Source organism: Diadema antillarum, unplaced genomic scaffold (genome assembly GCF_040938485.1).
Source record: "Diadema antillarum isolate AM-2024a unplaced genomic scaffold, OU_Dant_1.0 seq00001128_RagTag, whole genome shotgun sequence".
Classification (NCBI taxonomy): Eukaryota; Metazoa; Echinodermata; class Echinoidea; order Diadematoida; family Diadematidae; genus Diadema; species Diadema antillarum.
Window position 1 is genome coordinate 15,671 of NW_027271941.1, and position 144,179 is coordinate 159,849.

The 144,179-nt window shown below is 39.3% G+C and overlaps 1 protein-coding gene across 1 annotated transcript; it reads right to left on the reverse strand.

Annotated features, from left to right (window-relative positions):
* Window positions 1-11,538: 11,538 nt before the first annotated feature.
* Window positions 11,539-118,298, reverse strand: LOC139744008 (EGF-like and EMI domain-containing protein 1). Its single transcript, XM_071654474.1, has 4 exons — window positions 117,679-118,298; window positions 81,971-82,108; window positions 79,072-79,181; window positions 11,539-11,598 (listed from the first exon to the last, which is right to left on the reverse strand). The coding sequence occupies exons 1-4, from the start codon at window positions 117,852-117,854 to the stop codon at window positions 11,576-11,578; spliced, it is 447 nt and encodes a 148-aa protein (XP_071510575.1). The 5' UTR covers window positions 117,855-118,298; the 3' UTR covers window positions 11,539-11,575.
* Window positions 118,299-144,179: the final 25,881 nt, after the last annotated feature.

Sequence of the window (144,179 nt, forward strand, 5' to 3'; positions counted from 1 at the left end):
GGAGGGCGTCTCTCCACCCTCGTTGGTCACCCGGGGAGCAGGGCAAAGAGGATGATAGTTTGACCCAGATGGATTAGAGAAAGAGAAGTGCAAGCATTAAATTGGAGTTGATGGAAGACGGAGACGACGCGGCCAATTCTGCACTTGATGAAGTAAATGACGGATGAGTACGGGGATGGGAGTGTGGTGCAAGTATAAAAATCCAAAGATGTAGACTAACTGTCTTTCAATCAATGATTTAGTGGTGAACGGAAGAACGAACAAAAAAAAACACAGCAAGAATGAGAGTAAGAGGAAGAAGAAGATGAAGACAAAGAACAAGAATGAGAAGAAGAGAAGGGAGAAAAAGGTATGTTACCAGAAAGATATTAATAGAATTAGTATCAAATACCATGATATTATGTGGCACCGTTTATCTTATCAACAAAATTAATACCACAGAAAAAGGATACCTCGGTAATTGACTAGGTACCATTTTCATTCATGAAATACCATGGTATTTCTGGTAAGCATTGCACACCAACGGAAAAATCACAAAGTTTGTGGATAACACACTGCTGTACGATCAGTGGTATTTCGTCACACAATTTACACTCAGATCTCACATATGTACTTTGTGCAAAGTTTGAAGTACCATATCCTAATATATGAAAGTATTTTGCGGTGTAATTGCACTTACATAGCAAAGCATTGCATGGAAATACCTGGGTGCCATGGTATTTCACAGTCAATGTGAATTCCTATTGGAATCTACTGCCACATAATTTGCTCTTGGTAATGATAGAAGTAAAAACAGACCAAAAACATCCAAACCCCTGATATCAAAGGAAAAGGAATATATGATGGGATTAACAGCTGGAAACAGTCTTCACAACATTCAGAATGTTTTTGTTTGCTTATTTTTATTTATCCAAATTAAGAAATTCAAAATTGATACTACAGTAAAATATGAATTATTTTCTGAAATTTTATCTGGCATCATTATCAAGGGCAAGTTTTAATAGACAAATTGTTTAGTTTTGAAACAATGTAAGAAGTTAACCTCTACACTGTGGTCTTTGATTGTGCATAGGTGAGCTTTAAACTTGTTTTATTTTTTTGTTATTTCTTTTTATCCGCAGACGTTCGGCATTCCTGGGGTTGTGGACAGGATAACATTCAAACACAAATTGCGAGAGACAATGCAAACTTTTATTAATCACCAGAAGCAAAGGAAGAAACAAAAAAACATTAGACAACCCCCCCCCCAAAAAAAAAAAAAATGAATTCTTTTGTTGATGCACTGATGCATCTCTCCCTAACAAGCCTCAATTTATGGATATGGCTCCTCCTTCGTCTCCAGCAGTAATTCAGCAGACGACTATGTTCTTTCCGAGACGAAGCAAGCCGTCTCCAGTTGGCTATATCCCAATTCCCTAGGTAGCTTGTTGTGTTATCATATTACTTCAAATATCCCCAATCTAATTCTTACTGCACTACCAGACAACAATAACATAAACAAGATGAGAAAAAAAAAAAAATTTTTGCAGGAAAATGATTTCAATCAAAAGAATGAAAGAAAAAAAAAATTGTCAGAAGTAACCACTTGCGGGGGAAATTTTGTTGTTATCCCCAAATGACGGCTTTCCATAACCGCAGCAATAAAAGCATATTGTTAAAAGCCTTTCGGAGTTGGCATGGCGTGACAAGTACATTAGGGTTGTTTATGTCTGATGTGTGAAAGATCCTCCCTATATCATCCTCACGCAGAACGCAGACAATAGAGGGCGACAAACAGGGGTGGCAATTAACCCTCTCAACACCATAGGTATCCATCCCCCTCCCCCTTTCCCATATGATATAAACAGCATTCAAAGAGTTTATGGTGTTCAGAAGGTTAAACATGCTTGCCCACTGCACATATTGGAGTAACCAACAAGGCCACGGTCAGTAGTTACTGCCCGACTACAATTTAGGGACAGCACAGGGACTATCAAATACTGACAAACTTGGCAACGCTCCTTCTGTGAGAAGACAAGCAAGTGAGTGATGTCCCTCCAACTTTTTCCCTTCCTTCACGACCACAACAAAAAGAAAAGGAAATTCTGGATAAAGAGAAGGTCATATATTGGCTATGGCAAAAAAAAAAAAAAGGAAGAAAGAAAGAAAGAAAGAAAGAAAGAAAGAAAGAAAGGAAACAGAATGAGGAATTGGTCACAGAAGTCAATATTTGTTCGGGCTAGACTCTCGGCCAATGTGGTTTCTTTTAGCAAGACTCGGTGTTTTGCTGACCCCATTGTAAGACTGTCCGTTAGCCCACCTTTTCATGTCATTATCACGAGTTTAAGGATCAGCGATGTCCATCTAATGACACATGATATGCCAGTCATTTCGGTTTCCCTGGGAAGTGTTCACAAATTTCTTGGGCATGTTTAACCCGTTGAGGATGGATTGATTTTGCTATCACACGCATTTTCCATAAACACTTGTCCCAGTATACTCCGGACTCATCTTCAACGGGTTAAAGGTGTACAGAAACCAGTGAGAACCAAACTCTTATCATATCCTTCACAGCATCACTCCAATGCCACTGCAAATTTCTGCTTACCACTGAAATGCTAGTAAATATTCACATGAGCCCAATGAGAAACAAAGCACAATCAGAAAGTAACATTTGCATCACAAAAGGGCAGCAAATGTTTAGACATTAAAAGAAAAAAAAAAGAGTGAAGAAGGGAAAAGATGCAGTGCAATACTGGAGTTATTTTTGGTAGCAAGAATGTGACATCTACACAGAAATATTCTCACTCATCTGCCAAGAGGAAATGTATACAGACATCCTCACAACAAAAAGGAAGACTGGTTTGAACACTCAAGTATTAAAAAACCTGTTTTAAGAACATGCATAAATGGCAAGGGGGGGGGGGGCAAAACCACACTCCTGACTACAAATCAAAGTTCTTTGCCAATACATTGACCTTGTACAACTTTGGTTCTTGTTTAGTTCAGGTATTTTTTTTTTCTTGGATACAGCTCCTAATTCTTCAAAATATCCGAAGGCAGGTAAATTCAGGCAGATGTACATTCTTAATCTTGTACATCGGTATCGTTCTTTCACAGACAAAAGACTCTTGCACATGGGGGGGGGGGGGGGGCGGAGATGGTGTCTTTGTGCAGTTCACATAGATATTTCTGTAAACAAATCTATATGCTCATTATAAGAGATTTCCTTTTTTTCACCATGACACAAAAGAGATATCGTCCACATGACATGTGTCAAAGCAGTGTTTATACAGGAAAGCAACCAGAAGGCCTGGAGGTTTATGTGTTGAATTGCGGCCTGTCTACGTTTATAATCACAAGATGATCATTCAATATATTCCCCACTTCCTGTTTTTAACTTGAACTCATAGACGGACATCATCACGCTTGCAATATTTTGTTGAAAATTTGCCACTTGAGATGATCAAGAACAAACACATGGGAAGTATTACAAGTGTATGATCAATCATTTTAAAATAAACTTTACAAGCCGTCTCTCTCAAAAGTAAAGCAACAACAACAAAAAAGAAACTTCTTGCTACCAGTACTGTTTGGTGGCTTTGAAAATTGGACTTGAATCATCTTTGTGACTACTTTTGGCCGACATGACATACCGAAGCATTTCTCCTATTCCTCAGTCCGGGGGCTGAGGCAATAACTTAATCTGTGGTGATTCCAGAGGTCGAGGCAAAATCCCCATGTCAGACTACCGATGAGCCGTGAAAAATATATCACTCCCATCAAGGAATACTTTTGGGTACACGCTCACATGTTCCCAGACTCTCTCCAACCATCTCTCCCCTCCCATGTATCTCTCTCCCGCTCTCTCGTATTTCTTTAGTTCCGTAAATAGTTTACATCGTGATCGTAATGAGCCACATCGGTGCGCCAAAGGGAAAACGTCGTGGGGAGAATATCTCCGTCGTTGACGACTTTAAAAGCGGGTGATTTTCTTCAGAACTCCACGTTCCATCCATCACGTCGCATTTACCGAGTTTAGATACAGGGTTTTTCTTCAAATAAGGAAAATTAACTACTACCGCTGCAGAAAAACTTTACTTTCGATTGCTCCTCGTAATCTTGATTTGTGCACAATACCGCATCCGTTATCTCTTACGAACATTTCACTGAACATGCCGACATTGTTTGTCATAAAGATTGAATATTTGATTCTGCTCTCTTTTTTATTCTTTTTTTTTTCCAAGAGGGAAGGTTGCGAGGAAAGGAGGAGAAAGAATATCCTTGTTAGGTTCGACTTTCAGTCTGTTTATTAGAATATAGGGACAAACATGCACAAAGATGCTGTCAAACCAGAAATTTTTGCATACATTGTATTCTTGCGTGCATTTTAATTTTTGCGGATTTCATTCTTAAAATCAAACTGCACCTTAAAGTTCCTGTCTACACTATAGGCCTACACACTGAATGCCAGTGGTGGTTCTCGAAATTTTCATGCCATGAAAAGCGTTGTTGGTTACAATTAGCAAAAATTTCTTGCTTTACAATGTGCTGCCTTTCTAGTCTCAACTCAAGACTCTAAGTTGGCAAAATAAAAAATTAGGTTTTGTATTTAATAAACCCTAATTCTTTTACAAAGGCGGGAACAAAGTGTTTGGAAGATCGCTGGATTTGTGTGACCTTCAGACTGACCACGGATACACAAGAATTCAACATTCATGAAAAAAAATAAATACCCGATTAACACAACACCAATTGTATCATTTCCTGTCCATGGGGCACTCATCTGATGTGATCAACAAACCAAGAGGAACCACTCGAGGCTAACTGACAAGACTTTCAAACCCTGGCATGTTACCAAGGATGCCCAAGTAGGATAACTGTCGAGTTACAGATAAGATGAGCAATTAACGCACCATCATCGAGCCCAAATGCACCTCCAGTGGCATAACAAGGCATAATGTTCATAAATGCAAATGTATGAACCTGCCGCTTCTTAATTCAAGCAAAAACAAAAACACAACTGAGCTAAACTAATCAAAACAAAACAAAAAGCTTTTTAATGCTATTCTTGGTCCTTGACAGCCCCCCCCCCCAAAAAAAAAAACAAACAAACAAACAAACAAACAACAACATATCAATGTTTACTGCCACTAGCACATTAATTTGATTTCCAATGTTAGGTCAACAACTGGGATCTTTAAAGATAAGTAAGGGGTTATACACCATTGTTCAAAACCTTTAGATGTAATAAAGACTTCAAATTCTGAAAAAAAATAAAGTAAGAGTAAAAATGCACATCAAGTACACTCAACCCTAGCAACCCTAGCACTCAATCCTAGCAACCATAGCAACCATAGCAACCCCAGCACACTCAACACAAAATCAGGATCACTTGTAGAACTCTGCCAGCAACCGAAATGAATGAAGTATTACAAAGCAAATTGTAACTGACAACTCTAATCTGGCCTTCCACTGTTTCTCAATATATAAAAAAAAAAGGGTCAAATCCATCTCTCCGCCAGGAATGAAACACCCAATATACATCCAGTCATATTCCTTTATCTATATTTCACCTCATTGGCCCTGACCTTTGTATTCCCTGACTAAAAAGATTTATTACAGTGATGACTGTGAAGTATCACAGGTAATTTTATCATTTCTGGGATGACAAGATGTATGAATGAATAGATAAATGCTGAATGGATTAATGCATGGTTGTATATGTTTTGACTGACTGAGTTTTGGTCATATCCCTCTGGTGACGATTGGTATAGAAAATAATTGGTCATCGCATTTGCTCCGACAGGGAGAAATATTAATTGTGTGTGTGCCCACAAGAACAAGGCGAACACACAAGATTCAAGGAAGGTGTAGGCCTACCTGGAAGAACAACGCAATCGCTGGCAAGGCCAAATAAGTATAACACATGCTTTTACGTGCATTTGCGTCGTTCTTCTGGGCACGCAACATTTTGTATGTTTTCAATTATCCTGTTATGTCCATCATCATACATTACACATGGAAATTCTGTGCAAGTTTACTGCTAAATGCTAATTAGTATTTCAATGGGCAGATAACTTTTGTATTTGTCAGAAGAGAAAAAACAAAGGCTATATCAATTGAGACGCTTTTTCTGTTTCCAAAACTTTGCCCCCTTTTTCTTTTATTAAGTGGAAGAGGCTGTTAATCCTAAGTAATCCTACTGACAGACAAGGGTCTGATGATTTGAGGCACTGGTACAAGACACAGCTGTCTTTTGACGGCTAGCACTGACCTTAACTCCCTATATGATGATGGTCACGCCTGCAAATATTTGCAGAAACCATCCAACACTATATCCCTTCAGGAACAAAAATTTTTAGATATCACCAACGTCTTGAGATCACAGTGGTTAGGATGGTTATTTTCTCTGCAATTACTGAGAAAAGCGGCGAGAATAAAGTACTGTTGAATTGCAAATTACCATGCAGTTGCGACCTTACAAATTTCATTTGTACTTGATTGTAGAGGGAGACAAATTGAAGTAAATTCACATCTCAACTTTCACCCCTCTGCTTCATATTCCTTTGCTTTCAACAAAGTACTAGTTTGAAAAGCAGTTTCAGAAACAACAATTCATGATGATGATGATGATGATCCACAGAATTTGTATCAGCTCCACATATCTGTTGTAGAAACATTCAAAGGTGCAGACTCCCGCAAGAGAGTTAGTAATTGAATGCCTGGTGAAAACTTTATGGTGCCAAATTACACTGATTTACAGAAGATGGCTAATACTCTTTGATATGAACCAAGGAATATTTGTTCAACTGATGTGGCAAAGTCATTTGAGAAATGATATTTAAAAAAAAAATGAGTGTATACTCCTGACATCTACTGGCAATAGACAATCATAACATTTCATTCAGACAAAAATGATTCATAATATACATGTAGGTCTAAATGACATTAATGCATTTTCACAGAAATAATCTACAAGTATACTTGAAAGGAAACTATCATCGGCAGTCCAAATACAACTCATCTTTTATGAAAAGCAGCAACAGACTGAACATCGTTTTCATATATGAGGAGTCACTTTTCTTTGATCTGCATTACCAGCTCTTTAACCCTATCATACCCATGGGGCAAGCCTATCACATATGTGCAATGGCAAGGCCATTTTGGGGACAGAGATCTCAAGTGACTCTAATGTGGAGTAATGAACACTTAAAGGCATTATTTACCATTTGCAGATGAAACAAAAACTCAGCTTTATAGTGCTTTAAAATAGTTCTAAAATGTGAGTTAGGGATAGAAACAACCAATGTAATAATGTAAATCAGTTTAATCAATGTTAAGTATTTTATTATTGAATATACAAAATGTAAACAATAGTAATAACAGTGTTTCTAGACTAAGCCATCTACAGTTAAATGGTTTATTGAGAAAAAATAGTGATATTTCCTTGTATTTCAGGCTTTATTGCGAAATTTTTATAGGGTGGGATGTTTTGTGATACAACTGACCTACACACATATATATGCATCAAATGTGATGACTCCAACATTTTTTTAAATCACTGCTCCCAATGGTAAACAAGTTCTGTTGGAGATGGAAAAAATAAATTGAATGAATACCTTTAAACAACAGCACTGCCATTTTAACTTACGTCAAGCCTTATATTGTACCTTGGTGGTTTCATGAGCGACACTTTGAAGGAAATTGAAAGGGATGAGAGCAGATGGGTCTGTTCTCCCGATACAGCGATAGTTCGGAAAAGAATAAAAAAAAAAAAATCCCTCCTCCTTTCTTTCTCTTCTTGGCTTGTGGGCTGTCAACCACAATAATGCCTTATGGCAAAACCCCTGTTCTGAGAGGCTGTCCCTATGGGAGGCAGCACATGTATCCCAGCCACAGTTTCGAGACTGCTACAAACAGGGACTTTTGTGGCATTACCCATGCATGGAAAGTCTATGTCATACCTGTGACACAGCATATTCACAGATGCAAATGTATTATCTAAATTGGGAAATACAGATATAACGTATCACTATCAGCGAATATAAGGAGAGCCCTACGCTAGGCTACAAGGCAGATGAGCGAATTATCAAAATTATTCATAATCATCATCAACAACACTATTTCTTTTTCTTGTTTTATAATGAAGGGCACCATAAGTGCAATTATGTGATTGTTTTGTCATCTAAATGAAAAAAAAAAAAATTGCAGTTAAGCAGAGATATATATACAAATTATACTATGCAGCTGGTCTACAGAAATCATTCAATATTGTGTAATATCAGTATCCTTTTGCTTCAAAACCGCAGAAATTTGTGCCCTTACAATTATCTCAGTTAGTATAAACCCCATCCCTGTGACACTTTAGCAAAATTGCCTGAAGTACAATGTATTTGAAAAGGTTTTTTTTTTCTTTTTTTTCAAATGCTATATCTTCACACAATCACAAAATAGTGCCACAAAAGCAGTGTAAAAAGCAAAGAGAAATCAAGGCTCTAAGGCAGTAGTTTAAAAAAAAGGGTGTGCATAATAACAATGAAGAATATTATTCATTTCTTTTTCTTCCACAAGAATGATTGCAGACAATAATTGCAAACTTATACAAAATACAAAACAATGCAAAAACAGGGCCTCTGTTTCTAGTCAACTGAGATATTGTTACAAATACCTCTTTCACTTGCCTTTTATCTAATCTAATCAGGTAAAGTTTACAATTCAATCATGCATTTTAACTTTTGAAAGTAAACAGTTCTTATCTTAATATCAAATCTTGTTGTACATCCGACTTTTCCACACGAAGAAGCATACAAAACAGGTATATAATTGTATATTTACTTATGTGCACTTGCATCTTTCCATATTCTAATTGCACTCATACACATCCAAAAAGCTTACAGGGCAGAGAGGTTAGAAAAACAATAGCAGCGGGGGCAATAACAGTAGGCGAGTAAGAGATCGGAATGTGAGATAAGGAGGTGGAATGTTTTTGTTTTCTTGCATTGTATGTGACAGGGCATTCAAACACAAAAAATTTATACTAGAACATTATAGCTATATGATGAATTTATACGTCTGAACGCTTACTAATGAAACGACGTATAGCGAAACGACAGTCAGAGCATTGTTCGAACTAGAACTCGATAATGAATCAGCATTCCATTGTGTCCATTGCTCGTCTGAATGTATGGCGACAATAGAACGGTATAACTGGGCAAGGCTTAATGGGAGCGAGAACGAAAGGTGACCTTGTTCCTGCCACTCATGACCATAACAACATGCGCAGTGAGAAATTGCACATCTATAGAACGTTTTTCCGGAATGGTCGAAATTAGCGTCTGAACGGTCTGTCGGCTACTGTAAAAGTGGAAATTTTTGCGCATGCACGTGAATATTTTTGTTTGCCATATGTTCCTGTGCGTGATGTCTTGATTCCGCGGAATTAAAAACACGCAAAACTCTTCTTACCGGGCCAAGCGCGAAAAATTAGTCGCGCAAAAATATCCACTTTTACAGTATACAATGATTCTTTATACATCGTTTCTTTATCAAGTTTTGGTATAAACGGGCTTGCGTCTGAATAGGGGGTTAGATGACTGAAGAGCTTTTTTTTAATACTTTGCAGCCTTCTCAAACACTTTGTTTATAAAATGGACACCAAACAAAGAAAATAATGAAATATATGAAGACTTACAGACAGAAGGAGAGACAAAAATTCAAGCTGATTACAGTGGTGGAAAATATCATTACCTCTCCCTAGAAGTTTCACTATGCCACTATCACTTCAATGATTGTAAAAAGAAATAAACACAAATAAAAATCAGGAAATAAACCCCCAAAAATATGAACAGCTATTGATGTTTCATAAACAATACAGTGCCTTGTAAAAGACTAGCAAGTTGCGTGAGAGCAACATAGAAGTAGGTAGGTATCAACACGGACATATTTTGTTTGCAATTATATCAGAGTAAATTTCTTGGATTTTGATGAACTTTATATCAAACAGTTTCAAGTCAGGTACAATCGTATGTATATGAGGAGCCACGAGGCATTGAGCAAATATTTGTCAGTCTGCAGACCGTGAGCCGAGGAATTTTAATTAGACAGTGATGCTGTCTTATGAACCGATGAGCACGATTTGTTACCAAAAGGGACCCTGTCCAGATATGAATGAATAATGCAATCTGATAAACATGTACACACATTTGTCAAAGTCACCCAGGCTGCCTTCAGCTTTGAAGTTTTAAAGAGTTTTTTCATTTTTCCCCCCTTTGTCCCCTGAAGACTGGGGCACAGGAATAAACTGTGAACAGAAGAAATCTCCACAAAAAAAAAAATCTAAACTTGAATTACTTTTGACCCATATTACATCTTAAAGTAGATCAAAAAGACTTTCCGGTATTAAACAGTGACAGAGTGACTACTGGGCTCAATGAATCATCACAGAGTACATTCCTATTTCCTTACAAACTTCATCAGTACCACACATACACATACATGTACACACATGTACATGTAACATTTCGTTATGAAAGAATGCGTGTTAAAAGGCATCAGCACTGAACCATACAATGTACTTTATATTTAAACTGTTTGAACCCTAAAGGATAACATGCTATATAAAGGTTTTCAACTACATTGTCCATTATATGAAGTACTGACCTAAAAAAATAATACACCACTTTATTTTCACAGCGAAAGTGAAGGTTTGGTGGCATGTATCTGCATGTTTATCACAGATTTTTTTTTTCTTGGCCTCCACATGGCACCATTTGTTGAATTACTATTTGATTCCTTCCTCTGTATAAAATACTTTTTTTTAATTGGAAATCTCGGGTGATTTATATTTATAGTCGCAAATAAATTATCATTTTACAGGTTAACTCCCTGCCCGAATTCAATCTTCTGTGCATAATTCAACCGAACTGAAAAGATATTTGCATACCATAGCAGTGACTGTATGCCATCGCTGCCTTTAGCCCAGTTTTCTCACATTATTTATTAATTCTTTTCTAATTGCATGATTAACTCTAGTCATCGAATTCCAAACAATCGGTTCAGGCCTAGCAAACAAAAGTCTGTACCAAAATCAGTTTTCCCTCTACAAATCCTCAAAGAACAAAAAGTTACAGTGGGGAGTGATTGAGCAGGCATCAAAAAGGGAACAAAAGAAGAAAAAATGTACGGTTTTGACAACATGACAGACGTACAACTGACATAATAAATGCACTGCCGCCAGCTTTTCCTACCCACAAACTTGGGGGGAACTCACAACAGCGATCTGCATTCCCGGCGATTGCATCAAGGAAATTCAGAACCTCTTTTCTTCTCATTCTAAACAAGGCATCTGGGCAAGCTTCAAGGACTTGTCTTCTTAAAGCATGTTTTACCAATTTTCACAGATTTCTCACTCATCAATATGTCTGATTCGTCTTAAGTCCACACCCACCTAACCCCCCAGAAATGGGGGAGGGAGGGGGAGAATCTGTGAGTTGGTTTTGTTTTGTCTGTCTGTTTGTTTGTTTGTTGTTGATTCTAGACCAAGTAACAGCTAATTGCCAATGATTCCCAGATAGGCACATATCGTGACTAGGGGTTATCGGGCTGGATGGTACTTACCTGGATTCCGTCAAGTCACATGATGCGTCAGGTGCGGCAGGCAAGATGTCAAATCAAGGGCAATCAGATGGTGACACATACAAGGGGGAGAAAAATGAGAACACAAAAGAGAAAGAGACATCAGTCTGCTGTGTATCGTGAGTGTGATGCTACACCTCAAAGTTGCATTGAGGAACACGCTCATGACAGCCAGTTGCCGATTTTGCGGGAGTCGGTGAAGAAGGTCATGCGAAACGAAAAACTGCAGCTGTACGTGCACGGCATCGAGTAGCAGAGACATTCTGCACATACCGGAATGTTCATGCATTAGAACAATCATTAACTGTCACATGAATCGAAGTTATTTTGACCCTGCAGCTGCTATACCTTTCATACACTCATCCAAACTGTAATGGGACTGGTGAAGAGATCGATTGGAAATATACACAATCTCTATAGCAAAATGCAGCAATTACTGTAATGTCTATCTACAAATACGTCCTCATAACAATGCTACTTGCTAAAATCACTCACTCATATCCAGTATGAAAGGGTGTTTATGATCATCTTTAAACCAGTTCACTTCTAAGAAGTAGACCGATGCTGACATTAGGACATATGTACCATGCAGGCGGGATGGGCTGATTTTGCTACGCTACGCATTTCCCACAGACACCTGCCCAAGTATACTCGGGATTTGCCTTCAGTGGGTTGATAGGGTGGTTGAAACTGCATGAAGCATACAGACGTGAGCAGGAGAATGCCTCAGGATTAAATTTTGTTATGGGGTGCAGGACGGCTCTTAATTTTATCATGTGAGGGGAGCCTCATTGTGATCGTGCCAGCACCTCGCAAAGAATAGAATTCCTTGTAACGAGTACAAGACAGCAGCAGGTTGAGACAACATTAGGAGAGACATCCAACGTACATTCCAAAGCATCGCTACACATTGATATATTTTGTAAGCCGTGGTGTCAATTATCAGATGTCGGCAGGTCGCCTACAAACTGTCTTGTCAGGAAGCTCAGTGATTAATGGATGTCGTTACAGCCTGGTTAAATGGGCACTTTGACATCCAAACGAGCTAGAACAGGGTGAGCATTAAAGAAAAAAAAAACTAAATGAAATACCGGTAAGTATAAAACCCGTCCAGATTGTTGAGCCTAAACAGGTCATGCCAGAATGTCCTATATGATAACACTGACATAATCCCTACTCCCGAGAGAAAAACCGTTCCTGATTCAATGATGTATTTTTAGAAATAAGCATTCTATGCACTTAATAGAACATAAAGTGTGTGTGACCTCAGCCATCTGAGCTGCAATTTTCTCAGCAGATAAAGGGAAGTGCAGAGATTGCAAGTCGACAAGCAGACAGCCAATGGAATAATGCTACAGTCCATGATGGTATTGATGCTACAGCAACTCTTTGTTGATTCCCGTTGTAGATTGGTTTTGTATTCCGTGGCTGACAGCCCAGTTTGTACCAGTTATGTGTAATTGCTGCCTAAGTTGATTCTACTGTACATCAAATAGAATGAAACTGATTTCGAAGAGGCTGTACCTTTGAGAATGATGATAATATAACTTAAAGGAGAGCTCAGAATTAACTATGAATCTTTGATTATGAAAGGCAGACCAACATTCCATTAAATGTATGCATCTGTATGTAGAAAGACACAGAGAGAGAGAAAACAAGATACATAGAAACGGATGGACAGACAGACTGACATACATACTGTGCAGACAGGTGCTTTTTGAGAAAATTTTGATTAAACAAAATCTGACAGGCTTCAAGTCATGCTGGCCTTAAATCTATGGAATTCCTTCTTTTAATTCAATTATTCTATGCTCCACAATTTGTATGTTTCATCTTTGTAGCAAAGCATGAGAGAAAATATGCCAAAAATACCAAGCCTCAACACACTATGATGTTGCTTCCTCAAGAAAAGAGCACCTCAAGGATTGGTTAATTATCACTGAAAATTAAAGAAAAAACAAAACACTTTAACCATGTTTTGGTTTTCTTTTCCTGCTACATAGTACAGCAATGCCGGATAATGAAATGATACCTGTTACTTGCCAACAGCCGTCCCTATCCATCCCAACCTTATTCCCTCGTTACCGCTATAAATGCATCTACAACTGTATTTGACATCTCGATGACTGAAGAAAAAAAAAGGGGGGCATTTTCAAATATTTGCACCCCTTTTTTTCAAGAGCTTGGCCCAACACAGAAGACCCAGATTCTCCGCTCATTATTCCTGGGACACAAAGGGGGCATACATTCCTTGATTGTTTGCTCCCAAAAGCAGACAATAGCCGAGTCTCATCCCAGAGTCTGTTGTCAAAGATTACTCTTTCTCTTCTCTGTTACACCTCTCCGTCTCCCCTCTACCTCTCCCTCTCTTGCCCTCTCTTTCCCACCCTAGGTTACCCTTATTCCCATTCCTTCTATCACTCTCTGTATTTCTCTCTTCACTTTTATCTACACCCTACAAGCCATACTTTGGAGTAGATTCCTTGTATTTCACCTCTTAATTCTCTTACTTGTTGTATTTGGAAATTCATTCATTCAATTTCTTAAGATTGCAGTTTATATGTTGAAACGTGGAATATGAAACAATAAAAAGCAAAACAAACAAAACCTATATCTTTATATATCTGTCTGTATCTCTTGTTCTTTGCCTCTTTCACCGTGTTTTGCTTATTGCAATATTCCCATTCTTTCTCTCACTTTATCTATCAAAAGGGAAAGATATTCTAGTGCAGTTGCTGAAATTCATACATAACACATGTCAGGGTGTACAGAGAGACTCCTGAATCAGGAAAACTTGGCAATAAATGCAATTTTTTAGAAATATTTCCAGCATGATAAAAAGTGATAAGTTTCGAATTGCATCGGCTTCCTATCGCGGTGAGCCTGCATTACGTTTTACTCCACCTTCAATGACTGCTGTTTGATTGGAGAAATCTTTTGCAAGCTTTGCAGTTGCATTGGACAACCCTTCTGAGAGAAGAATGACACAAATCTGGTCTTATCTCCTCATCATTTTAAACTTTTTATTGGCGTGGAAATGATTGGGGCCTTTGATATTTTCATGAACTACCTCTCAGATTCATTGATAAAAGAATATTACTTTGTATAAATGGTACATATCTAATGATTTCTGGAACAGACACATCCAGTCCCTCATCACCAGGCAATCATGAGTTAGCAATAATATGAGATAATTGTGTGATCTGCTGTGAATTAATAATAAACAGACCACCACCCCCCCCCCCCTTTCCTGTATGACTGCGATATATGCACAATATCCACTGTCTTCTTTTTATTGCCTAATATTTCCTGGAAAGCTGACGAGAAGCAGGGATGAAAATATTGACTCTCTTCCCCTGATACCCCTCCTGTACCTCCTACTTCTGGAGCGGTCAACGATCTCTTCTCTGCAGTGACCAACAGTGCAAACCCACAATTTAAATCAAGTTCTTTCTCTCTTTTCTTTTCTTTTCAAGCCCTTTGTTTTGCCTTTCCTGCATTTTTCTTCCTCCAGGAATTTAGTCAAGTGGTAGGCATCATGCTGATTTTCTGACTCCAAGACGAAAGTTTTGCTTGTGGAATGATAAAGCTTCTTTAGACACTGGCATAACAAACTGCCAGCATACCTTAAAGCAGTGCGACTGAAAAATTTTGACATCTTTCAGATATGGTTTATTCCATCCTACATGAGATGTAAATGACAACTCTCAAGAGCCAACTTGTACACGGATTCAACTCCCTAGCTCTGATGATGCATGTACTGAGATATCATGCTACAACACCACTTCATAGCATATTGCATTATACATGCATCCACTTTGTCACAAAATACTCCTGTAATAACCAAAATAAACACAATGAACTATCTTATAGGAGATAATTATCTCAGGGAACTAAAAGATGAAGATATATCTTTTCATTCTAGCTTTGATATGTTTTTTAAAAAAAAACTACTTTTACTAGATTTTTGTCTGCACTGCCTTGATAACGAAATGTTATTGATACACTTTAATGATCAAGAGATTTCACTTTCTCCACATTCATCTCTGTACAAACTTTAGAATTGGCTTTACTTGAACTTGTGCACCCACATGGGCCACTTAATTATGGAATTAGATTTAAGGCGTGTTTGCACCAATTACAAACATCAAGGAAACATTTAGGACAAACTTTGCTATGGACTCGCCCACTGGAAGCCCAATTAGATCATCCTCATTAATACACTTTCCCTGTTGCTAGTCCCTACCGTCGTTGTCATGGCAACCTTTCCAAGTTCCCGTTTTGGTGTTGGGGGATAGGATCTGCATCATACGGTGAGGGACATGCCAGCCAAAAGCATGATTACTTCAGGCAGCCAACTAGACATCCCAGATTAGGATAGAGAAACTAAATTTTGCATTTACAGTTTGATGATTTCTGTAGTTTTGGAAATTATTAAACTGTGTTCTGTTTTCCATATTCACACCTCTAAGTTCTACCCTCATACACAGAGAAAGCCACCTTCTGGGTTAACACATTCAATTCAGGCTGACGTTCTCTAGCAGTCATAGAATATGATTTTAGCAATTTACTCTCACACACATACACACACATACACACAAAATAATAGCTGTTTGTTTGTTTGTTTGTTCATTTTGTTCCATCCGAGAAGATGGAAGATGGAATGTTAGCATGCAAAGGGTTAAAAGCACCTGTTACCTCTCTCTTGCCATTATCTCTCCCCCTCCCCTATACACAAATGTAACCCTTCTCCCCCACCCTCCCCCAGAAAAAAAAAAAAAAAAAAATGTATATACATACACACACAATCATGCACATGTTCGTTCAATGTGGGTTCCCCCTCCACCCCCATCCCAACCCCTACCCCAATACTGCATTCGGAAATGAAAAGCAAGGGGGCTGTTCCATACTGCTTGATTGGCTCAGACACTGCGGGTTCCACCCAATGGAGAAAGTAAAAATAAAATCATGCTCTCTTTGCATTCCATTTAAACCCTTCCGCCTCTTGACTTCCCCTTTCGCAATCTGGCGATAATCGAGGATAAAAATCAAAACTCTAATTTTACACACAGTACGTCCCTACAACATGCGTAGCAAAGCCAAAGTAAGAGAAAAAGAGAGAGAGAGAGATGGGGGGGGGGGGGGGTAAGGAGAGGGAATACAAGAGAGAGAGGAGGTATTCCTTGCCAAGCCAAATCAATGAATTGATGATACATGGAACATTCTTGCCCTTACAGGCAACCCCTGTGTTTGGAGTCCATGTCGGATTTTGTGACAGGAATTTCTCTTGTGTGATAACATGAATGAGTGAATTAAAAAAACAACAACAACAGTTTTATAAACCACAGCTAGGCACCTCTAGAATACCTACAATAGTTCAGAGGTGGTTTTAAAATGCAAATCCAAGACAGAACCACTCAGAAAAATGACACTTTGGCAGATAACATACTTCTTATCAGAGTACATCACGTTTCTTGCCATGAAATATTATCAGCTGCTTTTTAGGTATAATCACAAGCAAAGCATATAAAAACAAAACTATCAACAGTCTAAACAAATATGTTATCAAACTAGTATTTTATGCCACAATGGTAACCTTTCTGTTTGTTTTTTTTTTCGCAGCTATCATCAAGCCCTGGCTAAGGTAGTTTTCATGGCCAAACAAAAGTGGGTAACATTATTGTACAAAAAATCTCAAGTTGATTAAAAAAAAAAAAATCGCAACTGGAAATAGGAAGGTACAAAAGCTCAGCATGAACAATCAACAACAGTTTGAGGAAACTTCTACATGACTACTTGAGCATAACTAATACACACAATCTGCCTGGCAACATATAAGTAATCTGCAAACAAACAAATAGGCCAAGGAAAGTGGCAGTCAGGCATGTAATGTCCCCTAAATTGCAGCCATGACCCTGCATGCACTGATGCAGGGAAGAATATAATACCCAAAACAATCAACAAAGAATTCTGACCTTCTTTCTTCTTTCTTCCCCTCTTTCTTCTTTCCTTTTTACTCTTTCTTCATCTTCTTCTAATTCTTCTCTCTTTTTTTCTCTTCTTTTTTCTTTATCTTCTCCTGTTTCTTTTTTTTCTTCTATTCTTCTTCTTTAGGGTCATCTGCGCCTCCTTCAATTTTTTTTTAAAGTATGTGCTTGACCACTTCACTGCGATTTCATCCTGCTCTTTACCAAAGAAGTGAAGTGGGTTCTGCTAACCCGTTGAGGACGAGTCCCAAGTGTTGTAGCAAAATCAGCCTGTCCTCATCAACAGGTCAATACCTGCATAGGGTATACAATGTAGCTCTTCTATGGCTTTCTTATACATGGAACCGACAGCTTTCAGGATCCTCCGATTCTAGACTTGGCAATGTGGATAAAGTGCCTGGCACAAGGGCGCTACTGCTGGGCTGGGATTCAATCATTATTGTACATGTATTAAAGCTCGCAGTCTAATCCGCATGGTCTTAAAGGCAGCCGATCGCCATCCCTAATGGTACGTAAACTCCGAACGACCGAAGTTTGTGCATGCAATTGCGCAATGCCAGACTCGGTGCTATATCCATAAACGTGTGGGACAATGCTACCACTGAGACATGTGCGTGTGTGTGCGTGTGTGTGTACGCATCATACACAAACATTGTCACCGTGAGCTGCGGTGATTGGAGGAGAGAGGCCAGAAGACGCTGCGGCGTGTGTGTGTGTGTGTGTGTGTGCGTGTGTGTGTACGCATCATACACAAATATTGTTACCGCGAGCTGCAGTGATTGGAGGAGAGAGGCCAGAAGACGCTGCGGCGTGTGTGTGTGTGTGTGTGTGTGCGTGTGTGTGTGTACGCATCATACACAAATATTGTTACCGCGAGCTGCGGTGATTGGAGGAGAGAGGCCAGAAGACGCGTGGCTCTTTTGGCCTCTCTTCATGCGCATGCGCACTGAGAGTGTGCGTCCATTCGGAAGCTCTCGTGGCTCGCTGGGACAGCCATTTTGGGTTAGGAGATAAGCACAGGGAGCTCTCTTGTAGTCTACCGTATTTTCGCTGACCCATTGAGCCAGCGCTATTCTCATTCGGGGGTCACTACATTTGATACAGAATGGGGGAGGCAGCATGTTGCGTTCGTCTCCGTGCCGCACAAACCACTCGCCACGACTGAGTGTCTTTAACTGCTCCGTCGCAATGGCTTCCTGCCTTTGAACGATTCTCTATCACAGAAGGATTACATATCAAGAGTTACTGACAAATGTTGTAAAGTTGTAAATGGCAAATGTTTCAAAAATTTTCTTTTTACTATTCTTCTTTTCTTGCTTTTCATTTCAACATTCAATTTATTTCTGCCTATTTTTTCAAATGAAGGGAGGATATATCATATAAATCAATCATACTTGCTAGTCTTGAATAAGTCAAAAAATAACAATTGCTACTGTCACCATATCATAATGAGAATTTGGGTTGTACTTGTACACTGTATTCCATGCCTGAGGCATGACCACACTGATGTCTCTTCCTTTGGAATTGTAGATAGCCATAAAAGGTAACAAGCATGAATTTCGAGGAAAAGGCGGGTGGTAGTAACAAACATATTGGCCTGGCTGTCCTAGACAAAGTGCAGGACAAAGTTCATTGACCTCAGACATTCAGTACCAAGCACAGCTGAACATAATGCAGTACAGTGCAGCAGTATCACCACTTTACCTAGCAATGGCACTGACATAATATCTAAAATGAATAACACCATCAGCAAATTTCATAGTGCAGAGTTATATATGCACATCTATGCATAATTAAAGCAATATGGTAAATCTAACGCTTACCAGTTAATCAAAGGAAATTACCCCTTTAGAGTCTGTCTCAACAACCTTCTCTATTTGTTTGTTTGTTTGTTGTTGTTGTTTTTTTTTTTACTTGATGGGATTTAGATTTGCACAAAACCAAAAGAAATTCAGTGCATTTATTTCCCTTCTCATGCAGGGCTATCAAAAGAAAAACACAAGGTATTTAAATGATGTTGAAATCACTTGTCATTTCTCCATACTTTTTTTCCCTTGCATCCAGAACAGAAGATTTTACTGAAAAGCAGTCTGAAATTGAGTCTAGAGTCTAGCGCTGGTTGTACATACAAAGAGGCTGGAATGTGACTACAGCGCGAGACATGATAACGTTCTGTCAATTTGATATCTCTAACAAGGCTTCATGCATTCACCTTTGACCCCGCGTGTGTCAACAATAGCGAAAGTACATATTCGAGTCAAGAGCGTTCATAACAGATTCTACAACATTCCTCCACTAGAGATCCACAGTCTGACACCTAACAGGAACATTCACAGACGGGACAATCTCTTATTTCAGAGTTTCCAAACTTTCAGGTTTCCACCTAAACACCAGCTTGCATTGCACTTGAGAGAGAGCACTTTCAGAATTCATGGATCTTCTAGAATCTAGCTAGTTCTAACGATCAGCCGGTATGTATCTGTACGATGCCTTAAGATTGCTCTTTCTTATTTTCATGTTGCTGTCTGAAACAGTTGTTTTATTGTAGTTTTTTCCCCTATCATTACATATTTCCTCTGCCAAAAAAATGAAAACATGGAATGTATATATACACCACGCTCTTAATTGGATGAACATATCTAACATTGCTCTCTCAAAAAAAGAAGAAAATACTATTTAATACACACAGGGAAAATTTTAAAGGTACAGTATTTTCTAGTATTTACCCTTGTCAAATCCAAATTTGATTTAAGGCATTCAAGATACTTTGAAACTTGGTGACTTTGCTTCACTGTTATGGTGCTCTTTCTTCTTCTTTGTTTGTTTGTCTGTTTGTCTGTCTGTCTGTCTGTCCGTCTGTTTGTTTGTTTGTTTTTTAAGAACTTTATAGGCTGATATTCCTTCCAATGCAAACATACCAAAGCAGGTATCTTGACAGCATAAACTTGATATCCTAGTACAGTAAACTCCAACTGACATTTGCACGGCTGCAGTACATAGGGAAATAACACCTGTTCCTCTCATTCATTTACTTCCCGGAAATTGTTACTTCACTCAGTGTAAGTATAGACCTAGGCAAAAAAAAAGACTGATACATGTGAGGTATTTTCAAGCTTGCAATCTACTGTAAAGCAACTTAATACTTACGATCTGTCATACAGACACATTTCCTACACAGACAGCAACATCAACAGAAATACATACATATGTGCTGCTCAAAATTTTAGGTAAATTCTACATACTTCTCTTCTTCAATATGCATTACATAGACTCTCCATTTATTCATGATTTGTGTCCCTATTACAGGGGCTAATGGTGCCATTCATTAGCTTGAATTCATGATAATAATGATGAAACAGCATTTATATAGTGTCATTCATCTGTAGAAACATTCAATGGCGCACGGGCTCCCACAATGTGTCACACATTCATGGATGTCAAACTGGAAGAAAATCCTCTGGAAAATAGATTAAAACACATATTATTTTTGATAATGGTACCTCTATAGAGCAAATGAATTAAGCCAGACACATAGGCTAAGGTATTAAACACAGTATGATATTCAATATTGACAAATTAGCACGGAAAAACAAATCAGCCTCCCATACAGGTAAACATACTCCTCTAGGAGTTTTATTTAATTTCTGCAGGAAATACTGTTTTAGCTGTTGACATTGGATGAAAGCCTAATTTATGGATCTACCCAAATTGCGTCATGGGGAAATAAGGCAATGAGGCACCACACATGGCAGAATTTTTCGTAGAAACGCGCTTCTCTCCTGTCAACGTTTCTACCAGAAGTGTCCAAAGATATCATATCGTGCGATGACGCAAGAAATGCAGGGGTTTTCCAAACAAAACTTGCTTTCGTCATTTTTTTCCCCCTTAGAGGCTTTTCTTTAGTGAAAATGTGCATCCCCCCTCTTCCTGCAACTCATTTTAATCGATCTAACATCTCTGAGCGGCTGTCAGCCAGGAAATTGGCCAGCAAAAACGGGATATGTCGCACCACGATTTTACAGCCACTTGGAAGTACGTGGATAGGAAGTGCTAACTAGGAGGAAATTCTACAGCAAACACACAATACAAAAATGGCCAAATTGAGACTCATATACAATACCATGATTGTTCTGAGGTAAACTTTTTCCCCTTTGTTTTGTTTTGTTCTTGTTTCGTTTTGTTCTGTTGTGGGTTTGTTTTTTTTTGGGGGGGGGGGGCAAATAAGTACCTCAAGAAGAAACAAATACACTTGACCTCCCATAAGTCGAATGATAGCCCGAGTCGAAGGTCTTTTCAAGTCCTCTTCTCTTTACATTCTATTGATTTTAATCTCTCATAAGTCAAAGTTTCTCTAAGTCAAAGCCATTTCTTCAGTCCCAGTAGATTTGACTTAGGCAAGGTTGACTGTAGTGCTTAATACAAGTTGAAAGGACATAATGACATACAAACCTAGATGGAATCCCTTACCTGTTCAATAAAGAACCAGGAAGGAAGATGCTTTTACAAAGATAAATTTCAAAAGGAACACACTTATTGAAACCTCGTTTACGAAAATTTCCTTCAGGAAAATCACAAGCTTCTAAATGCTCTCCAACTGTACCACTGAGATGAAAAGGTTAAATCAATTCCTTTGAACAAAAAATTCATGTTTAAGTGATAAACAGAAGTCGGAAGTTCATTGACAATCCCCAATAACAGAAGTTTCAGCTGTAATACTGACAGTTTGTTATTCAGCTATGTCTGACTATAAAATGTGTTGTCAACAAGATCATTAAGGGCATTTACTGTTCACATGTTTTGACTGACACAAGTAATTGATGACTGGTTTTGTTTTTTCCTTTGCTTTTCTCTATAAATATGGAATTGAAAAATATTGTCAGCAAAGATCAATTTCTCGTGGTTCCTCAATCATCACATCATCTCCACATGAAAATATATTTAACTTGGAGAAAGTACTTGCATACACGTGCATCACCATCATCTGCATGGTTTGACAGCCAATATATGCAGCCCTGAGAATATCAATACCAAAAGAGTCACGAGGAGAACAACGTGTTTTCTCGTCCCTCTGAAACAGATTGGACTTGAGTCATGAGGTGACTCTTTAATCATGACAAAGAAAAATGTTTGTCATTGCCTATTTATCCAAAACACAGGCAAAGAATAACTACCATTCTGTTGGGAAAGCTCTAGCAGATTTAAAGAGAGACAAATATTTGTGTGCAAGATTTATGCTTTCAGTAAGGCAGGAAATCAACTACTCAACCCCCTCCGGGGAGCCGAAAATAAATGACATAATTTTTATCACTTCTCATTTTTCATTTCCTCTTTCTTCCCCCTCTGAACTATATCACTCCATATATTATCATTTTTATCTCTCTTTATCTCAATCTCCCCCATATAAATGTATCTGTCTATCAATCTATCCAGATATCTAGTTACCTGTCTTTTCTATCTTTATGGGGTTTTTTTTCTGTCTTTATTTTGACCTGACCCCTAACACTTCAATAAACCTGTCAGAAATAATGGTGGACATGTTCCATACGCTTTCGTGTCCATACACAGGTATTTTCACATTTACCTCTACATCCCCTACTTACACTTTTCAATGGAGATTGTTCTCGTTTTTCAACACGATGTCGGCATGCATATTTATGTTGATAAAATTTACATAATACTCTTCATGGCAAATATAAGTCTCAGTTTATGTTTGCCAAATATCATATCACAGTCTCAAAGTGTTTCGAATCCATCGCATAAGGGCTTTTTACACTTGTGTTTCTTAACCCCGGACTTTCTCTGACCCAGGACTATCGTTAGTCCCGTACCAATTTTTTCAGCTGTTTACACTTGCCAATTAGTCCCGTACTATCTCTTGTCCGGGGCTAAGGAGAAAACTGACCTTTTTACACTCGTATTTCTTAGCCCCGGACTTTCCAAACCACATGAATATTCATAATTACGCTGTGTACTGTACACGTACACGCACGCACCGGCAGCACTTGATTACCTCGTTTCTGATTGGTCAGTGAGGGTCGGATTTCGTCTCCGTCGCTTAGCCCAGGATTATTTTTTCGTTCTGTTTACACTCACTTGCTTGGCACCGCAATTGCGGTGCTAGCACCGCAATTGCGGTGCTAACCCCTGCTATTTTGCAGGGCCAGATAGTACCGTACTATCGGTGGGGCTAGCCCACTTTGGCAAAAACGAGTGTAAACAGAAAGTGGGCTAAGGATAGTCCCGTACCAACGGTGGGGCTAAGGCCCCCCCCCCTTAGCCCCACCGTTGGTCCGGGGCTAAGCAAAAATTTACAAGTGTAAAAAGCCCTTAAGTCCGAGAGCTCTGACCTTCGATATATATACGCATGCATCTTCACACACATATGAAGACGTATGTTGTGTCTAGAGCGAGTTCAAGATTGACTAGCAGGTCACTGAGATTTTGACGGAGGTTTCGTGTGGAATGTCTCTCACAGTTTTAGTCGGCAGTAAAGAAGACTTATGAGCCTCAGCTTACTTCTTTCTTTAGATTTTACCTTTTTTCCCCATGCAACTATAGTAAAAAAAATGTGCATATTCTACATCATAATAACTGCCGTGTTGTTTAAAAAAAAAAATCTAACAGAAAATGGCGACTTTCAAGGAGAAAAGGTTGCAGTTGTTACTACTAGTGCTACCAAAACACCTCATAACAATTTTGTCATCTAACATCATGGGAGCTGTGTGAGGAGATGATATGATTTTGTACTGCTACCTTGCACTAACATGCACAAATGCTGTTGGAGCCAGTAGCACTGCTTAATGAAAGTGCTTAAAATTTAGGGCTGATTGACACAGACATTGGATTGCTTTCTTTGAGCATTGGCACAGATATCTGAAAACAACTAGTAATTGGCAAATGTATAGAAATGACCTTATAATTCTAATCCTTATCATATGTCACCACGCTCTTCTTGCGTCGTACAGTACACTCATTGCTGTGACTACATGCCTTCTGTGTGTACATGCCTGCAGCAAAAGGAATTTGGAGAATGCGTATCGTAAGGGTCAACATCACAAAAGTTCATTTTGGGACAAATCCCCTAGAAGTTCATCAACAACACTAATGAACTTATCATAGACATTCAACAAACTTCTGTGAATAGTTCTTCTATTTACATGGGGAAGTGTTGCCCGAAAAAAAACAAATACGCTCGCGTGTCAGTGCGTGAAGCCTCGATGGCGTAATTCTTTACATCTGCTTTAACGCTCTGCTGATAAAGTGAAACGAAAAAGCATCAAGAATGTGGCATCCATATAACTGTTCAATTTCATACACACGCACACACCTCAGAGAAACTGGTGTATGGATACACACATAAATGCACACAAATAATGCGCTATGTCACTCCGAAGGAAACCGATTCTTAAAGGGATCGTATAGTTTTGGTTGAGACTTAACTTCAGGTTTTTATCATTTTTTGGTGAGATAGTGAGAAACCTCTTATGAATTGTGAAAGAGCATGTAATTCCAAGAGGGATTCAATGTTTATTTAATGAAAAATTGGTTTTGAAATGATCGAGATATCAAAAACTGAGCGATCCTGATAAAGTGTGGGACCCACACTTTATTACGATCATTTTGTTTTACTTTGTTTCTGGATGTTTCAACTATTCCAAACCCGATTTTTATCAAATAAACTTTGAATTCCTCTTAACCCGTTGAGGACGGTTTGATTTTGCTACAACACAAATTTCCCATAGACGCTTGCCCGAGTATACTCGGGACTCGTCCTCAACAGGTTAAAATGGTATGCTCTGTACTTTTTCGTGAGTGTTTTCGTGGTATCTCGCAAAAAAGTTAAAGCCCAATTTTCATCTCCACCAATACTGTACCATCCCTTTAACTGTTGTTGTGTGTTCCTTCTCTCAGCCTATTATCATTTTTCACACTCTATCAAACAGGCAATGGGGTCAAAAGCTTTCTAGATTCATCCTAGTTCTATGCTGTCAGATGTACATCAAAACTTGTTCAGCAATGAGGACTTGAAATGATTAAAACTATCAATCAGGTAGAAAGATTTTCAAGTGAATTTATACTTTTAACTTGTTTGTTATCTCTCATTTTTCATTTTCTACCTTTTTGTCTTTTCCCTTTGCACTTTGTAACGCTGTATTGAGCGCATTACAAATGTAATGTAGTATCATTACAATTATTAAGTGTAATGAGTTCAGAATCCTAGCCAGTGGCAGATCCCATTTGCTGCCTTCTCGGCATTCATAATCTTACATAACGCAATTACAAGTTGGTTAGTTAACATAGGGCCTACTTTCATGAAGCTAAAATATGAGGGTCGCTACAGTTTACAGTAGGCCTGTTACAGAGCATATTGCACAAGTTTGTGTACTTGTTTGATAGTCCCACTAGCATACAAGATATGCATGTACTCATCGGTGCATGTATCAAGCTAATTAATACTAATTATCAAATTCCGCATCAACATTGAGGACATGATAGCATCGGCATAACAAAATCTTCTGCAACTGTACAGACCTCAGCCCCTCCTCCCTTCCCCCCCCCCCACCTCCTTTCCACAGGAAAAAAAAAATGTCAGTATCTATCAAGATTTTCATCAAACTGTCCGTCCAAATTTCCGGTGGCCAACCTTCTTCCTCAGTACTGGGGACATCAAGTGACATACAGTGTAAAGTGACAAGAAACTTTGGCAACTTGCCGCCCAACCGGCCTGCAGTAGGCCTACATCCATCCATCGATTCCCCAAAACTAGCCCTGAGCCACGCCAGCTGTGGGGTACAGTCAGGTCACCCTGGTCTAGTTGGCTCACTCACTATATGAGAATGGGGTAGGCCTATATGGCTGGCAGGCTTCCTGGCCAACTGAAGAAAAAGATGTTATTTCATATCGATTCTATACCATGAAACAAACTCTTCTGATGTTGGCTTGCCCGCACAGTCACTATCATAAAGGCACATGATTAAGAGGTTGTGGAACTCGCAGTCTCTCGGAATGATGACAAGCCTGCGTATCGACTTGCTGAGATCGATTCAGAAGATGGGGCCCTTCAAACAAGATCATATCCTCCCAAGAGATAAGACGAAAGGTCGATAGTTTCTCTTTTTAACGCACTGTCTGGTAGATCGATTTCCATTAAGTCTTTGCTCTTTTTAGTTTGGCTCTCACTCTACCTGCAAGGCCGATCTCAAACCCATTTACCTCATGCTAAATGTTGTTACACACCAAGCGACAAAAAACAGTCGAACAAATCATTAGTTTCCCACTTCCCTCCACAAGTCAATGGTAAAATGACATTTATAGAAACACTGAGCTCTCTACGAGAACTTAACTGTAGACTGTAAAATCTGTGTTGTTTGAAATGAAATTGCATTTACATATGATATATTTTCTTACTGTGAATACTCAGCCTACATTAATGTCCTGTGTTTTTAAAAATAAATGTTTAAATGATGGCAGTAGGCCCTACATCTCATACATTGGTCTAGAGGTTGTTTGCTTACACACTTTCTTAGTGGCACATGTAATATTGATCCACTCAAACTTACTTGCAAATGAACAGTCATTTATACACACAGTGTATATTGTATAATGCCTATACAGTGTACATGGTCTTTCTATTGCATTATCTTTCACCTTTAAACTACAAAATTGTATCTGCCCTTCTCAATTTGATATATTCCTCCAACACAACCTTTTCAACTCTCAAATTTTTCCAACTTTGCAGCCTCAATATTTCCCTTCATCCTCGTTGTATACTCTGTTCTATTTCCAGCTGTTTTCTGGCCTTGTGGCGGGTCTATTCACAGTCTGCAACAGTGGCCAGTAATTGTGCTACAGGTATCATACAAACTTACCATGATTTAGATGATTACAGTCTATTTCACTTTAATCTTCATCGAGTATGACTGACATGTATGTACAAATGTAGCATTTACATGATTTATTACTTTCCTGTATTTTCGGCAACCATTGTGAACCACAAAGCACTAAGAAATAATTACACTACCGAATACTGTACAAATGCGAAGCTAATAACACTTAATCATCCACAACTGAAAAGAATGTAGCTGTGTGTTTTTTTTTCTCTTCTTTGTCTTGCTTTGTTTGGGCATTTTTGTTGTTGTTTTGTGGAGGGGGTGGGTACAGGGTGAGGGTTCCTACCGGGGTTTTAAGTATTTGTTTGTAAATCTTGATCCCTCTTTGACCTTTTTCCTCCTTTGTATACCTGTCTTTCTTTCTTTATTCCCCATCCATGAAAAAAAAGTAGAAACAGAAAAAAAAATGGCAAATGTGGGGTTCTCAAAGGCTTTTTTTCACACTGACACCCTGGAAGGCTTAAATTCCATAATGCTCCCGCAATGTCAAATAAGTCATTACAAAGACCCGGTGTTATATAAAGTCACCTTGTCATTCCTCTCAATTTTTTTTTTTTTTTTTTTTTTTGGGGGGGGGGGCGGTTGGGTGAAGAGAAAACTTTGTTTGAAGTTTGCTGAAAACACTCTCAAGGCAAAGCAGATTTGTCACAAGCTTTTGACCAAATCCATTGACAATAATTTGAAAGGCTAAATGCCTCATTTTCCATATCCCTTTGAGAGGCTTAACGTGACTTGCTCAAAGGAAAGGGAGAAAAAAAACTTTATAAAGTACACAAATTTGCTAAGGCGACTGTATATATCTGAAATGGAATCTGACCTTGCTCTGAGAAAGCTATGGCTGTATCAGTTGCACTCGTTCAAATACCGTATTCATATTTCACATTATTTATCCAACAACGACCATTATGTTTTTTTTTCCTACAACAGTTATAACTACATGTACTAGGACTATACGAGGACATAGATTAGTCTCCCTTAGGAAAACATCGAGGTAATGTTGGTGAATGTAATTTTGGGGAAATTTGTGCATTAGAACAAAATCATGCTGATTCAGAGTAAAAGTCAAACTGGAGCCCTAAATGATATTTGATATTCCTGTTATTGTAAGCATCATTTCTGCATTTTTAGCTTAGTCAGCCAAGTTCAATGCACATGCATTTTATTTGTATGTCATTATGAGAAATGAGAATGTGCTAAAGATATTAGCCTTCATTTCAGTAAACCTCTCCGCACTGACAACGAGGGGGGATGTCATTCGAACATGGAGATTTGGCATCACTTCAGAAACTTCCAAACTGCACTGCCGTCCAATCAGGAAGTAGGGCAGGAAAAGCCTGATCGATCTCCTTTGCGAAAATGGCCGTGAATGTGACATGTGCACGTGTATGTATGTGATGGGCTGTCAACTTGCAAGTCCTAGCTAATCCTCCATAATTACATCAACCTGTCCTCCCTCCCCCCTCCCCCACACACAAACGTAAAAACAAACAAACATACACACAATCCCTCACCTAAGGCAGGAGGCACAGTCTGCCACTAGTATACTTTCCTTTGCATATGAACCAATAAGCATGCCAATAAGTAAAGCTGATTAAACAAGACCAACTTATGAAGATGACACCAGCACACTGATTCTACCTTTAAACTTTGTGGGACTTTTTTGAGAGACCTCCGTGAGTCTTGACAGTTTTCGAAAGTTTTTGCCCTCTCTACCGGTCTGATCTATTCCTGGGGAGACACTTCGCTCCCCCATGGGAGCGGGTTTGCACACTTCACCTACTTCCAGACACGTTCTCCGTGAGCACCATCTTGACAAGGACAAGGTCAGATCTCAACAACAACAACAACAAATCTACAAGTCTAAGGTCTACTTTTTAGCCCAACTCCAAGACGTCCAACCCCCACCTCCTTCCTTCTTTTTTTTTTCCAAACCTGTTAGCAATGACATATGATGTTCTTCCTCTGGGAGTGACCCCCCTCCCCCCCCCCCCCCCCATGGGGTACAGCCTGCTTATAGACCAGGCAGCGTTTGTGTTCAAATACTTTTCCAAGAAGTGGAACAGCGATGGAAGATGGAACAGCAGTGCTCATGCAGGTTCTATAAACATATTCAACTTTATCATAATGCATGCTCGCGGGCATATTATGCTATTTGAGCTTTTTAAAAAAAGTACAATGTATAACATGTAACATACTACGTCGCAAGTTTGAACATTTTGCAGGGGCAGCCCCCACGGGCCGTTCATGAGCAAACTGCCCAGGATGGTACTGTAGAGGGGAAAGAAATAGACAAATGTTGGGGCACAAGTAATACAACAACTCTTTAAATACTTGGATCTGCCCCCTCCCCCCCATTTACTCCTAGAGGTGCAGCATCATTTGAATGTGAACAAAGTTTCTAAACCCGATAAACGCCCAAATGCTTTTTACTTTCATTGATTATATTCTTTTAATAGACTCCTTATACTGTATATGCTACATTATCATTTCATCATAACATCTATTTCATTATAATCATTATCATTTCCATCATGATACTAGTCATCACTTTTATTGTCAGTGCTATGATTATCATATTCACTATCATCTTCATCATTCAATTCACAGATTGTCAATCATGCTCAACAGACATTTTCTATGATTTTCACACAATTCAACATCAGTGGGTAAAGCTGGCTTGTAAAGCACATTACTCTTGACTTTTCTTCCTGATAAAGAAAATATACATCATGTGCTCAGAAGAACAAAGCAAACGTACATGGGGTGCATGATAAATGGGCCTCATGTGCCTTGGCGTCGTTCGTCCGGGCATACAACGAATATTGTACAGTGTATATAACCGCACATGACCTTTCTAAGTAATCCCATGCAAACTGCACACTGTTGCTAGTCTAACTCATTTTTCATCAAGGAACTAATTAATAATACTTCATAAAGTGCCTATTTTTTTTTTCTTGGAAAAGGGAGAGGGAAGTATTTTTAGCCAGGTGAGATATGATGGATGATCATTATACCTGCCTCATCTCTGCCAAGTTTCATTGACATTTTCTGGAGAAGGCACGCACAAAAGGAAGTCTACATTCTATGGAAACAGGAAAAATGGAGGCAAAGCAAAGTTTGACTGAAATTGGACAGATCTTTAATAGAGACTAGTGTAATCCCTAAAACAGCTTCTCTGCTACTTTTGTTAGTGTTCTGTTGGGACTCTAGCTGTGATGCTAGACACTAGTACTGCTCAAGAGATTTTGCTTTGGTTTTGGATCACAAAATATGGAAATTCAGGTTCTCACCAAAGATCCATTTCTTCATGGTCTTGCTAAAAAGATATAAAGTCTATGCTGATAGTCACAACATTTGAAGCATTTTGATATTATAGAAAAAAAACCATTAAATAATCATCGTCTTGATACAAAACTGCCCAATCTTATTCATACCTCATGTCAGATTCTATCAAAATAAGTACATGGCTTTATAGCATGGTTACAAGTTCTCATTAAGTTGGAATAATTTTGTTTTATTAGGTGGAGAGTTCTACTCATTAACTAATCTTGTCTGAATCACTACTTGATATTATGGACACCAAACACATGTAGTTTCTAATAGAAATAATAATGTTAATCACTTACTGAGAACATATTTCAGTTTCTTCCCATACATGCATTTTCTCCACAAAAACTGCCACAGGGGCTTTAAAGGGATCGTATAGTTTTGGTTGAGACCTAATTTTAGGTTTCTAACATTTTTTGGTGAGATAATGAGAAACCTCTTACGAAATATGAAAGAGCATGTGATTCCATGAGATATTCAACGTTTATTTGATGAAAATTAGTTTTGAAATGGCTGAGATATCCATAACAGAGCGATTCTGATAAAGTGTGGGACCCATACTTTATTACGATCGCTTTGTTTTACTTTGTTTTTGGATGTTTCAGTCATTCCAAACCCGATTTTCATCAAATAAACTTTGAATTGTTCTTGAAATGGTATGCTCTGTACTATTTTATAAGTGTTTTCTTGGTATCTTGCAAAAAATTAAAAGCCCAATTCTCATCTCCACCAATACTGTACTATCCCTTTAAGGGCAGCCATTATGAAATAATATCTGGTGCCGCATGAAGTTCAGTGCCCTCCAAAAGTCATCATCTAACAATATACCACCTAATCTGGGCTAATGGGTCTTTAATCACTTTGGGTCAGTTGGTCTCGCACTAAGAACTGTTAAAAACATCCCGATCTTCACAAACGGAAAGAAAAAAATAGGGGAAAATGGGGAGAGTGGGTATAGTCATCACGCCTGGAAGCAACAGTCTGGTGCATAGAAAAAAGGTTTAACATATCAGTCAAAGCTAATACAAGAAGGTCATGAACTTTCAAACTTTTCACCAAACTGAGGAGTAATTTCAAAGTATCAAATTGTGTACATATGTGTGTGTGTATATGTGTGTTTGTGTTTGTGTGTGTGTGTGTGTGTGTGTGTACCACATGTACAATGTTACACTTTATATTCAGTGCATATATGCATATGATGGCCATATATGTCTGTGCTTGCTTGTAATCCCACAGAGTACTGTCTGGTCAATCAGGATTAATTTGTCTGCGACAGACATTCCCAGACACCACAGGAAAACAGAAAGAAAAAACGAGACGAGATGATGGGGGGGGGGGAAGGAAAGAAAGAAAGAGAGAGAGAGAGAGAGAGAGAGAGAGAGAGAGAGGGAGAGAGGAGGCAAGGAGAAATACCAGAAGTGCTTATTTGGAAAGATCAGAAATCAGCTCTGTCACGTAGAGTTACTGCGTAGAAGGGATATGGTCATCTATGTCCACTTTAACAGATGTGCCCAAGGAGGCCGAAAATATTTGAAAGTAATTTGCCCATGCTTAAAATAGCCCAACAACAAATAATCTTGGAAAGCAATTCCCAAAGAAGAAAAACAAACTAGAAGACCTGGAAATACAAGTTCATGTAGAATTTGAGCACACTTTATAGAAGCAGTTCCATTTAACAGTCACAAAGCATTGTAGTGTACTTTTGCACAAACGGAAAAATCATCAGGCCTGGATTGGTGTACAACTCACCAATGGTCTTGCAAAATTGTGAATCATAAAGATCGGATCTATTCTGATATTTCTTCTATCTTTGAACTTTTCATGACCTTTCCAGAAAGGGTCTCAGACAACATACCATACAACACTGGTCTCTTTTAGGTCACACATACAGGCACAAATATAATACACAATACAAAATAAGTCAAAACTACCAAAGATACAGATACCAAATAGCTGTTGTTACAGGAATGGTAAACAAACTAAAGAACAAAACATTCAGAGAACATTAGGTAGTTTCCCATTTTCCTCTGTTTTTTTGTTTTTTGGTCCTTTTTATAGAAACAGTTTTTATATTGGAAGCATAGCTGCATCTGTACATAGAAGCGGTCATAGCAACTTTATACCCAATACCCGGAATGTATTCAATGTTAAAAGATTTTGGATGCATCAGGGATGCGCTTAGCTGCACAAATAAACAAGAACTTATCACCAAGGTTCCTTCAACAATATTTATTTTTCCTATTTATCTATTTATTTTTTTGCCACAAAAGAATCAACAACAGAGAACTGAGCAAGCCTACCAAGGTAGAGAAGACAATATCTTCACCTTTCAGTCTCTCCACCCCCCCCCCCCCCCACTCTTTACCATCATCTGTAGATGTGAAGGTACCACAGTGGACTACACAAGACTGCGCTACGTCTTAACATAACTAATTATCTTGTAACTGTGTGTAGTTTTGCTTTTCTTGTTACTACAAGCATGCAGAGAATAAAGACAGAAAGAAATAAGAACAGAAATATAATGGAGAAGAAAAAGAGGACACTAGACAAAAAGAAACCAGTAAAATGAATGGAACAAAGGGAAGGGGAAGAAAGAAAAAACAAAAACAAATGAGCAGAGTTCATGCTGTATTCTTATGATAAAAGGTGAACTACACAGGTCTGGAATAACACGATGATACATCCACAAAACTAATGGCCTGATTGCAACTGATTGACAAGTTGCCTATTATCGCCGTAAATACATGAGAAAACAACTCAATGCAAAAACTCATTAATTTGAACTAGAACCAAATCACACACTCTGTGATTAGCATAGATGCTCTAAGAAAAATAAATGATGTAGTTTGCAGCTCTTTTACTGTGTACTGCAACCGCGTTATTAAAATCAGCGAAAGTAATTCTCAGAGCAAACTTCCCACAGGTGAAGGTGGAGCCAAGTATATGATGCCTCAACTGCTATTCAGAGAGAAGTAAGCGAAGCAATGAAGCCACCTGTTATGGGAAAGAGCCAATAGTTTCCACCTGCTGCAAAATTGACAATAAACGAGGACCAGAAGTGACCACTTCTGTGACCACTTCTGTCCCCATGACTGGATGGGACTTTAATAGGCAAGCAGAGAAGTTCAAGGCTCCTGTCTAAAACCTTGTCAGTTAAGTCTTTTGACTGACTGCTTGACGCTCTTGTCGGGGAGAAAATCCAGCGCTCTTGACCTCAGTGACCACCTCTTTGATTTAACGAAGGTCAACATATGAGACTTGGAGCCTGCAATTCACAAAAGGCCCTTTTATTATATTATATGCCACAGTCAGAATCCACAACTACACCCATTAGCTTTAAGGACACTCCCTTCCCACTTTGTTCCTATCCCCACCCCACCCCACCCACTTTATTTGCTTGATACTGAGGGGTTGATCTGTGGACAGACACACTGCAAAGAGAGTTTATAACTCAAGAATATATATTTTTTTTTCCTAAAAGGTAGTCAAGACAGCCAAAGTAACACTTTTTCAGTAGAGTGATCTTTGATATTAAAAGATCACGAAAGATGTGAACTCAACCTGTGTTTTGATTGGGGAAACATTGACACAATTATCAACGAGTACAAGAGGCAAATGGTTATGATGTTGGTGATCTTCTTTTTCAATCACAACCTTACACTTGGGAAGCATCCCTTGCCATAATAATGGCAGAAGTAGAGACAAGGTTTACAAGCATCTTGGGTATCCATGGATTTACAACAGTATGATTACTGAACAGTAAGGATTCTGGCAAGAATTCTAGCACACAGCCTCTTGCTGGACAAAACAAGCACCTGTCTTTGAAAGGAGGGGTACAAGTAACCCCCATCCTTGTTAAGCATTTGATAAATGTCACTGGAGGAGGAGTAGAAGAAGGTCACTTTGTTGGCAACGGCAAAAAAGAGACAATGACTAATGACAGAAAAATTAACAAGAGCCACGGAAGAAAGCGATTCCACCATTTGATGAATGAATCTAGGTAGAGAAAATTGCACAAAGTGAGAAAAAGAAGAGTTTGTAGTTGATATCACTGCTATGCTGTAAATTACACTACACCCGTTTATTTTTGCCTTTTGTTTCCTTTTGAGGTTTGATGGTTGGAATGACATCTGTCTAGGCAAGCCTACGAATATGACGGCTCTCTTTTCCTAAATCTCTCTCCCTCTATTCAATATGTCTGTATCCCTCTTTTTCTCTACCCCCTGATTAGATGCAAATTATTTTATACCAAATATCAATAAAGAAACAACGTATAAAGAATCATCATAGCGCCAACAGACCGTTCAGAAGCTAACCTCCACCGTTCTGGATAAATGTCATATAGATGTGCAGTTTCCCACCTCGCATGTTGTTATGGTCATGACGTCTCTGCTAGTGAGAGGAATAGGGTCACCTTTCGCGCACGCTCACATCGAGCCCCGCCCAGTTATACCATTCTATGGTCGCCATATGTTTGAACGCATAATGGATATGATGGATTGCTGATTCTTTATCGAGTTCTAGTTTCAAAACAATGCTCTGACCATCATTTCATTATACATAGGTTGGTATATGTCGTTTCGTTAATCAGCGTTCAGACATATAGGCCTACATTCATCGTATAGCTATACCGTTCTAGTATGAATATTTTTCGTCTGAACACCCTGCCTATCTCTCTATATCTATCTATCTATCTCTCCCTCTGGACAACTACCTTGATACTGCTAAAATGGATGCATAACAGACAGTGGTAGGATCAGAATCTGAGTGGGCATTTCCTTTATTACGCATGGGCCGGAAGCTAAACACCAAGGTTTCAAACCATTGTCTCACCAGCGGTATCCGCACAGACAAGATGATCAAGATTCCCCCTCATTAACCCCTCGATATTTGGTGAAACTTATATTTCACCAAACCGAAGCAGCCAAAAGCATGCAACGGGTTAGCCATTCAGGAAAAATGAATACCAGAGTTATCTGATTACTAAATCGCAATTTATTTGCTAGACTTTTGAGTTCGATGATGACATAGGCCTACATCTGAATATATGCACTCACTTCCACCCCTCTCTCTGACTTGTTTACTATCTCTACATCCATTTTTAATGTAGGTTGGGTAAGTAGGTACATATGTATTTAACTGAAGCTATAAACCCATTTGTTCTGGTGCATTGTGTCAAGTACAAATCCGGGACCCACTGCTACAATAGGTGTTGCATCTTTACTTGTCATAGAGTCACTGTAGATCTATGGATCTCTTTAGGGCTTTTTACACTTGTGTTTCTTAACCCCGGACTTTCTCTGACCCAGGACTATCGTTAGTCCCGTACCAATTTTTTCAGCTTTTTACACTCGCCAATTAGTCCCGTACTATCTCTTGTCTGGGGCTAAGGAGAAAACTGACCTTTTTACACTCGTATTTCTTAGCCCCGGACTTTCCAAACCACATGAATATTCATAATTACGCTGTGTACTGTACACGTACACGCACGCACTGGCAGCACTTGATTACCTCGTTTCTGATTGGTCAGTGAGGGTCGGACTTCGTCTCCGTTGCTTAGCCCAGGATTATTTTTTCGTTCTGTTTACACTCACTTGCTTGGCACCGCAATTGCGATGCTAATCCCTGCTATTTTGCAGGGCCAGATAGTACCGTACTATCGGTGGGGCTAGCCCACTTTGGCAAAAACGAGTGCAAACAGAAAGTGGGCTAAGGATAGTCCCGTACCAACGGTGGGGCTAAGGCCCCCCTTAGCCCCACCGTTGGTCCGGGGCTAAGCAAAAATTTACAAGTGTAAAAAGCCCTTTGGATGCTTTGGGGATATTTTCAATGTTCACCCTTTGCGTGCTTTCAGTACCGACTGACACAAACAACCACGTAAACATTGTCCAAAGTCCCTGGTACGGTAAGGGTTAACAGTCTCTTGATCTTTCTTAAAATGAGCTCATCGCAAAAATTCCTCCCTTTTTCCAAAAACATGGGAGCAGATGTGACATTAATGAGGCAGAAATGAATCACCTGAAACTAAAAAAGATCAATATAGATAAACATACATGGAGATATGTTGAAAAATGGCATTGCTGAAATAAAAATATGTAATAAGCAATATATTTCCACGTTCACAAACAAGCAGTGCTCTCATTTCCTCAAAACTCTGCTGCATTGCTACATGTATTATCCATGGTGATTCATCATTACCCTTGACTACAGACAAAGGGCTTTTTCACCCATAACACCGCAATATTTCTAATTGTTTTGTAATTGTTTTTCACCTATTTTTTTTTTCACACAATTCTGGCCTTCATTTTGCTGGCACTCACATCCTAGATTTAATTAAGGAAATGGAACAAGGTGAGATAATATCACTTCCTTGGTTACTTGAATCTACATAAATACAGCAGGTTACAATATTTGGAAACAGGTTCAAGTATTGCCACATCTGACAAAAGAGGGAAAAAAATCATGGGGTTTGGTGAATAGGGTACTATTTTGGCTGATTTGACAGACTACGCTAGAAATATACAAAATAATTATTAAGCGGATCTGCTCAAATACAGCAGATTTGTTTGCACAGTGTGCATATTCATGTTCTCTATATTTTATATAGATACGCACACAAAAACACACACATACTTTTTTCTAACCAAATATGTCACTGAGATCTACACAACGACTTTACAGAATTTCTACTATATGGAGCGGACAGCTCACTAGGATCAGCTTTAGGTAGTCTCACTTCAAGTCCAGTGCATACAGATTTGGTTGAATAAAAAAGGAAGAAAGAGGTTTTCCATCAGAGAATTTTCTATTAAGTGGGGGGGGGGGGGGGGGGGGGGAGGACCCCAAAGAAGAAAGCATAAGAGAAGACTTGGAATGGACATGTAGGTTATTACTATGGCAGAGTCAAAATGTAAACAATACAATATCTGCCTCTCATGGCATAAATCAGCCCTTCAGACTATCTGTAAGTGATATATTATTCTATCCCCCCCCCCTCCCAAAAAAAAATCTTGAAGTGGTGACAGCCAAAGATTTGTGGTATGTTTTGTTCACAGGGAAAGTATCCTTTGGAGTCTTTGTGGGTTTCTGTTGTTGTTTTTTTCTTTTCATTCAGTTGTGCACAGTGTACAAAGTTCAAAATGTACACACACATACAGACAAGGTGGTTTTTTTTTTACTTTTTATTTCTCAAGGAAAATTAACCTTATTCAAATTCATGAAATTCTTCCGTCGAGATGTTTTCATCGCAACTGATTGACAAATTGCCCTACATCGATGTATATGTACGCCCATGATTTTTTTTTTTTCACCATGGCTACGACTAAAACACTGATCAATTCTGTGCTTATTTACGTCGATGTAGGGCAATTTGTCGATCAGTTGCAATGAAAATTAACCTCCTAGCAACCACGATCTCAATAGGTCCATTAGCAATACGGTAACATTGTCAGGAAAATTTCTCTTCTACATTCCAAATGGCACACACTACAGATCAACTTACCTGTTTGACATGGATGACGATATGAAATCGATCACAGGCAGGTTGCGTGATAGGAGGGGTACGTGGCCGGCCCCACGGATCCAGGCGGCGGCGTGGGTGAACGTCGCAGGAGGTTGATAGGGTGATGACACAGGATGACAGGGTGATCGGATAAGATGGAGCAGATAGGAGGAAAAAGAGGGGGAAGTAGAGATGCACACAGTCAGAGATATGTTTTCATAAGTTGCAAAGTCTGCTTTACTGATCAATACGTTGAAAGAACATGCAAAAATACAGAAAAACATATTTTATCAGTTTCGTGCTCTTCATAATGCCATCCACAGTGTGTCATGTGCAAAATGTTATCCTCATATAAGAGAGACATAGTGCCCTACATTTAAAAAGATTATGTGAAAAGAAAGCATCATTCCTTGCGAAACTGGACAAACTTTATTAAAGATTCTCATATCCAAATCAGTAATGCCTCTCATCTTAATTTGACACTCCTGTTAAACCACAAATATTCACGGCACGAAATTTTCACGAATTGGAGCTGACAGCCTTTTGCGCGGCATGAAACTTTAGTACCTCGCCAATGTGTCTGGCATTCAATGCATTGTAGTGCAGACAAATTGGCTACTTTCGTGTGCATTTTAATTTTACAAATCTTGGCTACTCGCAAAATTCGCGAAAATTGTGGCTTTAGGTTTCTCATTAAAAGTTCTGAACACATGTTTTCCTGGCATTTAATTTTTTTCATTTCTGTATATTTCATACGTGTGGCTGCAATGTTCTTCTTCTACTATATGCTGCTACAGCATCTGAACAAATACTGTTAACTGCAAATGTGCATCATATCCTTGCTTCTTTCTCTCTCTCTCTCCTTCTATCTTGTTCTCTCTAACTTTAGGGCTTTTTACACTTGTAAAATTTTGCTTAGCCCCGGACCAACGGTGGGGCTAAGGGGGGGGCCTTAGCCCCACCGTTGGTACGGGACTATCCTTAGCCCACTTTCTGTTTACACTCGTTTTTGCCAAAGTGGGCTAGCCCCACCGATAGTACGGTACTATCTGGCCCTGCAAAATAGCAGGGGTTAGCACCGCAATTGCGGTGCTAGCACCGCAATTGCGGTGCCAAGCAAGTGAGTGTAAACAGAACGAAAAAATAATCCTGGGCTAAGCGACGGAGACGAAGTCCGACCCTCACTGACCAATCAGAAACGAGGTAATCAAGTGCTGCCGGTGCGTGCGTGTACGTGTACAGTACACAGCGTAATTATGAATATTCATGTGGTTTGGAAAGTCCGGGTCTAAGAAATACGAGTGTAAAAAGGTCAGTTTTCTCCTTAGCCCCGGACAAGAGATAGTACGGGACTAATTGGCGAGTGTAAAAAGCTGAAAAAATTGGTACGGGACTAACGATAGTCCTGGGTCAGAGAAAGTCCGGGGTTAAGAAACACAAGTGTAAAAAGCCCTTTTATTTATTTCTCGATTGCGTTTTTCTTCAGAAGATATCAGGGAAGAGATGAGGGTATGTATTAAAGGCCTCCAATAACAGATCAAAAAGATTACAAGAAATACGATATCGGTAGTGTCATCCCCATATCACAGAGTCTGACCACACAGAAACATCTCGCTCGGAGTCGTAAAAGTGCAGTGGGCTACTAGGGCCGAAATAGCTCCATGGGGACAAAAAACTGCCAGCTCTTTGGGAGAGGGGAAGTCAAGTGTAGGGGTGGGCTCCCCAGAACCAATAAATCTGCACTCATAAACAAGAGAGAAGCACGCTGGAGCCTGGGTTTAGCAACCGACGACCTGCATGTACCCTCGCCTCGCCAATGTTGTACACATTTTTTAGATGGATGAACTACACATTACATTGTCTGAGACAGAGAGGGAGAGAGAGCAAAGATTTCTCATCATTAGTCAGTGGGACAAGCATACAGAATAGCTGATGTCTGTCAAAACCACTTTGGAAAGATGGATAACAGAGAATGAGGAAGCGAAGCCATGTAGAAGTGAAGTATATTTCTTGACCTAAAAAAAAAAAAAAGAATGATAACATTGATCTCTCTATACAAAGCACTTCCTTATAGCCTCTCCATTCACAGAGACACCATTTTCTGACTGGTAAGCTATAGGCGCCTACGTTGCAATCAATGACATGGGTGATAAAGACAGAGAAAAACTTCAAAACATATACATCAGTCTGGCAAGGTTAGATAACTAGTTCAATCTCGTATTAAAGCTGGAGTGACCTGTAAAAACCACACGAAGAAAAGTTCCACAACTCATCCTAGTTGCATGGATGATCCAAATGGATGAACTCAAATCTGCATCAACCCATCGAACTTGCCAATCAACTCAAAGTAAAGTGTGCGTACTGGTAAATCATATGAAAGTCATCAGAAAGGATGGAGTTAAAATTTGAGAGTATAAGCACAGAAAAAACAACAACAAACTAGATAATCTGAAGAATATTGAGAAGCTCTTCAAGAGACCTATATCATTTCTACCATCATTTCTAATCCCCTTTCATCTGTTGAGCGTGAAAGTACAAGACTGGTTGAATTAAATCACAGCAAATAGGCCTTGATACAAATTCAGTTTACATACCATATATGAATGTACCATATCAGAGATTCAATAACAAATTTATCATCATGTTGTTTAATAACTGATTAGAGTAACTCAACATATGATGTTTTGCACACACTGTAATATAAATACTATTTGACACAAACATGTACTGTATGTGTAGGCCTACTCAGTATGCAGTTTGGCACCCTGATATTTAAAGGACAGGTTCACCTTCATAAACATAAGGATTGAGAAAATGCAACAATATTAGTAGAACACATCAGTGAAAGTTTGAGGAAAATTGGACAATCAATGCAAAAGTTATGAATTTTTTAAAGTTTTGTGTTGGAACCGCTGGATGAGGAGACTACTACAGCTTGTGAGTCATATGCGTACAACAGTATAAAGAAAATGTAAAAGAAAATTCAACATATTTTCACTTTTTTCGCATAATTGAAGAGCACTTGACTTGCCTCTTTCTAAAGGCAGGGGGAATAATATTACCCATAACATTCGTCGGTAACGAGTCAGGGGAATGTGTACTTTTTTCAAAAGATGGAATTTTGTGAAATTCTCTTTATATTTTCCTTATATTGTTGTACGCATGTGACATCTAAGTTATTCATACACTGCAGTAGTCTTCTCATCCAGCGGGTACTGCACAAAAACTTCAAAAATTCATAACTTTTGAACGGATTGTCTGATTTCCCTCAAACTTTCAATGATGTGTTCTACTAATATTGCTACATTCTCTCAATCCTTATGTTTATGAAGGTGAACTTGTCCTTTAAGCCACAAACAGGCACCATAATGCACAAATGCAAAGGGCTACACATGTACTCCGGAGGTAGAGAGGCATAGAATGGGGAATCTGGAACCAGTCCCCTCTCCTGAGATAACGCCTATTCAAATTCTAATTCAAATTCAAACTTTATTTTCACTTTTCACTTTTCACGAGAACAAAGCTTAAGGTGAATGGGGATTGATATGCCAGCCTAGTATCCAAACTAGGGGCCCATAAATCAAAGGCTGATCAGGAACAACTCTCATTTTTTACGCGCCAGTCTGGCATTTAAAAACTCCGCCATAGGTCGGGTCTTGAAGTATCTGGAGTCGTTACAGCGTGAACTTTGGCATGACTTCTTCTTTACATCTGAAGTAGGACGCTGTTTGAAAATGATGAAAGATATGATGCTCTTACACTTTCAGTTGATGTTGCATGGGAATGAAATTACTTGGCTTGGAGGAAACATGAAAGATTATTCTATTAATATACGGTCTTATTTACCCAGATAACCTTTACAGTGTTATCACTGTTCTTCAAGAGGGCCCTGCCATTATCTATCACTAACCCAGTATTACCAGGCACCCAGTTTTACACCGGGGTTGATGAGAGGGACATCTTGGGTAAAAAAAATATCTCATCCTAGGACAATACGGACTCGAACTTGGGACCTCCATCTCAAAGTCCAGTTTTATCCGCTATACCACCTGTGCCCCCAAACTAATAGTAAACAAAAGTCTAGACAACAAAACCAGGACTCTTCTTAGTTACATGAACTAAAGAAAGTGGCACAATGTCTGGAGGACGTTAGAGAGCGAGACTATTCATTGCATCGTCGGTCGCGTCTCTGATGAGAGAGAATGAACTCCTGCTCCTAAAAACGATGGCACGGCAAGGTCAGGGAATGTCTGCAGTGATGAAGGAGAGGAAAAGTCGTATTACCAGAGACAACATCCGGGGGTTCGCGGCTGCTGCGAGAGACGGAGGAGAGAGAGAGACATTGCTGGGCTTGACTGGATCCCCACTACTCGCAAGGACACACAAAAAGCCTCTTCTATGAGGGAACATATAGTTGAGGTTGAGACCTAACTTCAGGTTTCTAACATTTTTTTGGTGAGATAATGAGAAATCTCTTATGAAACATGAAAAAGCATGTAATTCCACAAGGAATTCATAGTTTATTTGATGGAAATTGGTTGTGTAATGGCCGAGATATCCAAAACAGAGTGATCCTGATAATAGGTGGGACCAAACTTTTATCATGGTTGCTTTGTTTTACTTTGTTTTTGGACGTCGCAGCCATTCCAAAACCAATTATCATCAAATGAATTCAGAATTCCTCTTAGAATGGTATGCTCAGTACTATTCCATAAGCTGTTTCTCAGTATCTCGCAAAAAGTTAAAAGCCCAATCCTCATCTCCAGCGATATTATGTACCATCCCTCTAAACTATGAGGATGATACACTGCTGCCTGGGCTGGGGCTGGGGCAAATCTCAGAAGCTCTAAGCCCTCTCCTTCTGGGTATGGTCATGTGCTAATGAATGGAGGCGGATGCTGAAATGTGGTTCACCTCTGGCTGACCTCATTTGACTGTTTCCGCTAGTCACATTGTCAATGCCCAGAATAGATGTCTCTGATCTCTATGGGTACTCTGTGCAGATTGTAGGGCTATTACTACATAATTACCCACTTTCCCAGGGTCACCAACTACTTCTGTTCGGTCAGCAGTGACAAAACATTAGGCCTACATATCAAAATAATGCACAATAACTATTTCTATCTGCCTCTTTTTCATCGCTTCCATTGCACATTGTACACAATGTGCAATAGCTTTAATCACCAATGACTGGCAAATAATACCCTTTTCATCGGATTTAATGTCATCAACTGTGTGTTTATTTTTTATATTAATCATTTAGGCCTAAGCACTGAAAGAACTGAAAGATATATCAAGCATAGTAGCTGTAGCTGTTTTGCTAGTCTGACTCAAACAAGTTATTTCTGCTACAAATTACAATACTGATGCCCTGACTATTTCAATACTACTGCCATTAACACTGGAACTATTACAGCTACTACAAAAACATTTTATACAAGATTTTCTACATCTAGTACAGTTGTACTACTACTGCCATTACTACCACTTCATCTACTACTACTTCTACTACTACTACTACTACTACTACTACTACTACTACTACTACTACTACTACTACTACTACTACTTCTGCTTCCACCTGTACTACAATGTGTACTACTAAAAATAGATGTGTTTTTTTCCCCCTTCAACATCACCTATGAGTCATTTAGCACCCACCACTGTTTTTTTGTTTTGTGGTGTCTATGTTGCTAATGGCTCACATACCATGCATACAATATTCTCCTATGACTCAGCCATCATTATCACAAGAAAATGAGTCTAGAGTGAGCTTTAATACCAAAATAGTCCCAGGTCCAGATGGCACAATACTTACTTTCCATACAAAGAATGTCTTTTGGCCACAAAATGCATTCCAAACGCAAATGGCCACATGTATTGATGCAGCTGAAATCCCCACAAAAGTTTAGAAACTTTTAGGCGGCATGATCAATATCACCATTCTTACCACTGTGATGACATCATCTAATTTTTCTTGGACCAGTACTTTTGAGATAAATTTTGCAAACCCAGTGGAGTTTGTACATAAGACACTAAGTTTCCTTTAAGTATTTGGGTAAGTGCGGAGCCAACTGAAACGTTCATTAAAAAAAATACAAAGTTCAGGATAAAACCTCGTATAAAGACATTATTACACATCTACCTGTGTATCTTTACATTGGCACCACTTCTGAATTTGTCATGAAAACAGCATTATCCGTTGTAATATTATCGTTGTACCTGTCTCCCTTTACCTCAGACCTTCAGGTGGGAGTGAGGGTGACGAGGAGGAGGTATAGGGCTCACAACCATAAATATTTCCCCATAGGGATGTGAGTTAAAAATCAAATTTCAAAAAATTCTGTAAAATAGCTGGGAGAAATGAGGTGTTTCAGCTTCACTAACCTGGATTAAAGTTAGATACATACCCTTTCATCCATCAAATTTTTAGGGTGGATTATTCAGTTCAAATTCTGTCCAGGGGGCCGCAAAGCCAGACTACGAGTTCTTGTCACTCAAAAAATCACCTATTTTCCGTACACGTACCCAATGAAATATAGTCCCCTCAAATTCCACCAGAAAAGCTTTCATCTTCCAACCAAAATGCAATTTGTAGAGGAATTCATACTCAATATCTACAACTATTCAGTTCTTTGCCAAACTACATCATTAAATTTTTAATTAATTTTTTTTCTTCTTTTATTTTGGTATCTTTGTTACGAATTTGTGAAGGGGTCTGTGACATTCCATTGTATTTACGGGTGTGAGCCCTAAATGTTTGATTGTTATGCCCTTGGTGTCCTTGTTTATCACATACTATGAGTATGATTCCAGAGTATAACAGTTCTACATTCTTAACAGATGAGCAATCATTTCTATCAAGACACTTCATATATTATATTCCACTCCCCCCCCCCCCCCCCCATGCCTCACAAATGTACTGATATTGCAGGGGATGTTGTAAATACTGAGCAGAGATGTGAAAAGCATTGTTTTGTCTCCCTTGACTCCATCCCCCCTTTTTTTTTTCCTCTTTTGGAAGCTTTGTCACCCACTGAGCTTTCAGCCTTGACAATGTAGGATACATCCACTCTCTATTAAGACAGTCTAATGGCGTAATGACATCTGAAGGCCAGGGTATTCCCACTGTTCCAAATCGTATCAAAACTTTCTGGATAGATGATGTGTTTCACAATCACATCCTACCCAATCAGTCATCCAAAATCTCCAGACATCCACTTCCTTATCGAATATTGTTCAAATTAAGCCACAACCTATCCAGGACTGAGACAAAATACAATGAATTCCCATCTAACTGCACATCGAAATGTATTCTGATGTTCATGGGGTTAAACATCAAACCATTTTACAGCTGAAACTTGGGTATTGTGGTTTGGGTGTGGTTATGGCTGGAGACTGTACCCAAGTCAGCTGTACCTAGTCTGTCAAAGTCAGTTCTTGGCCGTGGATCACAAGGTAGTAACATGATAATAGCCAAATCTATCTTTCACTGCTGGCTTTGGGTTTGTCTGAGAGTATAGCCTAAAATTTCCATCATAATAATTTATAAATATTGCACAAAACTTGAATTTTTTCTCATCACCCTTGTGCATGCATTATTATGCTACTGCAATTCTTATTTATCATCACTATTATCATAATCATTGTTAACATTACTATCATTTTTACAATTATCATTACTATTGTTGTGGATATCATTATCATCTTTAGCAACACTGAATGCACCACTTTGCACAGCATTACATTAAAAGAAATATTCACTCTATACTAGATACATTCAAATCTTAAATAATATGAGAAAAAAGTTTCAAATATAAGGCCCAACAATCAGGCAGAGTTTTATATAAATATATACATATGTAGCGGAACTGGAACTGCTGTGCTGTGTTTTCTTTATCCTTCATGTATCTAACTTCATTTGATTTCAGACCATCCATCAAACACTACTAAAAGAATGCTTTGCAATAAACTGCAAATCTGTCATTATGGGAAATACAATAATAGATGCATACTTTACAGTCATGGAAACTAGCCTACATACATGTAGATAGGCCTACATCAATGCATCTGGCACTGCTTGTGCATATGACCTCACAGGAAGCGAAATCATTCAACCCAAATTTATGAATATCCTTTAAATTCTTTTGTTCTTTTTGATATCAGTCAGACAATTCTCATGACATCCTCTAGACAAGTGAAAGTTAGACTAAGCAGAAAGAGGGGGGGGGGGGGATGAACACTAAACTATATTCATTATGATGGACAGGTTTCTCAGAGGAATGATGTCATCACCATTTCCACTGGGGCAGAAACCTTTAGCTCACACGTGAAGATGCATGACAACAATTCTCTTGAATGGTAACACAGGATATGATGTAAATTCGGGGCCTCCTGGAGGCAAAATTCTTGCCACGATTCTCTCTTCATGTATCATAATAAACAACAATTCTCAAGAGGGGATGAAACACACTTCGGCCGATAGCAGATCAAGCGATGATTTGGTTAATCCCTTTTAATCTCCTGAAGGGTCATTGTGGCGATTGTTCATTAATATGAAGGAGGTCCATTGTGCCGGACAGATGCTTTCTGTGCTCGTGGGGAAATACAAAGGGGGTCCTTGTCCCTCTCCATACATTATTCAGCATTACTCATCTACACGTTTTCACAGAAGTATAGATATGGTCATCTATGGAATGGCTTGAGTTAAGACTGTGGCCATTTGAAATGCAAACAAGTTTTTTTAAACTTCTGTATGTCTTGCTTGCTAGCATCATAAGCACTGTCAACCTACATGTAGATATGGTCAACATCATATCAGTTGGAAGTAGTACATCATACAAAAGAAATTTGGCGAGTTCCAAAAACTTTCCACGGAAAATTTGTTCATTTTTAGGGCGTATAGCACCTCCACATTCACTTTCTCAGCCACACCAAGGATAAAGGATTCAAAGATGAGTTCGCATTCTACCTCTTTATCAGGCCATTTTATCCTATCAACCTACTCAAATAGGGAACCTCATGAAAAGATGGTGAAACATAAAGATCTGTAGGTACGGCATCTACGTTCATGAATTTCTATCAATCCTATAAACTATCCAACAAATTGTTCTTTTCTTGTCTAGACAAAATGAATAAACAAGCTCATCTTTAATGGCAAGGACTGATTCTCAGCTGATGAGTGTTCAAACCTCATTTGGGGGACCATGAAGCCTTGCCCTCATGTGAACATTTAATCCCCCCTGCAAGCCAGTTTTCGAGCTTCCCCACAAAAAAGACAGCACCTAAAATACTCCTTTGCTTCGAGTCATCAATTTCTGTTTTTCCTTTTCACATTTCACTCCTTCCTTGAGAAAATTCAGATCCTACTCAAAACAAATTGACCATTCAAATATCCTCCGGCAGAATAAATGAAAGCTCAGACGCAGTTTTCTTTCTTTCTGTCTTTTTTTTTTTATTGGCTCAACTGAGATAGATTGGCCAAAACATGCTATTAATGGCATTTGTCTGTACAGCTTCTACTTGTCAGGGTGAGGTATGTTGAGACACTTCTGGAGAGAGAGAGAGAGAGAGAGAGAGAAGAAAGAGTGCCGGAGGAGACGATATTGTCATTTCCACTGGACCGTCTTCCTCTCAAGTTTTAGGATGGATGGATGCAAGGCGGCAACTGTTTACACTGGGTATAGGGATGATTGTAAATGGAGGATTTGTCTCATCTCACGGAGTCAAGAATTTCAAATGGGACTTTCTTGTCCTCGGCAGAGCTGTAAATGGGGGGCTCTCCAGAAAGGCTGTTTGTTTGAGTCTCTTTATGTCCCTGGCAGAATGGACGGATGTCACACTTAGCGAAAAGCCAAGGAGCGCAACTCAAGGGCTTCAAATTCCACAACACCACAAAAATGCCACAACAAACCTCTTTTCGAGCATTTCTTTTCTTCCAAGAGCTCTTCTAAAGACATCTCATTGGTATTCTACCACTCTACATGGTAAGAAAGAATATAGGGTTGGGGGGGGGGGGGAGAAGAGGGCAGGGGTTGTCATGTCCACTGGACAGTTCAAAATTCCAATTGGCTATGTCAGGCAATCTTAGAAGATATCAAGCTGCATGCTTTCAAGCTGCTATTCCCAAGTCCACTTAACAAGCCATTACTGGCTCCTGCTTGCCAAAGTGGGGGGGGGGGGGGGGGGGGAGATAGATTTATTTTTTGTTTTCTTTATCTTGACTAATCTGTCATGAACTTTTGACCATCTTGATCGACTGATAGCTGGAGATGTTGACATCAACGGCGATGGCGATGCCAACGAAAATCAACTAAATATTTCTTAAAGAGAGAGAGAAAAAAAAAAGTGAACTGGATGCTGATGAGATGTCAACATTTGCTGCATCGTTCTTTGCTTGCAGAGGGAAGCTGGCTGTGATCGCGGGAGGTTAAGGGCTGGAAAAACATAACCTGGGCGTCGCCCAGGAGGCGCGATTGCATGGTTCATGGAGGAGGGCAAGTCCGCAGTATGGAGATAGCCTGCGGAGATGGTCTTTTGGTAGCGACTCCAAATAACACTCCTGGCGAGCTCTACACCACCACCACTGGAAGAGCATCCAGAGACGCTGGAGATGAGTTGTTTGTTTCTTCGGTCTACATCAGTGTTTGCATTCCTAGGGAAGGGGGGGAAGAAATAACACTCCCCCACCCCCATCCCCACCCCCCCCCCACCCCCGAAAAAGGCTTCATGAGAGTGAGTCCTTACCTACTCACATATAGAATATACATATATAGGAATCTCATCAAAGTTACAACAGTTAAAGTTTTGTTTTCGTTGTTGATGTAATCCTTCTCCCCTTTATAGAAGGTCAATAAACTCCCCTTGTGTCAAAATGTCAAATAACAAGTGGGACTGCTCAGCTCAATGCTGATGACATATCAATATCCTAGAGTTGAAAGCATTCAAAATGCATTTAATGTCTCAAGTTCTGAGCTCTTGGCTCTTTGTTGCATTCTCCATCTGAAATTCATCACTTACAGAATTCATTTTATATGCACTACGAGAAAAAAAAAGACTGAATATGGAACTAGTAAAAAGAAAAGAAAATCCTCTTTTATTTGTCTGTCTGACTGTCTGCCTGTTTAGAGCCATTTTAGAGAGGGGAAAGTATCCACATCCAAAATTTACAAATAGGATTGACATAATGAGACAAGTGACAACATACAGCTGTACTTAAAAAAGTAATCATCATAATAATAAATTATAAATGAATATATGAATATGCAGTATGTCACACTCATATATTGTATGCCTTAGTGCAACATTTGTACACCTTCTGTACGTTGTAGCTGACAAAAAAAGTTGGACAGCAACATTGAGATATAGGATTAAAATCACACATGTTTTTGTACACTCCTATATCATAGTATCTACTCTTATCTGTCAGCGTCATTCAGTTGCAGTAGACATTTGTCAACCAACCAAACCATCTACATGTATATCACATCCTTCGGGAAGACTTTACTTATCCTCTCATGGCTGATCAGGATTAATCCCAAAGTCTAGTAAATGATAATCTGATGAGAAGGTGGATTTCACCATTGACTTGTGACAGGTTATATGCCCCATCAGGACTACTGTAGATTATAGTGCTCAATGTTCAAGTTAAGCCCCTGAGCACCACACCATCAAAGCCCATTGCCAAAATGAAGAACCAGGTCACCTGTGGCACAGATAGACTTAACTCCTTTATGCAATGCTTGTTCCTCGCACAATAATAAAGTCCCATGAACGAGAAGATTTACTCATGGGACTCAGGTGTGCTAAAGAACTGCAACTTCATAAGGAATTGTAATAGTTCAGAGGTAAAGGGTTAACCCTTTCTGAGCCAGGAACTGTGGACAGTGTGTACAATGCTATGTGGTTTTCCGTGCCAATCGGCTTTTAAAACACACAAGGGGTTAAGCTACCAACAAAGCTGTAATGATAAGACCAATACCACTTTTGTTGTCCGAGGATGAATCGCTAGACTTGAATAGTCCCCCCTCAAAATAAAAATGGATTGAGCTGATCAGAGGAAGAAAGGCAAGAAAGCACAGAGATTTATTAGCTTTCACTACACTTCTTGGAACAGGATAAGAATTGTGAAAGGATCAAGGGATTAATTGGGAATCGGTCCTCTTATAATGGGAGCACACTTCCATAGGTACATTAGGAGGTGGACTGGTGTATGTGGGAGGGGGGGGGGGGGAAGGAGGGGGGAGGGGAGAAACACTTGATATACAAAAGAAAACCACAGGCCAAGTATCATGTACTTTCACTTTTGTCATATCACCTGGCCTGCCATTGAAATCGGGTTAGAAAGCAGATTAAAATGATGGGAGAGAATTGCTTCATTCAGAGTTCATTTCAAAGGGACTTCAAAGTGGAGGATAATTTACTGTCTGAAAGGAATGAGAGAAAATGAAAAGAGAGCTGGTAGACAGACGAAACAAGAAAATTAGAAGTCGAGAATCCTTTTTGTGTCAGGTGTGAGGTTTCTGCTCTATACATGACATCAGCGCTGACATTGATCCTTTTTAGTCATCCAGCTTTATTTTGAAGGAGAGAATCCTACCCACATTCAACTACAGTGTAAACCTGTTCGATGGAGAGGTTTTCATTGTGACAGGCACGCCAAAACAGACGACAGCTCGGGATGCGACACGATGGATGTCAAAAAAGATGCAAAGAACATGGAATATGAACATCATAAATGGATCGTCTGCCAAAACTTGGCATTAAGGGGATTACCTTCAAGCCCTATCTCTGATTTTCAAGGGAAGGTGGAGGGGAGAATGGACAAAGACTAAAGATTATGGACAAATCTATAAAGCCCCATTCTACAATGGGATATGTTTGTATGTTTTGATATTGTAAAATTCAACAACAACAGCATCAAAATATACATCAAAGATGGAAAAAAAAAGGGTCAACCCACGTCGGCACAGGACATGTGAATGAGGTCTTCAGCGTCATCACAGCCATCGGGATGGGTTTGGTCAGGTGATTTCTTGGGAGACAATTGCCAGAATGATGGAATTGCCTTCAAAAGAAGGGGAGACCTTGTAAGAAGTCTTACAGGACCAGGACCAGGACCAAGACCAATCCTGTCCATTCACCGGCTTCCTTGTCACAATAAGTCCACCAATCGATCCTCTTCCCTTGAGCTTTTTAAAGAGTTACTTTCACTCTACAAGATGATGATGATGACTCGGTGATGATGGTGATGATGGTGATGGTGATGGTGATGATGGTGATGATGGTGATGGTGATGGTGATGATGGTGATGATGGTGGTGGTGATGGTGATGGTGATGGTGATGGTGATGGTGATGGTGATGGTGATGGTGATGGTGATGGTGATGGTGATGGTGATGGTGATGGTGATGGTGATGGTGATGGTGATGGTGATGGTGATGGTGATGGTGATGGTGATGGTGATGGTGATGGTGATGGTGATGGTGATGGTGATGGTGATGGTGATGGTGATGGTGATGGTGATGGTGATGGTGATGGTGATGGTGATGGTGATGGTGATGGTGATGGTGATGGTGATGGTGATGGTGATGGTGTGGTGATGGTGATGATGGTGATGGTGATGATGATGGTGATGATGGTGATGATGACAATGATGATGACGAATTATGATGATGATGATTGTGCACTGGAGCTCTCCAAGTTTACGTGCCTCCTTCTTGGCATTCTATCTCTTTACTTGACCCGAATTCTCTAGCATAACATTACAATTGTACTGTATTTATCATTATTACTGGTAATTAAAGTTACACAACACTGTGACATCTCTAGATTTTTTTTTGTTGAAAGTAAAAACAGAAAAATGACTACTCCCCTGAACGAGGGGTGGGGGCAAGATAGTCACACTGCAGCTTTGTCTCACTTTGGTTTGTTAAAGTATTTCTGACCCTTTCCATCACTAAACCACATATCTCTTTTCTTCAAATGGCAGTTATGCACAGCATTTTAATAGGGGTCCATAAGTGAATAAGCCTTGGATTTACAAAAGAATCACTATCATCAAAAGGTAGGATTTTTTTTCCCCCAAGATTAACATCCCTACTCCATCCCCCCCCCCAATCACATTAAAAATACACATAATTAGCCCATCATTATATCCTCCTAAAATGGACTGTTTACCAGACAACATAGCCTCCCTAATCATGCGAGCAATTCTTCAGCTTCATAGCCACAATGGTTTTTCTCGGTGAAAGCAGCTCATAAGTGGCTTGCAATTTATCCTTTTGTCTGCATCCAAACATTATTATCTTTTTTTTTCCTTTTGATAATGTTACAAATACTGCATACATCTGAGCCAACATTACTAGTGAGGGGTTAAAAAAAAAAGTAGACAAGTACGCGATTTGCCTCACCAATTTCTACAAGGCAATTGGTCGAAAGTTGGACCGCAACTTCCCCCGGAGTGGGAATGTTTTCTCGTGTCAACATTAAACCACATCGTGCCAGTTTTTCCACATCCTTGATACCTGGCATGTTACCAAAGGAGAAAAATAGGTCTCAAAGTAATTTGCCCTCAGTCAAACCCACATTATATATCTATACACACACACACACACACAAACACGCACACACACACACACACACACACACGTACACAATGGCCTCATCACACATACAGTATGTGCACATATAAATTCCAATTATTGGAATTCAGTGGACTTAATTCGATTCAGTTCGATAAATGCGCAAATCATAAAAATGAGACAGACCGAAGAGAGAGAGAAAAAGAGAATGCAATGATGATAACGGGGTGTTTAAGATTATAACCTTGTACAATAGATCTGCCTAAGCATCTACGCCTGACGAAGAAGATGAGGTAGCTATAGGCGAAGGTTATAAGTCCCGACAGTGCAGATATAATAACGTCATCCCGCGCTGACGCAGCTTGCGTGTCAGGACACAACTTTGTGGCTGATGTCAACTGACAGCCAAAAAAAAAAAAATTGAAGAAAAGCGTTGGGGCAGGTAAGAGAACATGGGGTAATTTACCACAAACTGAGTCAGAGCAGAGCAATGGTGGCTCACAATTGTTACCCTCCAACCCCACCCCACCACCCCACATTTGACCTCCCCTGCATACAGTTTTCATCCTAATTGGAAAAACTAGTAGTGTGAGTGGTGCCCCCCCCCCCCCCATTTGAATAGCATTTTTGACAATAAGCACAAATACCATATTTGTTTAAAAACAATACTCCATATTTATGAAGATTATCAATAGTTGTCACACACATCAGATCCTTATACCATATGGTATCTTGCCAATCTCTTGTCGGCACACAATCAATCACTGTGACAATTTTGTAAATATACTGCCTTCAGCATGTTAATCAGCTATAAAGATGCCAACACAGCATTAAAGGGACTGTACAGTACGGATTGAGGTAAGGGATTCATGTTTTGAACATTTCTAAGTGAGATAATGAGAAACCTCTTATGAAATATGAAAGAGCATGTAATTTTAAGAAGGATTCAACGTTTATTTGATAAAAATTGGTTTTGAAATGGCTAAGATATCCAAAAAAGTGATAATAATAAAAGGCGACATGCCCCAACTTTATTATGATGTCTTTGTTTCACCTTGTTTTTGGATATCTCAGCCATTTCAAAACTGATTTTTGTCAAATAAACTTTTGATACCCTTTAGAATTGCATGCTCTTTGACATCTCATAGAGTGGTTTCTGAATATCTCGCAAAATGTTAAAAGCTAAATCCTCACCTCGACTAGAACTGTACACACCCTTTAAAAAAAGCAAAAACAAAGGAAAATTAGGTTCAATTTATAGTGTCCACAGCTTATCAGTGGCAAATCAGGTACCAGTCTGTAATTCACAAGTTAGTGTGAGGGCAAGTTTTCATCATCGCCCTTGCCTTTTTCATCATTGGGAATGTGGTTAGATTTGTCCTTGAACATCTATGACTCATTCATTGTACAATATCCATTTGTAACACTTGTAACGCCAAGCCTATGCCTGCGAGATTCCTGCAATATAATATGCACGGAGCAACTGCCGAAAAACAACAAATCTTAGACGGACCACAAGAATTACAGGAATGCAACAGGTGGCGAATGTTTACTGCAGCGTGTGATCGCTGAACTCATGTGCAAAGGTAATTCAAAGAGTTGAGCTTGATCCATCCTGGTGGCATATTATACGATAAAATTCAAAGTCATATCAGGTAGAACTTCAAAGGGCCTCATTACAAGAGTGGACTGAAACCCCACAATGATACTGTTGCCTTCATGTCTACTGAATGACATAGATAATTTGTTGCCATTGGCTTGACACTGGCAGTCTTTTAAAAACATTTGTTGCATCCATTTTGTGTGACGTCAATTCATGCCTCCCAAGTCAGTCAGGTCTGCAGCAAGGATTTTTCAGATTTCTCATCTCATGACTGCAGGAAGCACTGAAAAAGAAGGAAAGAACAACCCCCTCCTTCTTCTTTCCCTCCCCCCTGTCTGTTTTTTCCCCTCTCTCTGTCCTTCATAGTAATTCTATGACTTCCATCAACCTTCAGTCAAACTTCTACGGTCTGAAGAACTCCCTATGTCCTTAAAACAAGAGTAAAGATATGAAAGAAAAAAAAAATCTGTGGTCATGTTTTCCCCTTACCAACCTCAAGTCTACACCAAACAAGTGCACCCACAAAGGGGTGCATTGTAGATCCCCTTGGGAGGTACAAACTCCAGGTTGCCATTTAAACTACCTGACCTCACTCAAGGGGGGAGGGGATTCTAGGATTGGGCAGTGCTTTGTCCTAAACACTTGCTAAATTAGACAAAATCCTTTTTAAAAAAAAAAACCTCTTTAAAGTTTACAAAAAGAGTAGCTGTGAGAGCCCCCACTCATTGACGCAAAACGCTTGATTGAAAGGAGACAAGCACTTCCACAAGTGCAGAGTTTTGGAGACACCTAGGGGCAAGATGGGGTGGAAATCAAAATTTAGGAGGCTCGAACTTCCAATTGATCTTCACACATCAGGGCTATTCAAACAGGAATAAAACATTTTTTTTTAACAAGAAAAGTCTGGCCTAAAGTGTATGCAATGCAGACACTTGCTCGTGGAACCTTCCAAGTCTTTGCCCGCAAGTTATTTTGTAATTATTTTTCAAACTCTGGGGTTTGATACTCGAGGGTCTTGTTTGCGTGAATCCAGTAGCATGATATCTCATGAGTTGCGTTCATGTGACATTTCCTGTCGACTCACATAATCTGCATCTTAATCGCCCATCATGTCCTGCACGCGAGCTCCTGCAGTCTGTAAATATTCACAGAGAGCTGGGAGTGCGAAGAAGTAGAGGACACTGTCCATGATCAAAAGACAGTGAAATCTTGGCGCATCATTGTATTTTGATTGGGTGTGAACAGAGGAGTTATCTGAGTTTGCAAGTAAAACTTGTGGCATTTGTGAGGTGAGAATGGTCTGTTTTTTAGAGCAACTTCTCTCCTTCCCTTCAAGCAGATCAGTATTGTTTGGTTGGGGAGCATTCAGGACTATGCTTTCATTAGCCATCCTAACCTGAAAGGAGGACACGAAACAAGTACATGATTGTTCTTGAAGTACAGTGTTTACATTAAGGGCTGGAGCAGCAACCTGCCTGTTTGTTTTATAAAGCTGCAAAACCACATTAGCAGCACTTTTAGACCAATGCCTTTAGAATACAACTAGTTCTCAAACTTTCTCCACTGTTTGTAGACATACAAATGTACAGGTACGGGAATACATCACGTAGGCCTACACCGACATAAGATTGGCAAATGGCCTAGGCTTTATCTCACTAGAGGAGGTGTAGCTGCGACCCTGAAGACCAAAACTGGTTTGCGCTTTCATCAAGAAGGTGATTTCAGAACAACCTCTGAGACATCTCCAAACACAGTGACAACTAATTCACCTGCAACTCAATCATGGCAACATCGTTAAACAACATCTCCAAGACGTCCTCTCAATCACTGAGACATAGCAGAGACCAGCTGATATGGAGACTGGAAAAAAATCTCTCAAAAAATCAAACATATTCAACTCCCCACAGACCAGGCTAGTCTCTAGAAGATGTTGTCAAGACATCACGGATCGAGGCATCATCTCCATGGCTAAGGAGCCTTGAGTTGCCGCCAGGTCACTACCTAGTTCCTATTTAAAGCCAATAAGATACCCATTTAAATGCTCAAATGTTCGTTTTGTTTTTTTGTTTTTGTCTTAGGTTCCTTCACACACAAACACACACAATTACAATAACGGTATAAAGCAGGAACTATCCACATCCCCACTTGCTGCCCTTTGCTATCACCAACAAATCGGCAGGTGACTTCCAGGCCGGAAAGACATCAAGTTTAGCTGACATTCACGGTGCACTTTTCATGTTGGATGCCGAAAAGGCGCCGGGGGAGTTTCAACCAGCAAGTTTTGCACAACTTACAACGAACAGCCACAACAAAAGAGGTGTGAAGTTTTCCTTCCCCCTTGATACCATACAAACGCATTTCGTTGAGTCATTTGAGGCTGATATGGAGTGTTCGCAAAGAGATTATTTCCTTGGGGGAAACAGGACTGGCCTGGGGAACTAAAAAAAAAAATAAAAACATGATTATCTCGTCTCTCGAGAGACAAACTGGAGACTCCACGCACGTCACATGAAATCCAGTTCATTGTGGTTGCCGAGTGCAATGGCAACACTCTGCATGACTCATATGGCAGTTTGTGCAAGCAAACACCACAAGGGTACAATAAATAACACCTTGTTTTTGTTAACTTCACACAGCATTTTCTTTTTGGCTTTTATTTTGCTCATTTTTTTCTCTTTAATCATTACTATTCTTTTTACTACAACTACTGAATGTAACCTAGAGAGCAATCTGCTATACACACTGAGAAATCTAGGCTTCAACTAATTCTTGCAGTAGCTGGCCTGTACTCGCAGAAATCTAGGCTTCAACTAAATCTTGCAGTACCTGGCCTGTACTTGCATAGATCTCCATTCCCTGCTGACTTTCTGTCACAGTTAGATGAAGCTATGTTGACTCTAACTCTTGTAATATATTCTTCTGGCAGCAAAAATTGAACATGACTTGTGTTACTGTGCTGACTAAAGAAGACTTTTGTTCACCTGCAACATTATCCATGTTGGGGCCCGAGGCGAGATGTCCATTTTTTTCTTCTTTTTTTTTCCCCCTTTACCATGAATTGCGCTATCACTTTACGTGCCGATCTACCACCATTCCCATTAATGTGGAGTTAGGCAGGAAAAAGTGACACAAATGCACGACTAAAAGACAGATGTATGTATTATCTCATGTCAACACAGGAAGAATATAACTTAAAGGGGCTACCCCCTCTTCTCTTTCTTTTGTCTCCAATATCTCGTTTCAAACAGCTCTAAAGTAGGGTGCCCTTTCGTGAATTTCTTTGAACATATTTGCTCTCAACTCTTCCTACCTTCTCAAATAATGCTAGCCCTTTTTTTTGGGGGGGGGGGGGGGAGGGGGTGGGACAATTTCTAAACAGGAAGAAAAAGTTGACTGTCCTGAATTTAAGACTAAAAACTATTGCATTCAATGTGTTATCTCAATGTCTGTTATATTCAAAATGTGAAATGTATCAGACAATTTCTGATTAGACAAATTTCCTTGAATTCTTCTACGTGCCTAGGTAGAGGTGGAAGCCGTGATAATACAAAGATGTGTGTCTAGAGAATACATAATGGAATCTGAAGGGGGCTGCTTCATTTTTCATCATAATTAACAAACCACTATTTAATCAAAACAATGCATACTATGTTTGCTTTCACACATATGTTTTCCCCCTTCAATTACTGATCAATATCATTACATGTTTATGCTATTTTGACAATGTCATTCCTTTTATACACAATAAAGTGGAATAAAACTGAAATTGAAACTAAAATGGTAACTTGTGCATCAAATGCATCAAGGAAAACAGAACAAAGTGAGAGAAAAAAGAGAAAGAGAGAAAAAGGCAAAGCAGAAAGGCAGCAAGAAAGTTGTGTCCAGAAAGGAAGCAGGAAAGTTGAGTGACACAGATCCTTGCCCTCCAAACTGTATGTACTTCTGGGTTCAGGAACTTGCGTACCGATGAGAACGTGTCTACAGAATATTGAGAGCAGGACTGCCGAGGAAGTCGGTACAAACACATTAAAATGACAATCGCTTTATTATTTCCGTTCGTTGCTGATTTTTCTACAAATTGCATTCCCAGAAGCGTTATCCACAGCGAGCCTTATGACAAAGAAACACAAATTTGATATATAACCGTCTCTCTCTTATTTTCTTTCTCTCTCTCTGGATTTTGCTCTTAACAGAATTTCAAACTGGACGATATTTTCAAAGCTTTGGTGCTAATATGGCAACCGATCAGCTGAGTGAATACATCTCCTCCTGTTTCTCTCCCAATTCTTGAGTTCATTCATCTGGCAGGTTGAGAACGTCGATCGTCTCGATCGACTTGACACATGACTTTTGATTGGTTTCTTCGCCCTCGGGCAGAAGTGGTTAGCAAAACATATTACGCACTAATTTCAACTCGTCTGGTACTAAACAGGCAGGCCAGCCCAGACAACACCAACAGATTCTTAAGACCATTCCTGGTACAATTGGCATCTATGGGGAGAAATGCAGAATAGAATTGATAAAGAAAGAGAGAGAAAGAAAAAAAAAATCATACAAATATTAATTCAGCACCACAAAAGATTTCATATTTTAGCAGCACCGTGAAAGGAAAATAATCAAACATTTGAGTGTTTGCTATCTTTGTACCTCTGTGGCTATTTGGATTGCCGGTTAACAAGTGTTCGGGATGAATAAAGTTTCTTCCAATTAGGCGATGCTGTGGGTTGCTGCTAGTAAGAAGCATTTGGATACCTCTGTTGTAGCACTTTGGGAGAGGATTTAGCCTTGCTTTCAGGCTGCAGGTCATTATATTGCATGGGTTGCACTGTTTGGGATTTATGCTCATTTGCATTCTATGCAGTAATCAATCAGGACGCGTTCTGAGTGAAGGCCCCACTTGCCATGTGTCTCCCCATCCCTAATTCTTTATTGGGATTAAATCAAATCAAATCAATATCAGCAGCCACACAAATCAATTTATGATGATACTACAGCAGACTCATCACAACCCACGACACAGGGAACCTGAGAGGGATACCTAGTCTGGCCTTTCCTATTCTAACTTGTTACCACATCCCTTCAAAGTACATCTTATGTCATCACCTAATTCCTCTAAATCAACCCTGACAAGTCAGTCACCGCACATCTTCATTTCTTTCTCTTTTTTTATTTCTTGAGTATGTCACATCTTAGAATGACAAGGCTGTTGAATCTGAAATAGTTTAAGATGTTAAATTCATGGCAGTCTGGTTGGGTCCTAAAAATTTATGAATCGAGAGGTTCTATCAGGAAACAAAAGCAAAAACCAATTCAAATCTAGGTGAATGACCCAATATTGAATAATATCAGTATTCATATAAAAAGCTTGCATAAGGGTTCACGCAAGGGTTCATCATATTTTTGTAAACATGTTTAATACCGCTATTGTAAACAGGAGATGAAAACGAACCAACTCAAAACCAAGATGTCATAAAAGATGAGCTAATTGCTGAGGCTCATTTCTACAGGAGCATGATGCCAGCCAGCTATCACGTTTCAAATACTGAGAATCGCAAATCCATCGAAACTTCTCGGCATCCCCCTTTTAGTGCAACTCGGCTTTAGAGACTGCCACCAGTAACAGTTGATCATGTTGTTCCTTCCCCCGTCTAGTGTGTCAGGAAAGGGGCAGATCAGATTTCATCATTTTACGCATCATAAAAGGTAAAATATGAATCAGTAGGGCCTGATCAATTGCGTATAAATCATGTCACATGTTCCGACACGTTGTTTGATGAGCAACTGCTGACTCAAGAAATCCTTTATGAAGTTTTGACAGCAGGTATCCCTTATTTTCTTACCCCTTCCCCTCTGCTATGTTTTATGATGAAAGCTAGAATTACATCCCATTGTGCAACTTACGAAACTTACACCGCGCAAACGGAGACATAGTCAACAGGCACGGCGCCGGAATTCTGCAAATAAACTGTACAAGCCTGCTGCTATCTTAATAGCGTGTGCCTTTGCTGTTTTCATGATCGCAGGGGGGTATAATTTGACATTTCGCTGCCCATATTTTGATTTTGACAGTTACGTGGCATATTCATACATCATTCAGGAATGCTATAAAATCACTCGCAGAGTCTCATGAAAACAAAAGAGAGGTAGTACTAGTTGTAGTTACAGCTAGATATTCTGTGCAAACATCATTTAAAGAAAACATAATTATCCTAACACCTGTTTTATTATGTTTGCAATATATCAAACATCTAAAATCCAACAATCTGTCATTGTCAACCATTGTTTTCTCTCTTCTAGATGCTGAGTGTTCGGCCAAACAGAAGTTGTAAAAACAGCTTGTTACTTCAGCTCTGCTCCACTGAACACCTTCCTGCACATTGTGCCCTGCACCGAGAGATTGCGTGAGCTGAACAGCGGAGAAATAATAAATACTCACATTTTTTTGTTGCATTTTCTATTTCAGAGGCTCAAAGACACTGATATCTATGGCAGGGCAAACAGCCGAGGGGCATATTATTCTTTCCCAAATTATCCCTTCATCTCGTCTCTTTAGATTTCTTCCATGTTCTTGACTACTTTCTCTCTTCTTTTTCCTTTTTTTTTTCCTTTTTCATGCCCCCTCGGCCTAGTAACAACATGCTGGAGGTGAGTGGAGGTGATCGGAGGAGAAGGAGCGAGAGAGATGCTGAGAAAATAAGGGTGGAGCAGGAGACGGCATTCTCCTTGGAGGAGAGAGAGATTTTGGTATCAGTACAAATCAACTCGGATTCTAGCTCCCGGGCCTCATTAGGATAGCCAAAAAAAAAAAAAAAAAGACTAAAAAAAAATAAGAAAAATTTCCCTCCTCAACTTGAGCTGTCTGCAAATCGCAAGATAACATTGGCTCAAACTTGAAGTCACGCAGATGCATCAAAATATATAAACATATGAACAATATAAGTTTATAAATCTATAAGGATATATATAAATACATATTCATGGATGCAGGATTTTAGCTCATATGGTTGCATCTAACTTATTCCACAGACTAACGACTGCTGCTCTGAACAAACTTTTGAAATTTGTGAAATGGAACGCCATGAGATCTAAGTAGTCACTTCTGCATTGTACTGACAATGTATGTATCTTGGCACGATCAGTGCATACAGACCGTACAGAATCAAAAAAAGAAAAAGAAAAAAAAAAGAATGGCTTTATGTGGCTTAAACTCCCTGAACTCCTTGATAGAAATGTAGCTTCCACATTTCATTGTTCACACAGTGATGTCACCAGATATCATTTTCTTTGTCGCACGAGCAGGCGACATTTTCTCCGCATGCTCCACAAAGCCACAATGAAATGACTTCAGACAAGTTTGCATTGCAAATCTCTCGATGCCTTAAAGGAAGAAATTTATCTAATCTTCTGTCTGCAATTTAAGTGGCACTTAACTGTCACAACAAATTTGTCGGCTATAAAAAACAGATTCTGCTCTTTCAGCTACGGGCGTAGTATGTAGCAGCGACGCCAGTTTCTTTAAAATCTGGGAGAATATCGATGGTATCCAAAGTCATCAATGGCCATTCAACTGTACTGCATTGATGATCTCTACTGTTCATTCATTTCTCTATTGGCAACCCAACCATAAAGCAGGATTCGCACACATGTGAATTTTCAGACACATTAAAGTTTATGCCGCAGTCAACACAAGTGTAAAGGAAGAATGAAATTAAAAGATATGATATACTTTTGTACTGCAAAAGTGACATTAAGAAGTTGATGTGATGTGATGTTTTATTGGGCTACATTTTATATCTGTTGAATTTTGGCTTTTGTGACACAATTGTACTTGGAATCATTGACACATAGTATCATCAATATGAGGAATAAAAAAAAAATACAGATCTCAGGGGAGGTTCAAAAGATAAAACTTTAACCCATTATTAAGGATGGACTGATCTTGCTATAACACGCATTTCCCATACACACCTGCTCGAGTATTCTCGGGACTCATCTTCAACAGGTTAAGAACAAAATGCAGAGAAATGATTGCACCAGCATGCACTGCAGGAGTTCGGTCAAAGGTTATCAGTGGCTCATCACAGGTTGTTAGATGTTATCACTCCAATGTATCAAAGAAAACACTGATACTATCTCTTGAATTGAAAGCTGACAAGATTGAAAACCATCCAACATCATTATGATCACACATTAACCTGCTGGGACCACAGCACCAAATGACTTGTGAGGACAACAAGAAAGAATCGTGCACAAAGATAATAATCTATGAAAGCTTCCCATTGAACTATGCAGAAAGCATAAAACTAACTGCACTTAACAAAATGTTTGTTACAAAGATTCTATGTTTAGTGTAGTAACGATTCAATTGTCAGACAAACTGGACTGAGAATGAACCTTTTTAACTAAATACAATGTCTTTATATTGGCAATGCCTGAAACCTGCATCTTAATAATAATAATAATGATAATAATACATTGATAAAGCGCATAATAAGTACATGCTTCTCTATGCGCTGTACAATTCAGATACAACATACATACAAACAAATGACTAACAAATGTAACAATCAGCATAATCAATAGTGTCTGGCTATGGCTCCAGACATTTGTACACACCCAAATGTAATCTTTACACCAGGCATCAAAAATGCTTCCAATATCATTTATATTTCTTTTTACTGGTGACATCTCTGATGGCAATTCTACATGATGCACTACAAAATTATGACTGTGAACAGAAGATTAGATGAATCTCTTCCTTTAAGGCAAAGATTGAGATTTGCAATGCAAACTTGTCTGAACTCATTTCATTGTGGCTTTGCGGAGCATGCGCAGAAAATGTCGCCCGCTCGCGCGAAAAAGAAAATGATATGTGATGACTTCTGTAGGAAATATGAATTATTGAAGAGTATATACAACATTGAAGAGTATTATAAGCCATTATTGGCTGGAGGTGCAAATTTTGCAGCTCCAATATTCCTTCAGTGCACACAACATTATTCTTTGTACTAGCTCTGTGCTCGGCACACAAAGAACTATTAAAACTCTTGGTGCTTTTTCATCTACCCATCATATCCAGATGTGTTTGAATTTTGTGCGGCTTAATCATTATTAACACATGAATTGTGCACCTGATAGAGATACTTTTTTCCCCATCAGGAAGTCATTAAGAAACTTTACAAAAAGCCTAACCAAAATTTCTTTCTTTCCTTCCCCATTATTCTTTCTTCAGTGGTAGAAAAAGCTGCGAGCATCTGCAATCACTTCACAGAGGAGTTTTTCCAATTAATTTAGCCGACAAAAAAGCCGAGGTTTTCTGGATCATGAACTCTGCGGAATTTGCAGTTAAGTAGGTCTAACCACTCACTTTTTTAAAGGGTGTCAAACAAGTTCACAGACTCCAAAATCTGGAATCACTTGATGTATAATTATTGACTAAAACTTCTCTGTTCAAGTGTAAACTTTTTGTTGCTGTTTTGTGTGCACTGGCATGTCATTTGTATGTTTTCCAATCAATCCGAATCTTACATCAAACTGAGTAGTAGGAATGTGTGTAAATATGTCATTTTTAGTTTTAAGCCTCAACAAAGAACAATACAGAAAGATGAGTGATTACCGAGATTGACATTCTAAACGGGATTTGATAGATGACATCCCTCTGCCTATAGATATTAGTTATTACAAGAATCTCCATCTTCACTGTTTGAATTGCTGTGTAAACTGTCTGTCACATGGGCAAATCCACACTTGGCACCATTAGAGAAAATAACACTTAATGCCACATTCTTTTGTTGCTATGAGGAGCATTTCTTTTAGATGCAGGCTAGTAAATTCACTTGTCAAGTCACAGTATGATGGGCATCTTTCCGTCTCATTTCATTTTTGCTTTCTTGTGGTTGAATTTTTTTGTGTGTGCATGTGTTTTTGTGGGTGGAGTGGGTATGTGCATGTGTGAGTATGTTATTTCTTTTTTTTTAATATTGAATGCACACAGCAAACATCTGTACTGTGCAAGCACATCAACTTTCTGAGCTAGAATTGAGGACAGACTTAATTGCTTCTGTATGAGTAATGTCCTGGGAAAGTTTTAAAATCAACAGACTCCAGAAACAGCCCACTCTGAGAGATGGAACAAAATTCACAGGAGATATGACCTTCTGCCTCTCAGCTCATCACACTCATAAAATCTCTGCAGTGTAGACTGGTTCATTACGAAAAGCCGTAATTCAGATCTCCAGATTTTCAGCACACTGTCTCTAAACTTTTTCATTTCTTACATTAGTGACCTTCTGGGCTTTCTGCAGTTCTCAACTTTTCATAAATTTGCATTCATAACGACTTGCCGTGGTTCCGGCCCCTGTACTATACAGATCTTATCTGCTCTATCTACTCAAAACAAGCAACAGAGATGTCAATTGCCAGCAACACACATGTTAAAAAGTTAAAAATTTAAAAAAAGTGAATGAGTTGCAAAGTATAACACTTCAGTTTGTCAACCAATCACTCAAGGTGTTAGTTCAGAGGAAGCTTTTTCACACTTTTCACATTCATCCCTCCACAACTTTTTTTTTCTTCATTTTTTTTTTCTCTTTTTTTTTTTTTTGGTGTTAAGAGGTGACAATTTGTTGCGAACAATGGGTTTCTTTCTCTGCCGGTTTCTGCCGGGAACACAATGGGTTACAGCGGTCACACAATCAGCAGACCGAGCCCAATGAGCTTCCTTTTTTTGCAACCACATATTTGAAGAGATTTCATAAATTGCAGACACTTGGTCTTACTTTGCCCCAGGCCAATCACAGTTCTGTTGTTTTCTCTGTCCGTACATGAGTCTAAATGTTTGTCTGTCTGTCTCTATCCTCCGCTTTCTTGAGATTATACTTTCCAGCAACTAACAAGCTGTACTCACAGTCAGTGGTATAGCTAGGGGGTATAAGAGTACAATTCTACCCCCTCCTCCCCCCCCCCCCACTACAAACACAGGAACCCCACCCCCATCCCAGGTAGGAACATAATTGTAAGTTGAGACAGACAATATTGTATGCTGGCAAACATTTAAAGGACAAGTTCACCTTCATAAACATGAATTGAGAGAATGTAGCAATATTAGTAGAACACATCATTGAAAGTTTGAGGAAAATCAGACAATCCGTTCAAAAGTTATGAATTTTTGAAGTTTTTGTGCAGTACCCGCTGGATGAGAAGACTACTGCAGTGTATGAATAACTTAGATGTCACATGCGTACAACAATATAAGGAAAATATAAAGAGAATTTCACAAAATTCCATCTTTTGAAAAAAGTACACATTCCCCTGACTCGTTACCGATAAATGTTATTGGTAATATTATTCCCCCTGCCTTTAGAAAGAGGCAAGTCAATTGCTCTTTTATTATGCGAAAAAAGTGAAAATATGTTGAATTTTCTTTTATATTTTCTTTATACTGTTGTACGCATATGACTCACAAGCTGTAGTAGTCTCCTCATCCAGCGGTTCCAACACAAAAATTTAAAAAATTCATAACTTTTGCATCGATTGTCCAATTTTCCTCAAACTTTCACTGATGTGTTCTACTAATATTGTTGCATTTTCTCAATCCTTATGTTTATGAAGGTGAACTTGTCCTTTAAGTTGATGGTATAGTCAGGGATCTTAAACTATAGAAGCAGATATATGGAACATAAGTTAGAGAACCAATTTTACTGACACTTCAATGGGCACTTTCGACACCAACGTAACTCACAAAATGTATAAATGTGAAATTCAGTGAGTATACATTATGAGCTAAAAATAGCTGCCATCATTACTAACTCACCCGTCAGCTATTAAAGAGGTGGTGGTGACATTGAGTACTGAGGGTCAATCACGAATATGCTGGAAGCTACTAGCTATAATGCAAATAACTAGTGTGCAGATTTACAGAGAATTCAAAGAGAACTGCAACAATGTGTAAATTGCTCACAGCTTGACAAGGTACTTCATTCAGATGATATAATGCTTGATCCCGCTCTTTTTCTTTTCTAAATCAACACTAGATCATAGCCTATACGGCGGCCTTAGTCAAGCTTAGGGGAGGGGATTAGATGAACAAATTGAGATTAAACCTTTTACTATACAGGAACAAGGTTGGTCCTTACTCAAAATGCATGGGGGTGGGGAGTGGGAGTTGAAATATCAAACTAGGGAATGTGCCAATATCTGCGTACATACAATGGGAACTCTGTATCCTCCCACCCCCCCCCCCCCACCCTAGGCACTCCAGCTTTTTCTCTGGCTTCTGTCCCCCTCTTCTCCCATCCCCCCACCCAATCCTTCATTCATTCCTACTGTCCCATCTCCATCTTTTTCTCTTTCCTTCCCTCTTATCTGCTTCTGCCCCATCCCTTTATCCCCCACCTTTACCCCCTCCCCTCCCCCCCCCCCATCATATTCCCTAGCTCTTCTTATTATTTCTTATGGCATAAATGCCCCTTTGTAAGCCTCTCCCTTGATTTCCTTCCATCTCCCTTTACTTCTGTGCTCTGCAGGTATGGATGCCATCGTCTTTCTTCCTCTTGCCCGAGCAAAGGAAGCCCTAAGCCTGCACAAACATTTACCCCACGCCCATTTGTCGCCAATACTCGGGTATTTACCTAACAGCTCAAGAAGTGACAATTGTTCTGTACAATTTGAATCCTGAATTTTGTGCAAAAAAAAAAAAAAGAGTGAGGAAAAGAAATAGGTATTACTACGTTTCAAAGGGCACACTCATAGTGTACACGCGATAGTTCACTTACAGGTCCCAAGCATACATTGCAGAATGTGTTCTAGCCCCTTGGAATGATAAAAATAGAGCCACATTGTAGCTATATGTGTGAAGAAACACAACTTACATGTACCTGGCAAATTCATCTCACTGGCCATACTTTAAAAGTCCCTTTTCTCTACTATTCTATTCTTCCTTTTACTCACAATCTCTCAAACCCCCACATTTCATTTTTTTTTTCCTTTGAGTGCTTTTAATCTCCACTTTCTGATCTCTTCTTCATTTTCCTAATTTAGTTATGTCCTCTCCTACTACATATTTTCTTTGAGCATGAATGCACTGCTTTTAAGTTCTAATCCTCATCTCTTACACTAGCTAATTTTATCTTTAATCTCTCTTTAAAGGATTAACTCAACCCTTTCACATCTTTGTCTGTGGGCAAGACAATCAAGGCATTTCAGCAATACTTTCCTGTTACAAATCTCTCTTCCCATCTCTCTTTTTTCCCCATTTCCTCTTTTGCTCTCTCTCTCTCTCTCTCTCTCTCTCTCTCTCTCTCTCTCTCTCTTCTCTCAACTTTTTCATTTTCTAATTTCACTTGTCAAAAACCTATAAAATACATGTTTTCAATATAAAAATATCCAATATGTTTTACATTCCAAAAGGGTTAACGTGACACTGTGGTACATCCACTTCCGAATACCACTGGTATAAATTGATAAGTTTTGGAAGGACTAGATACTAAAAACAATACCTCTTTTTCATATCCTTCTTTCCAGTCTCTCTGTTGATGTGCTGTTTCCCTGGGTGCTCTATAGTTTAATTGCATTTCACACATTCTGGCATTTACCACTTTGAGGTATGATTATTTTCCTTATGTTCAATTAAATTCCTTACATCTAAAACAATAGTATTGTGGTTTGCACAGTGTACTTTGCTCTAACATTTTGATTTGTCTTGTCATTCTGTTAATGTTCAGAGAAATCATTTCATGCTTTATACTTGTTTTATTTGTTTTGTTGGTTTTTGTTTGTTTTTTGGTTGTTGTTTGTTTGGTTTTTTTTTTTTTTTTTTGGGGGGGGGGAGGGGGGGGCAGGGGGCTTTGGGCTTTTGGCCCAGATGTTGCATTTATCAAACAAATTTCCACCCTGTGTCATCACATCCAAATACCTTCTTCATGGAATCTCCTTAAATTTCCAGGGATGAGCTCATTTCTACTTCTAATACAAAGTTCTCTTACTCATGTTTGCTCCCGAGGCACAGAGTGCTAGATTCTGGAGATTTCTTAAAGCTTCTTTATAGCTCTTAAAAGTTGCAGTGAAATCAGTTCTTGACTCAAGAAGCCACATGGGGTACAAGGGGGTATGAGGTGCCTCTTGAAATGCCAAGTCATCACACAAGTGCGGCAACTTGGTATGTACGTAACAGATATAATATGCACTGGACAGTCAGCATGGATGTACTGTATGCTGAGGCAGATGCCAAACTGTTGATCTAGGACTGGGAGCCAAATAGGTGAGGAGGACGATTTGAATTTTCATGACGTCTTTTGGTCGGTATAGAGGGGGCCGGCAGACAAGAAGAGTTTTGTCTGGACGCCCTGAAGTAGGTGTTTGCCAGGAAAAGTTTAAAGAGCCCCGTTTGTTTGCGTTTCCAAGCTCTGAGCGGGTCATTTACATTCTAATGGCAAGAAAATTACACTAAGGGGTGACTACCGTGTGCATATATTCTCTCTTCATCCTTCCCCTGAAAAAAAAAAAGAGAGACATCTTGGTAAAAAAAAAAAGACACATTGCCGTTTCCTTTTGGTATTTTAGAACAAAACATGTTTACAACAGAATAGCTGCAATTCACTATGCAGTGGGTGTAACCTACTAAAATGCTATATTGTGAAACTCATTATTTAAAGCAACACATTTTAGATCACACTGATACTGTCAAAGTTGGCCATGATTGGCTGGGTTTTTTTTTTCTCTGAGGACATTACACCCTTTCCCAACATCAAGTCTTCTGATTAACCTATAAATAGCTGCGTGTGTTGTTGATGTTATTTTATTTTCTAGGGATTAAAACAAACAATCTAGAACACATACTAGGTTCATGGCATCTCATTGCATGTCACGTACTTTAATTTGGCCTAGACAGGTTAACATTCAAAATGATAATCCATCACTGATAGCAGCAAATTGATATTAAATAAAATGAAGTAACAAATTGCTGACAAAATGCTGGTGCTGGCAGAATGTCGCAGTTTGACATTTCTCAAGATTCATCTGCAAATACAATACTTTATAATCAGAATTTAGGTGGGGGAGGGGGGAGGGGGGGGAGGGGGAGGGGGAGGGGGAGGGGGAACGGCTGGCAGAGATGTATCTAGTCACAACTGTGTCACCCATGTTGAAATCTGCCAGATTTCCTGCAATAAATGCTCAGAATTAGGATGATGCTTTCAACAACACGGGGGTTAGCTCAATCACCAGAATTTAAAAAGCAAAAAAAAATTACTTTTAGCATGGCCTTACTACAGGCCTTTCACAAACTATCTGCATTGTACAATTTCAAAGCAAGAAAAACTATGCAGCACTCGAACTGAAATCAAGTTGGGGGTATAAATTCCCTCGATAGCTGTGCATCTGGTCTCTAATAAATCATTGCAGTGCATACCACAGCAATATATAAAGTGATGACGCCCACTATATGAGTCCATCAAAACTAATATTAAGTGATTGACAGGCGGTTAGCCCACTCGAAAAGTTTTAGATGTGGACCGCCGGAATCAAACAGGTCACCCACATGGGGTCACGAAGGAGACCGCGAAAGTCGACCGGTCGACCACGCAAAAATGGTCGACCACGCAAAAATGGTCGACCACGCAGTGCATACGGTTGATTGCGCAAACAGCCTCACGACACGAGGAGCCCGAGCGTGAATTTAACCAAGAAAAGGCGCTAGTGCGAATCATCCAAGAGCTGTTCAAGAGCTGCAGGCATTGAAGGTGCTTTTTGAGGAAAAAAATCGTAATCATCTCCTTGATTAAAGAACAAATAATGATAATAATGCTTGTGTAAATAAGCCATGACCATGAATAAATGGCAGAAGGATTACAATTAGCACAGAAACATGGAAATGAAGCAGAGGTCAAATGAAATGGAACGTATTTGTAATTATTAAAAGTTTAAATGCACTTCCTATGTAGGCTGGGATCAAATAAATGAGTCATGATATTGTAACTGATTTAAATACCTGGTACTCAGTTTCTTTTCATTTTCTTTTCCCTCATTTTACAAACCAATGCAGATACACACACAAACACAAACAAAGAGCTTTACCTGTGTTTCCAGTATCATAAAAGTCACTACCAAGAATTATTTCTTTACCCTTGAATGGGGAAAGGGAAAAACTGTACCAGCAAGTTTGACAAGTACAGAAATTATTTCAATTTTATATCTGTTCCCATCTTTTCCAATTCTACTCTGCAAAAGGCATTAAAGCTCTCTGCTACCACAGATATAGGATTACAGGACAACAATAAAGGCTTGAAAAATGAAGATAATATGATAATTTGGTGACAGTTCCCTTTTAAGTTTGTGCCAAGTCACCAGGTTGTACATAATCTTTTAAAACGCACTTACAGATTTCCAGTGGATTATATGACATTACATATAACCCACAGTAATACAAAATATGTACAGAGCATATCTTTTTTTCTCTCTCCCTCTCTCATCTTTAGGTTTGTTTGGTTTATTTTTGTAGAGTTGGGATATGATGGATCTGTCACATTTCTTACTTTGCTTTTTATGTTTGTTTGCTTTTTATGTTTGTTTGTTTTTTGTTTTGTTTTGTTTTTGTTTTTTGAAGGGGGTTACTTTGTCCCATTACGTCACGGAAATGTCATATCGCAAATTCACTGATTGGTGAAAAGCAATGCAAAGATTGATGTCATGCACACAAAAAAAAATGATCTGATGCAAGAAGCACTATGCCCAAAGATATTCCCAATAATGCTTTCTTGACTCACAATATGCCCAGTCATCAAGTCTTTGGTTTTTGCACTCTCTCCCCAGCTGCGGGAGAGAGATAGACATCCATCTAATTTGGGAGATTTTCCACGGCATCAACCTCTAATACAGCCACTACGCCAGAGGTTTGATTACATTTTAAAACACTCACGATACCAATATATGTGCTGTTGCAAAGTCTGTAAATAACCCTGTCCTCAAATTAGTATTAGTCCCTTGAAAAAAGAAAGCAGAATTACTTGCATCTTTCAGCTCTTGATTTTGTTCTTCCTCTTCCTCCTCTCTCTCCTTCTTTTTTCCATCTATATTTACTCCAGTTCGACTTAACTACATCAACCATGCTCACTCCCTTCCCAGCAAAATGCAATTTCATCTATGTTTCTATCTCTGCATTTCCATTGCTGCAAATTTGCTGATGCTCACACACTTGGGCGCATATCATTCTATGAATTTGATGAAGCATGAATATATATTTCTGTGCAATATCACAATACTGAGCATTCCTATTATATTCTTTGCCCAAACTGATAAATCTTCGGAATAAGAGTCACTCCCAATTTTGAAATCAGTATCAGATCCTTGAAGTGCAATTTCCTCTTGCACCAGCATGGTACAGGAACCAACCACTGTACAGGATTTATGCTACAATAAGTGTCATGTGTACACACAGCCCTTGGTGTCGCACTGCAAAGGATATCATTCAGCCAAATATTTTCGAAGAGAGCTGCTGAATCGACAGCGATTAACAGACTATTAAAGTTATCTGTACCATTCCCTTGGTTTGCTGCTGAATACTGTAAAACATGATATATTCGCGGCATGAAATTTTCACGAATTGCCACTGGCGTTCAATGCATTTAGTGCAGACAAGAACTTTTGCAGGCATTTTAATTTCGCGAATCTTGGCGCTAACGAACTTCGCGAAATTAAAATGCACACAAACATTCCTCGTTTTACAGTAAACTGATCCTATAGTGACTTAAGAATGGCTGATTTTGCTACAACACGCATTTCTCATACACACCTGCCCGAGTATACTCGGGACTCGTCCTCAACGGGTCAAAGAAGGGCTGACATCATCCACGGAGGTTTCTACCAGGATGCGGACTCTGCTGGATCTCACCCTTTTCCCGAATTCTCTCCTGTCAGCAGGGTAACAATTGCACACTGCCCCCCCCCCCCCCTTCCCCAGCTTGCTTATAATACGGATATGCTAGATGAATGAAAATATAGTCCTAGGGATTGAGTCAAGTACACGTATGCAATCTTATCTTGCAGTTTGTTTAACCTTAGTTGCAAGTCAAACTTGAAATGAAACAAATGAAACAAAAAATTTTGGTTCCTTGACAACTAGTTGACCAACACAAGTTGTATCATTCAGGCGACTAACACATTTATCTATGGGAAGCTAGTTGGTTTCTGCAGAGTCTATAGGGCTTTTAGCACCTTGTAGGATAAAGGTTAATACTCGTAAAATCTCAACTTTACCCCCTCTCTTTCCGGGATTTGGACAGTGTGTACAATGACACTATGGGGTTTTCTGTACAGTTCGCCACTTAAAGCACACAAAGGGTTAATTTTTGACATGCCTCTTGATCAGTAAGTGTTAGTGGTAGATTGATGGCTTTTGTTGAGGAAAACAAATACGAGAGGGCAAAAATAGAAACACCTGGACTGAAGACTATGACTTAGCCTTGCTCTGAACAGCAGGAGGTATTCGCAAAGGGAAAGAAAGCAACAGGTAAGCAAGAGGGAGTGAAAAGTAAAAGAGAACCATTCCTGGGATTGACACTCGTACTTGAACTTGAATAAAGTATGGAATGCAATATCACGCCATAGACAGTATGGTGCCTTCAGCTTGCCTGCGAGTCATCCGTCATTTCTAGATTTGATTTTTCTCTTTTTGCCCGTGTAGGTCTGTCTTTTTTCTTTCATTGTGGAATTGAAAGCATATCTATTCTCATCGCCACGCCATCTCTTTCCCCATATCAGCAATTATCGTGACCACCAGAGTATTCTCGGGGCCCCCACTTCCTAAACTAATTACGATTCACTGCATCACCCATTCAAGAACGAGTCATGGCTACAAGGGGAGAAAAAAAATAGATTGTGGTGGGAAAATAGACACAATCAATCTTTTGTGAGAGTTTGTATTACAAAAGAAGAAAGAAACTATCTTCATATTTGATTCCAGCAAAGATTTGGCATGTGTGAATGGAACAAGTGCAATCTCAAGTATTTTCAAGTGCTACAAAATGTGCCTTGTGATAGAAGACTTAAGGGCTTTTTACACTTGCGTTTCTTAACCCCGGACTTTCTCTGACCCAGGACTATCGTTAGTCCCGTACCAATTTTTTCAGCTTTTTACACTCGCCAATTAGTCCCGTACTATCTCTTGTCCGGGGCTAAGGAGAAAACTGACCTTTTTACACTCGTATCATTTCTTAGCCCTGGACTTTCCAAACCACATGAATATTCATAATTACGCTGTGTACTGTACACGTACACGCACGCACCGGCAGCACTTGATTACCTCGTTTCTGATTGGTCAGTGAGGGTCGGACTTCGTCTCCGTAGCTTAGCCCAGGATTATTTTTTCTTTCTGTTTACACTCACTTGCTTGGCACCGCAATTGCGGTGCTAACCCCTGCTATTTTGCAGGGCCAGATAGTATCGTACTATCGGTGGGGCTAGCCCACTTTGGCAAAAACGAGAGTAAACAGAAAGTGGGCTAAGGATAGTCCCGTACCAACGGTGGGGCTAAGGCCCCCCCTTAGCCCCACCGTTGGTCCGGGGCTAAGCAAAATTTTACAAGTGTAAAAAGCCCTTTACACTGTGAGAGTATTTGTACTGGTACCACGCATTCCCTCATAGAGACAGTGAAACCTTGTTTAGAAATTAGATCTATGTGTTTTGATACATCAATACCTAACCCTCTGGCTAATACATATATCACCATCCACAGAACTACTTTTGACCTGATTTTTGGCTGAATGGTGACAGATCCCTGAACTCGCCCTACATGTCTCAGCTCTGATTTGTGCTTTAATTGAAAAAAATTCTACAAATTACTGCATTGTTTTGATGAGAACAGACAAATAGCTGTGCAAATTCCTGTGCAGTACTTTTTAACGAGTGAAGTCTCTTTAGTTTCACCATTGACAGTCTCTCATACCTCCTTGGTCTACCTCAATGCTAGTATACCACAGAGAGGGGGTAGGTCACAATCTCCAACTTTTCAATATCTGCCACATTCATACTTCTCACGGATTGAAAGAGGGTCATAATAGGACTTTTCACCATGGTAACTACAGTTGCAATCTGTTCTAATTCCTTCTATTTTCTCATCTTGATGGAACAAAAATACCACTTCTATCGCATGTATTTGCACAGGCAACAGACCGTACAATATTCCATCATTTTCCCCCAAATTACCGCCTATTTTCGCAAAAAATGGAACTCCCGGCTGTGGGAGAAGGTGGGGATTAGTTTCAGGCTCTTTCCCAGACATCTGGATCTAGTTTGGGAGGGCTTAGCAAAAAGAGCCAAGCAGGATGTCATATATTTTCAACATGTGATGAAAGACCAATCATTTCAGCCTGGAAAGAGCATAGGGCATAGAGTATCCAACACCAGAGAATTTCTTCACAGGTTCCCCAAATTATTTTTTTGCCCCACATTGGTTCTTCATAGTGTTACCAATATTGAGGCTTGTACTTTATTCTAAATTTGGTGCATCATAAACACTAACACAGAGTTCAAAATGTTTGTCTTTCTGCACTATAGACTCTCTCTCTCACAAACTGGATATAATACACTGTAGCTGTATAGTACTTACATCAATAAAGGAACACTAACAATGATGTGTTCAGAACAACATTTCCTTTTCACTTCTTTTAAAATCATCTATCACTGTAACAAAAGACAACAAGATAATGATTTCACTCCAAATTATGGCAATGTAAGGACTAAAATTACTCAAGTGATGAACAATATTATGGCTCTGTGATCACTATTCTTATAAATTGTTAAATACAGAGCTATTAGAGATATAAATACAAAACAAAGAGTCCTTCTCAAAAGTTTGATCATCAAATTCAACCCATTGAAGATGGGCCATATGAGACAAAAATATTGATATACTTATGAATAATGTATGAAACTTCCACTCAGCCAGCAAGCTGTCGACAACTGCAATATAAGGCTAATAAAAAGTGAATTCTATAAAGTGAGCTGTTGAACTGGCATGTGATGTTGCATTTGTCTTTCCTCTTCACTGCTTTGTCGTCTAATTGGAAAGAGACAAGACTAGTATTGATGCATCACAAAAGATGCAGATTCAGCCGGCATATGAGGCCGTGACAAAGGGGTCTATGAAATACAAACGGAATGAAAAAAACAAAGGCACCAAAGTGCCCTCGGTGGACGGAAATTATTGATGCTAGCAATGCAGCAGACTGGTCAATCCTGGATGCCAAATGCTATTGATAACATCTGTTCTTTAATATCGAACAGAACTCAGAGTAGCCCTTTTAACCCATTGAGGATGAGTCCCGACTATACTCCGGCAGGGGTCTATGGAAAATGCGTGTTGTAGCAAAATCAGTCCGTCCTCAATGGTTCAAGGAGAGAACACATGGTAGTGTCACCTTGCTTTTAACCCCTCTCTGGACCTCCACTTTGAAGTAGTATTGGCATTCTATGCTGAGCAGTTACCAGCCGTAATGACAGAAACTTAAAAATAGATGCTCCATCATACAAAAAGAGGGTGGTATTTGTAGAGGTAGCGGGGGAGATAGAATTGGATTTTTAAGTGACAGTCAATGGACAACAAGCCAGAGGGAGAGAGGGGGATTTAAAAGAACAAGATATACAGTATCAATGCTAATATTCAGAAAAACAGAAACTCTATGCGAGGTTTCACCACCTGAAGGTAAGAAAGAGAGAGGGTTTGCACAGAGAGAGAGATGGCAAAGAGTAACTGACCAAAAGGAGAAACAAGGTAGCCTGCATCTCTGAGAAGCAAAATCAGTTGAAGGTTTGAGGAATTATTGAGCCTTTACTGCCATCAGCATTCCAAAAAGCAGACACTTCCCATTGAAAGAGATACTGAGTTCCCTATTACTTCTATGCAAAATTTTCATCATATCAAATTGAGTATAAGATGCTTGCAAACCTTAAAACCAATGACTTGCTTTAGCTTGAGCAGATTGTTCATACTTTTGCAACCTTCATAATATTGTTGCAACAATTAATAACACCGTTTTGTGATATTTACATCAGAAGATCCTGGAAAGCATCAAATGTTATTATTGATAATCAGCAGATACAGTACACTTAGAAGTCATACTTAACACATTTCTATGTAAAAGTTTATACAATGTTCCACTACGCATAAATTGATTATGAGCTATTTGATAAACAGTAATTGAGTCTCAACGAACTGTAAAATTGAAGAAACCTAAACTTTTTATTTCAGCTCTACTGAATCTCATCTGCACTCCTGCGTGTGCGTGACAGCAAATAGGAAATCAAACATTACTGAACTCAACTACACTTGGGCGGCTATCAACGTGCGTATAGGTATCGCCATGACGATGGGCATGGCAACAGGGGGGTCTGCGTTAATCTCCCCGGCACGGATAATCCGTGGCGGGGGAAGCAGCGGACACTTCCTCCAGAAATGTGAAGGCCCAGACACATCACATCATCTCCCGCACGTCTCGATGGACAAGGCGGGGTCGGGTCACAGGACAAAACGGAAAGGATCCCTCTTCACATGTACGGCGGTGGGTCTACGCCTGGATTTTGGGCGGGAGTGTTTGCGGCACTCTTCCCATCCTCTCTTCCGTTTCTTCTGTTCCTCTGTGTCGGGTCTTTTACTTTCTTTATTTTGGTCCAAGTAAATATTATCACAAAGACTGCCTTGTCATGAGGTCACTACCAGAGATTTAGCCCCGGTAATTTTTAAGTCAACATGGTTTCAGTCCCTCTGATCACATCACAGCAGGTCATATTTTTAGTTCAGTTGTTTGTCATTTCTTTTCTTTGTCCAACTTGGGCAGAGACAACTTCACCTCTTTCCAATATGTTGACTCTGGGAAAGCATGTTTTTTATTTGTTTGGGGTTTTTTGGTCTTTTTGGTTGAATTTTTTTTCCTCTTTTGAGAAAACCTTGGGGAAGGGAATGACCACCTGTATGAATTTGTTTCCCTGATAAAATGCAAATTGCATCGGCTCGCTAAACAGAAATAGCTTCCCTGTGTTTTGTGATGAATGGAGCAGTCCAGGCAGGTTTGGCATGATGATTAGCTGGCAAGGACGCCCTAACAAACAGCAACTTCACCGGAAACAAGTCTGCAATTTTTTTTTTTATCCAATGTGTACTTGAGTTGACCCATAATGAGATTAGTTAGTTGGGACATACAGCAGAATGTCATGGCGTGGTTCATAATTCATTCTTTCTCTTCCCAAACAAGTCCCGTCATCTTTTCATGATGAATAAAAAGACAAAAACAAGCTCTTTCCCCATCCACACTTTCTAATATAATATACTCGTAGTGTTCTCTCGTTACTCGTCTGCTCCATCCCATCTCATTGTACATTCCTTCCAACTTCTTCCTTGACCTTCTTTCCTGACCTTGTTCTACTTCCTTTGAGGGGTCCAGCCAATACTCCTTAAACTTTTCCCAACGATGCCAACTTTTTGCTCCCATCACCATCACTGTCATAATCAACATTTCTCCCCTCTTCCGATGCTACCTCCCAATCTCCCAGCCGCCATCGCATCATATCGATGTTCCTTCATCCGATTTTCCCTTCATTTCTTGCCATTTTCATTTTGCTCTGTGTTTGTTTTCCTTGTTATATCTATCAAGAGAGAACCAATCAAATCAATTTTCTACGTCCCTCACCCTGACTGACGTGTCAAAAAATCCTCAACCACTTGGCCAGAGTGAGTCTTGATTCAGATTGGACAGGTCAGTTGCTGAATTAGATTAGACTGTTCATTTCTCGGCACCCTAGGACACCCATTCTTGTTGGCAAGATGGAGCACATAACCTAGCCTGACCTGCTGACTCAAAGCTTTGTGCTTATTGTGTTTTGATCGAATGGAGGAAATCGTGCCGATTTCACTATCAGTTCTGAAGATCAAACCAAGGCGCTCTTCTTGGACAAGAAGGATGAAACATGGCTATGTTAAATTTGATCTAGCTCAAGCAAGAGTCCCTTGCCCACAGTCTTGCTGTAAAGCAACAATGAAGGAGTCTTACAGCCCTGGCCTGGCCTGGCCAGGAACAAGCCCCGAGGCTGGCAATTCAGGCTCCTTTACTATAGTAGGCCCACTAGACAACTATGTTATAGGGCCCATCTACTACAAAGAAGACTTTGTGGTGAGCTCAAGTCTCAATAAATGCCACATGACTGTGACTGTAACTGATCACCTTAATGTTTTGCTTAACAATATCATCAAAAATTGAGTGACACACAAGTTTAAATTACTGTCTTCACGAAGTTCAGCAGAGTAAGATCACATTCACAGGTCTGGTCTGCTAGACCTGGATTTAGAGTTTTATACAGAAGTGTGAAGGCAATTAAAAAAAAGGGGGTTGCAGACTACCGGGTAGGCCTAGAAGTCTATTTGTAAAAATTGTAGAGCTCTCCGACTCCGTAGGTAGCTGTCCGTCAGCAGTTTGTCTTGGAATTGTGACAATATATATTTCAAATAGGCAGGTGCCACACATTGATTACTGTATGAACGTCCTTCCACCAAGAAATATGAACAAAGGAAAACTGAAACTTACGATATTGACAGCCGGATTCGCCGTTTAGCCTTGACCAACCATGGCAGCACTTGTACTTGGTTTCGTACGTTCGTTCGTACACCATACGATACGATGTGTAGTAAGCAGTTCTGAAACGTAAACATCAAAAAAAAAAAAAAAGCGACAGTTAATTGGGGCAATAACGATAAAGTGATTCAATATCTAACTCTGATAGTTATTGCTTTTTGTCACTAAGGGAGAGAAATACTGCAAGTCTAGGACACAATTACCAATTTACGTTCTGTTAGGGGCGTTCGAGCGCTGTTACATCGCTTGCTGGCTCAGCAATGAGACACATGCTGCAGTTACCCGTTACCCGGCCGGCTGGGCTCACTAGTCGCACCGTACGGGGTCCGTACCTAAAGTTGTACCGGAAGGTAGCTGCGCTTAACCTACCTCAACTAACTGTTACGCAGTCTAGAAACGGGCGGCACCGGCGGCCGGTTTTGAGCTAAGAGCCTAGAGAGGTACAGCAGGTGGGTGGGTTACGGCACTCAATGCACCGAACTCATCAATAAAGAAAGAGTCGCAACACGGAGCTGACATGAGAACCTCTTGGCTGACATGCACAATGATAAGCATGAACGACTGGACAAAATACAGAACGAATGCACTATCGGTGCGAAAGTAAGAGATATTAATTACGTCATAATTTTTCCACTCGCTGTATGTTAGTCGTAAAATCAGCTCAGACAATTTACATATTCTAGCTACAAAAAGGCCTTATTATAAGATTTAGATGTAATGCACTCAAAATACATTGTGTTAGATAATAATCGACATCATTCCTTTGCGTCCTAAGGTTTTCGGCGCGTGAAATATAAGTGTTAACGGATCAAGAAAATATCGATCATTATGTTAGCACAACAACGCACTCAACGATCCATGCATCATAATGTGATTTAGTTTAAGATTTCGAATACTTATTTTTTAATTGAATTAATGATACGGCGAATAAAGATAATCTAACAGGCTGTATAGGATGTTCGTTATCTAGAATGGCATAATACCACGTGATATGCGGCATAGAAGATAGGGAAATATTCATCAAAGTCAAACAAAAATAACTACTCAGACTCTGAAAACACGCAGGGGGATATGTTTCTGCTGAATGTTTTAGATTGCTAATTGACTTCAGGAAAACAAGCATTTAATAGAAGAAAGCTCAATTTCCTCTATATGACGTTAGACTAGAGGCGAACGGTCGTCTTTGGGCACTTGCGGTTTTGGGCAATGACCCCCTGCAGAGGTGATCGTGACTTTTCTGGAGGACTTCTCATTTTCAAAGCCCTCTTACATAGGACGAGGAAAATTGATGTAATTAGGGGAAGATTTCCACTAAGCGCTTCAACTATCAATATCCCGCTGGCGGCTAAACTTCAAGGTAGTGTTTCTAAATTTTTCTGTCGAGAAGATGGGCGGTAACAAAACCATCAGGTATATATAGACACTTTCTTTGTTGTGACTGGTGATAATACAAGTTTCTAAGAAAAGAAAAACGGATGTGGGTTTTTTTCTTGGGTGTATCATGATTTGTTGAATATAGATATCAAATCCTTTCGATCGGACAGGGGATGAATGCCGCATGTCACTCAACGAGCAGAAAAATTCTCTACTCTTGGTATAACAATATGCCTGCATGCTATAGTATCTTCATGCTAGATCGTACATTGTAATTATTTCAATAATAAAAGTTTGCGCAATTTGCTGATCAAGTCCTACTTTTTAACGTTAATAGTTATATTATGTTTGATAAGTAGAGAACACATGAAGAAGACAAACTGCTACACTGCTATTAACCCGGTGCTATCATTCATCATTATTCTCTCTTGATATATCACTCAGAGTCCTAGCGAGTACATCAGAGCATGACTTTACGAAAGACATTTTCCTTTGTCCGCAATGAGCACAGACATTCCATAGAAATCTGCCATTGATTTTATAAACTGTATATAGCGATTATCGGCGATAGAAATAAAAGTTTGCGCGTAGATATTAGATAAACTGTACTATAATCCTCCATAATAATAATGGGCCTACAGTACACACTGTCACGTCGTCTTAAGATATGAAGATACCATATAGGGTCTTGTATACAATATGATTTAGAAGATGGATCCTAAGAGTTTTTGTCAAACTCCAACTCATCCCCCGAAAAGATGTCTTGAATTCCGTGCTCCCCTATATACCAAATATTGACAAATTTGTGTTCTCCAAGACGTTATCGTGATCTTGATTATCGGCATACTTTTTTTTTCTTGCGTGTGTATTTTTTCTTTGTACACTGTAAAAACATCGGTGTTAGATTTAACATCACGGGTGTTAAATCTAACACCGATCAATCTTCAATAGAGGACCACACCCACAGGTGTAGAAAATGTACTGTGATGGTGTTGAAAAGTGTTCACCTGACACTTCGTGGTTTTAATTTGACACTGTACCTGGTGATATTTTGACACTGTACTGGTGTTAATTAAAAAATGACACCACATGGTGTTGATTTGATATTTGTTGGTGTTAATATCAATGGTTTAACACCCGTCCAGCTTCAATAAGAGACCACACCAGCTGGCGTTACTGTGGTGTAAATTCATTTTCACATTTTTTCAAAAATCTAGTATTTTAATGTAAAATTCTTGATCGTCTTGTTTAAATTAAAAATCAACAAGAAGTGCAGTTACTAAGAAACTCTTCAAAAACAGTTTTATATTTGGAAATGACACCCGGAGGTGTTAATTTAACACCATAAATGAGCACCGAAAATTTAACACCAGCTCGGTGTTCACTATTTAACACCGGACTTTTTGCAGTGTATCTGTGCACGTACTGGCGTTTTGTTTGTTTGTTTGTTTGTTTTGTTTGTTTGTTTTTAACTCACCTCCTTTCATATCCGACGCACCACTGATTTGTGTAGCCGCAGTTTGGTCTCCACACTTTTACCATCCGAGTGTACGGCCGCACACAGGGCCTTCTATGGCCCGCCATAGAGAGCTCCTGGTATGGACACACGTTCGGCCTGCAGGACCACAAAGAGAAGACAGAGAAGTAAACAACAAAGTCAAAAATATAATAACGTCAGACACGAATCATATATACTGCAAAAAGCAGAAATGTTCGTGTGCATTTTCATTTCGCAAGAGCCAAGATTTGCGGAATTAAAATGCACGCGAACGTTCTTGTCTACACTCTGTACTGAATGCCATACATTATTGAGGCAATTTCTTGCCGAAAAAAAAGAATATATATAAATTCATATATAATCTTGCATTAGAGAATAACCCGTCTGCCACGATGCGAGTGTCATTGTTTTATACTATCTTGAACAAAACAAAAAAAAATAGCAAGTATATACACACGAGGAATATTATTGCCGCATCTAAACTCATACTCGCTGGGAGAAAATAATTTTTGAAGTTATCATTTAGTAAGCATCTCGATTTAATGTTGTTTGTTAGTTTCACAAACGACAGTTCCTTGATTTCTATATTTTATAGGGATAGTATCTGTATATTGCTGACATTAATCTTTGCTCTTTCTAATATGCGATGATATGTGTTAAAAAAAAAGTTTGATTAAGTTATAGTTTGTATACAAATTCACAAGAAGGAGGGGTTGGCTGTATATTCAAGTTAACCTTTATAACGATGATTGAGACTTCACTTTTAGTGCACGACCGAGAAGCAACGCATCGGGTAAATTAACAAATTCTGCCAAAAGATAAGAAGACAATTTTCATTCAAAGTTACATAGTACTTATCTCAACCAGTAAAACCAATCCTTGAGTAAGATGTAAGAGGGAATTAATTGCTCTTTTAAATTCACACGCCCTTCAAGCACAAAAAGGCGAAACTTTCCAATATGTAGACTTTAGAAAATGTTCAAAGATTATATCGGGAGATATCTTGCGTAATCTGCCGATTTGAATTTCGCGAGATATTGGCAGCAGCTGATATTAGGATTGGACAACACTTTCACAAAGCGTACAACGGGAATGTGACGATGTTTCTCGATCACATTTCGCTGGCACAATGCTGCATGGAATACACAAAGAAAACCGATTATAGGAATCACAAAACACTTTAGTCAAGCTCAAAGTTCATGTCATGGAAAAGAAAAAGATTATTATCATTCTAATGTTACGTGGAGTGATCGATTCAGGAACCTCAAATCAAGAACACGTCGAATACATAATATTTTAAGGTGCTGGCGGTAATAGAAAAATTCTATTGTGGCGGCGACAAAACCTAACTAAGCTAGGATTCTTTTTTTTTCTTTCTTTCTTTCTTTTTTAGATTGCAGAGCGAAGTGCTAAATGGCTTCTTCTGAAAAGGATAACGATCCAGCATGACATTGTGAGATCATGCGACATTAATCATTCTAGCAAATAGGGGATGTCAATGTGGTCCGGGAAATCTAAACTGTTCTCGAACTCTATCGATGATATTCCTCCGCGCATTCACTGCAGGACGTTCGCTATCAAGACACCGCAAAGTTGCATGGTGTAGTATACGGTGGATCAATAATTACTATTGTGAATTGATTAAAACACATCACATCGGTAAAGAAAACAAACAAGAAGAATTCAGAGTTACAGGAACCAAATATTTTCGGGAGCATATAAATGATATTACTTATTTCACGTGATTTTTTCTTTCTTCCCTTTGGATCTATCTGCATCTTCAAAACTAAACTTTGGCAAATTCCATTGTTTCCGAAGAAGATCGTGTTTGTAGTAGTATACTAATGTAGGGAATAGTGTGATAATTATTGCATGAAAAGGCAAGGCAGAGAAACAGTTTCTCTTTATCATGTGTTAATCCTGGAATCCTCAATTCCAAAGGCAGAGTTGTAACTTATTCGGTTTATTCATGGTTTATGTCCCCTTTTGCTCCACACGACACCTAATCTATCCGTAGCACACGTTCCATTCACGCCGAAATTCGACGCCAACTTGATCTGCTCCCATTAGCAGCCTCTCGCCATGGGGTATGCAGTGATCATCACCTGGCGAAATTCAAAGATTAGGCGCAATCAGAGGAGAATGCTGGCATACAAATTACTTTATTTGATTACAGAAAGAGGAAGAAAACAGAAAAGGAGAAAAAACATACAAACTAAGGGGCATTTTCTCAAAGTGGAGAAAAGGCGAAAGATATTTTGCTGCTTTTTATATTTTCTGCTATGTTACAGTTGTTTGCGCGATTTTCCCCAAGGGAATTCCCGAGGAGAGAAGATGAGAGCTTTGTGTATATACCACTCGTTGTTCGCAACCCTCCATTATCAAGGTCAGATTCGCAAATGGAAGAAAGGAATTCCCTGCGCAAATATGCATTCCATATGGACCAAATGTAAATGGTGTCAAATGGGGCGGGAGGGGTGGGACACATTGTAACTTCTTAGAAGTCTCGTCATTATTTTGGGCGCGAACGTATAAGGCGGGCTATCATGCCGCTAAATGGGATCTGTATTCATCCACTTGATGAATTACAGAAAAATATGCCATTAGTATCCAAGGACGTTTTAGTTCGACAGGTGTGGTTGAGGAGTCCAATTCAGTCTGTAAACATCGGCGATTAAAGCCAAAATCTTGTCACGGAGCTCTCGTGTTGAGTTGAAATGTCGAACGCTTGTCCTAGCATGAATACCTATAATAAGGCTTGCTATAACAAAATCGCCATGGCAACTTCTTCTTTGAACTGCAGACAACCTGATGCAGCCGACGATGATTTCCCCTGAAGTGAGCATATTCCTCAGAGCTTTTCGCTTGCAAAAATTTTTACAAATATAAATACAAAACCCTATCTTCAGTGCGTTCGACACTTCTGCGATAATAATAGTCGGCACAAAATTACACAAAGCCAATTACCATCCCCCATTAGGCCCAGCCCCCCCCCCCCTCTCTCTCTCTCTCTCTATCAGTTCATTTTCTCTATCTATCCGTTTATATTCACCTGTCTGTCTCTCTAATATCGTTTTATTTTATTCTATATACGTCAGTTTACAAGTGTTACATAGTATTGTTGTTATGTATATCTTATGGCAACTTGACTATAAAAGTTTGGGTTCTCTGCATGGTCACAACGCAATACTTCTCAACTCTCAGTGTCTACTGCGAGGTTTTATCTTTTTATCTGACTTTCTTCCAGAACATTTAGTCAGTAGTGGTTACCGGTTACAGTTGTGGTTACCTGTATTGGCAGGAAGGCCAACAAAGAAACATGCTTGTTGACTTACTGCCTTTTCCTGCCAAAGAAAGTTATATGTAGGCCGGCTTACTCAGGAAGTGCAGTATGTGCGCGTCGGGCTCCTTTCACTCCGGTTAAAGCAATATCCGAAGGTCGAGTTCGTTAAAATTGTCTTCAGGGGCATTGCACTCCCTTTTATGTTACGTGGATCCATATTATTACGCATTAGTTTGTTGTGTATATTTGAGTTATCTCTCGGATCTTCTTAAGATTGCATTCACCTGAAGTAGTCATTCAAGACTGTATCATCGCATGCGAAAAGTGCAGACTTCGCAAACACTTCGGAGCTATGCTGTGTTTGTGATGAAACGGTCATATATTTACCTACTTTCGTATGCACTGAACGATGCAAATAAGAATATATCGAGGAATGAAACTGAGAAGTAGATTAAAAGAAAACTGGCAGTATAGGAATGGCACTGCCGGTACATTTTCTAGTGCAATGTATATGCCTATATGGCAGTAGTATGATGGCAACAATACTATTAATAGTAGCAGCAGTAGTGCAGTTAGCAGCATAGCATATAGTAGTACTATATAGATACATGATATAGTAGTGCTATATAGGCCCTACTAGTAGTAGTAGCAATGAAGTATAAGATAGTAGTGGCATATATAGAGTAGTGGATGTTAGCAGAATACTATGCTGTTAGCAGTAAGTAAAGTTTCAGTGGAAGCAAGGCTGAGGCAGGTAGGACTACGATAGGAGGATCTCGAAATAAAGTTCTCCTTGGTAGGATCACACTTATGACAATTTATTGTGGTATCTGAACTAGCTCAAGAATCTGGGGCAGAGATCAGCATATCGAGGGGTGTGTTTATTTTTATATTGTATATACGATATAGAAGAATAGGACGTTGTAAGAAAGACGGTGGAGGCGGAACAGAAGAAAGGCGGCAGGTTAGAGAAGCATGGTTTTTCTCTTTTTTCTGCATGGGCTCGTTATATAAGACATGGTCCCGATATTCCTGAACCCGCTATTGCCTGGCTGAACAGCACCGAACTGCTGGTTGTCGACACGGGGAGATCGGGGCGAGTTGCAAACCTTCTTCTCCCTCGCCTCGCCAAAAATAGCCGCCGACAAAAATTAGGGACGTCCGCCGATCTTGCAGGCGAGGACACGCACAAACTTTTGCGTCTTTTCGTTAAAAAGCCATACTAAACAGCGAAAGACAAATTTTCCTTCTCTCCCTCTATTCTCTGGTGAGAGAAATTCAGATGACAGCACCCAGTTTCCGCTGTCCTGTCTTCTAGATCGGATCTACTTCCTGACGGGCAGCTGCTGCTCTTTACTATGTGTCTCCTTGTGTAACCGTCCGAGTGAGTAGGTGTTTGTGTGTGTGTGTGTGTGTGTGTGTGTGTGTGTGTGTGTGTGTGTGTTTAATTGTTACTATTTGTGTTATGAAATGAATACTGTAGAAAACGTAATTGCAATAATCGGTTTCATGAAATTATATTGTAGAAAGAAAATGTAATGTTTCAAAATGAAATTAATCTGTTGAAAATGTAATTGTGATGTATCATTTGCTTTATGATTGATTTGTTGTTGGCCTATCAGGTAAAGGAAATCAAATAAAGATCTCAGAAAAAATGTGTGTGTGTGCGTGCGTGTGTGTGACAGGTTTTTTTCCCAGTTTGTGTGTGTGTGTGTGTGGCATGTTTGTGTGAAAAGGGGGATTGAGAAAACACTTAGAGATTTTTTTTCCGGAAGTACTTTGAATAAATTTTATAAACTCGACAATACGGTACGAGCAAAAATACCCCTTCAACTTGATTTACAGTATATAAAATGACCAGCAACACAGAATGTGTGGAAGTGTGTGTGCTGTATAAAACGAGAGACAGACAGACGAACAGACAAACGGACACAATAAAAGAAGGAGATCTCCTTGGTCTGGAAGGACACCTTGATCTGCAAATAAGACTTATACGATCCATATTGGGAAAATATATGGGCATTTCAAATGCCACGCCAATCCCTTTGTGTGGTTTCAGTGTTTTTGTTTTTGTTTTTGTTTTTGTTTTTCAAACTGGGATTGATACCGATGTCTGGTTGAGATGAGCTGAGATGCTCGCAACGACGAAAAGAAACTGAGAAAAAACAGAATGTGAAATGAGGTACGAATTTGTGCTGCTATCAGACAGAATGAAATGGGGATGAGAGCTCAAAATCTCGATATATTTCAGCTCACACTTCCGGAGCAGACGCCAGCGATACGCCGATATCATTTTCATTGTCACGCGAATCGATGGAAGTTCGCTAGAACTCTTCAATACCGATAATAAACACGTGCGATAGATTAGAATGGAACGCTTTTCCTTTAATATATACAGTTGCAGCGTACGTATTCATCACACGACAATACACGTTCCTTCTTGATTAAAGCCTACTTTTAGCGGGTTAAATGTACCCACTTGCCTTATTTATCCTCTTCAAAACATTCCTATATAGGCCCACACAATATCCATGCTATTTGCAGCGGTGGTAGTTGTTTTTGCGTTTTTAATTTTCCAAGTCTTCTTTTCCTACCTCACTTATGGCAAATATAATTGCTTCCACCCTTTCCAACACCCCTCCCTAACCCATACCATTCCCGAGAGGAGCCAGATAAGTAGCGGTGGTGAGAGATTATCCCATTCCCCGTTGCAATGGTCTACCGTGAAATATCTATTCCTGGCGCCACGCTAATTGTACGCAACTATACTCCACGTTTTCTTTTCCTACCACAGCTCCGGGGAAGGGGGAAATTTTCCAACTACAAGCATGAGGAAACCGATATTATTGTCTGAGAACTGAGCGACTTGATCTCCTGCATGGCAGAAGGCCAAAGTAGGTCTAAATCTTATCATACATTCTTAAGATAATAATATCGATTCGTCTTAGTGGCGCAGGATACCCCCATAATTGACATTTCACTAACGCTGCATCGCACTTTGTTTTTGCATTGTTATTGGTGGTGGACCGGGTGTTTGTCTACGTGTGTGTGAGTATATATAGAACATGATGAGCGTAAGAGCATAGGACCACGACTGTAATCAATTTGTGTACGCAGAGCAGCCCCCTTCAATCCTTTCTCAATAGGAAGACAGTGAATGTTGAGAAATTCTAAAGACCCACTGAAATCCATCTCTAGATATTTTAGAGGAAGATGGATTATGATATAAATATCCGACATTGATGTTCTTTGCTGCTGTCTGTTTATCTGTTATTGTAAATACTGCTATCATTAATATTGTTTGCCTTACTATTGCTTGTGCTATCATTATCACAGTCATTATGACAATCATCATAATCATTATGAATACCACAAATATTTTCGTCATCATCGGGATTTTTTTTTAAATGATCACACCCTATTACCATAATGTTATTCAATTCCATGACAGTAAGTGACCTCGTCAGAAATCAAACGATGATCTACAATAATGCACTACACTGGATAGCCTATTTCAAAAGACGATCTTTACGCCAAGATGGCCCAAATTCATCTCAAATTGACGGAAAGTTCTCTCGCTCAAAGTAATTTGCCTCTGACATGCCATTAAAAATATAGAAAAAGTCTGAAAGTAAGGCTATCAGTGCAGGACGCTGCGTTTCCTGTAACACCCGCCCTTGACGTTTTTAGAATGCAGACGATGGGAATTTTCGGGGGGTGCGGACAGGTTGACAGCATCCTGTGGGATGCTCCATTCTTCTCAAGCGTTCGTGACATCACCAGACAAAACACGGCATTGAACTTGACGGCTTCCGTTCCCTAACCGACAAAATCACTTACCTATTGAACCCTCCGAACCCCATCCCATCCCATCCAAACTCAACACTTTTCATCCAAACTCTTTGATTTTATAGAACATTGCCCCTCCCCCTCCCCCCAACAAAAATGGAATGACATATTAAAATAAAAAGATGATGCTATCGCAACTTAACGATGATGAAGCATTGCTAGACAAATTGACGTCTGCTTTGGCTCTCGCATCAGTGTGTAAAGGACCTACCTTTCATCACTGTCAAGGCTAGGCTAGAACTGGCCAAGGGGGGAATCGAGCCATGCAGTGTGAATATTTTGGACGAACTTGTATTCCACGAAATGGTGACCGGGATGGTTTGGGAAATGTATTCGCCATATCATAGACAACTTTCAAAGAAAAGTGCGTCGTTTCATGGTAATTTCTTGGGACGTAAGAAAAGAAAGAAGGAAACCTGCATGGGCGACATCTTGCTTTAGATATCAATTCTCGCTGATGCAAATTTTCCCCGAACTCGTGATTATTTGGTGAGCTGATGTCGCTTCGTTTCCCATATGCCTTAACTTCATCACCTTGTTTCCAAATCAATTTATATAAATGTACAACATTATGGCAATGTGGAATGATTGTTCATAGGTAGGCCTACACTACATACAATATCATGATTGTTCTGTTTCAGCCAAGAAGTTCGCAATTTTGTTCCGTTGGGTGGAACTGAATCAGAAATCATGTCGCTAGAGAGCAAAAGGAGACACATCGTGGGTACATGATATGCAGAGCGATATGTGAAAACCCCAAGGTACACATTCTTTTAATGTCTCGAGCAACATAATTTACTTTTTCTGGAGCGTTAAAGTGGGAGTTCGTGCACTTGGAAGCCCACTTCAGATGGTGCATAATCAGTCTCAGCATTTGGAATACAGTAGTGAAATTAGAGACCCACCATCCCCACCTCTTACACAAAGCCCTGATGTGAATATCGTTTCTCAAACAAATCTAAGTGACGTATCTTCACCGTGTGTGGCGCTTTGATCCCTTTTATATCGTTCTGTCCCTGCAGGTGTTTCACTATGTGTGAGGCTGTATCAAATTAAAGACTGCAATGTTTACGTCTACCGCTGATGGCCTTAATGGCGCTACTTCTGGAGACCGAGGAAATTCGACACCAGTTTCGTATAGGTTCGACGACCCCATCGTTCTACCTCCTGTCTCGACAGAATACGGGCGGTCATGACCTTCATCTGTGATTATGTGTGTGTGTGTGTGTGTGTGTGTGTGTGTGTGTGTGTGCTCGAGTGGGTGTTTGTATGTGTGGATGTGCCTGCAAAAGGTGATATGGATCTCAGACCTTCTTTTTTTTCTGGAAACTAGCAACAGTATTCTTCTCCCGTCATTGGAGAACAGTCAGAAGGTCATATCCGCAGGGACACTGGAAAAAGTTTGGGATTTTTCCCCTAAGTGGTTCTAGAGTATTTTAAATACTCCTCATGCGTCCGCCTTGTTGCTGGTGCGGTCATAAGCCTAACGTAACCGTATCCAATAGCACCAGCTGACTGGTACATGGTGTTACACAAACATACAGAAGAAGAGAGACTGGCTTGAAGTATGCCGTCTGTAGGCCTACAGTTGTAAATTACATTCCCAATAGTGGCATTGCCGATCATAAAAACCTAATTATAACGACGAATGCGCTAGTAACAATGCTGATATCAATTAACAAAATAATTATGATAATAATCGTCTATTGTTGAAACCATCATGGTATTTTTTAATTGTTGCTCACGAAGTGCTTTGCTATATGCACTTATATGGCAGTGGTGTATATAGCTTTTAGGTTATCGAATATAAATGACTATAGGCAAGCAACTTGTGTACGACAGGAGCAGGATGACACGACAACGCCCAGAGTCCCCAGTAGCACCCTACAACGTACCCAGCGACAAACACGCTAGAGACAACTTTCAGATTCCCCGGTGGCCCCTTTTGAAGTACCCCAGCGACAAACAGCTAGGGTTACTAATGGCAACCTTCAGAGTCCCAAGTAACATCCTATGAGGTACCAGCAACAAACATTGTACCCGCAGCTACAACCTTCAGCTAGATTCCCTATAGTAACACCCTATGATGTACCCAGCAGCATACAGAATCAAAAGAGACAACACAGAGATACTACGGTATAGCACCCTAGGAAGTACCCAGCGGCAAATATAATCTAGAGAGACAACCTTCACTGACTGGTCCCCACTGACAACTTCAGGGCTCCAAATGATACCTTAAAGAATGTTGCCTGTGACATTACCTACGCAGTCCCTATAAAGTCCCCAAAAGGCTCATAATGAAGTTCTCTTTGACAACCGACTGAATCTCCAGAAAGTCCAACACAAGAATTATTCATTCTATGAGCCTGAAGGAAGCAAACGCTGTAATCATACGATGCTGTACTGGTGGCTGTGACGATTGAACAAGATTGTCAGAATCAAGTACAATATTCGGCCCATATTGCTTTTTTTTCAGAGGCACACAAAATAATAACAGCCGCAGACTAAAATAGCAAGTCTGACGAGCCCGCAAGCATATCGCTGTGTCATTATGCTATTACTCATATTATGATATCTTTGCATTGATCTCAGCAACAGTCATATTTATTACATTTGCACACGAGGGGAAAAGGGGTTAGAGAGACCATCTCATGTCGCATGGCAAGCCACCGACTTGTGGGTAAAGATGGTCTTGAAAGACCGGTTCTTTCTGTGTATATCATGCATTTGAGGCCTCGGCTCCTTGGCGCAAAAAAAAGAGCCCGGAATACACACTTCCCTCAGGACACATCCTCGGACTAGAGCTTGTACAGGGTCTAGAGCTCTGAGAGGAAGGGGGTTTAGATAATACCTGGCTCTTAAAACAAACGCATGACTGAAAATTTTGCATGAGACAAGCATGTTTTGGCTACACAGCGGTAGGAATTAGTAACCATCGGCCCACCAGCCACGGACGTGGGAGTCTCCCCACCTCCCTGCCCTTTTAGGAAGTAGCGCTTGCGATAAATATCGAAATATCAGAGGTTACTATGTTGTGATGTCTTTTATTAGATTGTAAACCTCCAAGAGGAAGAAATACACAAATTCAGCTATCCAGTATTCCTCTCAATGCCAAGAAACTCACTCGAACAGCTGGAAGCTATTGATCTGTTGTTCTATTGGCCAAGAGTTAGCTCTTGGCTATGTCTTATATGGCATCTAGTCCGTGACATTCAACTCTCCATGTATCAGTACATCTGTTTGATAACCATTCCGCCAACCACTACAGAAGGTGTGTGTTAAGGTGGCCACAAAGTTCTACTTTTGTTGAGACACCCTAGAAAGGTCCGGCGATATGGCATATAGCCTTCTTACAGCCGCAAGCTGAAATCGATAAGTCAAATATTTCTCTCTTTCTTAATCTCAATCTCTCTTTTTTCAAAGTTTTGCGGTAACTGCTAATATTCTAGAAATTGTAACGAGAAAGAATGAAACTCAATACGTCCAAAGCTGTGCGTTCTCAGCGTTTGACAGACCAAGGAGTTCTCTCTCTTTCTCTCCCTCCTTCCTTCTCTTTTAGAATTGGCATTGTACCCATTTTCCCTTCCTCCGAATATAGTTCTCTATATCACTGGCTTATTCTTCTTTCTTTTTTTTTAAGCAGTGGCTCGAGGCCGAGTATAAGATTTTTGTTTAATCGATAAATTCAGAAGATGAAAATGTCATAAAAAACAAAAGTCGTCATTGGCAGGATAAAGAGCATAGATTTTAATACGCACATGTCTGCAATGCATATTAACACCAACCAAAAAAGCGCTTGTCCCCTCTGATAAGATCAAAATTACGCGTTTCTCACATAGATTTGAAATCTTCCACCTGCCAAAATTGTAGGTTCACCATTTGCCATTTTCTTTAGTGTGTTCTTACCCTAGTTCAGATCCCGACATTCTAACGTCACACTCAGTATACTATAGCGACTGATATTTTGTAGTTTTTCATCTTTGCAACATGTGCATAACTTCGCATTAGCCTGGGTTAAGACGAGAATAATTGAATTAACTTGTTGTTTGTGACTGAATCCTAAATTGTCCTAGCAGAATGAACAGGACTCCATAAACAGCAACCACATCTTTATTAGCTGTTTGTTTGCCTTGCTTACTTGTTTGCGTTATAGGGTGTGACAAGGATTATATACATTTTTTTTTTTATCATGAGGGTGATTTTCCTGGAGCCGCTTTCGTGTGTGTGGCTAAACCATAATGCGCCCATTTCAGTTCATTGATTTTATTTTAATTGCTCAATGATTGAAAAGCTGCGTCATAATCTCGTTTTAATTTTTCACGCAGATATCCAGAATGGCAACACTACTGGCCACGCTTGTGGGGAAAATGTTTTCAGGTACCTGGGCAATATTTTACCTTCATCTATGTATCATTTATGTATCTCCGTATGCATGCGACGCACCATCACAAATCGAGGGCAGTTTAAGCCACCCGGGTTCACGGTGATTTTACTCATAACATAATTTCCTATCACTGATATCTGATAATCGGCCATCAAATGCGAGCTTATCTTGTGCCTCTGAGTAAAACTGTCGCATTCGGGCGAAATCTGGCGACAATTATCACATGGCATGTGACAGATCCCATCCTCCCCGCGGAACTGCGCGGATTTCGCGGCGGATGAGGTCTGACGGTTCCCTGGCAGACAGTCAAAGGGGGTAAATGTCCACCTTCGATTCGGGGTTTATCTCTCCCTAAATTCATCATCATCATCATCTTCTTCTTCTTCTCCTCCTCCTCCTCCTCCTACTTCTCCTTCTTTTCCGAGTCCTCCTTCCCCTGGTCCTTCAGTCTTTCTCCTTCATCGTCCCCATGTCTTCTCCTGAGTTCTCCTCCTTCTTCTTCATCTCCTTCTTTTTCTTTAGTATTTTCTTCTCATTCCTTTTCTAATCCTTTGGGCTATTCATTATTTTTCATCTACTCGTCATCGTCTCACTGTTCATAGCCACTAGCGAACGTGCCTCAAATGATCTATCTTATACTACAAAAGAACTTACTTTCCCCTCATTTTTCTTTTTCCCCTATCTTTTTTTTTCATCCATTTTCTGCTCTTATATCTCCAAGGGCAAGTGCTGGCACTAGCATAAAGGTACTCAGTTACGTGATCGATGTCACTGTCTTTTACAACAACATTTATGTTAACTGCGACAAAATTATCTGTCAACCGGTTTCCTTTCTGATGCAATCCAGACCAAAAGAAATGAGAAAAATATACGTATCTGTCTAGGACCATAATTATTACTACCATCTTTGTCTTATTCAACAGTGTCACGTCCGTGAATTCACCGGGAAATGACAGACCACACTTTCACATCTAGCTCCGCTTTTGGTTGGAATGTGGGTTTACAGCACCCGGACTTCCCGTCCAGCACACGTCCGCATTGGCTCGTAAAGCATTTAGTTGATGTTAAGGGATAAAGCGTTCTCATCAGCTACAGAATAGAACGCGGATAAGACATCACACTCTGACACAAAATCGAGAGGCCTGAAAATTCCCCATGATTGAAGAAGGTCCGCCAGCTTATAGAACTTTCGAGAAGGTCTAATGAGTGTCTCTACTTTTCACACAGAGCAAAGGCACCCTGGATCTAATCGATCCCAACTTAGCTTTTCCTGAAATCGTTAAGACTGAATTCCTATTGAGGGAGGAGCCGGTAGAAGTGACTTGTAAAGCTACTGAACTGTTGGCGCTCGCAGCTGCCAAATTTCAAATGTCATGTCTGTAAGAAAATATGGGTTAGATTCACAGTAAGCGAGGAAAAGGTGAATGGACAGAATATTGAGCGTTGGCTTAGCTATTCAGTGTGAACAGGACTATTCAAAAATCCCTTTCCTTAACTTATCAAACTTTCCTATGCTTCTTTTGTGAACTGTGACTCCGACTAATATTTTGACTGTGAAGAGGACCTTGGCGAGGATCTAAAACATAACGACGATTATTGGCGTCGATGCCTTCTTCAAACGATTAGTATGATTTAAGGAGGGATAGTTTACCGAGCATCTTCGAGGAGATAGTGGGGCAAGGTCTTTGAGATTACCACCGCCTTCCTGCAAGCCGGGATTATTACAGGATAGCAACCTCGAGAGGTGGCGGCATAAAGTGGCGCTTGCCCGCAACGACAGATTGCGTTAAAACCACAAAAATTATTTTTCTTCATTAAAAAAAAAGAAACAAACCAAAACCAAACAGTAAAACAAGAGTAAAACGATCATACATGTCATAAAGAAACAATCTTGAGGGAATTATCACTGAAATCTAAAATGCAGTGAGTAATCATCAATCAAAGTAATGTAGTAAATGCAGATGTGACTATTATTGCTCTACTTATTATCTAATACACAGCAGGGAGGTGAGAACACCTCCCTGTACACAGCGTGTACAGTAAAAAAAATAGATACCAAAATCACATCAAAACGTTTGTAGTTTTGAAAAAGTGTTGCACTGCCATTCTTCCAGGTGTTTCTGTTGTTGTTAGGCTTCGTCATTATCATCATCTTGTTCTTCATCATCATCAGCATTCTTCATATCGAACCTCATAGGGATGAGGATCACACCAGGCCAGGACGGTGGGCCACCTCCCTGATCACACGTAATTATGCCCTACATTCGAAAGCTTTAAGCCGCTGAGTACCCATGTGATGGCATATAAATACGGCTGGTAATATCAGGTGTTGTGACTTTAGATCTCAGATATTACCGTTTGATCGTGTACCCGCCCGCAGCTTAACAAGCATGCAGAGCTCTCGCCAAGTGTTCGTAGTTTGTGTTACGTTTAATACGTTCTTCCTAATTTGCGCCTGCAATGTGCCACTTTGTAAAAAAGCAACAACAGATGAAACCCTTTGCTGAATGTTACATTCCCTTCTCTTCAACTGGATAACGTCCCCACGAGGTACTGTGCAGTTTCCCACAATGAAGCCGAGACTAATAATCACTGAACCCCTCACGCTCTTTTCAGGGCCGGGGAGGATTGGGGGGGGGGGGGGTTGGGGGTGGTGGGACGCGCCCATTCCCGAGGGGAGGGGGATATACAAGGGGTTAAGACCGATCTATAGATTGCATATGGGCAATATGGGCGTAACCGTCATTACCACATAATTACAGGCCGGAAAGAGACGAGGAAGGGGCGGAGAACGTAGGAAGGGGAGAAGGGTAATGAGATTGCATACAGAGGTGTTTGGATGCAGAGAGTATAGTCTACGGCAGCAGAAGATTATGCTTTCGAGCCAGAGTATCTCTCCGCTTTATGTAAACCTACACTTCATTATTAGTCCTACCTACTCCACCGTCCTACTCCATCGTTAGTCCTATATAAACAGAGTGCTTATAAGTGCAGGTTCTTGTAAAGCTTTTCTTAACATTTACTTATGATAACTTCACAACCTATCTAAGATTACTTTGTGATGTCGTGCATAGCCTTATGATCTCAGCACGACGCGGAATGAAATGAAACCCTACTCCAGTTTTACCCTCCATCAACACTTATATTCAAAGCTTCAATTTTGATGGATTTGACCTGATATTGAGGTCGCAGGTCACACGGTATCTTGTCATTGCAAAACGACTGTACTTTTAAGAGAAAAAAATAAAGTCGTCAAAACCTTTGTGTGTCACTGAAACCCGGTGTAATAAAGAAGCTGTCCGTGTTTGTTTGGATTCCAACTACTATCTTGTTTACGAGTTGGGAAACGGGACAGACACTTCGTGCCGACAACTATATATCGACAGAGTTATTCTTTGGGCAACATGAGAAGAAGCCCGTGGGACTAAGGGACTGAATCAGACGTCCCGCCATCGCGACAATTTCGAGAAAGAAATCGGTAAAACTTCTTGTGAGAGGCTTACAATGCACAGTGATGACAGCCGATTATGACAAAGAAGCGAATGTTCACAGAGCATGAAGATGGGCGTTGAAATGTATTATTCCGGGGCATAATTTGAGACTCATGGGCGAAAGAGGGACAACATGTTATTGAGGGAAGAAGTTTTTTACAGTTTCAAATATTTTTGTGTCAGTGGGAGAGGGACTACTGATTGACATTGCCTAGGTCTGTTTAAGGTATCGGAGTCAAACTGTGAACTTGGATTCGCCTCAACAAAGACCATGCAGTGTGACAAACCTATGTCTGTTTCTGTTTTTTCCCGGCTGTTGTTGTTTTTAACTATATTGTGTTCTTTAATTGGGAGCATGAATTACCGGGAAATTTGATCATTTGCCCCATTAACTAATAAATATAACTATTATCAGTTAGATATATTGCACTACACGAAGGTGCGGAACGCGGAGGGAATATTCTCAAATAAGTATATATGTCTATAATTGCATAATGAAATAACAGAGAGAATTATGAATGCATGGCGTATCTATTACATAATCATATATACATAAACATATACATCATCACATATACATAATACATGTATATATACACAAATGCAGATACATACATATTAATATACCTCCAAATACAATGCTTTTTATCAAAGCAAGGTGTAAGATCTAGCTTTAGTGCGTTCCCAGCAAGGCCAAGTAATGCAGAAATGGCTGACTTCTTTGTCCTTTTCGCTAATAGGCGCGTTTGCGTATTGCAAATAGGCACTATTATAATCAAGATTGTGGCTGTTTTCATCAAAAACCTATGAAAGACATGAGGAGGGTGTTACATTTCACAGCTGAAAAGCGTTTGGTCAGGGCATGGATTTCTGACTTTCTTATTTTACGAGAAGGGGAGCGGTTTGAGAGCGAGGCAGAACAGGGATGAACAGGGGGCAGCCTGCTGGCTACCGGAGGCTACAGAGACCGTTTTGGAGTCAGTATTTTACCTTGGGATACGTTCTGCTTTCGTGATGATTTTGTGTTCGGATGACCTGGCTGGCGGAAAAATTCCTCAAAAGACCTGTTTACGGTTTTGCCTAATGAGTCGTGGAAGGAAAAATATTCCTACAAAGTTAGACATGACCGCTCCGTTGAGTCCTTACTTGATGAGGCGCTTACGGCGGTGATGTAACAAAGAGAGATACGGAATAAAAAACATAAGGATATAAAAATCCAATTAACTTCCCTCGTACTCATTATGAATAACTCTCCATGCATGTGTGGGCCTTCTAACCCAAGGGCAGACGAGAAGCCAAAAACAAATGACATTTAAGTTTTGTTTGTTTGTCTGTTTGTTTTTTGCTTGTATGTGTAATTCTTGGATGAATTAAAAACTAATTTCCTCTGTATAAAGTTGAGGTTTGGTCGAATCGATGTCACACTTATTCTTGAGAAAAGTTTTTACTCCTCCGACAACTTTGAAATCATCTTGAGAAGCACAAAGGCCACATGAATCCTGATTAAAGTAAGGAAATAACGCTGAAGGCCACTTTGTATGTCGAAGATGAGTGGTGTGAATGCATAATAAGGTTCCATTGGAAGGAGGGTGGAAGTACTGCAAATATCTCGAGGACATTGCAATGACTCTTGACATAGCCGCATTACAAATTCAGTACTCTCCGCATAATTGGGCGGTGTTTGGCAGAGCGATCCTTACATACCCGATTAAGCGATGTACCCGATAAAGCGGTGTCCAATGATAAAGCGCAGACTACGGTACTAAAGACTGTCACGGAGGTGTGTCACAAGGACAACAGGAAACTTGGACGATACTGTTTTTTATCATCATTAGTAGTAGTAGTGTAGTAGTAGTAGTAGTAGTAGTAGTAGTAGTAGTAGTAGTATAGTAGTAGTAGCAGCAGCAGTAGAAGTAGCATAGTCGTCGTCGTCGTCGTAGTAGTAGTAGTAGTGTTAGCATTTTTCACGTGACGCACCACGTTAGCAGCAGATTGCCCAACTGGTTGGTCATTTCCGTCTTCCTAAAATGCCTAAATTGGCGGTTTGTGCGAAGTCATCAGCACTGCGAGTTGATCGCGTGGTCAGTTGGGCAAGCAGCGACAGCAACCACAAGGTCCGCGTCCTCTGCTGCAGTTATGGCTGCCGTGAAATCTGTCGTTACCACTATCCATCTACACTGCAGCGAACGTCAGGAGCATTGTGGAAGACCAGCTCGATAAGGGTTAAGGCTACCACACTAGCCAATGAGCGATCGTTGCTTTTTTCCCTTTTCTTTCTTTCTTTCTTTCTTTCTTTTTTTTGAGACGGAGAGAGACCTGAGTTGGCGCGCCCAATCAGCAGACTGCAGCTTCGGTATGCCACGGTGCGCGTATATAATTATTATAACAAATAGCGCGGCTTCGCGCTGATGCTGTTCTCCTCATTGATGCTACTAAGTATACGAGAGCGAGAGTGCAACTTGCATGCGTGAGGTAAAGTTGGCGTGGAGAATGATGTCTTCATTTTGTCATGCTCGTTACGTGGGACACGGGTCATTAATATGTGAGACTTGGGTAGCATCCAGGAAATCAGCGTGGCGAAACCAGACAGCGCACGAGCCAAACAAAATAATAACACATGTCACTGAACACAAGCAGATGCCAAACTGGACTCATTATTAAACGTTATTCTTGTTAGTATCGTTGATATTGGTATTTAATATTTAAGATTTATCTGGCATGTTTGTTTTATTGGGCCGGGTTTTGCTGTTTTGAGTGGTCTTTCCTTTTTTCTTTCCACTTCGTAACTAACATGAAATGCCGACGACAAACGCCTTAGTGCAACATAAATACCCATGGGAACAAAAACAAACACAGCCCTGCATGCAACGCACCAAGCTTTGGTTGTAACAGTAACAAAACGTGGGACGCGAAAATCAAAATCAGTATATTAAACAGTCGCAAATCTCTCACTTCAAAGGCCTTTTCTTATTATCAAGGAATGAATAATTCTTCTGAAAACTCTTCTGTAATGAATACACATTCTTTCGCCGGTCTTTTATCAAGGAGCCGGGAACAACACGTACACCTTTTTTCTTCATTCATCGCGCTCAAGTGAATATCTGAAAAAGGGAGAGATTTCAAAGCCTCTGTCCGGCACATTGTAAAGAGGATTTTGTGGCGATTTCAACACGTTTCTGAAATTGCAGTCGAGAGCCCATGCCGAGAAATTTTCATCGGTTGACGTCTCCTGAATGACGAGACTCCAAAATGTCGCCAAACCGACCTCATCAGCATTCTCCTCTTTCCTATTGCCGTAAATCAAATATTGACACGATCCTTAATAGTTGTTTTTACCCGCGATTGTTGAACTAACACACTTTACACCTACGAGTGTTATGAACTATGTACATTAAATACGGGGAATATATCGTCCCGGGCTTTACGCGAGATAAAACTGTCGGGAGACTGATGGGTGCGCCATCGTTCGCGGAGTGCCCAAGTAATGTGCGACAAAAATAGTGATCTTCAATTACTCATGGGAAGCTTTACTCCGTGTTAAAGTTAAAGTTAAAGTTTTATTAGAATTGGACAAACACTAAGTTGTGTAGTTGTAGCTGTATAGTTGTAGTGGTAGTTGTAGTTGTAGTTGTAGTTGTAGTTGTAGTTGTAGTTGTACTTGTAGTTGTAGTTGTAGTTGTAGTTGTAGTTGTAGTTGTAGTTGTAGTTGTAGTTGTAGTTGTAGTTGTAGTTGTAGCTGTAGTTGTAGTTGTAGTTGTAGTTGTAGCTGTAGTTGTAGTTGTAGTTGTAGTTGTAGCTGTAGTTGTAGTTGTAGTTGTAGTTGCAGTTGTAGTTTTAGTTGTATAGTGATGGACCAACAACTCGATTTTTTATATAACCGTACTCAAACTTATGAATAATTTGTGTACTGATGACGTCATCAGTCTATTCAATTTGTGTAACATGCTGTGGTTGCAACCAGCACCACTCTATCGTGATGTAATGTGAAATTTTAAAATCCCGTCATTGTAAGGTTTTATGTCCGATTTTCCACGAAACAGTGGCTACACGCCATTCGTTTCATGAAAGTCAGCTTGAACAATAATATCAAGTGTGACATCTACAGTGGGATCCCGTCTCCGAGTATGTAAAACACATGCATGCAAATACTCTGTCTGTGTGCCATTGTTATCACAACTTCAGAGCATATTTATGAATTTTAGCAGAACAATCGCGTTGTTATGGTCTACACGCGCATAATACATAAACATACACACACACAATGTACATTGAACGCCCACGTCCAAGCACAAAACGTAATGTGACTTGTGCCCACGATACGAAAATAGCATACACATTCGCGTCCAAGTCGGGATTACACGCGAAATGACGTGCTTGTCTACTGTGCCTTGTGGATGCTAATGCCACAGGAAATCATTTATAATCGTCTCGAGAAATTAAGTCCCACGCGAGACAGAGAAGAAACCGACAGTCGCTAAGTGTAAGCTAAATGAAGTGTAACGCTAAAAGCAGCGAGGAAGGTATATAGCAGAATATGTATCTATGATATGCAGGCACCTTAAGTACACACTGATTGTATTATAGAGAAACAAAGACACAATCTGCAATTTTCTGGCATTTGTTCTACATATAACGATTACACTCGGAATACATAATAGTTATATTGTGTCTTCTTTGAAGTTTGCTCTCTGTTCCATAATACTATGTAGTGTCAGGTATGCCTGTATACAGATTTCGATTACATGCTGATGATGATCCACAGCATTTGTATATAATTAACGCCATATATCTGTTCAAATGCATGCTGCAAATGGATGTGATCGTTAAAATGACTTTAAAAAAGAAAATCATGAAAGTTTCATTGAGGCCTTTTCATTGCAAGTACAATTAATGTTATAAACCATTTGGAAAACAATTAGTAAGGTGAGTTTTTTTTTTCTTACACGGTGGCTTAAAAGAGAAATACGACACGTTAAGTCGATGAAATCTTGGCAAATACCGCATTAATTGGTAGATATGTTTGCAGTTACGAAAAAAAAATCTGCATATCACCATAGAGAAAGAGAGAAAGAGAAAGAGAGGAGGGGGAACGTAACAAAGGAGAACATCAATTGCGCATGCTCACGCTTTTCCTTATTCTTCTTAATTAATTTTTGTGTATTGCGTTCTCTTGACGTTGCATACATTGGACACTCTCCATGGCGTGTATTTGGCGATTCATAATATAGTCACGGTATGAAAGATTGCAGATAGTACACAACATGGCCCACCCTGATTACCAGTCAGGGAGACTACCTATTTTGAGGGAAGATTGAAATCCCCCCAAAGAGGGAACATTGAACCGCGAGCAGATGTTACGTAAGGGAGCGACGCGATATGGTCAGAGCGAACCGTTACAGATGTTCTTTTTCCAGTCGCTATGAGAATAATTCACCGAGAGGGAGAGAGAGAAACACGTACACACACGCGAGCTTACACACACGGAGGGTCATCCGCATCGAGTTGGAGGACGGATCGTTGTGTGTAGCTATTTTTAGCGCTCCTCTCTCTCCCCCTCTCTCCTCCATCGTTCTGTTGCTGCGTACCCGTGATCAGTGATGATGCTGATAAGCAAAATCCCCAATCACTTACCTTTCGCGACCCCCATGGCAGAAAAAACAAAACAGCAAGTGAATTGACCATTGTTGGAAGGCGGAGCATGGTCGTGCAGACCTATGTTTTGATCGAAGTTAGAGCACGAGGAAGAGACATGCAAGTTTGAAGAACAACAAAAACCTTCACAAGACAAGACTAATAGTGAGAGGTAATTATCATCTATTAACTCTATTTCAATTTCAACTATTTTAGTTAAAAGCATTTAAAAGCATATGTGATTGTGACGTGTTGATCAAACATTTCTAGAAACAAAGTGAGGGTGGATGTCGCAATATAGTTCCCTGGTTCATTACCGTGATAGTGTACGTGTGATGTTGCGATGATCTAGATGAGGTAACCTTGTGGTTGCATGAGGCTTGTAACTTTTAACCCAGTGAGCATGATCGCAAGAGAGCAAGAAAGTATGAGGACACTGATGGTCATGTAGCAAAAGAAAGAACCCCGGAGCTCCGGCGGTCCGCAGTTGACGTTCGACGGCTGTGCGAGAGCTCCAGCGTCATGCAACCTATTAGAACACCTACGGTGGCGGTCCTCTCTTGCTCTTTTCATTCGGACATTCCACAGAAATACGGGCAAACCAGGAGTTTAGGGGACCGGACTATCTAAGTACAATACCAGTTCTCACCAATTCTCGATCATTTGACGAAAAAATAACTGAATTGTTGATAGAAATATCGGCATAAGCATGACAGGCTACCACAATTCCCATAGACGTTGAAGCTCAGCGGTAACAGCGCTCACGTACGCACGGTACGTGCGTGCACTGTGTTAACGCGATTCATGCATAGCGAGCGCATTGCAGTGTTTCGTTGAATAAGAACGCCTTGAAAGAAACTATGACACGGAGATTCAAAAAATACACTTTGGATTCGCGTTTTCATCCTTCAATTACAAATTTTCCTCATTATATGTGAATATTGATTTTTGGAGGAGATAAACTTTATTTATTGATCTTTCATTGGGTGAAATTTCAATATCAACATTAAATGAGGATTTTTTAAGGTGAATTTTTAAAGACATGCATGTCAAAACGATGCAGTGATAGCCATTGACTTTGTACGCGTCGAGCTTCGGCCAGAGACTGCGGAAAGGTCATGAATAATTTATGAAGTCCAACTTTCCCGATTTTTCGCGAATATCTCCATTCCCTAAAAATCGGCTGTCTCCCTGACTGATTACAGAACAAACACTACGATGAAGCTGTAATTTTTAATGTATACTTGATAGCTATCTATAGCTTCTTCACAGTGTGAACAGGTATGTACGGGAGACTATATGTAAACAGATATCATTCTTCCTTTGGAATGTGAGTTGTCTCAAGATGTCGGGCGGGGTGCCACGGGGTGGTAAATACGGCAATCGAAGGGAAAAAATGACTTTGCATAATTGTGCAAATAAAGACGCGAGTTACACCGAAGCGGCTGCTGATTTCGACAACTGCAGGGCTGCGTATATGCGTATGTAAGTCATATACCACATCAGCGTCTATACGAAGTCAAAATATTGCACTGTAATTACGTGATGACGTCGGCAAGGCAAAGAGAAATATACACTAAAAAAGAATTTTCAATACAACGTGCATTTGCTGTCTCATTGGATATTTGTATATTTAGAGATCAGTCCCTTTAAGGCGCAATGGCACGACAGTTTTGGAACGAGCAGAAAATGTTACACCTATGATAGGATTATACAGCCACAGTCTTTGGTTACTCAGCGATTACATAATCTATATTCGGTCAAGGTATGTTCGATGAATACCTTATAATTATCTATGCTAATAAATATTAATCAACTATGACATGTATATCAACAAATGTAATAATTACAACAATTGTTATTTCTTCATTTTGTATTTTCTGTTGCAAATCAAACATTTGAATTCATTTACTCCTCGCGAGCTTTTATATTACACTATTTACACAAAATAACTGAGTGCATTGTCGTTTCTTCTGTGGCTTTCTAAAGGAACATAGCACCTAAGCAGGAACACGGAACGTCAAATCTTGCACTTCTATATGCAGACTTCTATAAATTATCATATATCGCATGAATTACTTTCATCCAATAGGCGTCGAGCGTGCCTGGATCGCTCGGGCTGATGCGTGGTGCGAAGACGGTAACCATGGCAACGGGAGGATAGCCTCTTGTGTTGAAAGCACGGCAGGGTGTTGCCCACTGTGTGTCATTTCACGGACTTTAATAAGTACGGTCACGCTAGCGTGTTGAAAGGTTGGTGAGATGACATCATCTGTGATTTGCTCTGATGCTCGCGACTTCTGGCGTGACTAGGTTGCCAATTTTCTCATTGTCTTACTCCCCTAAGAGACTACCATTCATGTAGCGAGAGTAGTTCAAAAGAAAACATTACACGTCTGTGGGAGTACGTCTTATGTAGTGGGTTAAAAGTCAAATGATAATGTGTTTGCAGTGATGTAGATCCCCCTTCTATCTTCTTTTATTTTTCTTTCTTTCTTTCTTGTTATTCTTCTTCTTTTTGTTGTTGTTGTTGTTGTTCTTCTTCTTCTTCTTCTCCTCCTTCTTCTTCTCCTGAGTCCTCCTTCTTCTTTTGCTCCTTCTTCTCTCCCTGCTTCTTCTACTTATTTCTTGTGAGTATCGTTATATTCTCGGGGATATTTCTGCGGGTTAAGACTACATCTTTTCCTTTGCCTTAGCCTCATAAAACGTTTAACATTTTGAAAGTTATTCTACCTATCTTTCTTTTTTTCATTCAGGGCGAGTGGGCGGGGAAAGGAAAGAAGTGTCGAAAATAGAATATCCGTCTGAGGAGAGCAAGTGAGTTCTGACTGAGGAGCGATGAAAACTCCTCTCCAAAAATACAGCCTATCTGGGGGCTGGAAAAATTTTTCTAAGACAAGGCACAACAAAATGATATGTTTCGGCGTATAGAGTCATAAGACACTATAGCAAAATAATGTTAGAGAGAGAGAAAAAAAGTGAAAGACTAAAGATAGTTTTCCTTTTAAGACCTTTAATAAAGGACAAGTCCACCGTCATAGACATGTGGGTTGAGTGAATGCAGCAATATTAGTAGAACACATCAGTGAGAGTTTGAGCAAAATCGGACAATCCGTTAAAAAGTTATGAATTTTTGAAGTTTCTGCTCAGTCACGGCTGGATGAAAAGACTACTATAGCTTGTGATGTCACATGAGTACAACGATATAAAGAAAGAATAAAGAAAATTCAACATAATTTATATTTTTCTTCCATAACAAACGAACACTCGACTTCTCTCTTTCAGAAGGCAGGGGGAATAATATTACCCTTAACATACGTCAGTAGCAAGTCGAAGAACTGTGCACTTTATTCAAAAAGTAAAGTTTTGTGAAATTCTCTTTTTTTATTTTCCTTATATAGTTGTACGCATGTGACATCATACACTGTAGTAGTCTTCTTTTCCAGCAGTTGCTGCGCAGATACTAAAAATATTCGTAACTTTTGAACGGATTGTCCAATTTTCCTCAAACTTTCACTGATGTGTTCTACTAATATTGCTGCATTCTCTCAATCCTTATGTATATGAAGGTGGACTTGTCCTTTCTTAATCGCAGTTTGACAGACATAAGTCTCGAGGAAAGTAAAGAAGCAAGCATGGAACAAATTCGAATTCGAATTCCTTCACTGTAACGCATACAAGACAATAAATAAAATCAACCAAAAAGAAAGAAGAGATACAAAAGTCTAGCTCATGCGTCTGTGGGAAGTTGTTTACAGGTGTGAAGCAAGAACCCGTCGTGGTGGTAAAAACAAATAATCGAACTATGATCATAATGCTCACGACAGTCCAGCGGTATATATAGCTATGCGTGGGAGTAAAGGGGGTACAAACTCGAGAATTCGGTAAACAACAGATTATTGTTATGGAATACAATCAGAAGTCGCAGAGGAGGTTACTATACACACTCTGTTGTGACTTGCCTGGCCAGACGACACGGTAATCATGCCAAATTCGCTTGTTCAACCAAAGCCAAACAGAAGTGGCCCTGGTATCACACCAGGCTACGCCCTTACTATAATGTGCGTGGCGCACATTGATTCAGAGGCGAAGAATCATGTTTGAAGATCGTCAGTCTAATATGTATTTACTCTATATCTGGTTTATCATATGGGCGTGTCCGAAAGAATTTACATTTTTACCAAGAGAAATGAATATTTTCATGTAACTCAGGTACATGGGTACAAGAGAGGTGGAAAAGAGATGGCATGTGATTACGCATGTTGTCTGTTTACACTAAGCTTTTTTTTCCCTCTCATTTTGGTATCTATTTTCTCAAGCGATAAACAACTACATGCTCTCACAAAGAGTCTTTCTGAAAAGAGAATAATGCCAAAATATTTGGCGAAGGAAAAACATTTGGAGTTTTCATGCCCACATGGAGGGGTGCACGGAGTGCGTATGTAGACACCCATTCATCAAAAGAGCAGTAGGCACGTAAACCTCGTGTTTACCATTGGGAGCAGTGATTTTACAAATTTTCGAGATATCACATTTGATGTATGTGTGTAGGTCAGGTGTTTATCACAAAACATCCTACAATATAAAGAATTCCCAATAAAGCCTAAAATATAAGAAGATATCACTATTTTTCTGAATAAACCATAACTGTATACGGTTTGGTCTAACACGATGAGGACGGGCTGGGTTTGCTACAACACGCATTTCCCATAGACACTTGTCCGAGTGTACTCGAGGCTCAGCCTGAACGGGCTAGTAACATTTTTATTATAACCATTGTTCTCATTGTGTATATTTAACTATATTTAACATTGATAATACAGTGTACTGATTCAAGTTTTTGCATTGGTTGCTTCACATTTGGCTCTCTTTTTAGAACTATTTCGAAGCACTACAGCTGGGTTTCTGTTTCATCTGCAAATGGTGTAGATAATACCTTTAACAAGTCTGTCATAAGTCAATAAAGGTTAACCCGTCCGCTGCGAACTTCAGTGATACCCATAAATATTATTTTTGTTTTCTACTCTTCTCACCAGGATCCAAAAGGTAACGTCCTGTAAGCATGGTAAGGATTATAAGATATAGACCCACTCTTAAAGGTCCTGTTTACCATTGGGAGCAGTGATTTCAAAGATTTTCGAGATATCACATTTGATGCATATGTGTAGGTCAGTTGTATTACAAAACATCCTACCGTGTAAATATTTTGCAATAAAGCCTTAGAAAGAAGGAGATATCACAACTTTTATCATTATTATATCTATTATTCACATTTTGTATATTCAACAATACGTAACATTAACTATACGGATTCAAATTTTTACATTAGTCGTTTCTATCTCTAACTCACATTCTATAACTATATTTCAAAGCACTAAAGCTGACTTTTTGTTTCATCTGCAAAATGGTAAATAATGCCTTTAACAACTCGCGTCTTACTCACTATCATATGCAATTATGATCCCGAATCAAGCATGTGGTGTTTGTCGCGTTGCGGGTGATCTGATCTAGACAACTGGCGGCATCAGTCGAAAACACCTGATACACTCGACGCTGGATACACCAACTGCTCAGGTGAGATACTGGGGAAAGTTTTGCAACAGATGTAAGGGGTGACTTTTTCTTTTTCTTTTTCAAGAGCGTGACATACTTACACCTTGCTTAGATAAGAGGTGTACAAAGGTCGAATCAGTTGGTCACCTCGCCATGGGTGCTTCTCCGCACTCTGTATGCAACGCCCGTCTTTGTTTTATTGTTGTTGGTGGTGGTAGTGTTTTTTGTTTGTTTGTTTGTTTGCTGGCTGGCTGGCTTGCTTTAGTTATTTTTTATTTGGTATATCTAATATACCCAGAAGTAAACCCAACCAAATCAATCGCAGCAAACCAGATCAACAAATTCATTTCAATTTCAAACCGAATCAATTAATACTCTACGGTTGGTCTTTCTTCTTCTCCTTTTTTTTTCAGATCTTTTCCGCGCACGAGCAATCATCCTGTCGCAGTATAGCAGGAATAACAAGCTGGCCAAATGTGCAGTTTAGTTTCGGAAACATTCTTTAAATTTCCTTTAATATTTTCGTCCACTTCTTTCGTACAACAAGTAGGTGATTTGATTTGAACTCGAGCGTTTCCTAATAGGTTGCGGAGATCGATGACACTCTTTGTAAAGATTAGGTAGTGGATAGGCTTGGGTAATACTGCGCATTTTTTTTTTTTTTTTTTTTGGGGGGGGGGGTATTTTCCCCATTTCCTTTAATCCACTGTCAGTACCACTGATTGATGTGTTCAGGTAAAATAGCTCACCTTTTCCCCTCGGAAATGAATGGAATCTTTTCGCAGGTGAAGCCATAGTATGACTTGTTGCGTGGATTTCCTCGACAAAACGCACAAACACACGACACAATTTTCCCCCTGTCTTTTCCTGCCCTGCCCCCCCCCCCCAACTCCTTTGTAGCAATCATGCATTTCTTCTTTTCTGCAGTCTCACTTGTTTTTTGTGTATACCGTCTCCTCACCACTGGTTACTAAACCAAACATCTTCGTACCTCTTGTATGCAGGATCAGTAAGGGGTTCGAGGCCCGAGTTGTGACAACAGGAAAACGTTAAAAACAACAACAACAACAACAACAACAACAGAGACAAACAAACAAAACACACACACTTTGTTAGATAAGGCAATCTACCATAACTGCAAAGAAAATCATCAAAGAGATAGGCAGAGTAACACAGACAGTAAAGAATAGAAGAGCGGCACGAAATATAAAGCGTAATTTATGCGTAAGATTGTGGCGATATCAATCCCCCCCCCCCCTTCAGCCACCCCCCCCCCCCCCCCATCCCACATGGAGCGGGAGGGGCAGTGGTCATAAAAGGTCGTCTGACTGGATCGATACCATGACAACTCTTCTACCGAGGATGTCAAGTTTGACCGAAAGATCGGTCTGTCGTGTCTGTATCTTGTCGTCGGGGATATGTTTCCGCGGAGATTGCGTCTGGCTTCACGGAACAAATGTCGGATTTTGTTTTTTAACTCCTCCAGACAGACGAATTTTTCTGTCTACGTTTTAACGGCCTAGTTAGGGTTAAGGTGATGTGTCTGAAAAGATGTCGATGAATGGATCGCAGACTCTTCTACACATATCTCATTCGTCGCACTTGGTACAACATCATTAATTACCATATATACATCACTATCTAAAACTTGGCTGAGATTTCTCACCGGCTAGAAATCTACAAAGGAAGCAAAGAGCAGTCTCTCTTAACACATTATTGCCAGTGATATCGATTTGTGGAAATCTTGGATATAGCTACCTTTAGCTTTGGTATCTTGTAAAATCAATCAGTTTAGAAAAAGGCGGGCATAACTGAGTGTTAGGGTGTTCTTTTTTTTTTCTTCCACCGAGCCGACAAAGCGCCATGATCTCTCGCTATTTTCGTGCTTTCATGAACCACTTGTAATTCTTGAGAGCTTGGACAAATAGAAAGTAATAATGTGTTACTGAAAATAGCCGTATACGTTGAATGGGGCTCCTCAAGAGTAAGAAAGGGTGAACAGGACAAGGGCTTTCCGCACGGTGTCGAAATTCAACGCACGGACGAACACGTCCCTTGCCGAGAAAGCAACAACCCTCGTTATTCCATCCATGCAGGTTGGTACTTCCATTCGACAATACTCGTTGGGCTGGATTACCACTTACTGATGGACAAAAGCCTTATTTCTGACCCGTTAAGTGTCGTTAATTCGGCGAGTAGTCTTAATACTTATAGACAACTTCTTCTACCCCCCCCCCCCGTTTCCCTCTTAATTCTTGTATCTTCTGCAGTGTCAGAAGATGTTTAATGGAGCTCGTGTGCATCGAGACTTTTAGTGAATTCTAGAAAACAGAAGATAGCGACGGACAGAATTGAGTAAGAATTGGGAAAGGTTTCCTCACTCTCAAATCGTCAGCGATCGCAAAAATGATGAACAAGAAAAATAAAAGAACTGAATGCTCAATTTGAGAGAGACTGGGAAAAAAGCTGTTGAGAGAAACATAAAGATGATCGGAAGGAGAGGTAATAAAGAAAGAAACAGAAAGAGACGGAGACTCACGGAAATACAGATTAGAGGAGCACTGTTCAAATGTCAGTGATGGAGACCAGGACTGGTGATAATGATTGCTAGATGAATGTAAAGTGCAGGCGTTGAGGGATAGTAGGAGAAACATCATTATGTGATCGTTGTTTAAGGATACTGAGATACTATATGGTTATGACAAAGAGGCAAACATGAGTGAGAACTCCCACATAAATCGGTGATGGGGGGGGGGGGGAGAGCATTGGCGTCAGATGTTCCAAATGTAGGCACTGGTAGGTAGCAACCATCTGTGTAACCATGGTAACGAGAGGGCATCCTTAAATTGGTCCCGGACCAATCAATCATGGCTTATGAAGCATCTTACAGATTTATTACCGCGTTGTCAAAGTCAACACGTCAACAAGTGAACGTGAGAGACAAGGTTAGAGCGAGGAGGTACAAGGTGAGCTCGTCTAATACCTCCCTACAATGCCCTATAGGTCAACGTTTAGACCCTATAAAAGTAAGCTAAAGTTTGAAAGTTTGAAGTATCTGACATCTTAGAATCTATTCAGTGAGCGCGGATGAATGAAGAATGTATGAATCACTTGATATGCGGACGACATATATCACACTATTACTTTAATAATCTAAAGTGTATTTTTGTTTTCCTTTTTCGTCTTTTTCTTTTTCTCCTTCATTTCGTAACATGATCCCTACAACATTGCCGTAAAATCGATGTAATAGGCTTGCCACATAACATGGTTGTTGAAAGCAATTCAAACATCATATCATGGTGTCATTGTGTTATATTCAGAATGAAGCTATTGACAGGAGAGGAGTAATGATAATACTTATGATTATTTTTCGAACATGTCGAGATGGTGGGCCTAAAAAAAACCCAATATTCTCCTTAAATTGAACACAAAACCACTAAATCTACAATCTCTTTCTTCTGCTTTTCACTGACTTTACGCAGACTTTGCTTGATTTCCGGACGCTCCGTATTTGTCGCTCGTACATAGTGAGAGCATGACCATGGACTGAATGTAGTGCCCATCAATTTGGCAGTTGGAGGGGGTGCTGGTTACAGCTAGCCTGGTTCATTTCCGGCTCGTCACACTTTGGTAAACAGCCATTAAAGATAACATCATTATGAATATTTTTCGTGCCTTGTTATAACGAAGTAAAAAATGAGCCTCGCCCTCTATTCCCGGTTCCCACGTTTAGTCTGCAAAACGAGAGTTGCGGCTAATGTCACAGCTACTTTTAAGTAATATTTCTTGACATATTTTTTTTTCTTTTCCGGAACAAGACGGCGACTAACATGCTATCTATTTTTCCTCCCTTTCTCTTCACCCCGAGCCCTCAACACCACGCTCAGTTTTCTATTGTCATTGTGATCGCATATGTCAAAAAAAAATACCCCAAAAAAGATGAACACCTGAACAGTTCGATGATCATCAGTTATATAGAGGGCAAATTCAATTATGCCTAGTTTTGGGCAGTGATTCAACATCAGCCGCTGGGATAATTTCGCGAACGGAAATGACAAGATTCCACGCTCTTTTACATAGGCGGATTTGATTTTTGACATGCGAGACGATTTTGGAACCCAACATGAGGGACTGAGGAGGGATGCATGGAAAGAAGACTGCTGCGTGAAAGATTTGTAAACAAGCAATTAGCATCCAATTTAGTCTCAAGTTCGCGACGGAATCGTCTCATTCCGGTTAGCCTCAGCGTCGCAGTTCCCTGGGACGAATCCCTTTGACACAGTTCCAACACTCACAAGTCAAAAAAAGACTTACGAAGTACACATACTCACGAGCACCTCCGCCTCCCCCAACACACACGCACCCATAAGTGCGCACATACAAACCAACAAACATCATCAACACACTGTTCGCGAGCGCCATAGTCTTGCGAACTCAAGTCACCACATGGATGTAGCGCGTTCATTGATTTGAAACCTTTCTTCCTGGTCTCCGTACATATCAGGGACTTGAGATTTGGTCGTATGTTTTAAGAAGATTATGACTATATGAGCACTGGGAATAGACACTCACACATACACAAGTCTCATGAAATTAAAAAGACCGAGAACTTCGTATTGGAAAAAAAAAGCTTGAAAATGACATGTCTAGCAAAAAGATATATCTATTGTTGGAAAAGACATCTCACGTGAATCAATATTTGCTGAGGAAGTGCAGACGTGAAGTGTAGTCGCTAAGTTAAAAAAAAAATGCTCAAAAGCGTTTACGATCACCGGCACCGGTATCGTTGCTATGGTTACGAACTACTGCGAACTCTTCAAAGACGGAAAGACGGGAAACGTCTTTTGTTGTACGAGGGCTCGCTATGTTTTCCTAAAGATTTCCTCTTCCTCAAGGTCTCATCTAAGTGGACGTAGACTTCCAAGTCAAGGATGATGACCAATCAAATTACTTCTATACTAGATTTTAGATCGCGTTCGTGACTGGGATCACCCTGTACAAACTGTCTGTGTTTTCCCCCGCCAAAGTTGAGAATGCCATCCTAGCAACTCGGCGGTTTTTTGATAGGGAAACTGACTTGAACAACGAGGTCACACAGCTGTGCTCTTTTCTGTTGTCCTTACAGCAAATGCAGCAGTAAAGTTCGGTGAGGGTTACACAAATGAAGAGCTTGCTGCCAAAAGGCGCTAAATCCTTTGAAAATCATGGATTTAGCGCCTTCTGGAAGCAAGCTCTTCAAATATGCACACATACACACTGGCGTAGACACAATCATTGATTCAAGTAGATTTTCGTTGATGAAATACACTTTCGGAATACTTTTCTTCATAAAATGACTACAGGAAAGCGGATATCCCTACATCTATAGGGCCGATTTGTTCTTTACTTAATTTCTTTACATGTCTTGCCTGTCAAGAAGTTGAAACCCAGATTCTTGCTAGAATCACATTTGAATTCTATGCCTATAAACGCATTTGCGAGGATACATTTTAGTGCTCGCATCGGTTTGAACTTTCTTGCGTTGTCGAGATCTACTGACAGCAATTTAAAACCGGTCATTCGCTACGTGAACACCAAACGATAAAAGACGGCAATTCCTTTGCATCTGGACCACTGTGTAAACGGAGGTGTCGTGTTTTTCATACCTATTCAGAGCTTTCTATAGAAGTTCTATAGGGCTTGTTTTCTTCGTCTCACGTTCCCTTAGTGACAACAGCTGCTGCCTGGCAACCCCTGATTTTGCCGGGAAATGGTTCATTACCACCACCCTGTGCTATTTTTCGACCTACAGTGTCCCTGAAAACATTAATGTGCCTCGTCACTCTGGCATTTGCACGAAAACTTGTGTGTAGTTGTTGTATTTCCTATTTCCTTCCTCATTATTCATTCTTCACATCTTTATTATCCCCGTCGAAATCCCTTCTCTCGCATTGTCACGCTTCGCTAGGGTAATGGGCACTACTTGCTAACTCGTTGCTAGACAAAGCTCTTTGTATTATGCATCAAAGGCTACAATAATTCTCGTTGCAAGTATAACGCTCAATTCAAGATGCACTTCCACTATATTTAGATACTCGTGTGTATTTATAATCCGAAGTCTGTCAGGTATTAGCTTGACCGTATTTCTTGCACAGACATACACCTTGTCACCTGTTACACAGGAAAAACTAAGCCGGAGTAGGGTACGGTCATATCGACAACGGCTCAGACGTGGAAAAGTTGGTCTAGATATTTTTAGACAAGTGGTGGGAAAAGTGATAGACGAGCCATAGTCATAGAGTCTCGTTCAACCGTGGCCACACATTCATGTCACATCTATACGTCCAATCAAGGGTAAACTTAAGAAGAAGAAAACATAACTGTACGACTAAATCGTGGTTAAAAGCTACCAAAATGAGATGCTTCGTGATGCTTCGTGACCCCTAGAGGTGTGAGCAGGGAAGGTCCTATCAAAAGCGGAAATTCCCTGATGCGTTTTCAGTACAGTATCATACATCATGAAAGTGCAGACACAAGCTTGAATAAAGCTTGTCGTGGTATGTCTCGTGAGCGCTGTCATCATTGTTTTCTGTACTCTGCAACCCTGTTCGCCTCCAAAGTTAGGATAAATTCTCACAGTTCTACCACGCAGTTTAGCCGGATACCGGATACAGCGACAGGTCGAAGAATCGCACGCTCAAATCTATATATATTCTCACCAAGATGACGCAGGGAAAGAAAAGTCGTGTACACGGAAACGAAAACATCTCATTTCAGATGCGAGCCGAGACTTTGATCAGATCAATCATTGCTCGTGTAGAGAGCGAGAAATTCACAGCTCCCGTAAGTGATTCATCCACAGTGGACAAACAGCAAAACAATGTAAGTGAGACATTTCAGAAGACCCAACTCGAGAAAGAAAAAAAAAATGAAGACAATAGCAGGTGAAAAAAAAAAAATCGTCTGACAATCGATGTTTGTTTATATCGCCCGAGTCCTCTTGATTCTTTGTCTATGTGACCATGATAACACGCCATGCGATTTGGGCATCGCAGTAAATGTGTAGCACCTCTCAAACAAGAAATAGAGCGGCAGAGTCTAAAAACAATCGCCAAGATGTTCTGCTCGCCGGGAGCTGAACAAACTAAATTTTCCATACACATGTATCAGAACTGTACTTGGAAATCGACAATGACAATTGTTGTTTAACCAAAATGGTGTTCAATATATCCAGTATATAGGCCTATATATGTGTATTGTGTTTATCGTGCCAGCAATACTTCAACGACTGCTGTCGATCCACGAGTACATGAATGTCTTATCAGGAGGGGGTGGAAATTGATAATATTTGGAAGCGGTTATCTGAGTGTAAATGCAAACTTTTGGCAGAAAGTACAACGAAGTTTTATTTAGAATTTCACGTGTATCTCCGTTTACAGTCAAGCAATCTTTAAAGGTGGCACTTCGATCATTTATGTCTCCCTAGCCTAAGAGGGAAATTCAATTCCAGTTTTACCAGTTGACTTATGAAATAGGCCTACATTTCTTAAAACCCTAGACATTTCATAATCTGAGTTAAGATTTCGTTATGTTTTTCACACAAGCAGCGCTACTAAACTTTTTGTCATAATTGCATAAATGCATAATTATTACGTCACATCCACACTTCGTTTCAATATACTTGCTCATAGATATTTGCTAAATTGTAACCCTTTTTAACGAATGCATTTAGAAAGAAATCTATTCTTCCCCACGTCAAATTGTTTTGAAACTGTATCGATCTAGTAAGTTAAGATAACTTTGAAAAGGGAGGTTAAGTAATATTAACCTAATCCAATTTGCATGTAATTGCGACCAAAAGCACACAAAAGACTACTTTTTAGTCAAACTGTAAAAAAAAACTTTTCATGTTCTATGATTTGACTTCACTCTTCCCATCAAAGACAGTCTGTATGGACTATGCAGAGGGGAATCTCCCTGACACAAAATGTCTGATCATATAACTCTGTTTTCTTCCAAACTAGCAAGACGTACACTCTGGCCACGGCCAGTTCTAAACAGGAAGGTGAGGCTGCTCTAAACTTGGCGGCAACAGCAAAGATGTTCGCGTCAGTTGTCTGCTCTTATATGGGGCGAAAATCAAGGTGATTCGCTCTCTACTAATAACTGTCATCTGCACATTGGACTGGGGAAAAATGCGTACGAGTGCTGTAATGCCACCATGTCTAATACTAAATTCTCTGCCAAGAGCACTGCCAACAGTGAAACAACGGCTCGGACAAACTTGCTTGATGGGATAACGGATGTCACGTTGTCCACAGGGCCGCGCGGTTGTCGTGAGACAACTGTTTTATTGCCCTGTCCAATTTCCCTCATTAGTAATATATACATGATATAGTATCGAATCGGTGGAATGTTCATCGAGGCTGCCCAATGCTTTTCGTGTCAGTCGACAGGGCAAGAACGTACGTAGTATATTATTTGCTATATTCAATAGAGTGTGTTGACGATATTGTTTCTTTGACGTGTGGTGGTGCTAGAAGGTCGTCTTCGTGTAAGCACAAAGTGGATCTGCTTAGGTATGCGTGATGGATTGTAGATACTATTATCTTTCGTTGTGTACAGAGTAAACACATTCGCGCGAATGTAGAAATGCGAAACACCCACTAACGATCGATAAGATCTCTGCTAACTCTCAATGAGTTGGATCTCCTTTTGTAAGCTACTATTTAGTTTGTTGTTTCTCCTTTTTACGTATCTGTATCTGTCACCCCCCCCCCCTCCCATTCACTTCGGCAACGACCTTTCTCAATTTGTGAAGCAGGCGCCTACAGAGTTTATGGTGAAATAGACATTAATAATATGCATTAGAGGAAATGTGCGTATTTGTATTGTAAAAGTTTAGACAATATGTGCCAACTAATATTATATTTTGACCACCCCTTGGCAAAACTTAACGAGTGCTTTACAAATGGAGTAGACAAATCTGATACCATATAAAATGCATTCTCTGACGACCAAATTGCACATTTTCATCATGACGATGATTAAAGTGTATAGGATAAAACATCACACGACCCTGAACGCAGTAAATAATATAACTGTATTTATTCTCTTGTTAACGATTTCCGTTTTCCCCAAGGGAAAAAAAAAGAGAAAGCGAATTGAAGAATATGAATATAGCGATTGCACCATCCTTTTTTTTAAGGACAAAGTCATTCCCAGTAGTATTTAGGGTGAAAGGTACTAATTTCACTTATAACATAAACTTAATACATTAATACCCCCACGTCGAACACATAACAGTCTTTTGATAGTATAGTATTAGTAACAGGTTAGTGTTGTTTCATAAATAAATTGTGCAGAGTCCTACTCACCCGTGCAGGTACAGGATTATTTCAAAATATATAGATACATCAATGGGTAGATGAAATAAGCAAAATAAAAGAATAGATTAAATGAACACTGGACTACCAAACAAGGGAACGTGGTTTAATCTTAAAAATAAAATACTTACATTCCCGCAGTCAAGGTGTTGTCTGAAGACGGTGAGGTTGGTATGAGGTTATTGTTGTTGAAATTATTGTCTAAGACCTCATTGGGTGCAAACTGGACACCCATTTGTTGGGCATCTGTAAATCCGAATACGACGGCGATGACGACTACGGTTATCCTGGTTAAAATTCCCTGCATGATGGCGATGATGTTTCACTAGTAGACAACAATATATTAAAAAAGAAAAGAAAAAGAAAAAGAGACCAAATGTCTCTCCCGGCAACGAAGGAGCAACCAGGCTCTCCTCGTTCCGAAAAGTTTGGAAAAGTGACTTCCTTTAGTACTACTCTTTATCCGCTGTCACGATGTCTCCGTTGCCATAAAAACACATAAATAGGTTAGAATCCGGTGTGATAAAGTATCCAAAGTATTGTTGCCAACAAAAGACGGGTTTAATCGGATGAAAAGTGGGGGAAATTAGCTTCTGCAATCATTCAGTAGTTCTTTTCTCCCAATCGTCAATCCAGATGGTATAATCCAATCTCACCGAGCTTCCGTCAGTATCACATTAGTCAGTCTTCGCGTTGAAAGTACTAACGTGCGGTCTTCCTTTCACCTCGACGTACACCGTTCGTCCGTTCTCCTGACTCTCTACACTGATCCGATCGGTGAATAGTGCACCACGACGGAGCAACCCGCAGCGAGGAAGGGACAAAAGTAGTCACTTAGTTTGATTACGTCATCCACATACTGGCTTCGCATTGGTTCGGAGTCGGCCTACGTCACTATCAACTTTTTTATTCGCGTGGGTCCGTAGAGTGAACCGACGAATGCGTTCTAGTGACTGTGCGGCCGATGTTCGCCTGCGTTTGGTGTATGTACATCGCAGGTAATTGGTTACACTCACGTCGTTTGATGTGGTGTATTGCGGTGTTGCGAAGGTTTTCACGCCTCGCTGTGAGATTAAAATCGGTTGGCGATAAAAGAGAAGTTATGGCGCCTAGAGGGCCAAGAAGAGAAATGTTTCAGGAATTCCCATTTTCTTCTGCAGAAGGATAGAAGAACACAGTCCTAGTCCCCTTCTTCAAGTTTGCTTCTAAAGCACGATCATAAAAAGTTGCGAAAGTGGGTTTTTAATCATAACAGCAAATGGAACCATGTTCAATATTCCCCATGTAGGTCGTATAACATTTTGATTGACTCTTGCAGTTATCAAAGGAGAATAAAATGGCCTGTGAGTTCTTGACTCTGATGTACAGCTTTTGGTATCAGTCGGAAATTTTTGTTTCTCAAGACGGTGAGCGAGCAGACAGCAGACTTTGTTTGACGGAATATTACAACAAATGTAAGAACACAGTCTACACAAGACTGAATATCGAACATGATATCATGAACTATCAGGAAAATTGGAAATTCGTGATATTCCAACAAGAAGCAATGTGCAAGATATTGATGGTCGTTGTCACGTGACGAAGATGAATCTTTTGGGCTACCTTACCAAGCAAAACATGATTTACTCACAATCAAAATGACCATAACTTTCTTGACATCAGCAAACATCTAGCTGTTAAGTACATAGTCTTGAAATACAACCGTGTTTGCAATGTTTCACTCGAGAAAATAACGACAGACAAGTTTTCACATACTATATACTACAATAATCAATTTTTGAATGCTCACACGCAAACGGTGTGTCACATACCAACATACCAATAACACATAGACAATACCCCGTCAGAAAATTTTTATCATTATTGATCAATGATATATGTTTTTGAAAATTGTGTAACGTTTGAACAAAATCAGATTGTTAAACATTTTCGTGTTTTCATTATTTTTCTTTGTTGCAGGTTATTGGCATTTTTTTTCCTTATACACGTAGTTGGGATAGGTTATTTGAAAGACAGGCCTAAATACATCCATTAAAAAAAAAGATATTGGTAAGATGACACGGACATAATATGCTCTATACAGAGGATACGTCATGATCTTGCACAGTCCAGCATTACGAGAAAACGTTCTCATCCTTATTTTTTAATGTCGCATCGTTGTTATCCACTTTCGGGGTCGTTCGGTGTACTCGTACTTGGTGCAATGGTTAGCCTCGGGATGTGCCGAGTCAGTGGCCGTTGTTTTATGTGCTCAGTGGAGTGCGCCATCAGCGTCCAAAACATTACATTACAAGAGTTCACTAATTGGCCAACTATGAATAACGTGGAAATTATGAATAAAAGTCATGCTTGTGTTTTTATGTGCGTGTGTGTTTATGCTGTCTGTTTCCTCTTTGATTCTGTTCATGATAAATTCATGTATATACACATTTTGATTGAAAAAGAGACACTATTAGTTTACCGACTTTGCGATGCTCAATGCATAGATCCATGACTGGCTTTGTTTTCATATAATTTGATCTTTAAAAAAAAAAGAAGAAGAAGAAGAATGCACTTGGCATGTATTCTGTGACAAGGAGAAATAACTTCTCCATGGGGCACATATGGGTTTATTGTCAAATGATTTTTGTTTCAGTAGTGACATTAATTATCGAGAGAGACAACATCTTCTGTGATCATATAAATTCAACTAATGCCCTATACAACTAAGCTAGATGCGATTTTGTATTGTAAAGTTGGGTTTTTTATGTTTGTCAAAACGCGATCCACCTGTTTTAATAATAATTTTAATTGGTTAACCTATTTCACGATGCTTCGCTAGTTAAGCTACTAAGGCTGTGCTTGCTATTATGTAGATGTATAACAAAAATGTGTCTTTTTAAAATAGGCCTGTCCAAAATGGATGAAATTCTGGAATTGTTAGTTATCGACTTAGTTGAGCTGAGTAATAGACTCGATAAAAAGAGATATCAGAATTCGAAAAGACATACGATTATCATTCTAAAATTCAAGAAAGGACGCTATACAGATATTGCCTTCTTAGAGGTGTATGTATAATAAGACTCCTCGGGGACTGTTTAGTGTTAACATTGTACAACGACTGACATGCATGCCAATAATATTACAATCATGAAAGAAATATATTATTCAGAGGGGTAAAGGATCAGGTGAGAGCTTCTTCACTTTGTCTTCACTTTGTAGAGGGAGACAAAGTGAAGAAACTCTCACCTGAATAATAATTATGTTACACAATTCATGGTCTACATAAATACACATTTCGTTTTAGCTCTTCGGCAGTCATTCAAATTTTTGAATTATATTACCAGACGTCATGTGATGTTACTGCTTGCAGTAATACCATTTCTATCCTCTATCTTGCATCAGTCACATGACTGCATTATGACCACTCATCGACCAGGGTTCCGTTTCATGAAGTTATCACATAACAGTCTTTACATAAATCTCAGAATGGCCAAAGTCGCCCATGATTATGTAGCTATGAGAGACTTTCAAAGAAAAGTAAAATCCATCATTTCATGAAGTTTCTCAGGAGTGGTTCTTATGAGCGAAAAGTTTCTCATTATATTTTCATGAAACGGAACCCTGTACTTAGTAGACGTTTTAAATGTAACTGAATACACTGTACGTGACTTTGATAACGGGTTTTCACGTGATACAATTTTTCACTTCGTGCAATTTTTCCCTTGGTTCAATTGGTGCATGTGGTGCAATTAATAATCTTTCTAAACACTGCTTTCATCGAGAGTTTTCTTTCATTTTCTGCCATGAAATGTGCGTCTGTACTGCAAAAATACTCGGACGATGATATTCCCAGGCAAAAATGCATCGTTTCGATGATTTGCTGAGAATGAAAGCTGGTGTTTTGATTTGGGCAAACGGTGACACAAGATTCGTCAACATTTAATCGTAGACATTCCGAGTTCTTCTTTCTTTCTTTCTTTTTTCTTTCTTTTATTATTTCTGTCCTTTTCCTTGGCGAAAAGATCAGAGTCAGGGTGGATCCAAGTTTTATTATTCAATCTCAAACATGATAAAATGGTTGGACGTGTCTTATTGCGGGTTCAAGAGCACTTTCCTTTATGTAAAACTGAGATGTCGCATGTTCAGATAAAAATTGTCAAGCTGATTTGACATATAAACGCTGTATGTTGACTTGGGTTCGACCATGTATTCATCTCACTATAAAAGTGTATCAATGTATTTATGACGGTCACGTATGACCAACAATAGAAGTTCGAAAGTCCACGAGGGGGAGTCTGTCCTGTCGCCTGTCCAGGCACATATGCCGTTGAACAAGGCATTTACATTTCAAACTGTATATTTTGCTCGAATATAACAGGAGCTGATTAACATAAGTTCCAATCAACGACTAAAGCTCTAATGATCGGATGAGACACGAACAAACAAACAAACATATATGCACACACACAAATAGTGTATATATATATATATATATATATATATATATATATATCATACCTGCTAAAAACAGAGAAAATAATGAGAAAATGTGGAACATTTTTAGTCAAAACCTCAAGAACATTTTTTGTGAATGTTTTAAGTGAGATATCACTGGAAAGGTCTTATTCTACATTACTCAGTATCTGAAGATGAACTTACTTTATACTGTTTAAAAAGGATTTTAGCCCATTTTGCGATCCATTTGTTACATACAAGATATCATGTGAACAGATGTTGTGTCATGTTAAAAAGATACAGGCACCATGTGACCATTTACTATTGTGTGCTCATTGAGAATGAGTTTTCATCATCGCAGCCAGTCCAGCAGCCAGCCAGAATGTGCGAAACTCTTTAGTCCAATCTTGTCGTCACATTTTAAATGAAACACACACACACACACACACACACACACACACACACACACATGAACAGGTGATAAATGATGTATCAAAAGAAGTGTCATGGCATTAATATCACTATTATGAACCGAAAATGTAGAATCTTGAGCAAAAACAGTAGCGGAAAACAACGTGAGTAAACACGTCATCACCAAATGTGACTGTACAATACTGTGGATTCGACGCGATGCTAAAATGCCGTGACGCCAAAGTCAGTATCTGGGACCATGCATGACCCCATGCACTGCTTACTTGATATGTTGTTCGAGTAAAACCATTCTGTGCCAGGGACTTTGGACAGGGTATATAACTCTTTTCCGAGTTTTCTGTCAGTGCCAATCGGTACTCAAAGGATACATAAGGATTACACTGCTGTAAGGGTGAGGGGAAAGTGGGCTAAGGGGAGAAGGAAGGAGCCCCGTAACTTTCGGTGGCGAACCTCAACTTCCGCCTCAACTTTCAAGTTCTGCTGTTGTGAAGATAATGCCACTTCTTAATCATATTTAGATTTGTTTAGTTTTTTTATTATAAAATGTTTGATTTCTTTTCATATCTTGGATAGGAGTAGAGTCATACAGACTCCTAGCAGTCGACTTTACTTGTCGGTTGAAATGTCTCCCCGCACCTTCCTGACCAAAATGTCAAAGTTCGACGCAGAATTCTGGCACGATTTCATACAATATTTTCTTTTTTCACCCCTTTTTAATCTACATTTCTTATTTCCCACTTCTCCGTCTCTATCTCTCTCTATTAATCTACCCATCTCCTCCCTCTTTCTCTTAATTCTTCTTGTTGTCTTTTACTCATAGAAGAATCACTCTATATAGAAACTAGAAACAGTCGGTAAGACATCTGCGGTTGGAGTGTGTCTTTTGAAAGCGATGGAGGAGATTGCTCACGTACAGTGAAAATGTTCTCTCGTATACTAATTGTACCCCTTTTTCCTTCTTTCTTTCTTTCTTTCTTTCTTTTTCTCTCCTCCCCTCCCCCCCCCCCCCCCCCCGCCCGCTTTCTTTTTTTTCCCCCGGAAGGCTAGATTTTTGAAGGGGAAGGATCATATTACTGTGGTTTTGACACCGAAACAAAAATGAAACTAGAGATTGTAATTTGTCATCACTGACAAATTAAGGTGATCCGATTTTTTTTTAATCAATGATTCGAGGTCTGATCGCAATAGGCAACACCATACAGGTTTCATCTGTGTTTAGAGACATTGGTTGTGTGATGTTTGGATTCTCATTTAGAAAAGGGAGTCAAGTCTGTCATCTTTGGTACCAAATTCTGTATACACTAGATAACGAAGATACAGCAACAAATATATAATTTAGGCATGACCATACAGGTTTCATCTGTGTTTAGGGACATTCGCCGTGTGATATTCGGAATCTCATTTAGAAAAGCGAGTCAGATCTGCCATCTTTGGTACCATATTCCGTATAACACGTCATAATAAAGAGACAGAATGAAGTATATTTGACCACTGACCTCACTTTGCACAGCCAGGATGGCATCTAAGCAAAATGTGGTTATTTTGTAAAATGATTCTTGTAACATGGTCTTTGCGTGTGCAAAATATGGAAGAGACAGGACATGTATTCACTAAGATACAGAATGAAACATTTATGACCTTTGACCCTAATTTACATACCCAAGATGGTGTCTGATCAAGAAGTTGTTATTTTATGAAATAATGTACGTGACATGAACTAAACATGTGCAAAATTTGAGGGTGATAGATGCAGTTTTTCTTGAGTTATTGCAAAGAAAGTTGCAGAAAGAAAAGAAACATCTCAATACATTGAAGATAAGCTTTAAATTCAACCACGTTTTTTAACGTGATCCCGACATCGTATGAAAAAAAACGAAGGGTAAAATACAATAGCCCAAAGTCTCAGCTACAACATATTAAGATCTGGGAGAAATTCACCGAAGCATAAGTGAGCTATTGCTCGAAAAAGATTGTCATAGCTTCATTCGCAGAAAAACTGCACTCCCATAGAGATAACACGTCATAATGAAGATACAGAAAGAATATATGACCTTTGACCCCACTTTGCACAGACATGATGGCATCTGAGCAAAATGTGGTTATTTTGTGAAATGATTCTTGTAACATGGTCTTTGTGTGTGCAAAATATGGGAGAGATAGGACATGTATTCACCAAGATACAGGATAAAACATTTATGACCTTTGACCCTAATTTACATACCCAAGATGGTGTCCGATCAAGTAATTGTTATTTTATGAAATAATGTACGTGACATGAACAAAACATGTGCAAAATATGGGATTAATAGCCATTGTTGTTGTTCATCTATTGCACAGAAAGTAGTAGAAAGAAAGAAAAATAAAGAAAAAATTATGTTATTTTTATAGAAATTTGAAGGAGAAGCATGAAAAAATCAGAAAAAGATAAAGTTAGGAAAGGAGATTAAGACTAACTAAAGAAAAAAAGGAAAAAAAGTGTTCAAAAAAAAAAAACTGGCAGGGGTGAGCATCGAACCAGGGACCTTAGGATTACGAGTCGGATGCGCTATGCAATGACCTATTTCATGCTCCATAGGCCCTGTGTATTAAGCAAAATGACGCTGCATCGAAGCCACATGCAATTTTGCAACCAAGTTTTTCGATGTGATACCAACGTTGTATGAAAAAATGGAGGGCACACTTACGATAGCCCAAAGTCTCAGCTACAACATACTAAAATCTGGGAGAAATTCACCGAAGCATAAGTGAGCTAGTGCTCGAAAAAGAGAGTCATGTCAATTTTCACTGCCAGAAAAACTGCACTCCCATAGAGATAACACGTAAACTGGTGAAATTTTACAAGGATACTTTCAATCCATTTTTACGAGGTGATGACGTTATCCAATCAAAATGTTGTTATCACATTGATGAAAGAACATTTCATAAGCTACAACATACTGAAATCTGGGTGAAAATTGGCGAAATTTAAGTGAGATACGCTCGAGTGAATTTGAAATTTGATGACGTCATTTGGAAAATTTACTTTGTTTATTTTATTAAGAAATTTGATATCTTTTAATCATTTTTTCAGTATCGCCAACCCATGAAATGACATGTACAACTCATCAGCTTTTAGAATATGTCAAGAAAATGGGGGTCATCGTCCATCCTGACGAGTAAAATCCGATTTAAAATTGGCGGTTTTTTGGCATAGTTGCACAGTGTATCCCCATTGACGCACGCGCGGAATTTTGAATTTGACGGGCCCGTATGATGTCATATTGAGTCGGATCGACTTGAAACTTGATAGAAATATTCCTTGACATTGTGGACATCCGATCCGTGTGAAAAAACTGAAAATTTCTATTGCATATGAGCTGTGCGTGCGTATATGCGCGCGCGCGTACGCGTCCGTCCGATTTTTTCAATTTTTCAAAAAATGCTCTAAATGGTCTGAAACGTGTGCAAAAAAAATTTGAGCTCGATTTGAGCATACAAATATTTCAACGCGCGCGTACGCGCACGTACCAAGAGAAAATGTGAATTTTGAGAATATGAGTAGAATGCGCATAACTTGAAATAAATGTGACGTGAATTTCATTGAAAAACTTCATTCCATTAATGAGATATGATTGAGAATGTGTTTTCATATAATGACGTCATAGTGACGTCACGGTCGACTGATCACTTTGATTTTAGTTCGATTGCCGTCTTTGGGACACGATACATACATGGTATAAGTTTGAACTTGATAGGCATAGTACTTTCTGAGCTAACCTCTGCACAACTTTTGGGGAGAAATAAAGAAAGAAGAAGAAGAAGAAGAAGAAGAAGAAGAAAGAATCCGTACAGATACAATAGGTGATCCGAGAGGATACTCGGATCACCTAACTAGAGATTGTAATTTGTCATCACTGACAAATTAAGGTGATCCGATTTTTTTTTATCAATGATTCGAGTCCTGATCGCAATAGGCATGACCATACAAGTTTCATCTGTGTTTAGAGACATTGGCCGTGTGATGTTTGCATTCTCATTTAGAAAAGGGAGTCATATCTGCCATCTTTGGTACCAAATTCTGTATACACTGAATAACGAAGATACAGCAATGAATACATATGACCTTTGACCCACCTTTGCACTCCCAAGATTGCATCTGATGAAATAGTGGTTATTTTGTGAAATGATTCTCGCGACATCGTCTATACGTGTGGAAAATATGGGAAAGATAGGACAGGTATTCACTAAGATACAAGATGAAACATTTATGACCTTTGACCCTAATTTACATACCCAAGATGTTGTCTGATCTAGTAGTTGTTATTTTATGAAATAATGTACGAGACATGAACTAAACATGTGCAAAATATGGGGGTGATAGGGCGTGTTTTTCTTGAGTTATTGCAAAGAGAGTTGCAGAAAGAAAGAAATATCTCAATACATAGAAGATAAGCTTTAATTTCAACCAATTTTTTATCGTAATTCCGACATCGTATGAAAAAACAAAGGAAATGAAACGATAGCGCAAAGTCTCAGCTACAACATATTAAAATCTGGGAGAAATTCACCGAAGGGTAAGTGAGCTAGTGCTCGATAAAGACAATCATGTCAATTTTCACATTAAAGAAAATTCCCTCCCATAGAGATAACACGTCATAACGAAGATACAAAAAGAAGTACATATGACCTTTGACCTCAATTTGCAACGACAAGATGGCATCTGAGTAAAAAGTAGTTATTTTGTGAAATGATCCTTGTAACATGGTTTTTGCGTGTGCAAAATATGGGAAAGATAGGACATGTATTCACTAAGATACAGGGTGAAACACTTATGACCTTTGACCCTAATTTACATACCCAAGATGGTGTCCGATCAAGTAGTTGTTATTTTATGAAATAATGTACGTGACATGAACTAAACATGTGCAAAATGTAGAAGTGATAGAGGCCGTTTTTCTTGAGTTATTGCAAAGAAAGTTGCAGAAAGAAAGAAATATCTCAATACATCGAAGATAAGCCTGAATTTCAACCCAATTTTTTGACGTGATTCCGACATCGTATGAAAAAACAAAGGGCACACTTACGGTAGGGTAAAGTCTCAGCTACAACATATTAAAATCTGGGAGAAATTTACCGAAGCTTAAGTGAGCTAGTGCTCGATAAAGATAGTCATGTCAATTTTCATTTCCAGAAAAACTGCACTCCCATAGAGATAACACGTAAACTGGTCAAATTTGACAAGATTACTTTTAATCTATTTTTACGAGGTGATACCGATATCCAATCAAAATATTGTAATTTTATGTTTGAAAGAACATTAAATAAGCTACATCATACTGAAATCTGGGTGAAAATTGACAAAGGACTAGTGAGATACGCTCGAATGAACTTGAAATTTGATGACGTCATTTTGAAAATTTACTTTTTTTACTTTATTAAGAAATTTGATATCTTTTAATCATTTTGTCAGCATTGCCACCCCATGAAATGACATGTACAACTCATCAGCTTTCAAAATATGTACAGAAAATGGAGGGTCACCGTCCATCCTGACGAGTAAAATCGGATTTAAAATTGGCAGTTTTTTTGCATAGTTGTACTGTATATCGCCATTGACGCGCGCGCGGAATTTCAACTTTGACGGGCCCGTATGACCTCATATTGAGTCGGATTGACTTGAAACTTGGTAGAAATATTCCTTGACATTTCAGGCAGCTGATAACTGTGAAAAAACGGGAAATTTCTATTGCATATGAGCTGTGCGTGCGTATATGAGCGCGCGCGTACGCGTCCGTCCAATTTTTTCAATTTTTCAAAAAATGCTCCAAATGGTCTGAAACGTGTGCAAAAAAAATTTGAGCTCGATTGGAGCATACAAATATTTCAACGCGCGCGTACGCGCACGTTTAAAGATATAGATGAATTTTGAGAATGTGAGTAGAATGCGCTTGACTTGAACTATATGTGACGTAAATTTGATTGAAAAATTCCATTCCATTAATGAGATATGAATGAAAATGTGTTTTCATATAATGACGTCATAGTGACGTCACGGTCGACTGATCACAATGATTTTACAAGATTTGTCGTCTTTGCGACATGATACATCAATGGTATAAGTTTGACATTGATAGGCAATGCACTTTCTGAGCTAACCTCTGCACAACTTTTGGGGAGAAATAAAGAAAAAGAAGAAGAAAGAATCCGTACAGATACAGAAGGTGATCCGAGAGGATACTCGGATCACCTAATTCTAGAAAGTATGGGATTGAAGATTAAGATGGAGAGGGGAAAAAAGAAGAAGACTGTCAGCTTTCATAAAGAGACTGAGTCTGGTTCTGTGGTACTGTGAAAAGAAAATTGCGGTTTTTAGAAAACACACGGGACATGTGGGTGATATTCAAACCGTGTGATACGCATGTCTCACTCGCCTTTGTCAAAGAATACAGACATCGATCGAAATGAAGTCTAGTATAGGAACAATTTTTTTTTATTTGTTTGTTTGTTTTGTTTGTTTTTGTTCGTTTGTTTCTCCCCCCACTTGGATATATACATCAAACATATATTCATCTGAACACATATACATCATAATATTTCAAATAAAATACTTTGAAAAACAGACAATGAAATATTGTGACGGGGTGGGGGGGGGGGGGGTGATGCACTCCCTGATTTGTTTGTTTGTTTGTTGGTTGGTTGGTTTGTTGGTTGGTTGGTTGATTGGTTAACCAAGAAAAAAAAACAACGGTGAATGGGTTGAGGAGAGTTCAATGAAATTCTTGGGGATATTTTTCCCATAAGATGACTGGATAGCCCATATTCAGCTACAATAGCTGGTCTTCCATGGGGTCCAGTTGGATGTGAGGCGGCATCACTTAACTGGGTTAAGCATCCTGCTCTATGTGTTGAATGAATAAAGAGGGATCTTTTACGTGAATGAGTTGTGGTGCTTTCACACACGGGACCTCCATTTTATGTCCTATCCTATCTAAATAATGATAATGATAATAATAATAATAATAATAATAATAATAATAATAATAATAATAATAATAATAATAACTAGAGATTGTAATTTGTCATCACTGACAAATTAAGGTGATCCGATTTTTTTTATCAATGATTCGAGTCCTGATCGCAATAGGCATGACCATACAAGTTTCATCTCTGTTTAGAGACATTGTCCGTGTGATGTTTGCATTCTCATTTAGAAAAGGGAGTCATATCTGCCATCTTTGGTACCAAATTCTGTATACACTGAATAACGAAGATACAGCAATGAATACATATGACCTTTGACCCACCTTTGCACTCCCAAGATTGCATCTGATGAAATAGTGGTTATTTTGTGAAATGATTCTCGCGACATCGTCGATACGTGTGAAAAATATGGGAAAGATAGGACAGGTATTCACTAAGATACAAGATGAAACATTTATGACCTTTGACCCTAATTTACATACCCAAGATGTTGTCCGATCTAGTAGTTGTTATTTTATGAAATAATGTACGAGACATGAACTAAACATGTGCAAAATATGGGGGTGATAGGGCGTGTTTTTCTTGAGTTATTGCAAAGAAAGTTGCAGAAAGAAAGAAATATCTCAATACATAGAAGATAAGCTTTAATTTCAACCAATTTTTTATCGTCATCCCGACATCGTATGAAAAAACAAAGGAAATAGAACGATAGCGCAAAGTCTCAGCTACAACATATTAAAATCTGGGAGAAATTCACGGAAGGGTAAGTGAGCTAGTGCTCGATAAAGACAATCATGTCAATTTTCACATTAAAGAAAATTCCCTCCCATAGAGATAACACGTCATAACGAAGATACAAAAAGAAGTACATATGACCTTTGACCTCAAATTGTACAGACAAGATGGCATCTGAGTAAAAAGTGGTTATTTTGTGAAATGATCCTTGTAACATGGTCTTTGCGTATGCAAAATATGGGAAAGATAGGACATGTATTCACTAAGATACAGGGTGAAACACTTATGACCTTTGACCCTAATTTACATACCCAAGATGGTGTCCGATCAAGTAGTTGTTATTTTATGAAATAATTCACGTGACATGAACTAAACATGTGCAAAATATAGAAGTGATAGAGGCCGTTTTTCTTGAGTTATTGCAAAGAAAGTTCCAGAAAGAAAGAAATATCTCAATACATCGAAGATAAGCCTGAATTTCAACCCAATTTTTTGACGTGATTCTGACATCGTATAAAAAAACAAAGGGCACACTTACGGTAGCGTAAAGTCTCAGCTACAACATATTAAAATCTGGGAGAAATTTACCGAAGCTTAAGTGAGCTAGTGCTCGATAAAGATAGTCATGTCAATTTTCATTTCCAGAAAAACTGCACTCCCATAGAGATAACACGTAAACTGGTCAAATTTGACAAGATTACTTTTAATCCATTTTTACGAGGTGATACCGTTATCCAATCAAAATATTGTAATTTTATGTTTGAAAGAACATTTAATAAGCTACATCATACTGAAATCTGGGTGAAAATTGACAAAGGACTAGTGAGATATGCTCGAATGAACTTGAAATTTGATGACGTCATTTTGAAAATTTACTTTTTTTACTTTATTAAGAAATTTGATATCTTTTAATCATTTTGTCAGCATTGCCACCCCATGAAATGACATGTACAACTCATCAGCTTTCAAAATATGTACAGAAAATGGGGGGTCACCGTCCATCCTGACGAGTAAAATCGGATTTAAAATTGGCAGTTTTTTGGCATAGTTGCACTGTATATCGCCATTGACGCGCGCGCGGAATTTCAACTTTGACGGGCCCGTATGACGTCATATTGAGTCGGATTGATTTGAAACTTGGTATAAATATTCCTTAACATTTCAGACATCCGATCAAAGTGAAAAAACTGGAAATTTCAATTGCACATGAGCTGTGCGTGCGTATATGCGCGCGCACGTACGCGTCCGTCCGATTTTTTCAATTTTTCAAAAAATGCTCCAAATGGTCTGAAACGTGTGCAAAAAAATTTTGAGCTCGATTGGAGCATACAAATATTTCAACGCGCGCGTACGCGCACGTTTTAAGAGAATATATGAATTTTGAGAACATGAGTAGAATGCGCATAATTTGAAATATATGTGACGTAAATTTCATTGAAAAATTTCATTCCATTAATGAGATATGATTGAGAATGTGTTTTCATATAATGACGTCATAGTGACGTCACGGTCCACTGATCACAATGATACATTAGATTTGTCGTCTTTGGGACATGATGCATACATGGTATAATTTTGAAATTGATAGGCAGCGGACTTTCTGAGCTAACCTCTGCACAACTTTTGCGGAGAAATAAAGAAACAAAGAAGAAGAAAGAATCCGTACAGATACAGAAGGTGATCCGAAGGATACTCGGATCACCTAATAATAATAATAATAAAAACTAGAGATTGTAATTTGTCATCACTGACAAATTAAGGTGATCCGATTTTTTTTATCAATGATTCGAGTCCTGATACTGCAAAGTCTCAGCTACAACATATCAAAATCTGAGAGAAATTCACCGAAGCATAAGTAAGATAGTGCTCGATAAAGAGAGTCATGTCAATTTTCACATCTAAAAAATTCCCTCCCATAGAGATAACACGTCATAGCGAACATAGAAAAAGAAGTACATATGACCTTTGACCCCACTTTGCACAGACAAGATGGCATCTGAGCAAAAAGTGGTTATTTTATGAAATGATCCCTGTAACATGGATTTTACGTGTGCAAAATATGGGAAAGATAGGTCATGTATTCACCAAGATACAGGATGAAACATTTATGACCTTTGACCCTAATTTACATACCCAAGATGGCGTCTGATCAAGTAGTTGTTATTTTATGAAATAATGTTCGTGACATGAACTAAACATGTGCAAAATATGGTGGTGATAGGGTATGTTTTTCTTGAGTTATTGCACATAAAGTTGCAAAAAGAAAGGAATATCTCAATACATCGAAGATAAACTTTAATTTCAACCAAGTTTTTTCACGTGATCCCGACAACGTATGAAAAAACAAAGGGCACACTTACGATAGCCCTACGTCTCAGCTACAACATATTAAAACCTTAGAGAAATTCACTAAAGCATAAGTGAGCTAGTGCTCGATAAAGATAGTCATGTCAATTTTCATTTCCATAAAAATTGCACTCCCATAGAGATTACACGTAAACTGGTCAAATTTGACAAGGTTACCTTCAATCCATTTTTTCGAGGTGATGTCGTCATCTAATGAAAATTGTGTATTTAATTTATGAAAGAGCATTTCATAAGCTACAACATATTGAAATTTGGGTGAAAATTGGCAAAGGATAAGTGAGATACGCTCGAGTAAACTTGAAATTTGATGACGTCATTTTGAAAATTTACTTTTTTTACTTTATTAAGAAATTTGATATCTTTTAATCATTTTTTCAGCATCGCCAACCCATGAAATGACATATACAACTCATCAGCTTTCAGAATATGTAAAGGAAATGGGGGGTCACCGTCCATCCTGACGAGTAAAATCGGATTTAAGATTTGCGGTTTTTTGGCATAGTTGCACTGTCTATCGCCATTGACGCGCGCGCGGAATTTCAACTTTGACGGGCCCGTATGACGTCATATTGAGTCGGATTGACTTGAAACTTGGTAGAAATATTCCTTCACATTTCAGACATCTGATCACAGTGAAAAAAATGGGAAATTTCGATTGCATATGAGCTGTGCGTGCGTATATGCGCGCGCGCGTACGCGTCCGTCCGATTTTTTCATTTTTTCAAAAAATGCTCTAAATGGTCTGAAACGTGTGCAAAAAAATTTTGGGCTTGATTGGAGCATACAAATATTTCAACGCGCGCGTACGCGCACGTTTTAAGAGAAAATATAAATTTTGACAATATGAATAGAATTCGCTTGACTTGAAATATATGTGACGTAAATTTCATTTAAAAATTCCATCCCATTAATGAGATATGATTGAGAATGTGTTTTCATATAATGACGTCATAGTGACGTCACGGTCAACTGATCACAATGATTTTACTTGATCTGTCGTCTTTGGGACACGATACATACATGGTATAAGTTTGAACTTGATAGGCATAGCACTTTCTGAGCTAACCTCTGCACAACTTTTGAGGAGAAATAAAGAAAGAAACAAAGAAAGAAGAATAAAGAATCAGTACAGATACAGAAGGTGATCCGAGAGGATACTCGGATCACCTAATGATCTTTGACCCACCTTTACACTCCCAAAATGGCATCTGAGGAAAAGGGGGTTATTTTGTGAAATGATTCTCGCGACATCGTCTATACGTGTGCAAAATATGGGAAAGATAGAACAGGTATTCACCAAGATACAAGATGAAACATTTATGACCTTTGACCCTAATTTACATAACCAAGATGGTGTCCGATCAAGTAGTTGTTACCTTATAAACTAATGTACGTGACATGAACAAAACATGTGCAAAATATGGGGGTACTAGGGAATGTCTTTCATGTGTTATTGCAAAGAAATTAGCGAAAAGAAAGAAATATGAAAATACATCGAAGCTAAGCTTTCATTTAAGAGAAGTTTGTCGATGTGATTTCGACGTCGTTTGAAAAAACGGAGGAAACATTGCCGATAGCGCAAAGTCTCAGCTACAATTCATATTAAAATCTGGGAGAAATTCACCGTAGGATAAGTGAGATAGTGCTCGATAAAGACATTCATGTTAATTTTCTTTTCAAGAAAAACTGCACGCCTATAGAGATAACTCGCAAATGGGTCAAATTTTACAAGGTTACCTTCAATCTATTTTTACGAGGTGAAGACTTCATCAAGCGAAAAATTTGATTGATTAAAACTTATAGAGCATTAAATAAACTACAGCATACTGAAATCTGGGTGAAAATTGGCCAAGGATAAGTGAGATACGCTCGAGTAAACTTGAAATTTGATGACGTCATTTTGAAAATTTACTTTTTTTACTTTATTAAGAAATTTGACATCTGTTAATCATTTTGCCAGCATAGCCATCCCATGAAATGACATGTACAACTCATCAGCTTTCAAAATATGTAAAGTAAATGGGGGGTCATCGTCCATCCTGACGAGTAAAATCGGATTTAAAATTGGCGGTTTTTTGGCATAGTTGCACTGTATATCGCCATTGACGCGCGCGCGGAATTTCAACTTTGACGAGCCCGTATGATGTCATATTGAGTCGGATTGACTTGAAACTTGGTAGAAATATTCCTTGACATTTTAGACATCCGATCCGTGTAAAAAAAACGGGATATTTTCATCGCATATGGGCTTTGCGTGCGTATATGCGCGCGCGCGTACGCGTCCGTCGATTTTTTCTGAAATACTCCAAATGACCTGAAACGTGTGCAAAACAATTTTGAGCTCGATTGGAGCATATTAAAATTTCAACGCGCGCGTACGCGCTCGTTTACCAGGGTCGCGATGAAATTTTATTAAATATATCGATAGAACTTGACTTGAACTATATGATATGTAAATTTCATTGACAAATTCCATTTCATTAATGAGATACGAATGTGAACGTGATTTCAGATAATGACGTCATAGTGACGTCATGGTTGACTGATCACAATGATACATTAGATCTGTCGTTCTTATAACGTGATACATATATGGTATAAGTTTAAAAGTGATAGGTGAATGACTTTTTGAGTTAATCGCTGCACAACATTTGAGGAGAAAGAAATAAAGAAGAAAGATTCAGTACAGATACAATAGGTGATCCGAGAGGATACTCGGATCACCTAATGAAGCTAAGCTTTGATTATTTTAGCCGAGTTTTTCGACGTGTTTTTGACGTCGTATGAAAAAACAGAGGAGCCATTACGATAGCGCAAAGTCTCAGCTACAACATATTAAAATCTGGGAGAAATTCACCAAAGGGTGGTGAGCTAGTGCTCGATAAAGACAATCATGTCAATTTTCACATCTAGCAAAATTTCCTCCCGTAGAGATAACACGTCATAATGAAGATAAAGAAGGAAGTACATATGACCTTTGATCCAACTTTACACAGACAAGATGGCATCTGAGCAAAAAGTGGTTATTTTGTGAAATGATCCTTGTAACATGGTCTTTACGTGTTCAAAATATGGGAAAGATAGGACCGGTATTCACCAAGATACAGGATGAAACATTTATGACCTTTGACCCTAATTTACATACCCAAGATGGCGTCTGATCAAGTAGTTGTTATTTTATGAAATAACGTACGTGACATGAACTAAGCATGTGCAAAATATGGCGTTGATAGAGTATGCTTTTCTTGAGTTATTGCAAAGAAAGTTGCAGAAAGAAAGAGATATTTCAATACATCGAAGATAAGCTTTAATTTCAACCAAGTTTATTGACGTGATCCCGACATGGTATGAAAAAACAAACGGCACACTTATGATAGCCCAAAGTCTCAGCTACAACATATTGAAATCTGGGAGAAATTCACCGAAGCATAAGTCAGCTAGTGCTCGATAGAAATAGTCATGTCAATTTTCATTTCCAGAAAAACTGCACTCCCATAGAGATAACACGTAAACTGGTCAAATTTGACAAGGTTACTTTCAATCCATTTTTATGAGGTCATGCTGTCATTTAATCAAAATTGTTTTATTACGTAACTGATAGAGCATTTAATAAACTACAGCATACTGAAATCTGGGTGAAAATTGGCCAAGGATAAGTGAGATACGCTCGAGTAAACTTGAAATTTGATGACGTCATTTTGAAAATTTACTTTTTTTACTTTATTAAGAAATTTGACATCTGTTAATCATTTTGCCAGCATAGCCATCCCATGAAATGACATGTACAACTCATCAGCTTTCAAAATATGTAAAGTAAATGGGGGGTCATCGTCCATCCTGACGAGTAAAATCGGATTTAAAATTGGCGGTTTTTTGGCATAGTTGCACTGTATATCGCCATTGACGCGCGCGCGGAATTTCAACTTTGACGAGCCCGTATGATGTCATATTGAGTCGGATTGACTTGAAACTTGGTAGAAATATTCCTTGACATTTTAGACATCCGATCCGTGTAAAAAAAACGGGATATTTTCATCGCATATGGGCTTTGCGTGCGTATATGCGCGCGCGCGTACGCGTCCGTCGATTTTTTCTGAAATACTCCAAATGACCTGAAACGTGTGCAAAACAATTTTGAGCTCGATTGGAGCATATTAAAATTTCAACGCGCGCGTACGCGCTCGTTTACCAGGGTCGCGATGAAATTTTATTAAATATATCGATAGAACTTGACTTGAACTATATGATATGTAAATTTCATTGACAAATTCCATTTCATTAATGAGATACGAATGTGAACGTGATTTCAGATAATGACGTCATAGTGACGTCATGGTTGACTGATCACAATGATACATTAGATCTGTCGTTCTTATAACGTGATACATATATGGTATAAGTTTAAAAGTGATAGGTGAATGACTTTTTGAGTTAATCGCTGCACAACATTTGAGGAGAAAGAAATAAAGAAGAAAGATTCAGTACAGATACAATAGGTGATCCGAGAGGATACTCGGATCACCTAATAATGATAATGAAATAGAATAGTAGTAATCCAGTAGATCAGTTGAAGGGCTGAGGATGAATAAGGAGGGAAAAGTCATTCAATGTTTTTCATGAAGATAAAACAGCAAGTGAGAAAATCGTGGTTGCTTTATATCCCCCTATTACTCCTCCTCCTCCTCTTCCTCCTCCTCCTCCTCCGGTTCCATGACATTTGATTTCCTGGTATTTTATTTCAACAATCTCACTCTTGGTTTGATACTGAGTTATACTTTGAATTGCATTTTTTTAATCAATCTCCAAATCCTCGTTTTCCTTCTTTTTCTTCTCCTCACCTCATCCTCCTCTCCCTCGGCCTCTTCTTTTCCTTTCCTTCCTGTACTTCTTTTACATCTTCGTCTTCTTCTTCTTCCTTCTCCTCCTCCTTCTCCCCCTGATTATCATCACTTACACCTCCACCATCGCCATTGTCATCATCGTCATCATCTTCTTCTGGTTCTTCTTCATCTTCACCATTATTGGTGTGATCTACAGACTAAGGAGATGATACCTCCTTTGATCTACTAAGTATAATGCTCATTGAGATGACAGCTAGGATGAGGTGGCCGATGAGAGGAGGTGTTCTTCTGCTGGCGGAAAGGTGCACTATGATGGGTGCACGTCACGAGACCGACACCCAAGAGCCATACAGCTCACGAGTCATAGAGCTCACGATTCATACAGCCCATGAGTTATACAGCTCACGAGTCATACAGCCCATGAGTTCGACACTAAGCTATCAAGGCCCACGACACCGACACATTAAAGGGATCATATAGTTTTGGTTGAGACCTAATTTCAGGTTTCTAACATTTTTTGGTGAGATAATGAGAAACCTCTTATGAAATATGAAAGAGCATGTAATTCTATGAAGAATTCAACGCTTATTTGATGAAAATTGGTTTTGAAATGGCTGAGATATCCAAAAAAGAGCGATTCTAATAAAGTGTGGGACCCACACTTTATTACGATCGCTTTGTTGTACTTTGTTTTTGGATATTTCAGTCATTCCAAACCTGATTTTCATCAAATAAACTTTGAATTCCTCTTAAAATGGTATGTTCTGTACTATATCATAAGTGTTTTCTTGGTATCTCGCAAAAAGTTAAAAGCCCAATTCTCATCTCCACCAATACTGTACCATCCCTTTAAGCTCCGTGTTGTATCTGTCGAACTCGTGGGCTGTTTTTACCTAATGTCGAATTCATGGGTTTTATTTGCGTAGTGTCGAACTTATGGGCTGTATGACTCGTGAGCTGTATGACTCATGGACCTTTTTTCAATGTCGAACTCGTGGGCTGTATGACTCGTGGGTGTCGGTCTTGTGAGGTGACCCTGGTTCGACTCCATGGAAGTATCCTCGGCAGAGAGTATAGAAAAGTCCTCTGCCTGTTGACAGGTTGAGAAGCATGACATTGTTTGTGTGTTTGTTATGAGAATCTCGTACATGGCATGACTGTGTACAGTACTGAGAGCTATGGAATATTTGATAAACCCGCCACATATTGTCTGTCTGTAGGTCTCTCTCCCATTATCCTACATGTACAGTCAAACATGTCTATAACGACCGCCGTCTATAGCGGCCACCTCCCGTGTGCGACCACTAAACACAACCCCCCCCCCCCCGAGAAAAGTCATGTTGATAACCCTGTCTATAGCGTCCACCTGTCTACAACGGCCACTTTTTCGTCTCTCTCTCTCTCTCTCTTGGGTGGCCGTTATAGACAGGTTTGGCTGTATCTCAATGTAAAATATTGATAGTGCGTGTAATCATTATTACGGCATATCAACATTATAACACATTCTTACAATGATACATTGATATAGTGCTATGGAACAATTCTTATGCTGTAACTTTGAATTTTGTGTTTTTTTCAAGTAGCTCCTTGTTTTGAAGTAGCTGAGATATCAAAAACAATGAAAAACACAGCGATCCTAATAGAATGTGGGTAACATGCATCTGTATTAGGATAGCTTTGTTTTGAATATCTCAGCCATTTAAAGACCAACTTTTGTCAACCATTTGCATTCTTCTTGGAATTACATGCTCTTTCATATTTCATTACAGGTTTCTCATTATCGCACAAAAAACAAACAAACAAACAAACTGAAGCCAGGTCTCACCCAAAACTATACTATCCCTTTAACGGACCTCGTGCCTGTAAACTAGTACAATAGAATGCAATACAACAAAATACAAAACTATATAATATCCGGGTGATCAACGTAGCTCCTTCCCTTGTGTGTTGCTGAGCGGCCTATGACCTCGGACGGGATAAAAACAAATACTTGGAGCAGACAGAATCGTAATTGCTCTCCGTATTTGAACTTGGTAAAGTGTCCTCTGACGTAATGTGAGACGAAGCATGTTCTAATTAGGTGTGTCTGGTCGTAACGATGTGATTAATATGGCCGAGGGATATTGCTCATGTTGTTTCAAATTTTGACGTTTCCGCTGAAAAAGCAAGACAATTGGACTTTGGGGACAAATATCTGTTTTTCATGTCTGCTGGTAAGACTCCAGCGGTGTAATTCAATTAACCTGTTTTCTTGTTTCGTTTTAATCACAATAGTCACGTAGAGGGTCAAATGGGATGCGTATTTATGCAATCATATTCGACTATTTTTGTGCCCTCCGGTCGTTCCAAGTTGAAACATGAAGGATAAATCCTCGTAAATATGTCCTTTCGCATGTATTATTGAATTACGCATGCAGAGTAAAAGCATATAGGAATAGTAAGACAATGGGAGAGAGATGGAGGCGTATAGGAGACAGTGCGACTACACGAGATTACAAGGAATAGGAATATCGCACAAACAGGACAATGTCACACACGTCATTATTACAATCGTCATAATTATTCATTCGATTACCCTGCTCTCCCCCCGCCTTCATCTCTCCCTTTCTCTTTTGTGTGTAGGTAGCTCGTGTCTTTTTCCCTTTAGTCCTTTTTTTCTCTCCTAATTTCCTTCTTGCCGTACTTTGCTATTTGTATTTTTGACTATTTTTCTAGTTTTTTTTTATCATATCTGGTCCTCATCATTTCTCTATACTGCATTTTTGTTTCTTGCTTTCTTTCACGGTTCACAAGACCTTGCACGTCATCTCAGCAAAGGGAGAATAATAACAACATCAACAACCAACAATGTAGACTATCCCTCTGGTGCAGGTGAACTCCATTTGACGGCAGGTGGTCATTGTTCAAGCGGGAGTCGATTTCGGAAAAACATCCTCGTTGTCCTCTTATCTGGATTTGATATGCCCGATGCCGGTTTCCTTCCGATCCTCAAATAAAAACTCAAGTTATCTCCTTTTAACAACTTCCCAAGAATAGAAGATATCGTTCCCCCATTATTTCCAGGTCACTTGCAGGAGCACACGCACTCAAAGTTTAACAACTCTCCGAAAACTTTACTATAGTTGCTACATCGTGGTTATAGATATTGTTTTATGCACCTATAAAGCATTAATATCACGTAACACACGAGCGCGCGCATATAAATGTACGCCCCCACGCACATCCTTTTTTAAAAATCTTTTGTAAGGTCTTCAATTTAGTTGACACGCGTTTTATTTTTTTTGGGGGGGGTGGGGGTGGGAGGGGGGCTGCTTGATGCACTAAAATATCAAGGTTAACTTGAAGATTTTGTTAGTCTCATTTTAAAGAAATAATACGATGAGACAGCTTGTTGCAACATCAAATAATATTTTGCAACTGTCATTCAAGCTTAAAATGTACATCACGCAGAATCCTTTTACGCATTGATACTTAATAGTTATGTTTTTGTAAGATAACTATGTAGTAATTTAAACAATGTTTTGTTTTGGTGTAAGTTTCTTCAATTTGTCTTCCTCTACAAATTAAGTTTGTTAAGATCACAACTGCTGATCTGTAAATAAAAAAAAAAACATGTCGGCAAAAGGAACCAGTGGGACTGCGTTTCGGAAAGCGGTAGATGACAGGTTCGAGTCCCACTGGTTCCTTTTTTCCGACATGTTTGTTAATTTACAAATCGGCAGTTGCGATCTTTACAAATTCAATTTGTAGAGGGAGGCAAATGAAGAAACTCACACCTGAACCTTCACCCCTCTGAATAATGTCTTTCTTTCATTCTATATTTTGTTTTATTGTAAAGAAACTATTTGCATTTATTTCGCTTGAATGTAAAAGTCACATTGTGTTCTTAATTTTTGTCGTATATGCAAATGTCATATTGTATTGTATACTTTTGTCTGAAATAAAATGAAATAAAACGATTATACTACATGTATTTCTATAGGTCTTTCTGGGCCAAGTTGGGTTGAGAAGAGTGCTCGCTGTTGGTCAGTTTAGACGAGTTTCACTCTCCAGTTACTCATTGGAATACTTCCGGTCATTACATGGACATAAAAGGCAACTCCGCACCCACCACCGACTTCGTCCGCCAGACGTTATCGGCAGGCGGGCCAACTCGCCTACCAGACGAGGACGCTTGTCCCGCATGATAACCTCACGCGTCTGATGACGCCTACGACTCGGGAAAGCCGTCTCATCGGAGGCGATATCAGGTGCTTCATCCAGTGGGTTGCGTGACAATGCCGTCGAATTGAACCTCTGCTTTCCGTCGATTATCGATAACGGAGCGAGCCTTGAAAACTTTGATCACGAATAAACTTGCCAATCAATCTTTCCGCTGAAACAGCTGATACGGAAAAAGTAGCATTTCTTTCTTAAAGCAGACATTCATAGGAATTTCAATGCAGGAGAGTTACCCAGCCCTCCAGGGCCCCTTCAATGTATTGTGTGTACTTCACATCTTTTTGCAATTAACATCACTGAAAACGTACAAGAAAATAAAAAATCCCATAGCTTTCTTCTCATGATACCCCATTTTGATTACTTGTTTGGTATTACTCTTTAATTCATTCAAGCAAACACATCTAGACTATAATTGCCCAATTATAGGCCTACATGCAGGCGCTATAAAGGCTGGCCTCCTGAAAAATGTTTCCTTTATACGAGAGATATTTATTCTTAACGTATTCGCGATGCCCGAAGTGTTCAAAAATGTTTATAAAAAGGAAGGGGACATTTTTTAGCCGCCAGCTAAATGTTGGCACTGAAAGAAGTTTACCTGAGAGAAAAAGAAAAAGAAAACACTTGCTATTTTTATGGAAAGATTTTTCAGCTGGTTTTCATGTCTTGCTGTAAAAAAGTATGGAAGTGAAACATTCAAACCGACTACACTGTCTGGCAGAAGATAAAGAGTTCAAAGTAATGAACATGGATGTGGAGATGCGGAAGAAAGTGAGAGACTTTATCCTTAGACATTTTCTTACTGTACCAATTCCCTTTCTCCATTCATTTATACATGCCCACAAACGATTACATTATGTATCCATAATAGTTTGCAAGATACAATAAATAAGTTGATAGTAGGTGGCCAGTTTATCCGTTCTAAACAAAGCTAAAGAAACTGTTATATTCTTTCAATCAAAGATCTTATTTAACTGGACAACGGAAGAAAAGGATGTTTTTTGTTTTTTTCTTGTTCTTGTTCTATCATTCCTTTCATATTTACATATATTTTCCGAGATCCCGCCAATCATTCGCTCGCCGGCGGTTCGTGTCGATTATTTTTAGCAGAAAGAAAACAAAAAGCATCCGCACCATGTCTGCATCCGAACTATACCGATCACGTGACCCTGAGATCCGGATACTGTCCAGCCAACTTGTTGACCGGTCGTTGACCATCGCGGGGGGGGGGGAGTCTAGACGCCAACAATGACCATTATGGGTGATGATAAGGACTTTGTAATACCATTCCCACCTCACCTGATATATAATGTTTTTTTCTGCAGAGTCATTCTAATTATTATGTTCCATAAGTGCTTCAATCTAATTTCTCTTAATTATTCTTCATTGTTTAACATTCAAATGATTTTTGATCTCCTAGTCGGACACGTTGGACAAATCTAACAGCTCCTTGAGGCTAGGCAAATAGCTGGCTAATGACCCAAAGTTGGCATTTGCTTTTAGGTTAAACAAAGAGCAAAGCTAGACCATGGTTAATATCGAAACTTCGGACAAGAGTATAATGTTAAAGCATTGTCATTATCAAAATGATAATCTGTAGATTATAAGCATTTCATAAATTTGATTACCAAAGTTAACATTGCTGTATTCACGCTAATATAATGTGCGACTCCACAGATCTAAATTGAGTTTTCTATAAGAAGAGTTTATTGAATACGACTAATTTTACCTAATACGAACATTGTTTTAGTTCTTAATCTGCATTTATAAATTCACATAATTATAACAGCGTGAAACAGGTGGCAACAAGGGCTAAACATTGGACATCTGCCAATGCGTGCATTCATATGCAAACACTAAAAACACACACACATTATGTATACATTCTTTTTTTTTCTTTTTCTGAGTTCATTACTGGCAATCCGAGAACTCAATGTCGGTTGGGGAGCGAAAGTGCAGGAACCTGGCACTCGTGACCAACCGTGATAACCTGGATATCAACCTGTCCATCACACAGACTTTAAAGGTACTATTTTTTCAATTCAATTCAATTCATTTCAATAGTTTATTTATCTATTTCCATCATCACAAAGAAAAGAAAAGAAAAAGTTGACATAATCCAAAGTGATACAATTTTTTTTTTCATTTCTCTTACACTCGTCTGATAAAGGATTTTTTCAATACAATATAAAGTATATTATACACGAATGATGTCATAAAAAAGAAACCATGCACTTTGTCATGGCAACAAATATAGTAAATAATCACAATGATGGAAAACAGTTTTCCACTAAAAAAGCCACGCTTGTGAGACGTGGAACACTGGAACAAAACAACAACAGCACCAATTTGTTATACCAATAAGACATATTCATTTTAAATTCTTCTATATACTATTGTACATTTTACTCATTGATATAATGATGCTGATACTATAAAGAATACTTACTAGGATTTTAGAATGCAAACGTATAAACTATGTAACATATCACATTTGGGCACAGACACTATGGGGCCTTGACATTGGCAGCAGTGATTAAAAAAAAATGGCTGAGTTATCACATTTTATGCATTTATGTGTAGGTCAGTTGTATCTCAAAAACATCCTACTATATAAAAATTTCACAAAATATAAGGAGATA

Coding starts and splice junctions, on each gene's coding strand:
- LOC139744008 (XM_071654474.1), bottom strand. CDS start 117,854: ATGCAGGGAATTTTAACCAGGATAACCGTAGTCGTCATCGCCGTCGTA. Junction 82,109..117,678: donor AACACCTTGACTGCGGGAAT/GTAAGTATTTTA, acceptor GTGGTCCTGCAG/GCCGAACGTGTGTCCATACC. Junction 11,599..79,071: donor CGAATCCGGCTGTCAATATC/GTAAGTTTCAGT, acceptor GACGGAATCCAG/GTAAGTACCATCCAGCCCGA.